This window comes from Scomber scombrus, chromosome 7 (genome assembly GCF_963691925.1).
Source record: "Scomber scombrus chromosome 7, fScoSco1.1, whole genome shotgun sequence".
NCBI classification, from domain to species: domain Eukaryota; kingdom Metazoa; phylum Chordata; class Actinopteri; order Scombriformes; family Scombridae; genus Scomber; species Scomber scombrus.
This window is the reverse complement of record NC_084976.1, coordinates 27,625,095-27,749,491: the sequence shown is the minus strand read 5'-3', so window position 1 is coordinate 27,749,491 and position 124,397 is coordinate 27,625,095. Positions and strand designations below refer to the sequence as shown.

Sequence of the window (124,397 nt, the reverse complement as noted above, 5' to 3'; positions counted from 1 at the left end):
TTCATTGAAAATCTTTAATCAATAGTTGAGCTGTGTAGTTTAGTATGAAGGCTTCATTAATTACTGGAGAGCAATTCCCACTTTCAGCCACTAGGAGGAGCTCTAAGCTTCTGTAAACCAACTCCACCTTGTGTAGCCGTTGAACCTGACACGAGCTACTTCGGCTACTTTGACTCGGTAGTAAGTTAGTCTGCTAGCTAGCTGACTGGAGGGAAAATGACGCAGACGAAGCCAAACAAAAGTCCAGCGTGGAAAAAACTTCCAGAAAGTAAAAGATAATGTTGTCAGGTGTGAAATATGTGTAGCAGAGTTGAGCTATCGTGGTTTCCCATGGACAAAAAGCTGCTGTCTGCTGTGACGGTTACTAAGGGAGACGGACCTGACGCTAATCACCAAGCTAGTACGTCAACGTTTGTTATATTAGCTCTGTGAAAGTGTGACAAAAGTCTCAGAGAGAAAACTAACGTTACGTCTTTCATGGTCAACATGATTGTAAAGGATATGTTCAGCGTTGTTTATGACTGGTGGAAGAAAAAAAAAAACACGCTATTATATTTTTAGGGGTCTGTAAGCTTGTAAGATTTTTTTTTCTTTCTTTTAATTAATGTGTTTCGGTAAAGAAATGAAGGCTGATTATCATTTAAATTAATACAAGTATGCCCAGTTAAAGTTTATTGTTTGTAATGAATATTGAAAGTTAGTATTTGATCTATTTAGCCCCTGTGAATGTTCATTAGTCGTTGGTCATTAGGTTAGTTGTCCATGAAAAAATGGGCTCATGCACATCCCTACTTGAAACATCAGTACACTTCACCATTGTCTAGTTTGGGTTTGCTGCAGTGTTAGGATCCATTTCCTAATTTAATTATGTTATTTTAGCTGTTCAGGAGTCCAGAAGACAACTACGTGTTTTTCATTGTATTCTGTAGGCATGTTTCCTTTGACAATGTTATATTTTTTGCTGTCTGTTTAGTTTTTACCCCAAATATACACTGTTTTTTTTGTCCAATAGGTGTCACTGTTTCCACATTGGTATATTGTTTATCATGGTTTTGAGATTTGCTGTTTAAAAAAAGTTTTTTCCTGTCTATTTTAATAGCTTTTGGTTAGTAAAGTGTAAGAGTGCATCTGTATTTATAAGAATGAGAACGCACAGTGCTGTTTTGCATTGATAAGGGAGCATAGGGGCTATATAAAACTATATGTGTTTGTCATTGTCTCTGCAGGAAAACAGGAAAACATTTCCCAGAGTCATCCTTGTATATGCCGGACTCACACCTGTTACAGGATAATGGTTTTATGCAACAGCCAGACGCCCTTCTGACTGGACTGCACCTACCTGAGGTAAGTCACAATAACACGTTTTCCTGAAATCCATATATCCATATGTTGCAGCTTTATTTGACTGCAAAAGAAATAATATCAAATACGCTTTAACTACAGTAAAACTGTGTAACCATAAGTAGGTTGTTCAAACTTTAAGACAGCTGATTGGGAATGACTTTAAATACTGTTCAGTGTCTTTTAGATTATACACACATTCATAAATTCTTCCTGATGAAATTGATTGACTGATTTCTATAATGAAAGAACGTTGTAGTCAGTGTTATCTGCTGTTAACAGTTAAATTATTTTTTTAAAGACAGAAATATGTAAATGCACACAGAACATAAGTTATACTGTGCGCTTCTTAAAGGCCACTTGTGACTAAACAAAGTAAAACTGCTGATGTGGTCACTGCTCTGAAAATGACGATAATCAACGTAATATTGATATTGTCAGATATTTCACCACAGTATAAACATCACTATTGACATTAAAATTTATTTGAAAGATGCCACTTGGATTATTTTGGCATTTTTTAGGACTAACTAGAGTTCATCTATTTAACTGTGACTTGTCTAGATGAAATTTAACCTTTTTGTTGACCTTAATTTTTTCACACCTACTTTAACTCCAAACTCTTGTGTCTAAGTGATATTTTAGATCTAAACAGAATAACCTCAGTCTTTCCAAAATAGAGGGATAACAGCACAGCACAATCATCAGCACTTAAACTTAAAACCATCCCTATCACTGACTGGCATCATTAACGTACAACAAAAAGAAGTGGACCTAAAACACTGTTCACTTGTTCAGTTCTAAGATCAGATAATGTCCATTCAGCACAACTTGTGTGAGCTTAATCAATAAAATGCTACGGTCCACAGTTTCAAGGGCTTTCTGTACATCCAGCCATACCACATACCTTTAATGTACTTGTTTCCTAATACACTGATAACAATCGCCAGGTATTTACAGTAAATTCTCTCTCTGTAATCATACTTTTGCAATGCGAGGCAGGTAAGTAATCAGGATTTTACGGTAAACTGAGATGAATTCGAATTTAAACACTCAACGCTGTGACCTGTTAATTTGAAATTGCCATCCCAGAGGAAGGTTAACTTGAATGCTGTCTTTAGTCCGTTGAGAAGAAGCTCAAAGGCAGTGTCACTGAATAAGGTAAGTACAGTTATCTCACAGTACAATAATGTATTTGTGTTTCCTAATTACGATTAGCAAGCATGTTTGTGGCAGTGATGTTACCTAGAGGACTGGACCGCATATAGTAAGCTGCTAGCTAAAGGTAATGCCTATCAGATTTAAAGGGAGTTTTAAAAACTGACAATGTTAATAATGTTTATTAAAGCCTGAAACGCAGCAGCCTTAATGTCAGTTAATTTTGGCATGTCGTGATTGTGATTAACGGTACCACAAGACAAGGCAAAAGATAGTTAAAGCTTATGTTAAGATTGTTGTTGACTTTATTTTTGCCAGTTCTTTTCTCTAATTAACAGTCATTTATCAGATCAGTCTTTAATCTGTTAGGTATGTTTTTTTTAAAATCCAGAATGAAATGCATGCAGTTTTTGCAGAGATGTAGTCATTCATTCTTACACCCTTAGTTTCAAGAATTTTTGACCACGCAATTAAGGTGGTGACAGGTCTATAATTCACTAGGTACTGTATACCTAGGTTTCCTTCTTCTGTACTGGAATTATTACCTAATTTAAGCCCCTCTGAAGCGTTAACTGACCTAATAGAAAGATTTATTATATGCATGACTTATTTTGTGGGGTTTAAAAGCATTTTTCTTTAAAACTGCTTCCACCTTAACATGAGAGAACGTAGAAGATTAGATTCCTGCTTTTAAGTAAGAATGTTGAATGTGGCTTTCAACGTATGTCCCTAAGTGCTGAGGGAGTTTATTAACCTGATTCCAACCAAATTAAAATAAGAATTTAAAAATAGTGATAGGCAACTTTTAACTTCATGGCTACACCGTATAGCTCTTTTGAGGGATTCCTCAAAAATCTATTTGCCTAATTTTTCAATATCTTAAACTTTTGAAAACTGATGTTTTAAATTGGAACTAGTTTATCCAGGAACCCAAGACCTGGATAAATTCAACCATAACCATGAAAATGTTTTAGATAACACTAACCTATGCTTTCTCTACTCCAACACAACAACCTCTGTCATGGCTGATTATTTAACTCAACTCCTGCAAGATTTTAGAACAAGACTTCACCTTGAGGGAGGCTTGGTTGGATACACACACACACACACACACACACACACACACACACACACAAAAACGGGATCAAGTGAAAGGTAAGAAGAAATTTGATTTTATTTCCCTACAGTATGTGGTCCTCTCCTTAATGTCAGACACTTACAGTAATGATAACATAGCAAACACACATATACACACACACGTCTTTATATCAAATTCAGTTGATATGATCTTGCATTTTATTAATATTTACAGACTATCCAGTAACCTTATGTGTGGCTTCTCACTGTTTAAACAGATAAAACCTGCTTTTTGCACAACCATCTTTTTCCTATACCACAGTTCACTGATTTCCATCCTTCATTATGGACAGAAATTACACAGCGGCCTTTGGTAGGAGGTTCTGTTATCCAGGATCTGAGGGAAGAACACAATGTTTAGATCAAGGCTGATAGATTTTATGATTCAAACTGTTTAGGAATGTGTCTTTTACTTGTTAGCAGGTTCACTTCCATCGATCCACTTCCATTTCCCATTATTAGCTCTCAGTCCAATCCAGTAGCCATCGTTTCCTGAACTCCCAGAACTCCCAGAACTCATATCATTGATGAATGTCTGAGGACAACAGAAAGACACTTATGATAGATATTTAAACACTGAACTTAAATAAACACACTGTGGCCCACAGACTCAGAAAATAGAGTTTCATTTTGTATACTGTCATAAAATTCACACTTTTTTTATTACCTTTTCATCTTCATTAACTATTACAACCAAATCTGAATTCTTTCCTCTGCAGTCCTCTTGAGCTCTATCCCAGTTTCTCCTACGAGGAGGATCAGGGTCATTGACTTCATAACAGCTGGACAGGTTGTGCTGCCAGTCGATTTGGCAAGGTTCACACTGTCTACCTGATATAAGAGACCAATAAATAAACAACATTACTGCATTGTGACATTTCTATTGGTGATTTTTGGATTTATGAGATCTGAACTTACGTCCGTTTTCTTTTTTTGGGCAGTAGGCATCAATGACCCGCTGGGATAGAGTAACGTCGTTCTCCACATTTCGTATTTGTTCTCTGAAGTTGTCGTTCTGTTTCTCCTGCTCCTGTTTTTGTGTGTTCAGCTGCTGGTTTCGTCTCTCCTGTTGCTCCAATCGTGTCTTCAGCTGTTTAATTTGCTCCATCTGATCTTCGTGTTCTACAGTCAGCTTGGCGTTGTTTGAAGAAATGACAGAGGTATCTACAGTCAAACAGAAAGTGTGTGGGCTGTGAGCAATCTCGTCATTTCATCACAAGTTAACAAGAAAAAAGTTGGATTTGAACTGTCACATGAGTCATTATCAGTCGCCCTTCATTAGTTTCATAGAACAAACCTGTGACAGGAATCACTGCAGCTGAGTATTAATAGAGACAAATACAGTATATTTGCTTACAGATGGCATAAAGTGACTGATTAGATACTCACAGTGGATACGCAGGCCAATGATTACCAACAGTAATACCCAACTCACTGCTACTGGTAGAAAAGGCTGAATAAAGGAGCAACACTTCTTATCTGAGAAAAAAGTACAGATTCAGCAGAATTAGGTCAACAATGTGTTTTAACAGTCAAATGACCTTTAAAAAAAAAAATCCACATTAAGAAAATAAACAAACCCTTGTTTTAGAAATATAGATATAAAGCTTTTAAGCATTCACACTTCCCATAATCATCATTAAAAATGTATTCAACATTTTAATTCTAAAATTTTGTGAGGTAAATTGTAGTAAACATACTTGAAGTGGGTGATATTTTGTTCATGGTCCATACTGCGGCATTGACATAGTCGTGTTCTTTCTCAGGTTGCTCTGAAACAGCACAGACACACAACACTTATCTTTTAACTTTTTTTTTGTTAACGTAACGTTTTAACGTAAGTGTCATTTCAGGAGTGTTACCTGCCAATGTGTTGTCATGTATCAAAAACATTAAAACGAAAAAAAAAAATAGCACAGTTTCACTAAAATATGAGAACCTTATCAAGTTTTGTATCTATTAGAAAGCATCTTACCTCCAGATGAAGAAGCATTTTGATTTTTAGAAGCAGCAGGGAGCATCTCTGTGTTTCTATCAATCCTGAACTAAAGAGACAGCCAGCCTGCAGTCCTATATAAAGACTATAAGTATATATAAAGTACAGAGGAGTGGGCGATTTTTAGTTCTGCTTTAAGTTGTTTACTTGGCGGCTAAAACCTTTCGTGTTAGGAAATATTTTCCTCTGGCGTCTTTGCAACATTCTTTGTAATGCTACTCAGTTCTCTTTTTCTGAAAAGACAGTAACACCTGTTGGGTAACCTGGTCAGCTTTCTCTCACAGCCAGAAGACCTTATAGATGGATAGATGGACCAATCAGTCTCAATTTTAAAAACAAATCTCTTTTTCTCACACAGTCTATATGGTGCCTAACATAGATCTGTGTTTGGAATTTGACAAAACATCAAGACTTACTTATAAGGAATTAATTTGCTCAAATCAAGAATAGTTTGAATGATAGAAGAATCTGTTAGATGAATAATGAATCAGCATTTTTATGTTTCCTAATTACTTAAACTATGTATTAATTTCAGTGCTGCATTTATAAAAGTTACGTTGGTCAACAACATTTTAACTGCAGTGTTAGTGCTGTATAAAAAGATCTGTAAGTCCTTTTGTAGCAGGGTTTTATACTGTGATGTGCAAAAAGCCAATACATTTCCATCACTGTGGGGTACTGGACAGACAGAATTTGCTAAACTTTGAGAATTTTAAATCATTTTCAAATTTCTGCCTTTTTTTAAAAAGTTTGAAATAGTTGGACCCTGTCCTGGGTATCTGATGAGCTGAAGTAAGGAGAGCTCTTGGAGACTGGAGATGTCTTAAGCATAAGTATTTATTTAGACTCAATATTGAAGAGAATTCAGGGTGTAGACACATGGTACAGGTGATCAGTGCAGTAAGAACCCAAAATTTTAGGCCCAGTGAGCTATGTGGCTGAGGACCAACACGCTGTGGTTTTGTTGTGAAATGTGTGCTTATTACCAAATTTTGACCACAGACAGAAAAACAAAAGGGTACATTATGTTCTGCTTTTGCTCTGGAGCTCTGCTCCTTGGTTGAGGAAATAATATTTTATCTGTGTGTGTGCTCAGGAGTGGGCAACTGGTCGTGCTGTTTTGTTGTGAAATGTGTTGTGGTCAACAGCATCCACAGCTAACCATCTTGAGCTGTTATGTAATATTGACCTACCTTAAGGGACTACAGGTAAAAATGAGCTATACATTACATTAAGTCATAATAGTGATTTTGCTTTCTAAAAGTTTGTTGTTGAGGTTTTTTACAGTTGTGATTGACCATCAGTAGAGTTTTGTTGTGAATTTAGTTGCTGATTTGCCATCGTCAGCTGCAGGTTTTCTGTAGTCAGCTTAATGTTGTTTTGAGAAATGATTGATTGATTAATCAAATGTTTTTGACCATCCAAAACATACAGATCTAAAATTGTTAAAATCATTGAGGATTAAATTGCAAACAATTCAAAAGGTTTATTTCCTTTGTGGTCTTCCACATACAGTCTAACAAACAGCATGAAAATAATAACATAGGACAAAAAAAGGTATGCCAACAATTAAATACAGTACATGGCGAGGTAGGGTGGTCTTCATGCTCTAAACTTCCTTCATTATGTAAACTATATGGACAAAAGTATTGGGACACAACTCTTAATCATTGAATTCAGGTGTTTCATTCATACCCATTGCCACAGGTGTATAAAATCAAGCACCTAGCCATGCAGTCGGCATTTACAAAAATGTGTGAAAGAATGGGTTGTTCTGAAGAGCTCAGTGAATTTAAGCGTGGCACTGTCATAGGATGCCACCTTTGCAATGGCACTTTGTGAAATGTTTTCCCTACTAGATATTCCACTGTAAGTGGTATTATTGAAAAGTGGAAGCATTTAGGAACAACATCAACTTAGCTGCAAAGTGGCAAACCATGTAAAGTCATAGAGCAACAAATGCTGAGGCACATAGTGCATAAATGTCGACAACACTCTGTTGACTCAATAACTGCAGAGTTCCAAACTTCCTCTGGCATTAACATCAGCACAAAAAACTGTGTGCCAGTAGCTTCATGGAATGGGTTTCCATAGCTGTGCAGGTGCATGCAAGCCTTACATCATCAAGCACAATGCCAATCGCCAGATCAATCAATCTTTATTTGTATAGCGCCAAATCACAACAAAGTCATCTCAAGGCACTTTAGACACTACACATAGAGCAGGTCTAAACCTCACTCTTCAGGTTTAATTTTAAAGAGACCCAACATGATGGAGCGGTGTAAAGCACGCTGACACTGGAATCTGGAGCAGTGGAAACGTATTATGTGGATTGATTAATCATGCTTCTCTGTCTGGCAGTCTGATGGACCAGTCTAGGTTAGGTGGATGCCAGGAGAATGTTACCTGCCTGATGGCATTGTGACTGCAGTTACCTAGGTCAACAACTTTTTAAACTGCAGAACATAATCATGATAATCCTTTTGTAGTAGGGTTTAATATTGTGATGTGCAAAAAGCCAATGCATTTCCATCACTGTGGGGTACTGGAGAAATAGAATTTGCTAAACTTTTAGAATTTTAGATTATTTTTACATTTTTACCTTGTTTATAAAATTTTAAATAGTTGGACCCTGTTGTGGGAATCTGATGAGCTGAAGTAAGGACAGCTCTTGGAGACTGGACATTCAATTCTGAAGAGACTAAAGGGTGTAATCACATGCTACAGATGATCAGTGCAGTAACACCCCAAAGTTTGAGGATGTCTACAAGAAGGGCAAATATTACCCCATTAAGTCATTTCCACTTCCCCGTAGCCTAAATGGGAAGTTATTGGTCAACCTTATTCTAAACATGCACTCCTCTTACCTAGCTCATACCACTCATCACCCAGAAATACTTAGACTTTGCTTACGACCCTGAGACAACTGCTGGCTGCTTATCTTATTCTCTCTAGTCAGACGCCTTGGTTACAATAGAATCTGTTGATGGGAGTACATTTAGATGCCATTGTCGAGACCACTGATAAAATATGAAGCTACTGTTGACCTAGAGAGACCATAACCCTAACAAGGAAAATTCCTTTACAGGCCCTCCTCTGCTGTGAGACTTTGTAAATACTTGCTCAGTAAGTTTTATTAAATCCTCCAGAATATTGTCTATAAAAGATTGTACCATACCATTTTGTTGAACTAAATTTCACTACATTTGGGAAGTTGACATTCTCTGTAAAAGCCACAACTCTGTGGAAAGCTTTACTTGATGACATGAGGAGCTGCAGTTTCACTCACTCTGGAGCAGTGAAAACGTATTATCTGGAGTGATGAATCACGCTTCTCTATCTGGCAGTCTGATCGACCAGTCTGGGTTAGGTGGATGCCAGGAGCCTGCCTGACTGTATTGTGCCAACTGTAAAGTTTGGTGGAGGGGGGACGATGGTATGGCATGTTTTTCAGGGGTTTGGCTGAGTCTCTTAGTCCCAGTGAAGGCAAGACTTACTGCTTCAGCATACCAAGACATTTTGGACAATTCTATGCTTCCAACTTTTTTGGGGACAGTTTTGGGAGGGCAGAACCCTGACCTCAACTCCATCGAACACCTTTGGAATTAACTAGAATGGAAATGGTGAGCCAGGCCTTCTTGTCCAACATCAGTGCCTGAACTTAGAAATGCTCTCCTGGAGGAATGGGTAAACATTCCCACAGACACACTTCAAAATCTCGAGGAAAAACTTCCCAGAAGAGTGGAAGCTGTTATGTCTGCACAGGGGGACCAACTCCACATTAATGCCTATGGATTTAGAATGCAATGTCATAAAACCCCTGTAGGTGTAAAAAGCTTATGTCTATATAGTGTATGTCAGGTTATAAATAACTGAGAAACCAGCTTTTCAAGACCTCTTTGAATATGTGCGCTGATGTAATGACGTTTAGACTTAAATGAAGGTTGATCTGACTCAACATGTGTAAAGGGATGAAGCTTTAATTTTTTACTAGTTTGTTTTGTGTATTTTGGAGTTTGTTTTTCAAAAGCTGCAATAATCTTTTGTACCAAGAGGTGGCAGCATCATCAAAGTGACCCTGAACCAGAGCTCCTACCCACATATGTAAAATTATTTATCTGTGACTTCTCTACATATAATTTAACCCTTGGGTCTATCTCACTTACTTTCTTGTGTTACCTAAATGATAGAAAGATTTATTATATGACTGACATATGGAGTTACTGTTAAACTTCGGCAGTATACACCTTAACATGAGAGAATGTAAAAGATAGGATTCCTGCTTCAAAGTAAATGTTGAATGTGGCTTTCACTGTATGTCCCTGAGCGCTGAAGGTGCGTTCAAATGTAGAAGCAGGTGTTTAGGATAATGAGCAAAAACATTTCCATATATAAGAAAATCAAATGCATAAAATCACTGCTCTGGTTTAAATCATTTCACCACCAAATACAACATTTGGCCCTATTTTTCACTGTTGGGCCACAACCAGAGCAAGTAACAGACAAACAGTTTGGTAAACTTAAACAGTCAAAAGAAAAAGTTGCAACATAAACAGTTCGGTTTCCAACAAAAACAATAAAATAGTGCAGCAGTATTTCCTTCACAACTTACCCTGAGCAATGCACAATGACACTGTGAGGGGAGGAAGCAGCAATGTGTGTATGTGTGAGAGAGAGAGCAGGATGGATGGGGCGTGGGGGATTACATAAACAGGAAGTACAGAAGAGGTGATGTGCAGATAGATAGTTTTCACAAGAAACATCATTAAAAGCTTATTTAGTTCTTACTTCCTGATGTTGCTGTTGCTCTGGATTGCTACGTCTATCACCATTGCCCTTTTCTGTTGTTTGTTGGCATGATGTCCGGTTGGTTAGCCATCACCAGTTTGTCAGTCTAGATCTTGAAGTCCCACAGGTTGGTCATTCTCAACCACCTTAGGTTGTTTTGTGTGTGTGTGTGTGTGTGTTTTCTGCATTTTAATACACACATCTTCCTATTTAATTCTAAAAATGGATAATAACAGGATTTGTAGTACTTGTTTTGGGACCAAACATGATGAATTATCACATATTCATCATGCGAGGTAATCACTAAAGTGAAGCTCCACACTAACTTTTAAGCAATTTAGTCAATTTTTCATAAATTAACAAGAAAGAAATAATTTGTATTGTTTGTCAATGGTACACTAAGTACTAAGACAGAATGTTTTTTTACAGAAGCTCCATGGGAGAAGAATCATGACAACTGAGACATGCACATGATATAGATATAAATATAGATATGTGTGTATCTTCTACACTGTACCTGCTCATTGTATGTAAGTTTAGAGTCCTGAGATGTCCAGTCTAACACAGAGCTAACACACAGATTAACATACACTCCACACCTGACATGCACTAATCCTCCCACATAATGGAATATTAAATATTATATATTTACTAAAAAATCAGATATTGCTTTTGATTTTTGATTCAACAGAATATTTAAAATAATAAAGCAAATTAAGATGGCATGGAAAAGATGATGGGTCCTTTTAAACTTATATTTTATTGCACAACCTTTAAAGGCAGTCACTGCAAACAAGCGATTTCTGTAGCCCTCTAAAAAAACATCCTCGACTGTGTGGAATTACTCATCCCGTCTTTGTGCTCTTTTCTGTAAATCTGTGTAATGTTATTTGACTTGATGAAAGCTTACTGACGTTTTCAGGGAGATATTTATAAGAAAAAGACAATGAACAACAAGGTGTGGCAGCAAATTTATTCACTGGAGATACAAGACTGAAATATGAATTCACTTCTAGATAAATAGATAATTGTTAACCAGTCATCTGTACATTGAAATATTCTTTTCATTATAATACAATTTTAGAAAACAACTCTGGGAACATTTTGTTGAGAACAAGTAATGCAGCTCCCCATGTTGGCCAATCAGCAGTAATAATTAAACTGTTACATGAAAATAAAACAGGAAACAAAATCTCATCTCTAACAAAGCAGAAGAATAGCTTTTATGTGTTTAGTATTCCCTTTAGCACACGTACACACACACACACACACACACACAGCACATACATGAATAGCTTATTCTGAATAAAAAAATCTTTGTTTGGTATTTACAGCCCAGTTGATATGATCTTACATGTTATTAATCTTTACAGAGTATCCAGTAATCTTCTCATGTGTGGCTTCTCACTGTTTAAACAGGTAAAGCCGCCCTTTTGCAGATCCAACCGTTTTTGTTTCCGCAGCTCACTGATTTCAATCCTTTTTTATGGACAGAAATTGCACAGTAGCTGTTGTTAGCAGGTTGTGTCATCCAGGATCTGAGAGAAGAACATAATGTTTAGATCAAGGCTGATAGATTTTATAATTCAAATTGTTTAGGAATGTGTCTTTTACGTTTCAGCCAGATCACTTCCATTGATCCACTTCCATTTCTCTGCTAAAACTTTCAGTCCAATCCAGTAGCCAGTGAGTCCTGAACTTCCCCAACTGTTACCACTGATGAATGTCTGAGGACAACAGAAAGACACTTATGAGAGATGTTTCAACTTTGAATTTAAATAAACACACTGTGGCCCACAGATAATACATGTCATAAAATCCCCACAGTTTTCTTATTACCTTTTCATCTTCATTAACTATTACAGCCAATTCTGAATTCTTTTCTCTACAGTTCTCTTGAGCTTCCTCCCAGGTTTTCTGATCATCAGTATCGGCGTTAATGACTGCATAACAACTGTACTTGTTGTGCATCCAGCCGTATAGGCAAGGTTTACACTGTCTGTCTGAAATAACAGAGACCAACAAATAAACAATATTATTGCATTGTGACATTATTATTGGTTATTTTTGGCCTTGTGTGATCTTACTTGCATCCTTCATTGGGCAGTAGATGTCCTTTATCTGCTGGGCTACAGTAAAGTTGTCCTTTATGTTTTGTATTTGTTTTGTCAAGTTGTTCTTCTGTGTCTCCAGCTTCTGGTTTTGTGTCTTCAGCTGCTGGTTTTCTGCAGTCAGCTTGGTGTTGTTTCCAGAGATGACAGATGTTACTACAGTGACAGAGAAACAGGTCGATCTTTGAGAGTTTGTTGCAATTTCATTTATGTATAAAAAAAAAACAGTTTGTAAAAATGTTCAACATTATGATAAAAACATTAAAATGTCACGTTCACATTAGGATATGATCAAATTATATGAAGGCTATGATGAAATTAGTAGGTAAAGTAGGTTGCCTATACAAACGTTAAAACTTGTTTTGCATGCTGTAAATATTCCTCCTGTTCGTACCGACATTTAAAATATCTTTTTAACATTTGTGCACATAACTGTAGGATCTCCTCCATTTGAAGCCATTATGAACAGAAGGAATGATTGCACCAAGCCAAAACTGTAACAGTGTACATATAAACATCTGACTATTGTTTAAAAACTGACTTAAAATACATTTCAAGCTGTCCTTTACATAAGAACTAACAATAATAACAAGCTATGGAAAAAGAAAAATATTTAATTTGATCTGATATTCACATAGAGGATACTCACAGTAGATATGAAGGGCCAAGATTACCAACAGTATCACCCAACTCACTGCTACTGGTAGAAAAGACTGAATGAAGGAGCCACACTTCTTATCTAAGAAAACAATAAGGATTGAGCAGAATGATGTCAACACTTTGATTTCAAAATGTGGAACATCCAATGCTTAAAAAAAATGAAATATTGTCAAGTAAAGTATGTTTCTAACATACCTGAGGTGGCTGAAATTTTGTCCACAGTGCACGCAGCTGTATTAATGTAGTCACTTTCTTCTTTCTTATCTGAAACTGTTCAGATCAAACACTGATGTTTAAATTTCTGCCGTAAATTGGCTCTTATTTGCAGAACATCCAATCTTTTGCTGCCAATGTGTTGTCATGTATCAAAAGCATTAAAAAGAATAAAATAACATACTGCTTCACTAAAAGATTAGAACCATCATTAAGTTTTTATGTATTAGAAAGCATCTTACCTCCAGATGAAGAAACATTTGGATGTTTAGAAGCAACAGTGAGCGTCAGTGTGTTTCTGTTCATCCTGAACTAAAGAGACTGACAGCCAGCAGTTCGGTATGAAGACTATAAGAACATATAAGGTGTAGAGAAGTGGAGGTTTTCAGTTCTGCTTTAAGTTGTGACCGTTAATGCTTCTTGAATTTTTCGCACGAAATATTGTTGTTAAATGGTTTAATCAGTGTTTCTGCAGCATATTCTCACACTGCTGCAGTTCTCCTTTCATGACCTGACCTTTCAACCTTTATCATGATCAAATGCATTTCTTCCGACACTGAAGACCCATCTGATAAATCATAAATACACGCATCTTAATTTTTACTTTAATTCAAAACTTGACATATTTTGAAAACATATTTTGTGACTTAATGATAAAAATAAATAATGTCCCATCAGAGAAACTGAGCAGCTTCAATGTATACACACAATTATCACCTATTCATAAGATGTAATGATTAAAGAGTAGCTTCAGACCTGTTTTTTAAGTAATTTAGTCATTATGTCACAAATTAATAAAGGAAAAATTCATTTAGACTGGAAGTTTTCAGTTTGATTTTTACAGAAGACGCCTGGGATAAGAATCATGGCAGCTGAGAAAAACACATGTTAGAGATGCTTACAGATGATCGACAGTTTATACCTGTAATTAGTAAATATAAAAGATTGTGATTAAAACAGCATAGGGGGTGGGGGTGGGGGGTGTATCTTAGAGTGGAAAAATTATTATCATTATAATCATAAAAATTATATGTAATAATGTGCTTTAACACAAACAAATGGGCTGTTTTTAAATAGATTTTGATATTGAAAAACGACCACCACATAAAAACGATACACACTGAGTGTTCAGCAAATGTAAAGGATGGATGAGTGGATAGATTTTTAATTCCAGAATAACTTATGAACAATACATTTATTATCCATCTGTCTACCCATCAATGCTGCTCAGTCTGTCTGAATGCAGATATTTATTTTTACTACGTTTGGTCAAAAAAGAACATTCAACGCAATCGTGTTATTTATCAAATTTTGACTTAATGAGATGAAAAGTTGTGAGTATTAATAGAATATTGTGTTTTATCATGATGAAAGTTGCTGATTAAAGGCAAACAACAATAGCGTGAAAAAATGCCACAGACACACCAATTTAAAACCATTAAAGGAGAAGAACTCAGCATTAGCCACAAACCAAACCAACCTCAAACCAGAATTAAAACCATACATGAAATATTCAATCGTTAAAAATACTTTTCCCACAGAGCCTTTATAAAGGACTGATGGTAAACTTTAACATTTGATGGACAGAAATACACAGAAGCTGACTTTTACTTTTTAAAAATCCAAATGTTTCTCATGTTTTTATGTAGCTGCAGCTGTGGCTCAAGAGGTACAGCGGGTCGACCACTAATCTGAAAATTGGTGGTTTGATTCCCGACTTTTTAAGTCCAGATGTTGAAGTGTCCCATGGGCAAGATACTGAACCCCAAATTGCTCCCGATGGCTGTAACATTAAATCTGTGTAATGTTATCTGACTTAATGAAAGCATTATAAAATTGCACAAGGTGCAACTACAACGTTTTGTCACACTATGTGTATGTTGTAGGTATATGTGTGTGAATGTGTTGTGTGTAGTCAATGTAATGGTGCTATATGCAGCTGCATCAGCACTTGTACCCAAGACACATTTCCTGTCAAGGACAATAAAGTTTATCTTATCTACTGACATTTTCAGGGAGATATTTGTAAGAAAAAGACAATGAACAACAAGGTGTGGCAGCAAATTATTCACTGAAGATACAAGAATGAAATATAAATGTATGTCTATATAGACAGATAATAGTTAACCAGTCATCTGTAAATTTAAATATTATTTTCATTAGATACAATACTTAAGAAAACAACTCTGGGAACATTTTGTTGAGAACAAGTAATGCAGCTCCCCATGTTGGCCAAACAGCAGTAATAATGAAACTTGCATGACAATAAAACAGGAATCAACATCTAATCTCTTACAAAGCAGAAGAACAGACTATAAGGAAATATAATGTATAGAGAAGTGGGGGGTGTTGTTAAGAGCAGCTCTGGAGGAGGAGCAGGAAGAGGAGCTCAGTCAGAGCTGATACTGCACTGAGGTCAGGTGTGAGTCTCTTTCCAGTGACCTGCAGCTGAACCCTGAACTTCACTTACAGTAATTATATGACTGAGTGAATTATGAGTTCCTTTGTTTCTTGTTAATTTAAGATTTCAGTCATTTAATGTCTGAGTATCTATATTGAATTGGTATGATTGCTTGTTTATTGTGGTACTTACCAGTTATCTGACAGCCATATGTATTTTATTTATTGTATAATATTTAATACATAGAGTGACATGATTTCTATTTTCTGTTGAGATAAAGCATTGGTTGTTGTCAGCCACCACATGTCTGTACCATACCTGCCATACTACCTGCAAGAAATAAGTTAAATGAATCAAAATCAGATTGGATTCTCCTGGTGTCTCATTGTGCCTGAACACACACCCTCAGTGTTCATCACAGGTCCTTGAATTCATCATATACCCTTCTCACAGTCCTAAATAACTATAACTATAACTATAAATAAGTATTTTACAGAGGGTTTTAGTTCTGCTTTAAGTTGTGGCGGTTCATGCACATCTGATAAAATTAAAATTGTACCTTTAATACAAACCGTAATCTTAATTTTTCATTAATTCAGAAAATGATCAATAACATGATTTGTGGTGTTTGTTATTTTGTGACCTATACTATTTTATTTATTTACTTATTTATACAAATAAATAATGTGCAGTAAGAGAAACTGAGCATCGATCTTCTATTTCAACACTCCCAGTTATCACATATTCATCAGACATTATGGCTAAACAGTAGAGCCACACTCATTTTTTGAGCAACCAACATAAAGTGTGTTAGTAAGTTTTTGGGCCACCAGGTTCTGCAAGAACAGCTTCAGCTTGTTGTTGATGCCACAGTCTCTGAACTCTACTGGAGGGATGAACGCCATTCTTCCAAAATATATTCCCTCATTTGGTGTTTTGATGACAGCGCTGTCTAACACGTCGCTCTGATAGCTCCTATAGGTGTTCAGTTGTGATGAGATATGGTGACTGTGAAAGTGACATGATATGATTCATAATTTTCATACTCTTCAAACCATTCAGTGAATCCTCCTATCGCATGGATAAAGAAGATAAACAAATATAACATACAACAGGATAAATAAATAACATTGATGCATAGTGATACTATTATTAGTTGTTTTTGGACTGGAGTTTTTACATCTGAACTCGCATTTTCTTTTGGGCAGTAGGCATCAATGCTCTGTTGAGCTAAAATAATGAAGCTGTATCACCATCTTCAGCTGATGGTTGTTGCAAGACTATGTGTTAGTAAAATGTATCTTTTGATGTACAGAAAATAAAAAAGTTTAACGTTAAATCTGTGTAAAGTTATCAGACTTGATGAAAGCAAACTGACATTTTCAGGGGAGATATTTGTAAGAAAAAGACAATGAACAACAAGGTGTGACAGCAAATGTATTCACTGAATATACAAGACAAATATAATTATACTTATAGATGAATAGATAATAGTTAAACAGTAATCTGTACATTGAAATATTCTTTTCATTAGAATACAATACTTAAGAAAACAACTCTGGGAACATTTTGTTGAGAACAAGTAATGCAGCTCCCCATGTTGGCCAATCAGCAGTAATAATTAAACTGTTACATGAAGATAAAACAGGAAACATCATCTCATCTCTAACAAAGCAGAAGAACAGCTTTTATCTGTTTAGTCCCTTTAGCACACGTGTACACACACACACACACACACACACACAAACATACAGCTCATACATGAATAGCTTTTAGAAAAAATCCCACATTCTGAATAAAAAATCTTTATATTGATATTTACAATCCAGTTGATATGATCTTACATGTTATTAATCTTTACAGAGTATCCAGTAACCTTCTCATGTGTGGTCTCTCACTGTTTAAACAGATAAAGCCGCCTTTTTGCAGATCCAACCGTTTTTGTTTCTACATCTCACTGATTTCCATTCTTCGTCATGGACAGAAATTGCACAGCGGTCGTTGTAAGCATGTCCTGTTATCCAGGATCTGAGGGAAGAACATAATGTTTAGATCAAGGCTGATAGATTTTATAATTCAAATTGTTTAGGAATGTGGCTTTTACGTTTCAGCCAGATCACTTCCACCGATCCACTTCCATTTCCTGTCTTCAACTCTCAGTCCAATCCAGTAGCCAGTGAGTCCTGAACTTCCCCAACTGTTATCACTGATGAATGTCTGAGGGCAACAGAAAGACACTTATGAGAGATATTTAAACAATGGACTTAAATAAACACAATGTGGCCCACAGACTTCATACAATTCCCACAGTTTTGTCATTACCTTTTCATCTACATTAACTATTACAGCCAAGTCTGAATTCTTTCCTCTGCAGTATTCTTGAGCTTCCTCCCAGGTTTTCTGTTCATCTTCTTTTTCAGGGTTATTGATTACATAACAGCTGGACTGGTGGTACAGCCAGCCCTGCAGGCAAGGTTTACACTGTCTGTCTGAAATAACAGAAACCAACAAATAAACAACATTACTGCATTGTTATATTATTGTTGGTTATTTTTGGACTTGAGTTATGAGATCTGAACTTACTTTCATCTTTTATTGGGCAGTAGGCATCAATAGTAACGCAGTTCTCTATTTTTTGTATCTGTTCTGTTAAGTTGTTCAGTGTCTTCAGCTCCTGGTTCTCTGCAGTTAGTTTCTTGATCTTCATTTCTGAGACATTATATTCCTTTGTCAGGTTTCCAATGATGTCTGTCTGATTATCTTTGTCTCTCCTCAATCTTTCAATTTCTGAGCTGAGTTCGTTGTTAAGGTCTGTCAGGTTGCGATTGATCTCCAGAAGAGTTGTTTGGTTGTTTTTTAATGAATTCAGAGGCTGTTTCATCATCTTCAGCTGTTCATTTTCTGCAGAGATGACAGATGTAACTACAGCAACAGACAAAGGAAAGGGTCAAGCTTTGAGAAATTTGTTGCAAGGCAATTTTATTTATGTAACACATTTTATACAAAAACAAAATTTAAAAAAATCTTTAACATTATCATAAAAATATCAAAATATCAGGTTCACATTATGATGTGATTTTCAGTTCTGCTTTGAAGCTGTGACAGAATTGTTAAATTCATAGATAATGCTGACTTGTGTTAAATACATGTAAAAAATAAAATAAAAACAATACTCAGGTGTCCCTACAAACATTAAAACTTGTTTTGTGTGCTGTAAATATTCCTCCTGTTCATACTGACCATTAAAAGATCCCCTCTAAACGTGTGTGTGTGTGTGTGTGTGTGTGTGTGTGTGTGTGTGTGTGTGTGTGTGTGTGTGTGTGTGTGTGTGTGTGTGTGTGTGTGTGTGTGTGTGTGAGAGAGAGAGTGAGTGAATGGATGAATAAGAGCTAAATTATTAATGAATAATTAATTTATTTAATTTGTGATTGATTTCCAGTAGAGTTGTGTGGTTTTGTTTTAACTGCTCCAGCTCTCTTACATTATTCTTGTGATAAAACAAAGAAACTGCAAAAGGAAAATTTAATCATTTGCCACTGTTGGAAGCTACTTCTTGTCTGTTTAACTTCAGGTTTTCCAGACTTTTGGAAGTTACAGGCTCCTGTTGTGTTTCTAAAATGTTAAAGCTGCTGACAGACATGCAGCTAGTTGTTTGACATATTGAGCATCATCCCATGTATTTTGATATTAGGACACTTGACTGTAACGTTCGTAGTGTTTCGCAGTATCTCGTCCCATTCTACCTTAACTCAAAATGAAGAGTGATGATATTCTTTATTTTTATTGTTAATAAATCCAACAATGTGTTCGTCCTTATACCATTATTTTCTGACTTCCATTGCCTGTCTGTCCGACTCAAACAAACCCACTGGTTACTAATGACTTCACTCAATTACCATTCAAAGATTTTAAAAAACTAGAGCACATACATTCCTTATTATGTCCAGAAATTAATCTTTGTTTCAGATTTTGAGAAAAATTACAGGCATAAACTTAGATTTGGTCAAACAAACTGCCAATAGATGCTGTGAGTTTCTAACTGTTGCAAACATATGACTATATCAAATAGTGGTTACAGAAGAAAACTGGTGCTTTTTTAATGTCTGTCTCATGTCTATATCTGAGTTCATGTGTGGACTGTCTGTTTTGTATACTTACAATAGACACTGACTATGATGCCCACCAGCAAAATTACACAAAAAATCCCCAAACAACAAGCCATCACCTGATAGTGATGATGTTTGTTGGTGACTTTCTGGTCTGAAAAAAAAACAAGAAATCAAAATCATTTCATTCATATTTAAGATTTACTATATTGCAGCTTACAGCAGAGAGTGATGGGGAAGCTGCAGGAAGGCAACAAAGGTGTGAGGTCAGATTTGTCACAATGGGCCTTTTCTACAGGACCAGAACCTGCAGGTTTATGCACAAACAGCACAGATCGTACAAAGGGAACGAGCACTTGAATTTCGCTGTACTGTCGTGCAATGACAATAAAGGTATTCAATGATGGTTCACCGAGACTACGAAACAGACCTATACAAAATTTTGTGCTGATCCATCAAGTAGATGTTGAGATATTTCACTCACTACGATTCAAGTCATCATTTGCAAGGAACCATGCAGGGTTAGGGTTAGTGATCAAATCATTGCTGCTGACTAACATTACTCAGCTCAATGAACCAAGTGAAGGAAGCTTTTTAATCCCAAATCTATAATTTTTCAGTCTGCTCATCAGTGATGCAGTGCTGAATCATCAAGTCTATTATTAACCTTTATCTTAGTTCGAAAAAACATTTAGGAGGAATCCTCATTTACAATCGTGTCAAGAAACAACAGTGCAAAACAATATTAGTTAGTAAATACATGCAAATAAAACAATGAATGAATACAAGTTAAGAGATAAGATTACAGTGAAGTTAAAACATTTGCAATCAATGTATATAATAATATATATTATATATAATGTATTATTATATATAATATTTCATCAATGCTTAAAATGTCAGCAGGGCTAAATTTGGTAATGACAGAAAGCATGCAAAAAAAGTAAATAATTTCTTGAACTGCATCAATAAAGAATGAATATTATACTTATTTTGCCTCTCTTGACACTACTTGTGGCTACTAATCTGTAATTTTGTGAAACTTCGGAGACTGTGGCAAACAGTGCACCAGATAGAAGTTGGACTGGATTTGACTTGTAGGAGATCTGATATAATATGATATTATACCCCCAGAAATGTTGCTAAATATAATTAGATTGAGCCTTTTGAATAGAATGATGATCTCAGGATCATTACTATACTGCCATCTAGTGGTTTCATATGAGAGGTTCATCCTAAATAAAATCTTATTGGAGGGGAATAGGCCTGCATTGTTCAGCTTTTCATGTGCTCATTATTGTAAAATGATGTTAAAGTAGCAGCAGTACTAAAGGCACTACTACAAATGTTCCCAGTAGCAGTTATATGTAAATGTTGCTTACATTGCTTTTGAACTTACCATCAGCTGCTTGTTCTGCTTTTTTCTGCGGAACCTTCACATCATTATACACAGTTTCTTCCTCCTTTTTAGCTGAAAGTTTGAAGGACATAATGTCATGGTTAAATACTGCGTAGTGTTCATGGTCTTTTAAAGGCCTATTCCATACCTTTTTCTTTGTGATTAATGGAATAACAGCTGTTGACCCTACCACAGCTTCAAAACTGTGCTAAAGATGCTGAAATCAGACTTTCACAGTAAGAAAATACTTTACAAAAAATCTATTTCATTACACATTTTCGTGACTGTTGTAGGCAGCTGTGATCTTGGTGAAATTTCCATACATGTTTAACACATAAAAATGATCAGCTTTGACTAATAATTATCTGATATGTAAAATAATTAAATTACAAATGACTGCCTGTCCCTTATTTTTTTTTAAATCCAGAATCTATGAATATGCAAATATAAGATAAGAGAAACATTCTCGCTGTAGCAGATGAAAACTCACATACATCGTTCTGCACAATAAAGTTCAAACACAAAAGTGAAGCAACGATAAGCAAAACACGTTTTTACGTGTAGGGCATCTTTAAATGAAGACCAACAGTATAAACTGATATGTTGGGATGAAACTAATTAAAACGTTTCTTTTTTTTTGCTAACACCAGTTGAAGAGAAGAACGTGTGTCAATAGACTTCAGTGTATATTTAGGAAATTGTAGCTGTGGATAAGCATGAAATTGAACATTTCCTAATATGTTTCTAATGCAAAGGACAGACACACTCCAAAATGTAGACTACTGTACCTTCATTTAAATTAATCTATTTGTTTTGTAATTGATATTGCACATTAGCAATTGCCAAACAGCAATTCCACATTGTTGTGTTGCTTTTTTACTCTGTACTCAGTCCACATGATAAATGAAGATCAGATTTTTTATTTGTTTTGCGTTCTGGTCGTAAATCAGATTTCACTTACAGGACAACAAAGATTTAACATGTCCTAATTTGAATCTTTTAATCCATAAAGATTCCAACTAACTTTCCTTCCAGTATTAATTTAACAGAATACCCACACTTTAAAATACAGGATCTGATCCATATAATGTAATATTTATTCTAGATTTACTATATTAAACCAAAAGAAAATGGAAGCCTACCTTCACGTTGGGAGTTTGCCTTATTTTTAAAAACAACTGAAGCGTAGTTAATCTCCTCTGCCATCTCTACAGTCTGTCTGTTGAGCTCGGACTAACTTGTAGACAGCCGACTGCCACTGTAATTAAGCCACAGAGCAACCTAAGAGCAGAAGTGTCTGTTTCCTCTGCTGACCTCTCGCAGCATTAAAATTAACAACTTCTGCTTGTGGTTCAGAAAATTATTTTGTGCATAACTGGCCTGGATATGAACCTCAAACCATAAACACTGTGTTCTTGTAATATGCAAGGATAGTCTTCAAATTAAAGAAACAATTACCACCACTTTACTAAGGAAGAGGGTTTAACTTTGGACTTTTAATGTTTACTTATTATGGAAACTCAATTCATGGTGTCCTTACAACAACCAAATAAACTGGTGGTTTTGACAGCTCTGTTCTATGTAATTGGTGTTAAACTGCTGTCAGTAACTTTTCCACTACACAATTCCAGCACGACTCGCCTCGACTCGGCTCGCCTCGCCTCGGTACGGTTCCAGAACAGACCTTTTCCATTACAAAAAAGTACCTACTCAACGTGGGCGGGGTCGTCATAGCACGGCTCCGCGAAACTGCCGTGACTTCGTTTTATACGCGACACAAAACACATAAACAATGGAGGACATTGAGGCAGTAATGAACTTGCTGCTGTATGTGGCTTTTTGTCACACACAAAGCAAGAAAATTGAGCCGTATGGCTGTAACTATGGTTGTAATGCTGCTGCCGGTATTTAAAAATGCCGGGTTTGATTCTTGTGTGGGACGGCTCATGACTCTTCCAGCGACAACTACCAATCAGCGGCCAGCAGTGTGTCGACGTCACATTTTAGTACCGGCTTGGCTCGCTTGGAACCTCACCAGAGCAGGTACTAAAAAAGGACCAGGTACCAGGTACTTTCCCTAGTGGAAACGCAAAAAGAACCGAGGCGAGTCGATGCGAGTCGTGCTGGAACGGTGTAGTGGAAAAGCGCCATTAAACACCCAAACACACAGCCTTTACTCTTACTGTAAGACCGCACCAGTATGAACTCGTTTTGTATGTTTTCCCACTTTGTTCAGCCAAGTTTTATATTCAGTAGATTTGATCTGTAATTTTCATGGTTTGTCATATTGTTGTTTTCTAGGCGATATTTCTCAGTTTCTAAGTTGAGATTTAGTTTAACTTGTCTACTTAAATCTTGAATCAAAATGGAAAAAAACAAAGAGAAATGAACTTTTCTTCCTGGTCAAGAACAGGAGATCTTAGTAAATGATAGCCACCGCCTTATACATTCTACATCCTCCTTTAAAGCAGCCAGACTCATCAGTGATCTTAAAATGTAGGTTTAAGGTATGTTTAATGCTATAAAAGAGGAAGTAAAATTTGTACTGTTTGTCCAAACTTTGGAATCTGCATTGGGTCAAATAGCTTGCATGATGATTGTGAAGATGTGATGAGTTTGAATATTTCATTTTCATTTTGGATAAGATAATTGATGCCTTTATTGTCACTGTACTTAAAATACAATGGAATTGATAGTGCCCATCACAGTGGTGTTTTGACATAATACTACTGCATACATACATACATACATACATACATACATACATACATACATACATACATACATACATTCAGCAACACATAATCAATCACAACCTTTTATAAAACTATACAACAAACAAAAACAAAAACAAAGCAGGTAAAATTAAGACAATGCAGGTTAGTGCTGTAAGAGTCTATATTAGGTATAAAGTGGTTGAATGGTCACAGTGTGTTTATTTAGAGTCTGGATGGATTTGGGAAAGAAACTGTTCAAGAGTCTGTTGGTGCATGTTTTTGTTGACCTGTACTGCCTCCCTGAAAGTAGTGGGGCCCGGGGTGAGAGGAGTCCTTTATAATGGTCTTTTGGAAAACTACTTTTATACTCCCATCATTGAAAGGTGGTGGTCCCACAGTGTTGAACAACTACAGACCCATCTCAAAACTTTGTATTTTAGCTAAGCTTCTTGTGAATGATCAAATGAAAGAGTATTGAAGTTTAAATAACATTTAATCTCATCATCAGTCCGGTTTTAGGAAACAACACAGTACAGTAACCACTTCCTTAAAAGTTTTAGATGATGTTGTGGAGGCTTCAGGTGCCAAGAATTACTGTGCTGCACTTTTCATTGGCTTGTCTGAGGCATTTGACACCACTGACCATGACATCTTATGTTGGATGCTGTCAGACATAGGCCTGTCAGATGAAGCTGTTGGCTGCTTCTCTAAATTACCTCTGTAACTGTAAGCAATGTGTGCAGCTCAGTGGTCTCTCCTCCAGCTTTCTTTACACCACCAAAGGTGTACCACAAGGTTCAGTTATAGGTCCCAGTCTTTTCACCATCTATGTCAATAATCTGTACATCTTTATGCCAATGATACTGTTGTCTATTGTTGTGCAAGCACTTTTGCCCTGGTATTTGAAGGTTTGCAGATTGCATTTGATAGTCACAACTAGGTGACCTCAGAATAATGCTAAATGGTGACAAAACCAAGTCTATGTTGTTTATCTCTCTGTTGGAGCATGCACAAAGCACCCATTTTTTAAATTATTTGTTTAAACTCCCCAGTTTTTACCATGTTGATAATCAGTGCATCAGTCTTTCCACTCAGCATTGTGTCAGTGCTTCACTATCACATTCAAGGTTCAAGAAGTTTATTGTCATGTGCATAGTAAAAACACAGAGGTTCAGACAATGCAATGAAATTATTACTTTACTGCTCATGTTACACACAACCAACACATGACAAAAAGATGCACACAACAATAATATATTAAAGTTTGAAAAAAATAAAATTAAAATAAAATAGAAAGAAAAGTGCCAAAAACCTGAGTTAATTGTAAGGTGACTCTGTGCTTTGTGCAAACAGCATCAGTGTGGATGCTGGAGAGTGGTAGATTCTAGTATTAGTAGTGCTGCACGATATGGACAAATTATCGTATCTCAATATTGAAGTCAAATGTCTCGATAACGGTACGATATGTGATATGACTATGATTTCACACTTGTTTGAAATTTAAAGTGTAGCAACAGTGAAAATTAAGCATTCTTAAACAAAACAGCATAATAATACCACACTCATTTTGCACTCATCGTAAAGTAAGGGATGGCCACTTGAGAAACATTTGGGGGGCATGTACATTTTTAAGTCAAATGCATCATTCTGGTTCACTCGGCACAATTAAGAGGTTATATCTATAAAAATAAATGTCCTTATTGAAACCAAAAAAATCTTTTTCTTGTCTTCCTGATGACTTGGAAGTGGATCAAATTCATAATTGAATTTACACTGAAGCTAAAGCTGCTGCGTGCACGCCAGTGTTTCAGATTCAGAGGTTTGAGGCAGAGCTGCAGGGTTGAGTGGAGGTGTGGGGAAGTGTATTTGTGCTGTTGAGGCTAATAGCCTGTGGATAGAAACTTTTTGAGTTTTGTAGTCCTTGATTTGACACTCCTGTAGCATCTCCCTGATGGCAGGAGTGTAAAGAGACTGTGTTGTTGGTGTGTGTTGTACTTAATGAAATCTATTCCACTTGCATATTGAGAGGATGCTCAGGATGTTTTTTTCTGTTATAAAGTCTCTATACTGTCAGCAGCCTTTCTGTTAGCTAACTGTTAAAGAGCCATAATGTGAGGAGCCCTCATAGTCGAGTAGTTAGTGTGCATGTCTTACAGTAGCCAGGTCTGTGGTTTGAGTCCAGCATTGGGCCTTTGTTAAATGTATTCCTGTTTTCTGTCAGCAATTGTCAACAATCCCCCCGAGGGCCGCCCCTCCCCAATATCAGGATAGGTATTTTTGGTCATATCACGAAGCCCCAGTGCCATGCATCAATTTTAACACCTATAAGGCCATCCTTGTGCTGCTGCTTCTGCCTTTAGTAGCAGCAATGATGCTTCTATTAGAGAGACTTCCATGCTAGAAATGTACATATGATTTATATACTGTATATGGATTTTCAGGCTGTTGGGTGTACCTGAGTTTTTTGTTGTCACATTTCAGTTTTGACTTGACTTGACTTGAATAAGACTTCTTATATTTATGTAAATATTGGCTATGGTGAGAGAAGTTTCACTGGATTAGGAAATTAATCTTCTGCATGTAACCCATCCAAACAAGGCGCAATCGCAAGAACTTGCATCTGATCTTGACTCTGACAACCCAGGGCTCAACACTGCATGACAGGTTACGAGAGAGAGAGAGAGAGAGAGAGAGAGAGAGAGAGAGAGAGAGAGAGAGAGAGATGTTTAAGTGCCAGAGAACACAGCAAAACACCATACACACCCAAAAGCAGTTCAATACAAGAAGTCAAATAAAAGTGCCCTCCTTCTTTTTTTTTTTTTTTTATCTAAAAATGTTTTAAAATATCAACATTCAACATACATGTTAAACATAAATGTCTTCACATTAAAATAAGTTATAAACCAAAATGAATAAATAGTACAGGCCTAGTAGGGTTGGCTATCTCACTGCCTGTATGAGAATAACTAACAGAGGGCAGAGTACACCACTGTGTTGTCATTAACGTCATATCATCAAATACATATTCTCATTTTTTTCCTGCTGAGACAGAAGACTCATCTGATAAAATGAAATATTAACTTTTAATACACACATCTTTGTAACTTATAACTTTATAAATAGAAAGTTTTATTAAATGGTAGAAATGTGTGTTAATCTGATGTGTTTTCAGTGTGCAGAAAAACATGGAAATGTATTTGATTATGATAAAAGTTACTGTCCTTTGATGAAAGGAGAACTGCAATAGTGTGAGAATATGCTGCAGACACACCAGGTTAAAACCATTAAAGAAGATTTCCTGATAAAAGAACTGTTACGACTTCAAAGCAGAACTAAGACCATGAATGAAATAATACATTGGTGAACTTTTACATTTCCCACACAGCCTTCATAAGGACTGGTGGTGAACTTTAAACTTTGATGGACAGAAATACACAGAGGCTGACTGTTTAACTTTTTAAAAATCTAATGTTTTTTTGTAGCTGCAGCTGTGATTGTTATTGGGGCAACTATGGCTCAGGAGGAAGAGCTGATCGTCCACTAATCTGAAGATTGGTGGGTTAGGGTTAGGTTTCCTCCAGTCCAGATGTTGAAGTGTACTTGGGCAAGATACTGAACCCCAAATTGGTCCCAATTGTGTAACATAAATCTGTGTAATGTTATCAGACTTGATGAAAGCTTACTGACATTTTCAGGGAGATATTTGTAAGACAAAGACAATGAACAACAAGGTGTGGCAACAAATTTATTCACTGGAGATAAACGACTGAAATATGAATTCACTTCTAGATTAATAGTTAACCAGTCATCTGTACATTGAAATATTATTTTCATTAGAATACAATACTTAAGAAAACAACTCTGGGAAAATGTTGTTCGAATAGCTTGAAGAAGAAGAAAAAAGCCCAAAATCTGAATAAAAATCTTTGCATTTTTGTATTGTTATTTACAATCCAGTTGATATGATCTTACATGTTATTAATCTTTACAGAGTATCCAGTAGCCTTCTCATGTGTGGCTTCTCACTGTTTAAACAGATAAAGCCACCTTTTTGCAGATCCAACCGTTTTTGTAATCACACCACGCTGATTTCCATCCTTGGTTTTGGACAGAAATTGCACAGTAGCCGTTGTAAGCATGTTCTGTCATCCAGGATCTGAGAGAAGAACATAATGTTTAGATCAAGGCTGATAGATTTTATGATTCAAACTGTTTAGGAATGTGACTTTTACTTTTTAGCCAGAACACTTCCATCGATCCACTTCCATTTCTCTGCTTCAGCTCTCAGTCCAATCCAGTAGCCTCTGTCTCCTGAACTTCCCCAACTGTTATCACTGATGAATTTCTGAGGACAACAGAAAGACACTTATGAGAGATATTTAAACACTGAACTTAAATAAACACACTGTGGCCCACAGACTCTGAAAATAACATTTCATTTCATATAGGACGTCATAAAATTCCCACAGTTTTCTCATTACCTTTTCATCTTCATTAACTATTACAGCCAAGTCTGAATTCCATCTTCTGCAGTCCTCTCGAGCTTCCTCCCAGGTTTTCTGACCAGTATAAGTATCAGGGTTATGGACTGCATAACAGCTGGACTGGTGGTGCAGCCAGCCCTTCAGGCAAAGTTCACGCTGTTTGACTGAAATAACAGAAACCAACAAATAAACAATATTACTGCATTATCATTGGTTATTTTTGGACTTGAAGTATGAGATCTGAACTTACTTCCATCTTTTGTTGTGTTGTAGGCATCAAAGATCTGCTGGACGACAGTGTTCTCTATGTTTTGTATTTGTTCTGTTAATTTGTTCTTCTCTGTCTCCAGCTGCTGGTTCTCTGCAGTTAATTTATTGATCTTCATTTCTGAGTCATTATATTCCTTTGTCAGATTTCCAAAGATGACTGTCTGATTATCGTTGTCTCTTCTCAATCTTTCATTTTCTGATCTGAGTTTGTTAAGGTCCGTCAGGTTGGTTTCCAGTTGTATGTTTTCAGCAGTCAGCTTGTCGTTGTTTTCAGAGATGACAGATGTAACTACAGCGACAGACAGAGGAAAGTGTCGAGCTTTGAGAATTGCAAGGCTATTTTATTTTTGTAACACATTTTATGAAAAAAAAACAAGTAAAAAGAATCTTTAACATTATCATAAAAACATTAAAATAACAGGTTCACATTATATGAAGGCTGTGAGGAAATATAAAAATAGGGTTTTCAGTTCTGCTTTGAAGCTGTGACAGAGTTGTTAAATTAACATAATGCTGAACTGTGTTAAATAAATGTTTTACCTTATCTTGGAAAATTAAAATGCTGCATTCACATAAAAAAAGTGTCTTAAAACAATACTCAGGTGTCTATACAAACATCAAAACTTGCATCTTGCAACTTTTGCATGCTGTAAAAATTCCTCCAGTTCAATCTGACAATTAAAATATCCCCTCTAAACATGTTGTATGCAAAAACCTATATTCCAAACCTCAACTGCTAATATGAGGTTTGTGTGTTTGTGTGTGTGTGTGTGTGTGTGTGTGTGTGTGTGTGTGTGTGTGTGTGTGTGTGTGTGTGTGTGTGTGTTTGTGGAGCTTAAAAGCACTATATTAAATGCAGCCATTTAACATGTTTGCAGATAACTGTAGGATCTCCTCCATTTGAAGGCCGTTATGAACAGAAGGAATGATTGCACCAAGCCAAAACTGTAACAATGTACATATAAACATCTGACTATTGTTTTAAAACTGACTTAAAATACAATTCAAGCTGTCCTTTACATAAGAACTAACAATAATAACAAGCTATGGAAAAAGAAGAACTTTAAAATTTGATCTGATATTCGCATAAAGGATACTCACAGTAGATATGAAGGGCCAAGATTACCAACAGTATCACCCAACTCACTGCTACTGGTAGAAAAGACTGAGTGAAGGAGCCACACTTCTTATCTAAGAAAACAATAAGGATTGAGCAGAATGATGTCAACACTTTGATTTGAAAAATGGGCTTTTTATAGATTATTGATTCATTAGAAAAACTTTCAATTATTTAAAAATGTGAAAAATCCAATGCTTTATAAAAAAGGAAACCTTGTCAACTAAAGTATGTTTCTAACATACCTGAGGTGGCTGACATTGTGTCCACGGTGCACACAGCTGTATTAACGTAGTCACTTTCTTCTTCAAGTTCCTCTGAAAGAGTTCAGATCAAACACTGATGTTTAAATATCTGCAGTAAATTGGCTCTTATTTACAGAATCACATCCAATGCTGCAAATGTGTTGTCATGTATCAAAAGTAGGGGTGTGACGAGATTAAAACATGCCGATATTTCTCTGTAAAGTAAATGTTGTCTCGTGAAGCAATATTAAGGGTGCACACCAAAAAAAAAAGGAAAAAAAGACAATTGGTTTTCTATCGCTCATTTGCACATCATGTCTTCTTTTTCTAATGTCACGTGTGGATGTATTAACCTTGTTGCAGTGGGCGCCCTCGTTCTAGTTGGTGAACTAACAGCTTCTTCCTGCTGATAAGATCTCACAGTCAGCAGTAGGAGATGAGGAAAGGAGCAGCTGTAGGTTGACCTCAGGTCTCTACACTGAGAGCCTGAGGGAGGAGGAGCAGCAGCCTAATGATAAAACCAGTAAAATGAGTCACACTACCAAATTATAACACAATTTATATGTTCTTCTACTTGTGTATGTGTGTGATATAGGATTTATGCAATTTACTTTTATTTCTGTGTATTTTATTAGCAATATGTTATAATTAGTGATAATTTGACTCTTTATCTCATTTATATACTAGGATTGTTTCTATTCTTTATAATTCACTTTTTGGTATTTGTGATTGTATATAATTTAGGTATTTAAGGTTGTAAATTCCATAAATACCAAAATTATCTATCTATCAAATATCTATATATATGGGGAAACCTTTTACAGTGCTGCATACTGCGTATGATAATTCATACTTAGAAAGCAGAACTTAAGTGACTTTCATTACAAAATGATTATTTGAAACATTTTAAAATGCAGCTGCAGTATTTTGCATTTTGTGACTTTCAGATAAAAGAACAGTCATATATTTCCTCATTTAAGTTTTCTTTTTTTAAAAAGTGTTAAAATCGTGTCTCGTCTCGATCTCGTGAGCTGAGTGTATCGTCACACCCCTAATCAAAAGCATTAAAAAGAATAAACTAACATACTGTTTCACTTAAAGATGAGAACTTCATCATGTTTTTATGTATTAGAAAGCATCTTACCTCCAGATGAAGAAAGATTTGGATGTTTAGAAGCAACAGTGAGCGTTTGTGTCTTTCTGTTCGTCCTGAACTAAAGCGACTGACAGCCTGCAGTCCTGTATGAAGACTATAATAACATATAAAGTACAGAGAAGTGGAAGGTTTCAGTTCTGCTTTAAGTTGTGATAGTTGTTAGATTAGCAGCTGACGCTTCTTGAGATCTTATCTGGAAATAACCTAATTGTGTTAATAGTTTTAACGGTGTGTTTGCAACATATTTTCACACCATTTCAGTTTATTGTGCAGTCCTTTTGAGTTTCCTCCCAGCTTCTCTAAACAGGAGGATCAGGGTTATGACTGCATAACAGCTGGACTGTTCGTAGGACTGTGTGATATGACGATATATCGAGGCCGGCTATACGCTAAGGCTAGAGAGGGTTTTTTTTGTTCAAGTAACTTCTGATTGGGTGGGTTGCAGCATACAGCCCGTCTCCACCGTTCCTCCAATATTTCTGTTGGAGCATGCATGAAGCACCCCACTGGTTCATGAGTATAATTGCACAGCAGTAGTCTGTAAACTTGTGTAGTCCATGGAACCGTCCATTTTGAGTGTGTGTGTGCATAGGTGGGGGGATAAATAGGAGTTAAACAATCTGATGGGTAGGGGGAAGAAGCTGTTGCAGAATCTGGGTGTTCTGCTACTAAAGCTTACTGACATTTTCAGGGAGATATTTGTAAGAAAAAGACAATGAACAACAAGGTGTCGCAGCAAATTTATTCACTGGAGATACAAGACTGAGATATGAATTTACTTCTAGATAAACAGATAATAGTTAACCAGTCATCTGTACATTGAAATATTATTTTCATTAGAATACAATACTTAAGAAAAAACAACTCTGGGAACATTTTGTTGAGAACAAGTAATGCAGCTCCCCATGTTGGCCAATCAGCAGTAATAATTAAACTGTTACATGACAATAAAATAGGAAACACAATCTCATCTCTAACAAAGCAGAAGAACAGATTTTATCTGTTTAGTACTCCCTTTAGCGTGGGTTAGGCACACATACACACACACACACACACACACACACACACACACACACACAGCACGAATAGCTTTGAGAAAAAAATCCCATATTCTGAATAAAAAATCATTGCATTGATATTTACAATCCAGTTGATATGATCTTACATGTTATTAATCTTTACAGAGTATCCAGTAACCTTCTCATGTGTGGTTCTCACTGTTTAAACAGATAAAGCCGCCTTTTTGCAGATCCAACCGTTTTTGTCTTGACACCACGCTGACTTCCATCCTTCGTCATGGACAGAAATTGCACAGTAGCCGTTGTAAGCATGTTGTGTCATCCAGGATCTGAGAGAAGAACATAATGTTTAGATCAAGGCTGATAGATTTTATAATACAAATTGTTTAGGAATGTGACTTTTACTTTTTAGCCAGATCACTTCCATTGATCCACTTCCATTTCCCTGCTTCAACTCTCAGTCCAATCCAGTAGCCATTGACTCCTTGAGTTTTCCAACTGTTACCACTGATGAATGTCTGAGGACAACAGAAAGACACTTATCAGAGATATTTAAACACTGAACTTAAATAAACACACTGTGGCCCACAGACTCAGAAAATACAGTTTCATTTCATATAGGCCGTCATAAAATTCCCACAGTTTTCTCATTACCTTTTCATCTTCATTAACTATTACAGCCAAGTCTGAATTCCATCTTCTGCAGTCCACTCGAGCTTGCTCCCAGGTTTTCTGACCAGTATAAGTATCAGGGTTATGGACTGCATAACAACTGGACTGGTGGTACAGCCAGCCCTTCAGGCAAAGTTCACGCTGTTTGACTGAAATAACAGAAACCAACAAATAAACAACATTACTGCATTATCATTGGTTATTTTTGGACTTGAAGTATGAGATCTGAACTTACTTCCATCTTTTGTTGTGTTGTAGGCATCAAAGATCTGCTGGACGACAGTGTTCTCTATGTTTTGTATTTGTTCTGTTAATTTGTTCTTCTCTGTCTCCAGCTGCTGGTTCTCTGCAGTTAATTTATTGATCTTCATTTCTGAGTCATTATATTCCTTTGTCAGGTTTCCAATGTTAACTGTCTGATTATCTTTGTCTCTCCTCAATCTTTCATTTTCTGATCTGAGTTTGTTGTTAAGGTCCGTCAGGTTGGTTTCCAGTTGTATGTTTTCAGCAGTCAGCTTGGCGTTGTTTTCAGAGATGACAGATGTAACTATAGCAACAGACAGAGGAAAGGGTCGATCTTTGAGAATTTGTTGCAAGGCAATTTTATTTATGTAACACATTTTATGAAAAAAAAACAAGTAAAAAGAATCTTTAACATTATCATAAAAACATTATAATAACAGGTTCACATTGGATATGATCACATTATATGAAGGCTGTGAGGAAATATAAAAATAGGGTTCAGTTCTGCTTTGAAGCTGTGACAGAGTTGTTAAATTAACAGATAATGCTGAATTGTATTAAATAAATGTTAAAATCTAAATGTTTTACTTTATCTTAAAAACATTAAAATGACAAAAAGAAAACTGTCTTAAAACAGTACTCAGGTGTCCATACAAACCATAAACTTGTTTTGTGTGCTGTAAATATTCCTCCTGTTCATACTGAGCATTAAAATATCCACTCTAAACAATTAATTTTTATTTATTTTAATTCATTTAATTTGTGATTGATCTCCAGTAGAGTTGTGTGGTTTTCTTTTAACAGCTCCAGATCTCTTACATTATTCTCACGATATTACGAAGAAACTGAAAAAGGAAAATTTGCCTCATAATTGATAGTAATAATGTAAATTTTGATTAGACATTTTGCCACTGTTGGAAGCTACTTTTTGTCTGTTTAAGTTCTTCTGAGAACAATTACAGTCATACACTTTGAGTTGGTTAAATAAACTGCTAATAAATGATCTGAGATTCTGACTGTGGCAAATATGACTGATCATATCATCAAATAGTTGTTACAGAAAAAAAAAACTGGTGCTTTTTTAATTTCTGTCTCGTGTAAGTCTGAGTTCATGTGTGGACTGTCCGTCTGTTTTGTATACTTACAGTTGACACTAACTGCTATGATGCTGAACAGCAAAATGACACAAAGAAACCCCAAACAGCAAGCCATCACCTGATAGAGACGATGTTTGTTGGTGACTTTCTGGTCTGCCAACAATCATGAGAAAACAAACAAGAAAATAAACAAGAAATTAAAATAATTTCATTCATAGTTCAGATTTACTTTATCCCAGTTTACAACAGAGAGTGATGGGGAAGCTGCAGAGAGGCAACAAAGGTGTGAGGTCAGATTTATCACAATGGGTCTTTCTGCAGGTTTTATGCACACACAGTACAGATCGATTGATGATGGTTCACAGAGAATGCAAAGCAGGCCTGTACAAAATGTGATTCATCAAGTGGATGTTGAGATATTTCACTTGATAAGTAAAACAATTACTAAAGGAAACCAACTTCCTTAAGATTCATTATTTGGAGACCATGGATGTCTGTTCAGTCTTTCAAATAATCTGTCTAATAGTTTTAGTGAGATTTTACTAAAAGTCAAAAAACACCAACCTCATAGTGGTGCAACAGGAAAAGTCAGAAGATCAGTTATTTTGCCTCTTTTGACACTTGCAGCTACTAATCTGTAATTTTGTGAAACATCTGAGGCTGTGACAAACAGATCAACAATGATGAAATCATAGATGTTGGACTGGATTTGAATTAAAGGAGATCTGAATATGATATTATCCCCCCAGACATGTTGCTAAATCTCATCAGATTGAGCCTATTAAATAGTATCATGATCTCAGGATCATTACTATACTGCCATCTAGTGGTTTCATATGAGAGGTTTATCCTAACTAAAATCTTGTCGGGGAATAGGCCTGCATTGTTCAGCTTTTCATGTGCTCATTATGTAAAATGTAGACAATTATTACAAATTGAGACTACTGAAGTGGTTTTGGTTACACAAGGTGATTACTGTATGCATTTTAATCTGGCCTCATTTTACATTAAAAACATTTTTATGCACATTTTACTATTTTTAAAAAGTGCTTTCAGGGTTACTAATGTTACTACTGATGTTAAAGTAGTGATAGTAGTTGCAGCAGTACTAAAGGCACTACTAGAAATGTTCCCAGTAGCAGTAATATGTAAATGTTGCTTTTGAACTTACCATCAGCTGCTTGTTCTGCTTTTATCTGCGGCACTTTCACTTCATCGTACAGAATTTCTTCCTCCTTTTGAGCTGAAAGATCGAAGGACATAAAGTCCTGGTTAATTACTGCATAGTGTTCATGGTCTTTTAAAAGCCTATTCCATCCTATGTTTACCTGTTTGTTTATGATTAATATTATTCCAAAATCACATCTTTTTTAATTGCATTACATACATTATTTGTTAGAACCCAAGATGATGAAGTGGATCATATATAAAAGAGGAAACTATCTTTTATGAGAAAATACTTTACAATAATCTACTTCATTACCCATTTTCGTGACTGTTTTATGCAGCTGTTTAACACATAAAAATGATCAGCTTTGACTAATAATTTATCTGATATCTGAAACAATTAAAGTACAAATTACTCTCTCTCCCTCATTTAAAAAAAAATCCAGAATCTATGAATATACAAATTTATAGATGAGAGAAACATTCTCGCTGCAGCAGATGAAAACTCTGCACATACATCGTTCTGCACAGTGAAGCTCAAACATGCAGGTGAAGTTATGATAAAGAAAACACATTTTCTATTGTAGGGGGACTTTAAACCAAAGACCAACAGTTTAAACTGATATGTTGGAATGAGAATAATTAAAAGTTAAAAGTTTTCTGTTTTTCTCAGACACCAGCTGAAGGGAAGAACGTGTGTCAGTAGACATCACAGTGTGTATTTAGAAAACTGTGGCCATGAGTAAGCATGACATTTGACATTTCCTAATATGTTTCTAATGCAAAGGACACACATACTTCAAAATGTAACCTATTGTACCTTCATTAATATGAATCTATTTGTTTTGTAATTGACATTGCACATTAACCTGTAGTCATCCAGGTTTTAAAACAACAATTCCACATTGCTGTGCTGCTTTCTTACTCTGTACTCAGTCCACATGATAAATGAAGAGCTTTTTGTTTTGAGTTCTGATTGAAAATCAGATTTCACTTACAGGACAACAAAGATTTAAACTGTCTTCATTTTAATCTTTTAATCCATAAAGATTCCAACTAACTCTCTTTCCAGTATTATTTTAACAAAATACCCACACTTAAATCAACATTTGAGGAAGAGCCTGTCCATATAATGTAATATTTATTCTTGATTTACTGTATTATACAAAAAGAAAATGGAAGCCTACCTTGATGTCGGGAGTTTGTCTTATTTTTAAATACAACTGAAGCGTAGTTAATCTCCTCAGCCATCTCTACAGTCTGTCTGTTGAACTCGGTCTAACTCGTAGACAGACGACTGACACTGTAATTAAGCCACAGAACAACCTAAGAGCAGAAGTGTCTGTTTCCTTTGCTGACCTCTCCCATCTTTAAAATAAACCACTTCTGCTTTTAGTAGAGGAAATAATTTGCATGCATGACTGGCCTGGATATGAGCCTTAAACCATACACACTGTGTTCTTGTAATATGCAAAGATAATCTTCAAGTTAAAGAAATAATTATAAACACGGCCAAGTTTTATATTCAGTAGATTTGGTCCCTTGTTCAGCTACTTTTGTTTTAGAGATGTAATGGCTTTGGTAGAACTTACAGAGCAAATTCTGACTTTGATATTTTCTTTTTAAATTACTTTTTAACTGTATTTTTTCCCACTTATGCCAATTTATGTCCTGTTTCTGTAATTGTTATGGTTTGACATATTGATGTTCTCTAGGCAATATTTCTAAGTTGAGATTTAGTTTAAGATGTCTACTTGATGAAATGAAAAAAACAAAGAGATATTAACTCCTTCCTGGTCAAGAGCAAGAGTTCTTGGCAAATGAAAGCCACCGTCCTATAAATGTTAAATCCTTTTTTAAAGCAGCCTAACTCATCACAGTGATCTTAAAATATAGTATATATATATACTTCTGATACTTTGAGTTAGGCTGCTTTAAAAGAGGAAGTAACATTTGTAAAACTGTTTTGTCAAAACTTGGTAATCTGCATTGGGTTAAAATAGCTTGCATGGTGAACTGTGAAACTACTTTTGTTCTCCCATCATTGAAAGGTGGTGATGCCGCAGTGTTGAACAACTACAGACCCATCAGGAAACTTTGTATTTTAGCTAAAGTTCTTATGAATGATCAAATCAACAAGTATTTAAGTTTGAATAACATTTTATATCCTGTCCGGTTTTAGGAAGCAACACAGTACAGTAACCACTTCTTTGAAATTTTTAAATGATCATAATCTTCAGATTCCAAGAATTACTGTGCTGCACTTTTCATTGGTTTGTCAGAGGCATTTGACGACATTGACCACGACATCTTATGTTAGAGGTTTCAGACATAGGCCTGTCAGATAAAGCCCATTTATTCTTTCATGCAGTCTTTCATGCCTGAATATATGTTTGTAGTTCCCATATAATTGTGCATTTTACACACATCATCGTAGTTGATGTTGCAAATGTTGCATTTATAATCACTGAAGAAAATTAATAGTGTGTGTAATATTATTATTCCACCCTTATAAAGCACCGATGCGTAATTGGTATAGCTTGCTAAACAAACAAGAACTTTATTTTTCTTTTCAGGAGAATCCCTCAGCGAACCACTAAAGAGAAATACGCACTGGGAATTGTTACCTTGTTCCCTGCATTGAAAGATCCCCTCTCCAGGAAGGGATATCTAAGTCTTATTTTGATTACATACCTAACTTTGAATTGTCAATAAATTCCTCTTTTTTAAATGTTAAATGTATTTATACAGAAACATACTTTTTTTTGGATAACTTTGGCTATGTTGATGTATAAGTCATGAATTTATTTTAGTCTTTAATATACTGTGTACACACGGACTATTCCATTTAAAAATTCAGTTGTGCCAGATTTCAAAAGCATGACCTTAACCCTCCTGTTGTCCTCAGGTCAAGGCAGGACAGGAGGAAGGAAGGAAGGAAGGAAGGAAGGAAGGAAGGGAGGAAGGAGAGAAGGAAGGAAGGGATGAAGGAGAGAAGGAAGGAAGGAAGGAAGGAAGGAAGGAAAGGAGGGAGGAAGGAAGGACGGAAGGAAGGAAGGAAAGAAAGGAAAGGAGTATGGACGAAAAGAGGAAGGAATTAAGGAGAGAAGGCAGGGAGGAAGGAAAGGAGGAAAGAAAGGAGGAAGGACGGTAGGGAAAGAGGAGGGAGGGAGGAAGGAAGTAAGGAAGGATGGAAGGAGGAGGGAGCAAAGAAACAAAGGAAAAATTAAAGAAAGAGGGAGGAAGGAAGGAAGGAAGGAAAGAAGGAACAGTCAAAAGAGACGGGGTCAATTTGACCCGGGAGGACGACAGGAGGGTTAATCTTGGCCAGACATTGTAATGACTGACTGAATCCTGAATGCCACAGGTGCATCAAAATGTGGATAAAAACACAAACGATCTGTAATTGAACAGAACTGAGGCTTCGTGGAAATGGTTTTTTTTTCACTTTTGAAATTATAAAAAGTTTAATTGGTTACATCTGACACAGACAAAGCAAAGTGTAGAGAAAGTTAGAGCGCAAATTTACTAGAACCTCAAGTAGTAGCAATACAATTTTTTGTTTTCAGTTTTGAAATGATATATTTTGGTCTGACCTAGGCATATCTCTATCTCCAAAAAAATAATCAAATAATGCATTCCAACAACACAAACACTCGTATGGACAGGTTATGACTGTCATTCACCATGCTATGAACTACTGGGCAGAGTGATGCAATGCTTCTCAGTATTTACCTCCAAAATGTTCTGTCTTATAATGTCATGTTATTTTTACATAGTATGGTGAATATGCAAGCCATGACGTGTCCATAAGAGTGTTTAGGAATTGTTGGGGTGTTTTTTATACAGTCTGCTTCAACTCTGTGCTACAGTTAGCACTCCATCTCTGCTTTGTAAGTATTGGCAAGCTAATCAAAGGTAATGAACCTACTTGTGTAATTACATCAAGTACAGTAATGGGCAAATTTGCCAAAATGTTGAACTATCACTTTAAGATGCAATCAAACTCTGCACTACTGCTGGTCTTATGCATAAAAAAAATCCTTTTCTAAAACATTTTTGTTTGAATACACAGCATTAGCAGTTTTATTTTTCTCCCTTGTTTTTCTCATATCTTGTTGGTAAAATCCTGTCAAATTTATGGTTTTTGTTTTTCACTAACTCGGTCAGGAACACTTCTATGACAGCCAAAGTGGCACTGGATTTCTGGCATGGCAGCTGAAGACCGTTCAGAGGAACACAAAACTTCCATTCAAGGAAATAAAAATGCAGACTGCAGGGGGTGGTGGACCAGGACAAAAGAGGGAGCTGCCTCAGATTGGTGGTCAGTTGGAGGAGGAGCGTTGTAAAGAGATCATATCCTCTTTTTAGGATTATTTCTCTTCATCACTGACAGAGAAATAATCCTGCAGAAGATGAAGGAGACCTTTGAGTATAGACAGCACCTCATTCGCAATCCTGCTGAGTCAGATAACATACTCTGTGTTACCATGGCTGCTGGACACTAAAGAGCTGGTAAGTATTAGACATTTAAGTGCAACATGTGATTTGAAAAATTTTAATTTAAGAAAACACGTTCTTTTATTTCTCTGCCACTGCAGATAAATCAAGATTTCAGCCTCATTTTTGGACCAGAAACAGCTGACAAACTGCTTGAAAAGTGGCATCCATCCTTTTATAAAAGGAAGGTGATCAAAGAAGCTGAGAGCCTTACAACCACCCCAGTCGTGCAGAGTTTGCTGAGGTCTGCCAGGAATCAGAACAATGATGAAGCCTCTGACTGCCCAGGTAACGCATGGAATTCGAATGCATTGTCATTCACAAACCTATAAACATGTGCTTACTGAGGAGTTTTTGATATCTAAAGTGGTATTGTATGATGTAATTCTCCAAATGAAAGAAACATGATATTCAAATTATACTAGTACACAATTTTTTTTTTTTTCTCTTTCTACAGAGTGGGACAGTGACATGGCATCTCTCTTGTTACTCCTGCATGTCCTGCCACCTCAGCCCTCTAAAAAGAGAAGACAAAAGATCAGTGCAGCTCAGGCCGTGGACCATCTAGTTGTGTTTCACAAGGTAAGTCATGCTTCACATCGTCATGACAAACTGTGGAATTTTTTAAGTAATTTTCTAGGCCTGGAAAAGTAAAATCAAAATTTTGGAAAATTGATAGAATTTTGTTGTCTGTAATATAATTAGCATATCTTACATTAATCATGGACACAAGAGCGCTGTTTCTCCTAAAATCTTCTCCAGGACATCTAAATCTCCTTCAGGAAATCAAAAACTTTCTCCAGGTTATGGATATTGTATTATGGGTGAAAAGTTTTGAAATTTTGTCTGAAATGTGTGGAAACCCTGGTTAGTGCAGATCTGATTGTGATTAGAAGCGTGGAAACATGGCACAGAATAAGACAATACTACAATGCAACCTGACATGTAGTTTCTCCACAGTCATGCCGGAGCCTTGAACAACACTTGGAGTGCCAGGAGGCAACTCGTCAGCCATACCTTCTTGCCGCTGGAACCCGCAAGCAGTCCATCAACACTTACTACGTTGTGATCGACAAGAAGCTCATCCCCTGCCAGGGAACCACGTCATTGACAGCGTTTGATGAACTCTTTAAAGTGCACTTCGTTTTCAGTGTAGATTATGATGATGCTCTCAGCAACATGTACAGTTTTCTCCAGACAACTGTCTACAACATTGATGTTGACACCACTAAAGAGAGTCCAAAGGTGAAGGAGCTTAGAGCCAAGTTTATGAACAGGACTGGCCCCTTTTAGCAAGGTTTGGGCAATCGCCCACCCTTCCCCATTTTTGACTTTTTCGACACTACCGGCCCTGGTCGTTTTTTTCAATTTTTGCCCACTTTGGAAAATCCTTCACAATTTTCACACAATGCCCCAACGACAGGACCGGTAGCGTCGAAAAAGTCAAATATGGGGAAGGGTGGGCGATTGTCCCAAACCTTGCTAAAAGGGGCCAGTGGGGGCGGGCTGAGTGAGAAAGGAACAAAATCAAGCACTGTTGGGACGTTATGTGAAAATTGTGAAGGATTTTCCAAAGTGGGCAAAAATTGAAAAAAACGACAGGGCCGGTAGTGTCGAAAAAGTCAAAAATGGGGAGACATTCTGCATGATGTGTACTTTAGAATTTTCAGTACATTTTGCTGATAATACATTTGAAAAAAGTGACTTCAGTAAGATTTTTTGGTTGTAATGTATTTTTCCCGTCTGGTATTGCTACTTTTACTGAATACAGGATATATGTATGTGACTATGAGGATTATATCTGATATGAGTACTTCTTCTATGACTGGTTATCAAATGTCTGGTGTATACAGATAACAGTAGGAAGACATTAAAAAACACAAACTGAATATTGACATTTATTAGGAAACGGAGCAGATCTTTACATATAGAAACATAATCACAGTAATACTTTGAAAAGCCTACATGCTGCTCATCATTGACAAACTAGCCATTAAATCACCTGAGATCAAGATCATTCTAGTTTTATGGCAGTAAACATTGATACATTCATCAGTAATAAATGCAAAACATTTTTGGGAAGTAGCTCAAGCCATTTACCTGATAAGATACAACATCGCAAATTTAAAATGGCTGATGGTCAAAAACACGATGTACCATGAAAAGCAGAGACAGAATGCTTTTTATTGTGCTTCAAATGTTACCCTGAGCACAAAATCTTACAGGGCCTTCGATTTTCAAGGTATATCTAACCCATCTAACACCCGACAATCAAATCACAATAACACACCACTGAGGGGTTAAACAGGTTTGTTGATATCACAATGTCTGTCGAGGACTTTTGGTTTTCAAATGATACTTTGAAAACATCACTAAGTACAGAAGGATATTGCAAACATTACAATACAACACTGTCATTCAACCTTTATCTGAATAAAGTGGGCGTCAGAATCACTGTGAGCCAATTTGAGTTCAAGTTAGAGGATATACTGGCACTGCAATCATAAGTGGTGAATTCAAAATAAAAATGCAAAGAGTAAACCTAATTAGAGCACTTCAACAATCGTTTCTGTCTTTTTACATCACAAGTGGCGTTTGCTTTAAATACTTGAAAAGCCAGGATATGAAACAAGATCTGAAAGTGAAGTCATCCGTGACACATTCTTTTTGTCATAAGCATTGATAGTCTGAAACACCAAGTTAACGGCCATGTGTTGAGATGAGACAAACCCGGATTATATTATACTACTAGCCCCAATCCCTTTACAATATTCTACTACATCCCCATCTACAACGATTATAGAGGAAAATACAATAATAGTGGAACATTTTCTTCATATCATATCATATATCATGGCATGTTATGTCAAAGAGGAGAAAATATAAAGATCATGATCACACTGGGTGCATGGAAAGTTGACATGTCAAAAAAAAAAGCTTGTAAATCTCACTTTTAACGGTTTCACATCATTTGTAATCATTGCTTTTTTGACCAAATTGGATTTCTTAATGAGTAAAAAAGAGAAACTGTTGTACCAAGACATTCAAAGGCAGACACTAGCAAGCTCATTTTACTTTGGCTCCCTTGTCCTTTACGCTTCACATAATGAGGATGAACATCTCATCCCTACTTTGTTATGAATAAACACTCCTCGACTCCTTCCAATCAATCTGAAGTATTCCCTGAGTTTTCAGATTGGCAATTCCTGAGATGAGCCTAAGAGTGGAGGTTCCCCCCCCCCCCCCCCCTGAAAAAAAGCAGCTGACTGTATGTGGTTTTTGAAAATCTAAAAAAATATATATAAATTATGGAACATATATTCAAAAGAGATTAAACTGAATATAAAAAGAAATTAATGCATCTTACACATGATTAGTGCAGAGTAACATTGCATTGGTTACTCTGCAATAGGTATCACAAAGGGGCCTCTTTTCTGAGAGGCTCATTGTGCACAAAAAAACAAAAGAAAAATCACACAAGGCAATGAAATCAAACTAAATCACAGTTACGTCAGTCCCAACACTATGTACCTGTACAGTGTGTACTGTATAATGTTACTCCTCTGTTGCAATATATTATTGTTACACTGTTTTCATACTACATTGAATTATTGTTAAGGACAAGTTGTTATAACGCACATATGTACAAAGTAATACGAGTACCTGGATGTTAAAAACGTGTTACCCAAATATATTCTCAACTCATATGTAGCTTTGAATGACATCTGGCAGTTTTTTATGATATCTGGCCGAACATACATTGCCGAGAGGCTTCAAAAGGAGCATTATGGAGAAGCTGCAGCGCTCATGGATGAAAATAAATACGTAGTATGATTTTTTTTTTAAACGCTTTAGAATAATTTTACATATATATTAATTGGGTGTAAAAGTCTTGTCAGCATCTCCTGTAAAACGGGAGTAAAATGCTGATTAGCTAGCTAGTTCTATATGCTCCTCAGTGCAGGCTTGGTGTTCCTGAACTATCACCCTACTAAGGGTTATAGGGAGGTAATGTCTTAAATAACTACCTAGAAATGGATCACTCTGGATATAAACAGAAACACCAGCCTTCCAACATCATGTCTGATTCTGCCTCATTTTTTTCAAGTATCAAGAGGAGAGCTAGCTGGACCCCTCAGTAACTCAGTCCAGGTCAAGTATCTTATTAGAAGTGATGATGTACATGCGTTCAGTGTAGTTATCATGTTTGTTGGAATTCTATCAAATCCAAATTGAGGTCATTATGCAGCAGCAGTATTTCACACAGCAGCCAATAACATGAGGATATACTGTAAATGCTTCTGGTTCCCAGAAACATGTACGTTATTGATTCTAAATGACAATCCTGCATTAACACTGTAGTGCAAAAAGGATCTGATTTAATCCCAATTCAAATCTCCAAAACTGTATTCCGAGCAGAAAATATTTGGTTAGGATGACAGTTTTAGTAGCAGACCAAACATGCACCAATGAGGTAGACTGTGCACCTTTAAAACAGCCAACAAAACGCTGGATGAAAAGAATGAAATGATTTTAAGAAAACAACAACAAAGAAACCAACTCTGACCAAAAGCTGGAAAACACTTCTGGTCTGACATTCATTTGGCCCCAGGAAAACTGGACGGTCAATTGCAATATTGGCAGGTGCCAATACATTGCCTAAAGCTATACCCTAAATCCCGTCCCCTGTGTTTTCATGAACCCTCCCATTCCCCATGCGATATGCAAACTAACATTCATTACAAAGGTACCAACTGTCACTGAGGTGTAACAGTCAGGAAGGAGACAAAATGGTAAGGCAGCAAAAGTGTAGGTCTATACTAAACACACTGACTGACTATTGCGCAAAAACAGAAGAGGTATAATGCCTACAGCAGAGGCATAAAATAAAAGAAAACCTATAAGAATTCATCAAGATAATCTGTTATATGGCATTGCTCACTACAATCTCAAACCCCCAAAGAACAGCAATGATTCATACATTTAGAAAGCGTCCTGAGTGCAATAATACAGCAGTATTCCTGAGTGTTACACCAAATGAAAAACAATGACAAAAGAAAATTTCAGCAACATTCTTCATGAGAAATCTTTTTAACCTGAGGTAGTTCCAAAAGCAGCTTCAACAGGTGGAAGGGGATCTGGCATCCCACCTCTCCATCAAAGCAGTTTGATTGGCCTCTGTGCTTCCCCCCGGCTTCAGTGTTGCCCAATTCCTCGTTTAATCAGAGGTTTCGGGAGGTGGTGCCGAGTGGCCGTGCTCCTCCTCTTCCCCTTTCAAGGAGGACGGTTTTCCCTGAGAACCCGGAGAGGACTGTTGTGCTTTGATTGGACAGTTGGCAACCATGTGGTCAATGCTCTGGCAGAAATGGCACTTCTTGGGCTGGGGTGGTAACTTGCATTCTTTGGCGTGGTGGTCCAGGCCTCCGCAATTGTAGCACCTGCCAGAAAAGAGTATGTGTTTAAAGACATATCACAAATATGCTGTGAATAATAAGTTGTGATCTTATTTTTCAATCATAATTCAATTCAAATTCAATGAACTAGTTACAATTTGTTAAAAGCACATTTTCTCCCTCTCTCTCATTGAAACATCCCAAATCTATGAATATTCAAATATGTGTCATTTAAAAAGTTTAATTGAACTAAGAGTCCACTCTGTGCATGTTTACTGGAGGCTTCAAGTGTTTTCATATCACAATTGTATATTGAACCATGGCTTCCAAACTAGCTAAATCATGCATGTATCCACACACTCTAAACTCCGATTTAAGTGCAAAATGTATAAAGGGGGAGGGAGGGTCAGTAATGTAGCAGGGTTGTGTATTTCTTCTTCTTTCTAGTAACATTTTTGGAGGAGCAAGACGGGACCGTATGACCTATTCAGATGTATTGTATGACTTGTTTGCTAAACAGGTCAAGGGGGGATGCACAAAAGTTTTAGCTTTATGATCAGGGTGTTAATTTGTTCTTGAATTCTCATCACATGAACAGAATGAGATGAGTTAAGTTCACAGTTGTTACTGATTGAACCCTAACACATGTTCTCTTTATTTATTGTCTACATCCTAACAAAAAACAGAAGTAACTAATTATGTTTAATATGTGCACGTTTTTCAATGCCGTTGGTATGCACAAAGCTGAAACCTTGGCCTGGTTCCCTCATTCGGTGGCTGTAATAAGCCCTTTTTTTTTTTTAGCAACCACTCTATTTGTGACAATTTAAATAAATATAAAGATTCAGCACCTTTGCCCACCCAAACTACCTTCATACAGTCCCTCAACAGGGTAAAACTTCCCACCTTTCAGCAGATGGATGTGAAAGCTTTCTCTCTACATACATCATTTTGCATATTGAAGCTCAAACATCCAAATGAAATGACAATAAGCAGAGCACACTTTTAAGTGCAAGGGTAATTTAAGTTGCACCCGTTTGCCACTAGATGGCAGTATTTCACCTGGAATGACTTGACTTTACATTTGCTCATAAATCTTGCAAGGGCATTCCAGGTCACACCACACTGCTCTATGGGGAACATAGAAAGTTGAACCACTTCAAAACATGTTTCAACTTTTCTTAGATTGGCAAAAATTCCACTCAAAAGCTATGAGTAAATCTAATTAGCAACATTTTAGGCGAGAAGGAGTGTTTTCAGAATCTAGAACAACAATTTTGTGGCAGGGCTCCCATTTTGGAGTTAGCCTACTATGAGTACAATGCAGCGTCACATCTGAAGGCATCATGAACAGCTTGCCCTATTTATCAGTTTGTCACTGCTGAAAACAGGCTTCCCGTTGTACCCTATTGTATCAAAGTAAGACACCCGTTTCATCAGTTGAACTAGAGAACTGAACACCATGAGGGGTCAGCGCGAGCCATAAGGGTACCATCAGCCCGCTCTGTTTGGACATAATCTATAGAATGGCCACGCGTGCAGGGGCGGTAGACAGATGGGTAGTGAGAGTGGGACGGACCGTTTGTGCCACTGCTGGCCCCCTGCCGCCATTGTAGCAGCAGATGAGGTTTGGACAGGGCGGCTGCCGAGGGGTCAGTATGGCTTTGTAGCAGTGGCCGTTGGGGTGGTGTCAAGGTCTATACCGTCACATCACAGAACTTCCCTACATCAGCATCGATCAGGAGGCAAGTGAGGGAAGGGGAAGTGGTCCTTTGTCTCAAAAAGCTGCAGTAATGACCTCTGAACCCTGACCCGCACCACCTTCCCCTCAGTTCTCTTACCCCCAAACCCATCCCAGCCCCCAGTCCTCTTGCATTTACTCATACACCGTTGCCATGACAACTGTGACCTTTCACCCCCTTGCCTGGGCTCTTGCATCTGTTATCAATTAAATGGACAGGAGCTTTTTCCCCTCTCATATATACACTCACAAAGGTGGTCTATGAAATGTGGAGTGAAAAACAGGGGTTTGCTTTGGTGACTAATCTTGAACTCAGAACTAAAACTGGTCCAAAATACATCTGATGATCAGAAAATAAAACCTTGAAACATCATCCAATGTTGCATATTCAAATACGTTAACCAGGAACGATATCTTATCCATGGATCAGTGTGGTCTAGGGAGAGTTATTGAACCACAGCGGGCCTCCCAGGACTCTTTGAGGCGGTAATGATCTCTGTTCTCACACTGACTACACTCTGGCTCTAATCACAACTGACAATGGGGTGAAGCTGATATACCTCTAACCCCTCACTATACTGATATTCAAAGAATGACTCAATAATCAAGGCCCCCTTAGCATTGTTGCCTTGGCATGAAACCCTGGGATATAGAAATGTAGAAATATTTCAGGAACAAAGATACATTGTTCTTAGGAATAGCAGCATTAAGTTTTTAGCCTTTTGTGACTTTAATTTGCTCTTTTCAAGGATCATGTATATGTTCAGATCAAAGGAAAATACTGTTCAGTTTTTCCTACAGCATCAAAGACATTCTTACGGCTACTTGAATCATAACGAGATGACTAGAGCAGTCATGCATCTGTAAAAGAATTTACATCCTCTATAAGGAAGAAGTCCTGGAATTACCCACATACTGTGAACGTTTCTAGATGAATTGCATTTGAATTTTGATTTGAGTTATTAGTTTGGTTTTGGAGCTTCACATCTCATTGGTAGATGAGGTTTAGAAAGAGAGAGAGTCAGTGGGTGTGAATTCACTAGGGGCAGAAGATTTAAACAGTTATTGATCCAGGTCACACGTCAAGCCTGCTGGTGTGACCCTTGCTAGGGCTATAGGTGGGGGTTGGGGTTGAGAAGAGGAAGGAAAATAGGGAGAAACTAAAAATACTATTGTATGTCAAACTGAAAACAATGACTGTTTGTGGACTGCTGAGCTGTTGAGCTTCCAATGGTACTTAACATAAAAAGGACCTGTAGTCGTTTTTTTAAATCTGAATTCAAGACCTAATCTGAACATTGTAATTAAAGGAGTTCTCTGGTAATGCTAGTGTTGATTAATGGCTGTCATATAACTATCTATGATTATTGGGAGTTCTCCAGCTAGATTTTCTGTAAAATGTCTTCTGATATTGATTCGTTATGCACTCAATGCAGCAAAGAGCGCACATAATGAGGTGTACTACTATGCAGTATCTCATAGAGGCTATGAAATTATACACTATACTCGTTTTTGCGGTTAATGTGAAATTGATATATTTCAGAACACTAATTTTGTTTACTTTTGGAAGGGAGCAAAAATGTAAATGTCTCCCAGTTCGTCCCTGCTTACCGATCTCCTTTCGAACGTCGCTTCTGGACCTTCTTGCCTTTTGGTCTCCGCTCGCTGCCCACACAGTGGATGCCACCTGGTCCTGTAACTCGCTGCGACTCCAGGCCCTTCGATGACTTCTTGAAGGTAAACTCCACCGCTTCACCTTCCTTCAGGCTGCGGAAGCCTTCCATATGCAACTTGCTCTGAAGGGCAGACAGGGAGAGGTATTAATCATCAAAATTATTGCTTTGATGTTTAGGAACTCCCTTTGCTTCAGGATAGCAAGAGTCAAATCACAAAGGGATGAACAAATGTTTTTTTCTTATCACGACATACAGCAGATGCAAATAATTGTGACACATAGTGATACTTTGATTTTCACACCATCAATGACCATATCAACTCCACAGTGAGCCCGTGGAGACTTTGATCCTTGAAAACAACCCCCACCCATTCCTCACTGTGTGATACTATCAGAACCTGATATGACTTATCAGGTATTTTGGTATTAAGGTGATCATGATGTCTCACTTGACAAATAAACCAACATGACAAAGCTCACTGTTCCCACTCAACCCAGTCGTTTAAAGACACTGTTGCTTAACCCTGCTTTGTCTTTTTTGCTGTGTTTGAGTGGTAAACCTGATGAGGATAACCTTCAACCCATCCCCCCTCCGGAGGAACAGCATTCCACACTGCCGCCCCCACCCCCATCCCTCTTCCCACCCACATCACAAAGCTCCACTAACACACTGACCACCATCACTAACCCTAAACTGCAGGATGCAGTGGTTAGTGTAAGGGTTGGGGGTGGGGTGAGAAGGCAGCGTGGCTTCTCTGGGAGGTTGTGGATCAGGGTGACATTCTTTGGATAGTTGTTTGGCAGAAAGACATGTAAGATAAAAGTTGAGGGGAAGCACTGTTAGTCTAAATGACTGACATCTCTGTTTGATACCACTGACTCAATAGGTGACATCTTGTTAGTGAAACCACATCGAGATTTCATTTTGTAGCATTTTTTGACGAAGAGCAGAATCGCAGAGGCTGACTTGCTTAATTAATGAACAATGGGACGACAATAAAATTGGAGGTTTAAATATGTAGAGAATAAACAATAACCTAGCCTCCTACATATCTAAATACTCCTTTAAACTATTTTCACCTGAAATGACCTTTGAGAAGACACCATTCTCTGTACTGGTGTGTTGCCAGAAGCATTTCCGATTCCCAAGAAAAAAAGGAAAAAAAGAGATGAACGAAGGTGTGGCGTAGTGTGGTTTTGAAGATAAAACCGCAGCACCTTTCTAACACAACATGGGAAATGCCTAAAGCCCTTTAAAATTCCCTTGGTGGGATCCTGAGATTACATTGTCAAAACTATCGCAGACTGTTGACAAAGATCAATGATGTATCAAGTTTGTTTTGACAGGCATTTAATCCCATTTTGTTTCTTTAATTTTTGGTTGAATTCACATCCGTCTTTAACAATAATTACAAGGCCGTGTTTTACCGTAACCAAACCCACAAGCAATCAAACTGACAAACGCAGAACACAGGGTTTATTGTGAGTAAAGTCTGAGTGTTAAAATCAAATCCAACATTACAAGACAATCCTTTCAGACCGCCTGTTCCTTAAAATATCTAAATCTCCAACATAGACGATCACAATAGTCAACCCATAATCACGCTTGATTAAAAAAACATTTGAATAAAACAAAAACAAACAACAGCGTCATCTACTCTAATCCCGTGACATTCACTAACAGTTGAGCATCTGCTGCAAAGTCCTACGCAGCGAGGAAACACGATTGGTGAGCCATGACATTTGAGTGGTAACATACATGGATGTATGCTGAGCCCCAATCCCATCAGGCCATTCTGTTCTGGTGACCGTTAACCCACTTCGTCCCCCATGTGTGACCTTCCCCACCCCCATAACGTACCCTCAGCAGCCACATGCCCACATCAGGTTTAACAGAGTTACCCGCAGGCAGGTACGGGATCAGAGTGGGGCCTTTAACTTGAATGACCTGATGCTGAGGCATTATTAGTGGGGTCTACTGTAAACTCGGTCCAGAATGTGTCTGGAAGCCAAGTGAGACAGAGAAAGACATCAGAGCTGTGAGGGACAAAAGCAGGACTGCTGCTGAGAGAGGGGCTCGGTCACGGCCGAGGGGTGCTTCATTCAGATGCAAGGCTCCATTGTCCACCTGCACAAAGGCCAGTGGATCCTGGGAGTTAATTTTCCTTGACACGCGGCCGCTAATTTTAGGGTTGAGGCCTTTTACATTGCCATAACCACCTTACATCCATCATTGACACGTGTGCGTCTACCTTCTTTTTTTTTGTGTGACAGAGGCGCAAGCCAGTCCAATTAATTATTGAGTCCTTTTTTTAGAAAAAACAAAGTGCTCAAATTATGTGGTTGAAGCTTCTTAAATGTGGTCATTTTCTGGTTTCTTTGGTCTTCTGTGGCTGTAAATGGGTTGTCTTTATGTTTTGAGACTGTTGGTTGGGTCAAAACAGCACATTTGAGGTTGCACCTCAGGCTTTGGGAAACAGTGATCAACATTCATCGTCATTTCCTGACTAACTCTAATCCTAACAAATAACTAATTGAGAAAATAATCGCCAGATGAATCTATAATTAAAATAATCGTTAGTTGCAGCCGTAATCTGAAGCAACAATCAACTTGCTTTCAAGATGAAAAGGGGAACCAACTTCTTTTTAATTTATTTTAAAACTCCAACTAGTGGTGTAGCTAACTGTAAATTGTGTTTTGGTTTGCAGTATGAGTAATCAAAACCCAACATCCTGTGCAAACAGTCAAACAATATTTCAGTTACAACTGCTCCACAGAACATTTAAATGTCTCTATATGCATCATCATCATCAAACAGACAGTAGGAAGAGAGCTGCTTGAGTCTGACAACCGTGTGTGCCAACATACAAGCTGAACAGAATTAAAGTACAACATTGTGGATGATATGTCTAAATGCGTGGGTGCATTTGTAACAAAAGAGGGTAAAAGGAATTGTACTTTGGTAGATAAATGTCTCCACAGCTGGGATCTCCTGTCCTTTTTTAAAGGTAGTATAACACACTAGCACACAAACACACAGGGGGGGTTGAGCAGACAGAAAAGAGCCTTTAATCACTTTATGACAGGAACCTTGAGGTGAATGAGCAGCTAGAGGGGACTCCTCTCATTCACATGCTAACCCTTTATCTTATCAGACAGCAATGGAGGCACACACTCACACAAGAACTGGGAGGGAAATGCACCCCCTCCTCCGCATTCCTCCCACGTTAACACTTGTATTTAAAAAAGGTGAATGAAGGTTTTGGTTGAACCTGGCTAGACTACTATGTAGAATGGAAAGAAGAATGGAAAAAGTGACTAATACAAGGGGGAAAAGATGAAATGAATGCAAACTGATTACATTTATTCAACAACTGTGACAATTTTAACAGCCCTCGGAGAAAAATACTTAAGAGTGACACATAAATATATTATCTAAGTTACATCAGTTTGAAATGGAACCAGAAAAAGAGATTAACTAGGAGTATAACTTCCTAAAATGGGTTTGTGTAAAATGCCTATTTTGACGTCATGATTAAGCTGTTAATTTAGATGATCTGTCCATTTCTTCTTGCTCAATCTGTAGTTCCAAAAATCACTCAAAAATCATTTTAACAGCTTCCTTTTAGTTAAGTTAGTTCATCATATTCCAAACGTGACCAAATATCGACTTTTCAAAGGCTTCAGAAGAGGATCAATCACATGCCTTCTCCTTTTTTTTCAGGAGCTGTTTTCATGCAGCTCACATGCCTCTCTCTGATCAACCAATCTTGTGTGCATTTTGCTGCCAACTTGAAAGCTCTTTTAAGCATTAAAAACTACAGTTACTCCTTGATCGCATCATATTAACCCCCTACCACGAGGGAGGCCCTGCAGCTCTCCTCTGCAACACGTGTTCCCCTGAGAGAGAAACACCCACCACAATGCTAAAAAAAAACAAGGATCTATGCAAAGCAATTAAAATACCATGTATATCTTATTTTTCACCAACACGTGACAATGTAATATTAGTTTGATTGCTTGTGATGCACTTGTGTGTTTTTTAATCACTATTGTTGACTCTTTATTTGATGAGTCACTGTTTTTAACAGGCAGACTAGTTTGGAGGGAGAATTAATTAAACTGCATTGGAAACAGGTGGGATGATCTCACTCCTGCTGGTAAGAAATTTCACTTTCATTAGATTTTTGGACCAAATAACTAGATATTGTGTTGTAGTGCAGATGTGCACATGGTTCATCCAAGTTTCTCGGGTTTTTCTGACGCTGATAATAGTTTCAGCCACGGAGTAGATAGTCGTCTTACCTGATGGACAAACACATCAACCGGCTCGTCCAGTGGCACTCCCTCTCGGTTGGTCATGGACAGGAACCCGAAACCCATGCGGACGTTGAACCATTTGCACATGCCGAGCCCGTGAATAGACTGTGAATCCTCCTCGGTGCTCGGTCCTTCATCCTCCTCGGTCTTACACACTCCTGCAATGAAAAGTCCTTGTGATCTTAGTAAAAAAGTTCAAACTCATACTGTGACAAAGGAAAGTAGGTTTTTATTTTTAAAAAGCACACACTATATCACCCTAATAAATGTTTTAAAACCCCGAAAACTTTTCTTTCGCTTTGCTGCATCATTAATCAATACCAATCAATTAATCGAACAACAAGAGGCATTAAAGCAGAGCAGCATCGGACTTTCACTCTCACTGAATTAAGACACGAGTTTATGCAAAATTAAGCGGTGTTGTAGGCTGCATGATGTCAGAATTTCTAAAGAGAGTTTAATGCACTATTAGACACACGGATCGCACATCACATGTGTGAACAATGCCTTAAAATGTTCCACCACAATCAAACAGACAGTTCTTCACAAAACGACTCAATCAACTCGAGAGATTGAGAGAGAGAGAGAGAGAGAGAGAGAGAGAAAAAAGCTAAATAAATATATAAAAATGCAACTTATTTGGTTACTCAACCTGGGAATTCCTGGTTAGAAACGGAGCCCATGTTTTCAGTTCTGCCTTGAGTCAAAATTAGCACCCAAGCTACAGTATCCTTTTTTTAGCCCTCAAACTGGGTAATCCTCACAGATTGCCACTTTCATGCAAAATGCTGTGAAAAGCAGAAGCTGCGCAGCGAGAGGGAAAGCGGGAGAGGGAGGTAAACAAAGGGGGGCTGGCAACCTATTCCCCCTAAACAATGAGGGGTGGGGGGCCAGAATTTGCTGAAGAATACCCCCCTTTAAAATTTTCAAAGACAATGCAAGGAAACCCAACCCCTTCAGAAACCACTTTTATAACCCCCTCCCCTCTAAAAAAAAAAAAGCTCCCAAACTTACCTTCTGCCATGTTTGTGCGCCAGTGGTCACTGATGCTGTCTCTTTCTTTCTGTGGACGTGTTTTCCCCTCTCTCCTGCAGTGGTCAGTTGGTCAATACTAAATGACCATTTCTCATCCAACAAACCCCCCACGCACACTCTCGGTCATGTCCACGTGATTCACAATTATAGTCCCCAAGGATAGATTGTATATTTTGTGATGGAAAGGCCCAAATGTGGCAAGTGACCAATCACTCTTAACAAAATCCCCCTAATATTCTTATATTTCAACCAGGACTGTATATAGTTGGTATTTAAGGTTTTTTTTTTTTTTTTTACCTTTACGACTTTACAGTTACTGTTTTACAATTAATGTGTCCTCCAATGGTGAAGCAGGCTATTATATATGTGTTAATTTAAAAAAAAAAAATGACCAAACTTGTGACTTAAAACTGTGAGTTACAGCCACTCGTAAAATAAACCAGTATTCTATCCCAAAAAAAGATGTTTGACTTTTAAAAACCACAACACAGGTCGAATTAAATATAATTCGGTTTCTGAATTAACCTCTTAAAATATCATATTTTCACCCAGGAATAAAATAAGTAAGAGTTAAATCTTTAAAAACGACCAATTGGACGATATCTAAGGTTAATTTAGGTTAATTTGAAGTGTTTCTATGAGTAAGAAAGTGTACTTAAATGAGACATTAGGAAGTAACATTTACTTTATCGTAGTCCACTGCATCTCATAAATGGTCAGTAATGTGCACATTTATTTCCTTGGTTATAGCTACTGTCCTGACATGCCAAAGAGCGGTTTGTGATCAACATGGGGGGGGGGAGGGTGTCTCTGTGCAGAGGTGAAACAGCTAAACTAAGTCCAACAACGAGGTAAGAGTGTAGAAGAAACGGACTTGAACTAAACAAAAGGATAAAAAAAAAAAGAAAAATCAGTTAAAAAAACAAAACAAAAAAACAGCCAAAGAAAACAAGCCAAGCTGGTCAAAACGGATCAATAGTGATTGATCACATCATGTTAGGATGTTGACTCTTGCCCTTGTGGAATGATGGATGGATGAATCAAAGACAGGGAAAGTGATCTTTTAACTAAGCACTAAAACACAAAACAAAATCCTAAATAACGAAAAAGATTACGTGACTAATCTGTAGCAGTTATTTATTTTCACTATAATCTTATCCATAAGTAACTAAATGACAAGATGTGTGTTTTTTGGTCATAGGTTTAATTCATTCTCTGCACAATAAAACATCTAAAATTAAAAAATATTATCAGATGGGGGTCTGTGGTCTAATTTGTCACAGTTGGAGAACCACTAATGAACTGAAACGATTAATAATAAGTAGTATGAAAACGAGCTACTGTTAAATTTAGTCATCCTAAAATTAAGAAAAATATGTCTGAAAAAATATTCGTTTATATTATTCTATACCAATACATTTCAGCAGGATAAGTTCAATTAATTATTGGATTTTTATATGTATGTGTTTGATAAATTAAGAAACGGGTCATCTTAATGATCGGTCTCCACTTTGTGTTTTTCTTTTTTAAAGTTAAGTTTGATTATTTTTAAGGACAATTATCTGAAATTTGCTTTTAGTTTTTACTAAGTTTTTTTCTTCTGTGAATGAAAGACAGCACAAGTCCCATCTCTGACTATCTGATAGATGCTTCAGAGTTGACTTCATCACAACTACCACAACGACCCCTGGTGGACCCACAAAACACGCGTTTTATAACCTTAATTACATAATTGACGGCATTTTTTTTTTTAAAAAGCAGAAAATGCTCAAGTCCCAAACTATGTGTTGAAATGATACATCGTGGCATTTCACGTTTTAGAAGTTGCTTATAAATAAACTGTAGAAGTATTATACATAAAACAGTAGAGTCGCAGGATTTAATCTGACAACTCTACATCTACAAAATAGAATAAACAAAGGATAATTCAAGTAAGCATTTTTGCCTCTAAGAACCATTCATATCTTGTTTTGAAGCCACAACACACCGGAAAGATTTAATTAATTAATTACGGTGTTTTTCTTTTTTTGTCATTTTTATTTACCATCTAACGTCTGTGCGATCATTCTTTTATTTATTCGTTGATTTATTTTAGAAAATCTGTTTTTGATTCGTGAGATTTGGATATGTCAGATGTCAGCTGGTTTTTTATTGAGCTTTTTTTTGGGAAAGTTTGAGTTAGATGTATTTTTTAAGAGTTAGAGCAGTGATGGCATGGTAAGTCATCAGCATGTATTCCAATGATAATATATGTGCTGGATCAGTACCTACATCCCACAATAAGTCATGTTTCATTTGTTTTTAAATTACCACGATGAACCAAAACCATCAGCTTTAAACTGGTATTTGAAAGATTAAAAAAATAAAAAATAAAGCAGCAACACACATTTTATCTCCTCTAACTCCTTTAATTTGCCCTGTCGCGTGCATAAACTTGGCACAGATTTTCAGAGCACAATCTTGGCAACTTCTTAAAAAAAAAGAAGGTAATGTAGTTTATGTGCTTCTCACTATATCTGACTTTTCTTTCAGCACCTTGGACAGTAATACCCGACAGCCAACCTTACAGTCATGACCGGTGGAAGTTTGATGTCTCTGAAAAAGTTTATTTTAGACCGGATTTTATACAAAGCATCAACTAACTTAAAGCCCAGGCTGCACGAGGCATATCTATCAGTCTCAGATTAAACTGAGTAGGAAAACAATGTAATGAAGAGTCAGCAAGTCACTTCATTTCCAGTGGAGAGGTCAGGACCTCTCAATGCAGGCTCACATTATCTTGGCCGGAAGCCAAGGCGTTTGAATCTCACTGCTGGATTCAAGCCAACCTGCAACAACATAATGTGCAGAGATGCAGAGATGGCTGTGTGTTGCTCTGTCGCCTAGGCTTGGTGACAGAAAACAATAGGACATATGTTTCTCTTTCTGTGAGTCCTGTGAGTTAGTGTCCGATAGCGAACCAAAGCAGTTGGTCCAAAGTCGGAAGTCATCAGGGTTAACTTTATTATGAACGAAAATACTCCTATTAAAATCAGGAAGACAAAGAGAAAATCAGGTTTACAGTTTTTGTCTGGTATATATTATATTGATAATAATAATAATAGTTAGTATCAACCTCTCTGTGCTCTACCCATTAAACAGCACATCAAAACTTCTCAGGTGACATAATTTCCGGCAGTACCTGAAGGCAGCGTGTTGAAGTGGCCTGTGTGTTATATGAGGTGTCCACATGATGTCAGTATAACTTTTAACTCGCAGCACAGGACAAGTCAGACACATACTGGAGACCTAACTTTAAAAACCAAATCATAAACACTGTTATTGTGTCTTGAGCTAAATAGATTAGATTTATAGACTCAACGATCAGGTTAACTTGGTTTTGTTGCTGATTTTGTGATATATTTATAAAAATTTGCAAAAGGCACTGCTGCCACTCACAAACGGGCAACACAGGGATGAGTCCCGCCTCTCTGACATCCAAAACGGACTGTGTAAAGAAGCAAGCAACCCACCCACCCACCAAGGAGACTAGAAAATCCCTCGGACATCACTGTGGAGTGAAGCGTCTTGACGAGAACATCCGGTTTTTACCTCATATCGCAGCTCAGAAGAATGCAAAACATGAGGCTGCTGAAGAAAGTTAAAATTCCCACATCCAGCTGCGCCAGGTAGTCTGCTGCGACTGGGACTGCAATCATGTAGCCACTTTATTGTGATGAATTCAGAAAGATGTGTTATGTGTAGATGCCATGCAGGACAGTTTGGAGAGTAGTTTTTAGACTGAGGTGAACTCTGGGTGCGGAGAAGGCAGAAACAGGACAGATAGAGGTTTATTCGCGCTCTTGGTCTCGCGCTGCCACTCCAGCCAAACATGGCAAGGTTGCGGAGGAAAGCGTGCATAGCTCTGTTTCTCTTTTCGCTGTTCATCTTCGGGACTATGATGGGACTGAGGACACTGAAGCCCAGTGACGGGTTCTCGGATCTGGCCCCAGGCTTGGAGCTACTGCCGATGATAGGGGGGAAGATGGACCGGCGCTCCGTGTCTCGCGACACCACCGTGTCTCCGGGTCAAGCCCAGCCGGCTGGCAGCAACACCAAAGCAGTTTTATCAAACTCCGGTCCTGAGGGGACAATATTTTATGATGTTCATATTTTTTACTACGTGTGGTACGGGAGCCAACATATGGACGGTAAATACATCCACTGGGACCACATCTTGGTTCCACACTGGGACCCTAAAATCGCATCCAGCTACCCGAGAGGGAGACACATGCCGCCTGAAGACATCGGCGCCAGTTTCTACCCAGAACTTAACCCGTACAGCTCGAGGGACCCGGACGTGTTGGAGTCCCACATGGAGCAGATCGGTGCATCTGCGGCAGGTATAGTTTACAAATGTGTTTTTTCTTGGACAGAGACCGACAAAAAGAGCTGAGTTTTGTTTTTATTTCGTGCTCAGCAGCTGCGCAAGAATTTGGCTTTTTATAGCGAAGATAAAAGCTGCCTCCTTTTCGCTTCAGGGGCAGAAAACATTTTCAGCACCACAGATTCAGTGGACAGCTCCTTACACGCTCAGCTGAAAGTCCCCCAAATATGCTGCTGAGCTTTTAATGCTGCAGACACAGTTTCTGACTGAAAACAACAGTTATCAAGAGGGGAAACTTCTTAAATCGACATTATAAGCAGACTTAATTCCTGACAGTTACAACTATAAAAGTGAAATCTTTGAGTCTGGTCCATTTCACGTTGTTTCCAATGTCTTGAATTCATTGTATTGTGCCACATAAATGACACATTTAATTCAGTGCTGTTAGACAAAAACTTAAATAGCTAATTAAGGAAGCTTTTCCATCACCCCTTGCTTGAAATCATAACTAAAATAGGTTAAAAACACAATATGGTCATTATCATGACACAATTTCACTGTAAGTCAATAAATGGTAATATTTTTTGTATGAAAAAGTCATGAGCAACTGTTTTTTATAGACTTTTGAAATCTCCAAGCTAAATGAAATGGTCTCACTTTGGGGCTTGTTTGCAGTTCATTGAATTAAAAAAAAAGAAGTGTGTGATTATGGGATATCTAAAGTTAAGTTGGATGGTGCACTGTAGTTGCAAGACTAAAATGAAAGAGGACATGTAAGGTATTAAATTATCACCCAGCTCTGCCTTCTGAGAACTTTCTGAGGTCAGTTTTTTTGATGTGTCATGAAATATTTACAGCTGTGTTGTTTAGTCTTTTCTAAAACTTGTATAGCTTCCCTAAAAGACAGCAGACGCCTTCCACAGCTTGGTGTCGAGTAACAGCTCTGCGTGTCCAGCCGTCAGCAGCTTACACATGATAGGCCCTGATATTTCTATCCTGCGGCTCAGGAGGATATTGTACACCATCCAGAATGATGACCAGACCGTTCGTCCCTCTGAAACTGCCCCACCTTGACAGATGGATGATGGAGGGGCTGGCTCATGACGCTTAGTTAAAACAATCCATTTAATTAGACACCGCAGCCAGCCAAACTCTAAATAGTTCCACTTGGCCCGGATGACTGATTCCCCCCCACTTCACAGAGGCACGTAAATAAAACAAACAGCGACGGCCATATTCTTAATATAAACACAGGTATAGTTGGGTATTGTAATCTAATCGTCCCCACATCTTCACAGCAAGTGGACATGACTTTAATGAATTAACTCTGAGTGCATATTAGATGTGCCAGATCGTCTCTGGTGCCGGGCATCACCGTGGCTGAAATGAAGCCATTTCTCAGCCAGCATCAGAGCATGAACAAGCATTTATCCCCCTGGAATTTACGAGCTGTCACGCACTCAAGCTGCACAGAGAGATTGCTACTAAAACAAGACATAATAAATAGTCTTAAGATGACAAGTGCATATTCATCAATCAGGTGCAGGATATGCGTGATAGGCAGGGGGAGCGTTTAGATAAAACAACCAACCCTCCTTCATACAGTGTCTACAAGCCACAAACCTTACCAGCATCTGTCTGAACCCTGAAGAATATGCATGGTAATTACCCTAATGGATTACCAGGGTATAAATTTTACAACGTGTTCAATAAAAGTGCAACTGACTGTGTTCGTTCAGCGGTCTCAAATGGGTCTATAAAACTATGTGAAAAACCTCAGTGTAGATTAATGAAAGCAGACGTTTTTCTGCCTCCGTTTCTCCCACAAGGATTGTCAGCATTTCTTACAATCATCATGAAAATCATACATCATTTTAACAATGCACAGGTTGTATGTTTTGGACGTCTCAGCAGATGCTCTCGGAGGTATTAATCAGTATCTTTGGTCGAGGTTGGATCAAAGGCTCATGTGTTCTCGTGTGTCTCCAGGGGTTCTGGTGTTGTCCTGGTATCCTCCTGGCCTGGCTGACGACAACGGGGAACCTGCTGAGGATTTGGTACCAGCTGTACTGGATGCTGCATATAGACACAACCTCAAGGTACAAAGGCATCAGCACTTTTGGACTCTTGTGTGTGCGTGTGTGTGTGTGTGTGTGTGTGTGCGTGTGTGTGTGTGTGTGTGTGTGTGTGTGCGTGTGTGTGTGTGTGAGACTTGAATCAGAAAGGGGGAAAGAGTCCAAAGCTACGAAAGAGAGCAATGAATCAAATCTATTCTGAGACCAGCTCAGTTTTTACATTATAGCAAGTTGTTAGGGGGAAATTAGTGTTTCTCCATGATTGAATCAATTTAAGTTGACAAATATTGATTGAGGAGTTGCTTTTCCACCAATAATGCTGTAAATAGGCTTTTGCTCTGCTACACAAAGCTACAGAAAGGTTATTACTGACTTCCAGCCTGCAGAACTCCTCAAGGTTTAAGAATAAAAGCCTAAATAGATGTTTTGAGGGATATGTATTGTTTTATTTCTGAATGGTTGCCAGATTATAAATGAGGCTGAGATAAATATGATTGTATTTCCATTATCTCCCCACCCATTCATCCCAATAAGAGCACAGTGACACAGAAATGAGAGAAGCATTATTAATGGTTCACAGAGGTAAGCAGAAAGCTTAACGCCACTCAGGTTAGTCATCTCAAACTGGGTGTTAGGCCGTGGTGTTTAACACACAGAAGTGTCAATTTGCTTTTGTTGCAGGAGAGTAAGATTGAGAGCTATTGAAGCTCAGCTTGCTCTGCTGTTCTTCCTATAAAGCTGCCTCTGCTACTCAGGGATTTGACTCTGGAGGTTTGCAGCTGCAGTGACATCTCCGGCATTAGAGTGAAAAAACGGGTCAAAGAGCTTCTGCTGCTGCTGCTGCTGGAATCCGTTAGTTGTTCAGTGGGGACTGAAAGAGCCCGGGAGCACATAAGCATAAGTGGAGAGGTGGTGATGGAGGCAGCAAGACCACATGACCAACTGGCAATTAGGTTGGAAAATGGCATGTTGGAGGAATTAAGTGCTGTCCATGTTGGTCTCACTGCCTCCTGTCACAGTATCGAAGGCCTATTAAAGTTTTACAGGGAGCAGTCGTTTGTAATGTGATACAGCTCATGTCAGACACTCTCCCCGTGCAGGAAAAAAAGGGAGGACAAGAAAGAGATACTGTCTTTGATGACAGAGCAATCAGTTTTCAACTCCACAAAGTTTTTTTTAGACTTCTCTTCTTCTCTTCACTTCTTTTCTCTGAAATAAGTGTGCAAGAGGCATACATCATGTATGGATGTGTTTATGTGCATTTTAAAAGCCACTCAAGGTCCATAGTAATCCTTCATTCTGTATGACTGAATTTGACAAGACGTATAAGAGAGGCAGACTTGTAAGAGTTTTCCTGTGTCAAAGCAGGTTATATTTAATAATGCATCAACAGCATTTGCTCAACATAATACATGCTTAAGTGGAAAAAAAAATCAGCCAGCTGACATGCAAAAGGGGGGCAGGAACCAGATCAATCCTTTGATGCTTAAAAACAGTGTATGCATTACTGTGATGTTTCATTGGGTTATTGTGATATTCACAGGAAATAAAACGGCAAACTGAAGCTGTTGTATTAAGATATTTTTTATGTTTTTGGAGCACTGCTGTCCAAGTTCATGAATTGCTGTCATCTTAGCAGACCATCCAGTTCTCTTAGAGGAAGCAAGCCTGCCTTAAATTTGAGATATGATAAAATTGTGTCAAACTGTGGAAGAAAAACACCTTTCTTCCAGATTAAGCTTTGAAGTTAACATGTTAAAATGTACTTGTATGAGCCTATTGAGGTATGTTTGTGTATTTTAACCATATGATCAGTCAGTCCCCTTACACTATGCTACTCAAGGTGAAACACAAAGCAAATTGAAAGTTTTATCATTGTGACACAATTCATTATCATGCCAGCGTTTGTGAATGCTGATGTGAAGATAAAGAGCATTTATTTTCCAGCAGCCATGTGACACATACTGGCCTCATCCTCCCCGTAAACAGCTTTGACAAGATGGCAGTGGGTCTGTCAGGGCCGCCTGTCAGATTTGATATTGCATTTGTTTCTTCTGCTGTGTGGCTGCGGGCAAAGAAATAATGTATCTCTGTGAGGGCAAGATGAGCACAGTGGGATTAGACATGCAATGCTGGGCTGATGACGTTTTACACATAATGCTGTCAGGAGAAAAGCTAATAGATTGAATTTAATGCCACACTTTGTTGTCATCAGTGAACCATCAAGCGTGACATTTTCGTTAAAAAAAAGTGCGGAGGAAGCGTGTGTGGAAAAACAGATTGTGACATGTTTCCTACAAATCAACTGAACATTTCAGTATCTCAATGAAGGAGCTACTTATCGTTAATGAAAGCACTTAGAGGATCACAATTAAACAGCAGAATAGCTTTAGAGGACAATTATTCTGTGTACAGCTTGTATTTCTAAGCATCCTTTCCAGTTAACTCCTCCTTCTCCCTCTGCACGGAAGGACATTCATCTAATTTCAGCAAAACGCTGACAAGGTAAAGAACTTTTGCTCTCATCATTTGGAAGTCTAATGCAAATTTTCTGAAAGAACAACCTCAAATAATTTCTTTGCTCTTTTCAACTGAAAGGCCGGCTAAAACGAGAGAGGGAAGCCTGAGTGGAGAGGACAGATGGTCCCACAGGAGCAGTGGCAACAGCCAAAAATGTATCAGAGAAAAACAGACATGTCTGCAATCTGCTTTTAGTAGCAACGTGGCTATCAGCTAATCTGAGAAGTGCAGTTTGGAAGTGAAATCATCAGGCCTTTTGAGAGTCTAGTGTATAATTTCAGAGAAACTTTGTTAGGTTATTGTAAAAGATGAGTAAACACGACAGAGATAAGATGAGGAAAGACAAGACCAGACCCCCCTTATGTTCATATTACACTTTACACTGACCTGCAGAGACTCACCACCTGCTCATATGCACTCTGTGTTTCATCCGCTATCTTTGTCCTGTCTTGTTCTGTCCAGTCTCGTCTTCATTTACTGCTTGACAGAGCAATTTAAGACTGTATGTGAGTCTTTGTGGTTTCATGTAGCTCAATGGGGCATGAATATAACATTAACCTTTTCCAAGATTCATGACCGGATGAAGCTATTAGGGGTCCCCTGGGCAAAACTTCGCTGTTGACCTCCACCACCACAAATGAATTTAAGAATATTCACCATCAGATTATGAAAACAAAATAAACCAGAGCTGCAACCAAAGGATTTTTGTTTCATTATTGATTAATTGTAAGAGAGAAGAAATGTTTGTTATAATCCCCAACAGCCAAAGAAAGTTGCTTGTTTTATTCAGCAGTTCAAAAATCATTCAGTTTACTATTATACTGTAAAAATCATCAAATCCTCACATTTAAAAAGCTGTAAACTGAGGAGAAAAAAGGTAAAACCATTTATTATCAAAGTACTTGCAGATTAATTTCCTGTCAGTCGACTAATTGATTAATCAAGTCATTGTTTCACTGCAAATATAGACTTAAAACTAGATGTTGATACCTTAACAAATGACCAAAAACTATGTGACACAGTCGACTTGTGGCCTATGAACTGCAATCTGGGGCCGACAGGGAAGTTGGCCATTTTTTGCTGGTTGGTAATGCAGCCATGCCAAGATGAGGAACATTATACATCTGCATCTGGTGTAGGGAGTTTTAAAGAACAGGCATGAAATAAATGACATATTAGCATAACGGCACAAGTTCGTATTCATAAGAACATTCAGAGGTGAATGAAAATGGGATTTGCCTCTTTTGAGCAGAGTGAACGTTACTAAAAAAGCAAATCCTACCTCCATCTTCCAGGCAATCCCACACCACACAGCTAAAAACACACTGACCCCTCTCTGGGTAACGCTTCAAGAGAAAGCTATGTACCTACTTTTTATTATATAAGTTGAGCCGTATCTTAGCAGCACCCACGCACAGCTCATGCATCGTGCAGTGGAGTTGGAGAACAGATCACAGCAGTGTTGCTGCTCGACCTCAGCTTGAACAGGAACTGAAATAGTCCTCCTGCCCAGGGGAGGGTGGGGGCGTTTTGGTGGGGACAGGGTGGAGGGCACTGGAAGCTGGGTGCAGGAGGGAAGGAGCAGAGGGGAAATGTGCATCATGGGTGCCATGACTCAGTTTGCCTCTGTGAGCAATCTGAACCCTGAGGGGCTATAAAAGTTCTATCCAGTAAGTAGGGCATGTAGCTACATGTACACAGGGGAATATGACACATGGGTGCCCAATGATGGCATCAGCCACACTTTCTTGGTTCCAGATACATTGAGTAGATTGATTTAGTCTTACATGATCCTCTAATATTGTGTGGGTCCACTGGACAGATGGAAACGGGCAGTCTTGGATACAGAAATGTGACTGACTTTGTTGAAATTGATCTAATTGTTTTAAAGGTCTTTGTGTTGGCTCACGTTCCTCCCTGTGTGCTATCTACGTGCCATGGCACTAAATTCGACTCTGCTCAGCATAAATCATGCTGTCAATGTTTATGGGGTATTAAAAATGCGTTGAGACTGTCTCATTTACTTCTATATTACCACAGAGTAATTCAGGGCCAGTGTGTTTCGGGAAATGAGCTGAAGGAGTTTTCTAGTGGCCTCCGCTTTGCTGCAGTGATGAGGAGACTATAACAGCTTTTTATGTCACTGTGGATGATAATTATATGGCTTTACATCCTCAAATACCTCAACATTAAAAAAAAAACCCAATAGGTTCAATATTTGATCTCACTTTGTGGGGATGCTACTTTACTAGAGGTGCAGAGAGTTACAGCTTCATTAACCCCTCCTGGCTATGATTTACTCAGCTGGCCAGGAACTTTTTCTATCCACTGCACCTCTCTTTCTTCAGCTTGATATTTTGCAAGCAAAGTGCATCTGACACTTTCAAAATGTATGGGGGGGTTTTTTTGCGCATAAAAGCACTTACCATCTCCATTAGAGGCACAAGTGATTCCGCTTTTCTTGCCTCCAACTGACAGTTTATCTATACACATCTGCAGATTAAAACAGTTTGCTCAGATATAGCCTATTCCAAACTTCACTTTAATCCATTAGTACACTTACGCTCAATGTCAAAGTGACACTTAGTGCTGCCAACTATCCTGCTTCCACAAAATATTCCAGTGTGAATCATTTTATCTGGAATGCAATTTTCCTATCATAGCAGCACCAACAGAGACACAAAAAAGACTTTCTATAGATAATGGTACATGTTTTTTAATCCTGTGGAGCTTCTTTCAGTATTCTCCTTTTTAGTCACACTAGTAGACTGACTACTCTTGTCAAGACTGAAACATCTGTACATTCATTGTGCCCAGAGGATACATCCTAATGATGTTAGGATGATGATGTTCCCCTTCAGGATGAATGGTCTCACATAGCACTGCATTCACCACCCCAACATTTCAATCTGTACCTTGATTTATGGCTAACTACTTGAAAAAGACATTCCCATCAGCCTCAGCTGTAGGCCTACTTTGTGCCAAGTTAAAAAATGTTGTTGTGTGATAGCTAAACTATGCTATCACGTGATAGCATGGCAGTCTAATTGATGGTGAACATGATGAACATTAAACTGGCTAAACATGTTGACATTAGCATTCAGCTCAAAGTCCTGCTGTGCCTGCGTACAGCACACAGAGCTGCTGGCAGGGCTGTAAAATCTTAGTCTTTTCCAAATATGGGGTTAAATGAAGACTCACACAAGGATAAGAAAGGAATCATCCAGCAAAGACTAAGCTGGCCTTCTGTCAGATTAGCCGATGACGTCTTATATCCATTAAGTTACTGTTGGCCTCCATCATCTTAAAATGCCATTTTCCTTCACATTGTTCCCCTTGGGTGTCCACTGCTGGAGAAGAAAAGTGTTTCGCTTTGAGCATGAATAATTTAAAGCCACTGAATTCTCTGGCCGTGCCTTAAAATATTCAACTTAAGCACTTTTTGTGTATGTGTCACTTGAGGTCCCTTGTTCCACTACTGCTTTTGTTCCACAATTGCAAATAGATGTTTTGAACAGAGCCATTAACTGAGCATTACAAAAAGTCTCCACAGGGGCACCACGAAGGGTGAAAAACAGCTCCTTCGTAGTGTGACAGAATTTGTCATGAAAATAAAACATAGGGGTTGGTACATTTACATCGTGCCCTTAAGTGGCTAAGTGCTGCACTGGTGATATGTGTTTTACTCTTTTATTTGTAGGTTTTTAAGAAAACCTGTAAACAGATATAGTCACCTGTCACATGGTACTAGGGTTGAGAAACCAAACCTGCCATGCTTAAGGGCCTCACAAGGTCAAAATAATGCACGACTAACCTCTTTTGCAGAATTAAAAAAGTTAAAAAGTGTTTTTTGTTGAAGAGGTATTTTGGGTCCAATCAGCTTTAATGACCTTTGACTATAATATGATATGCACCATATTGACCCATTTCTTTCTGGCAACTTATCAAACCTTAATTAGCTGGAAACCAGAAGATCATGTCGCACTTGTCAGCCCTCCATAAGTAGTCTCCCCGAGGAACTGACTGTTGCTTTTAAGTCAATACATGCTCAGGTTCATCTGTAAGTGCTGACTGTGGCATCTTATTTTAATGACAGTAATATGATGAATGGAAACCAACAAGGTCTCTCTCTCTCTCTCTCTCTCTCTCTCTCTCTCTCTCTCTCCCCATGTCTTCCTAGGTTGCTTTTCACATCCAACCATACAGAGGACGGAGTGACCAGAGTGTGCACGACAACATCAAGTATATAATTGACAGGTATGCACTGTGACTGCACATGTCCATCATCACATGTCAATTTAAATAGAAAAAGCATTAAGACTTCATGCATAGTTTAAGAACAGTTGTTACGAAACTAAAATACCTTTAGAAAGCATATCTGATTATATAAGACCAGTTTCATGATTTATAAATGAAGTCTCTGAAGCCAAAGCTACTTTCTAATCTTTAGTATTGGGGTTGCTCTTAAAAATAAAAGGAGCACCTGTCAAACTGCTGTAAAGTATTCAATTTCCAATAAGGCTACTTCTAATGATTATTTTCTTGATTAATCTATTATTACTCATTTGTCCATATCAATATCAGAAAATACTGAAAAATGCCTTTTATAATTTCCCAGAGTCAAATGCTATGTCTTAAAATGTCTTATTTTGTCTGACCAATGGTAAAAAACCCAAAGATATTCAATTTACTGTCATGTGTGACAAATAAAAGCATTTTATATAACAGAAATATCAGTGATTTTATAAAAAACTTGCTGAGTACAAATAAACCAGTTCCAGGCAGATTGCAATGATACTCAATAGTCACATTAATGCTCCTTTTGAACTTTGGACCCCCATTGTATTTTAGCACCAGACTCAGGAGAAAGTTTACATTTTTAGATCCACTACTTTGCCTTAAAAAAAATGATCAGTTTCCTGTGTGCTCCTGTAAGAAACATTAATTTACTGTGTTATCATTTGACTGTGTTTTTGTCTTTTAAAAAGGTACGGTGACCATGGAGCCTTCTACAAGTTCACCACCAGCACAGGGAAGAGTCTTCCTCTATTTTACATCTACGACTCCTACCTAACCCCTCCAGAGTCCTGGTCTGAATTTCTGTCTACCACTGGCTCCCACAGTGTGCGCGGCTCAGACTATGACTCCATCTTCATCGCCCTGATTGTGGAGGAGCGCCACAAGCATGACATCCTCGCAGGTGGCTTTGATGGCATGTACACTTATTTTGCATCCAACGGCTTCTCGTTTGGCTCCTCTCACCAGAACTGGAAGGCCATCAAGGCCTTCTGTGACGGCAACAATCTCATCTTCATCCCCAGTGTGGGACCCGGCTACATCGACACCAGCATCCGGCCGTGGAACAACCACAACACCCGCAACCGGGTCAATGGCCGTTACTATGAGACGGCCCTGCAGGCGGCGATGAACGCGCGGCCGGAGATTGTCACCATAACGTCGTTTAACGAATGGCATGAGGGGACGCAGATAGAGAGGGCGGTGCCTAAAAAAACTGTCACCCGTGTGTACTTGGACTATCAGCCACATGGACCTGATCACTACCTGGAGCTGACCCGGCACTGGGCGGAGCAGTTCAACAAAGAGAAGGAGCAATGGCTCATATGAGACTTTAAACAGCTCTGGTGGATATGTGTGTGTGTGTCTGTGTGTACACATGAAAGACAAAGAACAAAAGAGACGAGGAGTGAATGTAGAGATTGATCCGTATAGATGTGAGAGCAAAAGAAGACGTATTGACTTGATGTGTCAGTTTCTGCTAGTGTGTGTATTTGTGCACACCCTCTGAGCTGTAAGGACACAAAGATGATGTGTTTGTCCTGCTTCAGGTGAAAGCAGCATTCAGTTGTTAAGCTGCAATCATAGCCCAGACTTCTACAATGATCTGTAGGCCTGTTTCTGCTCCTTGCTCAGCCAGTGAAACTTAATGGACAATTAGCTCAAACACTCCCACCATCTGAGAAACTACTGCCTGATGTTTCCATAAATACTATGTGTCATCAACTCAATGGTCTCATTTCCCTTTTCTGCAGTTAAATAATGGGATGGATTGCTGTGGTTTGGTTTTCCATCTACAACAGGCTCTCGAAGAGAATGAGGCACTAATGTTGATTAAAGTTCAGAGGGCTCGATTAAATGATGGAAAGGTGTTTAAAAACTGTAGGTGGAGGTTAAACAAGCAAGTGAAGAGGTTTTGTTGCTGCTGGCATGCAAAAAAAAAAAATCCCATATCATCAAGATGATTAAAGGAATAGTTCAGCATTTTGTGAAATACTTAAGTTTCTTGCCAATAGATGGATAAATGGATCCATACCACGATCATGTTGGTCTATTAAATATGATGCCAGCAGTTGGTTAGCTTAGTTTAATATAAAGAACAGAAAGGCTCGGTCTAATGACACAGAATATATCCTCTAGTTCCCAAAATGTTAAACTATTTGTTCAAGAGTTTCATCTCAAATACAAAATATTTCAAGTGGATTTAATGTCATTTGATAGACCGCCACAGAGAACATCCTCTTGCAGAAATCAGAGGAATTAGCTGGTAAGTATTTATATGCTTATAGCATGCAGGATAGCACTGCTCCACTCACATAATTACCATCTTTCACTGATGTAAAAACAACCAGATTAGACGTTAAGTGTTTTTAAGGAAATGGTTAGCATTTGTTTTGGATTTGTGAATAAAAATGTACCACTGACAGAACACTGCTCTACAGATTTGTGTGTACTTAATTTAATTAAATCTGTTAAAGTAAAAGCTACTTTAAGGAAGGATCAAAGTATGTTTCCTGGTGTGCATTTGTTTGATTTCCATGTGAAAGGCACTTCTTAATCTTATTCTGACTCTTGATTTCACACTCCATTAAGAATCAATGATAAGTGAAATCCAGACACTTGGGGGGGAAGAAAAACCCATCTCAAATTGTTTCTGCATGAAGAACTTTTGAGGCTTTAATTTGGCTGCGCACAGGATGTACAGTCTTTTAATTTAAGTTGACATTATGAGAAAAAACAAAATGCTCCAGTATTTAACATGCAAGTGGGCAGATGACATTTATTCAGTACATCTACTTGGCCCACTGTGCAAACCAACAAAACTGAAGTATCAAAGTATTTCTCAACTTGTAAATGTTTAAGCTACAATGCTAAACAATAACATGAATTACATGTAGCTGATGTCCAACTAAAGTATAAGCCGCATGCTGTGTGACTAATAGACTAATTAGATAAATAAAGGGGATTCATCATTTTTCATTAAAAGTTATTTTCCAATCCCATAAAAATGTGCAGGTATAGTTACAGTAATGCAATTCATAAAACTATTGGTTATGAAGATTAAACTACATATTCACTTCTGTTGGACATCATGACCGTTATAGAAATGAGTTCAAATGAAAAAGTCAAACCATTGAATTCCCAGTTAAGCCACATTGGTATGACAACGAAGAAAAGTATGTAGTTTTATTTTTATGCGAAAAGAAAAATAAAAACCTGCTGACCTTGTTCCATGTTACAGAATAAAAATAAGATGTGGCCTCGTAAGAAATCCCACAAAAAACCCATGATAACAATTACAGTAAGGCAGAAAATATCCGGGAAAAAAAATAAATAAAAAGGGTTCAAGACCTCACCGCAGCCATGAGCGGTAAGAGTCAAGTCATTCCTGAGTTCAAGATAAAACCATCTTGACTATTCAGCATTTCATGGAAAACAATTTTTTCCACTGGAAAAGGAGGAGCCCCGGGTCAAAGCTGGTTGTGCGTCTCAGCGTGTTACGGAGTGTGGCAAGTTCGAAGGTCATTCTTTCCCCGAGTCCTCTGACAGTCCATATTTGTGTTGCAGCACATCAACCGTAGACGAAAGGGCACTGAAAAACAGAATGTTTCATTCTTATTTCTCCTCTAATGTACAGTTAGTAATGAGTTATCTTCAGACCAAACAAGGGGGGGGTTGGGAGGGGAGGGATGTGAAGCTGAGAGTCAGAAAGTACAAATACAAAAGCAGTAAACCTTCACCATATGGTATTATTTAATCACTGTTGGCACCCAATCATGACAGACTCACACTCAAGTACTATTGGCGCTTTTCCACTACACAGTTCCAGCACGACTCGCCTCGCCTCGCCTCGGTTCTTTTTGCGTTTCCACTAGGGAAAGTACCTGGTACCTGATACTTTTTTAGTACCTGCTCTGGTGAGGTTCCAAGCGAGCCAAGCCGATACTAAAATGTGACGTCGAAGAGTCATGAGCCGTCCCACACAAGAATCAAACCCGGCATTTTTAAATACCGGCAGCAGCGTTACAACCATAGTTACAGCCATACGGCTCAATTTTCTTGCTTTGTGTGAGACAAAAAGCCACAAACAGCAGCAAGTACACCACTACCTCAATTTCCTCCATTGTTTATGTGTTTTGTGTCGCGTATAAAACGAAGTCACGGCAGTTTCACGGAGCCGTGCTATGACGACCCCGCCCACGTTGAGTAGGTACTTTTTTGTGATGGAAAAGGTCTGTCCTGGAACCGTACCGAGGCGAGTCGAGTCGAGTCGTACGGTGGAACGGTGTAGTGGAAAAGCGCCATATGTGTAGTCATTTTTTGTGGTTTTGTGGGTAGGATACCTACATTTTATTCACTGGTTTCATATTCATAATCACAGAGGGGCAAGTTATTTAGTCTCTAAAATGTCAGAAAATAATGAAATATATTGATCAGTGTTTATAATAAATAAAGAAAAAGTATTCACATTTAAGAAGCACAGGATACAAAAATGTTAGCATGTTCTTTTCTTAGAAATGACTCAAAACAATTAATTGATGATCAAAATAGTTGTATCATCTTCTTTTACTAATTGATTAATTGACAAACTATTGAAGCTCTAATGCTCTTCCTCCAGTAGAAAGTGCAGCAGTAAACCAACAACACTTGCAGGTTCTTGATGTAGGCAGATCATTTTAAGACATTAACCTGTACGGGATATAAACAGTGTAGCAGCTAAAAATATATAAATAAAAAACAGCTGACTGCATATTAGATCATCGTTCTGTTCTGTGCTCAAACTAACTTCTCCTATGCTAAAGTTTGAGAGCTCATATAAACACTTTTGTGGCCATTATTAGTTTGATTTAATTTAAATCAAAACATAAAGTAAATGTAAAGGTCTTCCAGTAAGAAACTTACCAGCCAGGTCTGATGATGCGATATTTGCCATGTACTGATAGGTCGACCACTGTTGACCCGAGGCGGCTCTGGTCTCCTATAGGTCCGCCATCCACTACCACTGATACTTTGGGCCAAAGCTCTTGAAACTCCTTCAGAGGAAAAACACAGCAGCGTTACCACCAGGTACAAATTTATTATAAAAATATTGAAAAGGAGAAAAATATTCCCCTACTTCCAAAATCTCTCAGCATGTCCTATATTATTTCCTTCTTGCGCGTGCACACTTACATTTACAGCCACAGTGCTGCCGTGCGAGCTGATGTTGGCGCTGGTAAGTGCAAGAGGTTCCCCGCACATCTGGCAGAGACGCCTCATGAAGGCATGATCTGGGATACGGACGCCTACAAGCTGAGGGGCACAAAGCCATGTAAACAACAGATGTTCAATGTTCATTTATGACTCATTAACAAAAAAAACAACAACAACAAAAAAAAAACATATCTTATTATGCTCAGTGAGTCTTCAGTGGACAAGTCTGCAGCTTATTGATTGGTGTGTAATTTTAGTAGAGTGGACTTACTGAAGTAAAGGGGTTGAAATCTGTGTTCAGTACTTCAGACCTTTCAAACACCAGAGTGACGGGACCAGGCAGCAGGTCACACAGCAGCTCCGTCTTCACCATCACCTTACAATACCTGCACATGGAAAACAAAAACAAGTTGAGCTGTGTTTTTGATGCAACCACCATCCGTCAGTCTGCAGTTACTCCTCTTTTTAAGTCAGTAATTTATCATAATTTCCACAAATCCTGCAACAACTCAGAGATTTCAAACATGGCTGCAGAAACATACAGAGTAAAATATACATAAAGACATGGAGTTATTTAGCAAATTAATGATCACTGAGGCATTTCTATGACATCAGGTGCAGGTTTAACCCAGTGAATGTCACTCAAAAAGTGTAAAAATGTCTTATTGCTGGGGATGAAACGATCTCTTATGTGTGACTCCTCCAGGGTATGACTGTTCACATCAGTGCAATACAGAAAGTTCAGAAAGAAACTAAAACACTTATTTCAAAAAAGGACCGACTCCAAAACATATTTACCACTGATAGTTTAAATTATAAAACAATCAGCATTCAAAATGTGGCTCCAGTAGATAAAAGGGCCCATCATGTTCAAAGCACGGCTGCTTACTTCGACACTGTTGAAGTGATCAATGGTGGAATATTCCTCTTAACTTAATATCAAAGGTTATCCCCCAATTCTGGTGGCAAAAACACAAAGACACTTACTTATAGATATCCTGAATTTCTCCCACACAGATGGCCAGCGGTTTATGCCCATTTCGTCCTTTGATGTTGTACGTCTTTCTGATGGCGTCAGAGTTCTGGGCCAGACATGCCAGACCGTAGATGGTGTCCGTGGGCACGGCGACAACATGGCCCTCCTTCAGAGCCTTCACGGTGCAACTCAGGATTTCAGCAGCATCTGCAGTTCCAAAACAGGGATGTTCCAAGGGGGATTTATCCACAGAAGCACATGATACCTAAATACTGAGGGTAAAAACATGTGTGTGCTATTTTGTTATGTTGTACAGCTGAGTCGTGAATTGTGGATAGATGTTTGGGGTATTGAAAGGCTGCATAGATAAACCAGCAGAGGTGGAAAGTAACAAGATGATGTGTGTATTTACAAGGCCTGAGTTGTCCAATTTAAACACAGCTACTGAGTTGCATTATGGGAAGTGTAGGATCCAATGTCTTTGGAGATTGACCCATACGAGACTAAAGGTCTGAACATCTTTATTCTTGTGATACCAGACAGTCTGCGATCTCGCCTATTGAAGTCTGGGGATTTCTAAGTGAACCATAGTTGATAGAACAGTGATGAGAATGGCCACTAACAAACCTACGTTCCTTACAGTTTGTCAAGGACACACCTTACCGAAAATGATGCTCTCCCTGCCATTGTCACTGCCTCAATATGAAGGGCCACCCTAAAGACTTTGGATTGGTTCTGCATGCGATGCAGGTTTTTTTTTTTTTCTTTAAACCACCCAGTTTTAACGATGAACCTGAGAGATTATCCTCAGACTCTATGAGCATAGCAAAGCACCACAAATACATCAAAACTATACTATCATTATTGGTACTTCATTGTTCTGCTTTTTACTCAAATATATTTAATAACTGCGGGTAGTTAAATAGTTACTTTGCAGACTGAGGTTTTAGTGCAAAATGTAACTAGATTACAAAGAGAATGAACTGACTTGATTGATTTTAGGCTGCCAACTCACATCTGGCCAGATGAAAACTAGCCTTTGGGCAGATTCTGGCATATTTACAGAAATGCGTATTTATAAGCGCTGTCCCTGAAAAATAAACTAAAATGATGCTTACATATTAATATATCAATGATGTGCACTCTGCAGGGCAGTGGTTCTCAAATTGGGGTCTGGCGACCCCTGGGGGTCCTTGAGGGTGATCCATGGGGTCGCCAACAAAAAGCGAAATGATTTATTTTCACAATAATGGATAATATAATAATAATAATAATAATAATAATAATAATAATAATAAGATGGAGGACGCTCAGTTTAGGGGTCATTGATGAGAAAAAGTTTGAGAGCCACTGTTTATAGTTTATCTCTTGTCTTCATTTGCAGACTCAAAATATTTCTTCCCATTTGAACCCATCAAACCACCTAATGTCACAGCCCAAAAAGTCTCAAGTAGTAACATCATCATGACCTCATTTCCATCCTCTTTGGTTAAACAGCTGCCTGAATGTGAAGTACATTAACTTGACTGTCCAAAATCCTTTGACTATTATTATGTAAATACTGCATTTATATGGATTTCATCTTTGAAATGTGAAATGTATTTCAGTTTGCAATCAATGAGACAAGAAACTAAAAATATGTAACGATTACTTAAAGAACACAGCTGAAAACACCACAATGCTACACAAATATTTCTGCAGTTTGAGACAGAAGTAGGCTGATGCTGCAGCTTAAAGCCCATCTGACATCAAACTATATCAAAGTTACAATATCCTGTATCCTATCATACTGATGAGCCTTTCTAATCACACTCAAATTTATTCAGAAAAACGTGTTAAGTCTGCTTCATGTTGTCAATTTTAAGACTACGTGATTTGTACTGTTCATTATCATCTCTGAACTTGAGAGGCTTTAATTTAAGAAACACACCTGTAAAGCGACATGTGGACAAAGTCATGGCTGACGTAACACACCGCAATGTTTACGTTACGTTACCGAGTCTGTCCTGAGCAGCTTCAGTAATCACATATTTTCAAAGCTCACAATGAATGAAAGGAAAGAGGGGTGTTGTTGTGTGGTGACTGGCAGCTGACCTGTGTGGTCTTCTTCGCTCAGAGACGGTCCATTTGAGGCCGACAGCACCAAACGCAGCACTTTGGTTTTGAGCTCTTTACACATTTCTGCTCCGTGTCGACGAGCCGCGGCTGAACTGTGAGCTCCTCTGGACTTTAGTAACTCAACAGCAAGGCTACACACGGCCTTCATACGACAGTGTCACTAAAAACTGCGGATTTGGCGTCTCTCAGTCAATGCAGCATGTTGTAGCCGGATGGAAATAACAGAATACTTCCGGGTTACGCCCCCAAACAATGACGCTGACGTCTTAAAGGGCCAGCAGCACGTTTGTTTTCTTGGATCTATGTAGAGATGTACTGTTTGTTTTTGGACTGTTCAGCTGTTCAAATACTTTAATTAAAATATATACACACACACTATTTGTATCAATTTGTTTAAATTTCGTAATAAAATAACCACTATTTCAGATTGTCAAAAATGAAATGCTCTAGCCTACCTTCTAACAAAAGACTTTTGATAAATTTGAACTGTATATCATTATCTTAACTGTTTAACTTTGTGTTATATTCTAATTTAGCTGTTGTTTTTCTCTGTTTCTTTTTTACCCATTAACCTTATAATATAAGGTCATTTCTTTTGTTTGTTAATATTACTATAGTTGTGCAATAATAATAATAATAGTAATTATTAATCCTCCTCAAAGGCTAATAGTATCTGGAAAAGCATCTTCTGACATTTCTTCAAACTATCCAACACATGTGGATTCACTAACACAAATGCTCAGTTATTGAACGTTACCTGCCTTCCCTCTTAATCACCTGCTCATTAGCAAAATCTGAATCACCTGTTTGCACCTGATTAAAAACACAAAGGCACATAACTAACATGCAGAGTTTACAAGACAAGCATATCTGTGATCATGGCCTCGGACACAGGTAACAAAACTTGTGCATATTTTCTGCTTAACTACATTTTCAGTATTTCTTATGGCCCCTATGCGTTACAGATTGCCCAACAGAAGCAGTGGTCCAGCAAAAAGAAGAGGGTATTCCTCCAGTCAAACAGGTCAGACACTATCTGCAGACTACACTGCTGATGTCTCTCTGCTCACACTATCCTGGTGACCAACATGCTCTGTCCTCCGCAGCTCCTCGAGGAGGTTGATGGCAGACTGGTGACCCTGTCTGAGAAGATAACCATGTGTGACAGGGTCCTGGAGGACTTGACGGATCTGGGTAATCTTGTGGTGAGCTGCTGTTCACCCTCCTTAGACATGTGATTTGCTACAGATTGTGAAAATCCAACTTGGCTGTTTTTGTCCCACAGAGGAAATCTTTCCAGGATGTGTCCTTACCACAGCAGAAGTGACCAGAAGTGGAACAGACATATTTTCATTTTAAATGTTAAATAAATGTAAGATTCACTCCTTTTTTTCCCTCCTTTCTGTAAAAATACTAAATTGAGCAGAAGAAACATTTTCAGTGACAAGGATAAGGTTTTATTAGTATTATATTGCTCTCATTTCAGAAAGTTATTTATCATATTACTTTATATGAAACAAGCATAAGCAAACATTTTCACATTATACATTCTTTTAAAAAATACAAATCCTTAATTCCTTGCTCTTTGGGTGTCAAGACATCCCTTTGGAAGCATATAGTTTCCGTTTTTCTTTAAATATTGTCCATTTGGAAAAAAGTTGGAGATGGCAGAAATTCTGGATCTCAATTTCCAAAAACCACTCAACCTACTCATTTCATTCAAACGATCTGCTTCCAAACAAATGTCACCATCGTTGATTTGCTGACGCTACCGGTTCTGGTAAAACTTCAGGAAAAACAAACCAGGAACAAAAGTCAAAAAAAAAATTTCTCCGCTTACTGATTACAACAAATATCAGCAGCTGTTAAGTTTTGACTTTCATTGGTGAAGATGAGCCAACAAATTATCCACATGTCAAATATGAATGTAAAAGGCTGAGATGATTACATATATGTAGCAAAGCCCAAATGAAACATTTTACTAATAAAGTGTAAAAACAAATGAAAAGCTGCGTACGTTTGACCAAAAATAATTCTTAAAACAGAATCATTAACAAAATACTCCTTCAAAACAAAATCCAGTTGGTTTTAAACCAGTTACCTCATAGGCAAAAACAGCATGTAAAAGGAAATCTGTGGTGCAACATTCATGGGGAAAGGTACTTGAACACATAACAGCCCGCTTTAACACCACTCCAAATGTAAAATGTTGAATATCATGGAGAATGCTTAATGTTGATGCATTGGAAAGGCAACGTTTGCCACTGGAGTTCTGCATATAAGGTTGTAGCAGAATATCATGTCACAGAGGGAGGAGTAAATCTTTTAATTCTGGAGTCCGTATGTATACTCGTGAATGCCACACTTAAAAATTGCATAGTTGTGTTCACTGACAGTATGCATGTACGAAGATGTATGTTAATGTTGTATGAGCGTGACTCCTGGCAGTAATTCCACCTAGTACCTCAACAGGGAAATGAGTAAATTACTACAAATTAACATTTTTGCTATTCAATAGAGCAAATTTCAGATCTGGAGACACTCCCGATATCTGACTCTGCATATCTGGAATGGTTTTGAGCACAAAATGTGTGACTGGAGCCTTTCACAACATATAATATAACTGTCCATATGGCACCTGTGAATTAAGGGGGGAGGGAAAAGCTCCACTTTAGCAAATTATGGCAAAAGAAAAACAACAGAAGTTACAATTGACATGCATGTTGGTTTGGTTTGATCCTACACACTAGAACTATTATGTAAAATCACATCACCTGCATCAGTTGTGTAGCTGATTATATTTTTCTAGCAGTGGTGCATATCCATTAACAACTTTCCAAATCCTACAGCTGCAAAACAAAACACATCTAGGAAAAATAATATTGTGTCAATGCTTTTGCCTCAATGTGATCTGCTGCTGGAAGTGATTGCCTGAGACTCAATGAAGATGAGTGTGTGGGCATGTCAACGGCACGTCTGAAGGAGAGACTGTCAAGGCAAGGAGGCTCATAAAACAGGTATGTCGTAAGGCCAAGTAGCTCTACACTCTAGTATACAGGGCTAATGCCATCGCGCTATTGTCATTGCATTGTGTCCCATGTGAAACAATACTGTTAAATTATACTCTGAGCAGGAGGCTATGTGTTACATATATTTTGTTATTACGGGGACTGTACAGAAGCCCAGCTGCTTGTAGAACTATTCAACTAAAACATGGCAAAAACTCAAAACTCTCCTGCATAAATGTGACTGCAGGAAGAAATGCAAGGGGATAGGTGCATTCACTCCAAACTCAGCAAGTTAGTAATTCAATAGTCTATACAAAAATACAAATTCTAGAATAATCTACAAGTTTCTCAAAGATGTTTACACTAAAATGTACTCTATTTACACTGTCGCCAGGACACCATCTTTTAAATGCTACTTTACAGCAGTTGTATACAAAAAAAGTCTGTAGTGGTGCTGCACCTCAGCTAACAAGCTGTCAAATATTACTCACTTTACAAGTTAGTGTGCAATAAATTGGGAAGAGTGCAGCAAAACGTAGGGCTACTGCAAGTGTGGGGCATCTGGCAAGGAAACGCATGTCTGAGTAACAAATTAAGGGAACCAGGACCAGTTATGACTTGATGCATCCCTGAGAGGGTCACAACCCTATAAAACATGGGATGTTGACAGTAGTTCCTTACTGTTTCATTGTGGACAATTTTTGCAAACAAGCAGATCCTAGAGGATAATTTGCTAAACTGTGCAGTCTTCTATAGGTGCCTCTTTTCTCAAACTTGAGCAAAACCCACTACGTTCTTAAAAAAGGGAACGCAATTCAGTAACATAAAAACAGCTCAACTAAAAATAAAAAATGATTGGAATAAATTAATAAAAGACTTTTCTTTTACCGCTATCTTGAAGATAATAGCATTACCAGTATAATGAAAGGATCAAGCATTTAAATAAATTAACATGTACAATTTTAAATTAGCTTTAAGTTATAGGCAAGTTATTTGATGATATCGACTTAATTTCACAGGCAGATCTGATCACTTTCTTTTCTCAATTAGTAAATAACTGTCAAAAAGAAGCAGAAAATAATCATCACATCACATTTTCTCGACTAAACTACTCTTCCTAGAAAAAAAAACAAAATATTGAGGAAATCAATTCATATTATTTGACAGCCATATGAGGGTCTGGGTGTGCGACCCCTTTCAAATTTCTGCTGGGAGCTATACTTTAAAGCTATAGCAAATTCCTCTCATATACAGTGCATTCTGGTCAGTTGCATACCAGCTTTAAGCATTTGTTAGGACCTGTAGTACAGTACAAAGATATACAGACACACTTTGTTTTCCTGCTCAGGTGTGTGACCTTCAAGCCAGGAAAATTAACCTTTTTTAAGTTTTCAGTGCTTGGACAACACTCACTTGTTTCATTCGATCAATTCAGACTGGATATTATGGGTTCTTATATACAGTTTGATTATGTTTTAAGAAAGGTTCCACTGCCTTTTCCCTGCGTTAATTAGCATTAACCTCGCTAAACCTCAATCAGCAAACTAATCCTGACTCTAAAAACTTTAACTACTGCAAAGAGACTCTACAGCAATAGTATTCATAGTTTGTATATATAGGTTGCACAATGCCATACAGAACAGAATGCACTGCAGGTACGGGGGGTTCGATGCACGCACTATATAGGGAAAAAGAAGAGGCGTCACTGTGGAGAATGACTCGAGATGTGGGTGGAATCGATGCCGGTGGATGAGTGGGTGCAACAGACTGACAGTGTGCCAGACTGGCAGCTCTTCTAAGGGTTGCCATCAGTGGCCATGTTGAAGTCATCAGCAACAAGCAGCAGAGCCTCGATGTTGGCAGCTGTCTCAGGGCTCTGCAGGGAGAGAAAGTCCGAGACGTCCATATTGGCTAACCCGTCAGACGAGGGGGGATTGGTGGCAGTGCTGCTCACTATCGTGGAGAAAGTCTGAACTGAGGAGGAGGAGGAGGAGGAGGAAGAAGATGGAGCGGCCTCCTGCCTCACTTCACCCACCTTGGAGGAAGACTCGGGGAGACAGCCAGAGGGTGATGAGGGATTGTGTGGCGGCTCTGGGGGCTGCGGCCTCTGGGGGGGAGGGGGGACCTCTGAAGGTTGCTGTTGTAATGAGGCTGAAACGATGGAGGAGGCACTCTTTGAACTCTTGTCTTTAGCAGAGTCCCTGCAGGCACACTGGCACTGGCAGGATTCCTCCTGTTTGATGATGATGACTGGCAGGCTGAGGCCGATCTGTTGGACCGAGTTGCCTGAAAACAGAATATAATCAAGTTTTCAAATTCACTGAAAAAAACCCTAAAACAGACACACCTGGTGGCCTAAGGTGACAGTCATGCTGTGCAGCAATTGATGAGTTTAGGCTGGTCACCTCTATGTCATTTTGATGTCAGCCCAACAATACTTCTCACAACAGTTCTCTATAGCTCCTGAATGTTTTGAAAGTTACTGCTTGTACGTCATTAATTGTCAATTCATTATTAAACAATATAATGTGATGCAGTTTAAAAAGCTACAGCAGTATTCATATAATGAAAACATGGCTTTTTAATAAGACAAATATGTGATTTTATTACATCCTTTTGGCCTATGTCTACAATATGATAATAATTCAATAAAGATGAACTTACCAGCGTTTCCTCCCACTGGTATGGCTGTGGTGAAGAAAACCTTTTCCACTTTTGGAGCCCCTTGATGTTGCTGTGAAAAAACATAGAACATCATGAATCGAGCAAGATAAAATCATGTGGTTGGCGTATGTGTGTTGTACTAAAAGTAATATACTAATATACTAAAAGACATTCCTTTGCTACACTTGCTGCAAAATAAAAAAGTTGTCTTGCATGAATAGTTAGTAGCAAGCTGTTATTGGCTAATCCTCTGATATAAACAAACTTATAAAGAGGTGACCAAAATAATGAAATCCCTAGTTTCATGTATGTAGGCATGCATTAAATCTCTTAAAATCAAGACTAGTACACTATCAGTACAGGGCATCAGGCTCCAGATAATTAAGCTGTGGGACCACTACTCACTGCTTGCTCTGGATTTTGCTGGCTGTTAGCAGCGCTGCTGAGGATCCACTGTAGGTTCTGGTCAGACATGACCAGGCTGGGCTGCAGCAGGTTCTGGGTTGGTGCTATAGTAATGGTGGCAGGGGCGGGAGCCAGACCAGGGCCAGAATTGGGAACAGGGTTGTTGGCCAAAGGCACAGATTGAGCTACAGCTGCCAGAGCTTCTGTTGTGGTGGCTGCAACAACAGACACAGCAGGAGTGCCTGGCGCTGCGGTGGTCAGTGCTGGAGCCACTGGAGGAGTATCGGAGATAGGTGGTGGGAGAGGATTGCTCTGAGTGGCATTATCCGGCTGCAAGAATGATGCGGATGGCAGTGCCACATAGTGCTGGGTGTTGGCATGGTTTGGCGCTTGGACAGAAGCCTGGGCAGGCACATCGGATATCTGCTGGGGCCCTGCTAGTTGCATGAAAGGGGGATGCTGTGTGGAGGTGACCGTAACAGTGACAGAGGCAGATGTGGAGGCGTGAGAGGAAGAGCTCTGACTGAGCTGGGAAGGAGCCTCCATGACTGAAGTTGTGTGGGAACAGCAAGATGAGGAGGTAGGAGTGAGAGAGAAAGAGATAAGAGACGAGGCATCAGTCATTCCTGGCTGGGTAGGGGTCTCTAGGCCGAAGGCTTCAGCAAGGCTCTCTGAAGAGGGAAATAAAACTCTATTATAAATATGAATAAAATATAATTTAAGATTGCAGATTCTGAAACACACTTACCGTGGGGATGGGCTTCATCTTGGCTGACACTATTTTCTGGACTCTGGAACATGAGCTCAAATATTTTCACAGGGGTCACATTGTTGAGGTCCAAATTCTGCGCCTGGAATAAGTTTAAAATGAACACAAAATTTAGGGATACAATAAGTGACATCAACACACTTTTGTCTGGCTAAAAATTGTTAATACAGTGGAGCTTTAAGTATCAAAATATTTGCCTGTTAGCTGACGTCTTTACTGACTATCTTGTTCTAGTCAACTCCTGTTTAACAAATAAGAAGCAAAGGCCGGACTTACATTATGGATGTTCTCGCGTAGATCTGAGTCTGTAGAGATGAGGCTTAAGTCACTGAGGCACAGCGAGTGATTTGCATCCTGTAATTAAGAGATGAATATGACTTAATTAAACTTGCCACTGCTATGGGATCAGGTGATGAGTCATGTAAAGAAGTCAGATAAGCCAAAATGGAAAATAATGCAACACGTACCGTAAATGCGACAATGCAGGTTTTACTTAAAAGAGCAGTTGACTTCAAAGAGTAAACTGGCAGATAATTACATAGTTTTCATATAAGTTAGGACTGTCCCTCAGAATAAGACATGCAAAACATTTATTTTGTTTTGACACTTTGATCCAAATCCACTTCTTTTAAATAAATACATTTAGCAAATGTTCCCATCATGGAGGTGTGCAGCTCTTTTTTTGGGCTAACATGCTCTCTAGAAAGCCTCTCATCTAGTATTAATCAGGCGGGGAGTTTTGCTACTGCATTCATTCTCATTTTTGGTGTCAAAAGGACTTCCGTCTCTATACAAGTCAATGGAGAATTCACCAACTTCTCACTTGATTTATAACCTCAGTAAACGTTTTCAAAATGTGTTTACAGTTTCAATCGCTAGTTTAAAGCCTTCTTCAATGCAGTATGATGTTCATTTGTGACATTTTGGCCTCACTGATTTTATATTTGACGATAAAGCAGGGTATGCATTAGGGCGTGGCTACGTCGTGATTGACAAGTCGATTGGTTCACAGGTTCAGGAGGGCGCCTCATGCCATCCTGATGCCCATATAAGTAGAATCCGTGGTTTTTATTTTTACCAGCATGCACCGGAAATTTTCAAGATGGCACTGCCCAGATCCGAAACTATTGGCTTCCGAGCAGCAGTCCACAAACCAATGGGTGACGTCACAGATGTTACGTCCATTATATATACAGTCTATGGTATTAAATTAATTATTAATACTTCTAGTGGCTACTGTGTGCCATGACACACGGATGAGATGTGAAAATGTGTCACCAACACTGGTCATGTGGCCACTAAACAAAGTGAACTGAAAGTGAAAGTGTAAAATAATTCCAGTAAACAAAGTGAGGACTGTGGTATCATGTTACTCCCAAGCTATGAACAGGGAACATGACCACTTTACCAACAATGTGCGTACAACACTCGGACAAATTGCTGAATTGGGACTCACTTCAGAGAGTGGGTGGGTTAGGGTGACGCTGAAGGGCTGTCCTTTGTCGTGGCCCCGAATGTGACTCTTCAGACTGTACTGGCTGCTAAAGGTCTTCTCACAGCCATCACTGGGACAGTTGAATGGCTTCTCCCCTACAATACAATTAGAAACAGAGAGGGAAGTATACAGAAACAGGAGAAAGGTAAGAGCTAATCTTGTTAGGGAGAAAAAAAGACACCCAAGACAAGAATTTCTGTGTTATTTAAACCTTTGAGGAAACAAACAAAGCAACAGTATTGCTGACATGAATAAAGTGAGTTCATGTTCTTACTCATTAAAACACCAATATTGCTCTTGTACATAATGTTACTATTATTTTTTATTTCCAATTGTTTTTATTGCTTGTGTACTTATTTATTATTTATTGTACTTTATTCTTTTTTATTGATGCTCTTCTATTTCATCATGGCACAATTAAAATTACAATTTAAAGTGGACCGTGCATTTTATTTGATTGATTTACAGCGTGCACACACTTGAAACAGAAACAATCAGCTTAACCACAGAATATTAAATTTCACTTTTGTTTTCATCTAACAGGAGCTTCTACTGAATATAATTTATTTTAAAAAAAAGCTCCTTTCTCCTCCACTGCCACAGGAATAAGTTGTAGAGATTGATGTCTCTGTCTGATGCTTAACTACATTCTTCAAGTATACAATAAAGGAGAATCGTCCAATTTAAAAAAGCCCATTAAAGAACCACATATTAAAAACCACATGAAAAGGAGTGAGTAGCGTGCTATCTGGTCAGCAGCCGTAGCTCCGTCGAGACAATCTCTCTTTTCTGAATGAAGCACTCAAGTTGCCCTTGAGCAAAGATTTCTGGCTCCAGCTGTCCGACTGGAAACTTCCAATTAGTGAAGTTATTTGTCCAATCAATGAGTGCACATGAACAGAGCGTCCTGTTAGATTTTCAATTACAGCTGTTCTAACTACATTTATGCACAGACTTTTTGAAAGGAAGACACAGTGAATACAAACCACGTAGAAATATTTTTGGCTGGAGGAAAAAAATCTATTTGTTCGGGTCATTCAAATTAACTCGGCATGTGTGGGAGGCACCGGTTATCAATGCAATCAGTGTAAAGATGCAAATCAGGCCTACGTACAGCCTCGATAAATCAAGGTCAAAGAACAGAAATGAAAACTATGTACCTGTATGTGTCCGTACATGGGTTTTCAGGTGATGACTCGCAGCAAAAGCTTTGCCGCAGCCATCGTGGTCACACCTTGAGGCAAAAGACAGAAAAATCATGTCAGATATGAATTTCTAGGAGCAGAAAGACACTGATGCATTTTCAAGACAATAAAGCAATTATTCTGTGGGAAGAGTGAGCACCTTTGACTCATCATATACAAAAAATTATTGGTTTGATCACTTTAGTCCAAAATTGTAGATGTAAGATCACTGCTTTTGCCTTGTAACTGCATGTCTTGTTGAATGCGTGTGTTGTTATCACTAGGAGGCTCATTACTCTTCCTTTGCTTTGGTTTATATCCAAATAAGGTAGAAGCTCCATGTCTTGGGTGTAGGGATCATAATAAGGTGTCAAGAAATAATTTATGACTTGGGGATGCATGGCCAGTTTACGATGTGTATATGCACATATATATTCTCTTGGTCATTCTCCATTGGGTAGAATGATATAGGCTGATATGTTTGACCAATCACAGATGATTTCCAAACTATAATAGTTTAGGCAAGAAAAAAGAAAATTCCTAACTTGTATAATCCTCCAGTATTTGAGTAGACTGGCAAACTTTAGAACTGTCTTCAATAGATGCCTGTAAGTATCAACTAGTATCATTGTTACTTCATTTTCTACCTTGAGTGGATTAAGCCTGGTTTGATAATGAACACTCACCGGAATGGCTTCTCCCCGGTATGTGTGCGAATGTGCTTCCTCAGGTCGCTGAGAGTGGTAAAGTACTTTGTGCATCCCTCCGATTCACAGTTGAACGTCTTGCCTGTGTGAAGTCTCTGGTGTGCTTTTAGTCTGCGGAGTCAGTCAAGTGTGTTTCATTAAACCACAACAGGAAAGAGACAAACTAAGCAAACATTTGTCTGGTGGCTGGTGCTAATTTTGAGCCCTGAACTGGACTGATACAGTCAATCTGAAGTGGTATAGTTGTTATTTTTTTTGCATGCGTAACTGTAGTATATTTTAACAGCTCCCAGAGAGCCAGCAGAGCGGTTTCATGGTTATTTGTCACAGCTGACACACTTTATCAAAAGCATCCATTGTGTCACTTCTTGCATTCTCTGAAAACTCGGGAAATATAAAACTGTACAAATACACATTTTTTCTGCAGTTTTGATCTCAGACAGCAGATTTATGGGCTACAAGGAAAATACTCGGAAATACTAACTGCAGTCAGAGAAACATTTATACCCAACACAAAGTACACCTCTATAAAAAGCAAAATGTTGTGTTTTAATTCTACTTAAACACTTAATTTGTGGCTGTTCTCTTTATTGTATTGGATCAAAGTCAGTTGGGCCACTTGCTCTGGCTGGACCTGCCAAATAACTGACGTTTTATAATGACTATCTAATCTTGTTTACTCAACCGTTTCTAGTCTCAAGTGACCACACTTCCCAATCTCAAGGACGACAAACTGGACACCGCTAAATAAACAGAACCTACATTGATGATAAATGACCTGAACTTGCGTTATAGGGCCCACAGCTTTGGACCAACAGCACAATGAGGAGAAATTAAGCACAAATACAACAAAACTGAGTTCATGCCCACCTGTACAGGGTGTTAAAGGCCTTCTCACAGCCTTGCACGTCACACTCAAACGGCTTCTCCTTGGTGTGTACACGGACGTGGATCTTGAGGCTGTAAGAGGTGAGGAAGGCCTTTCCGCAGCCCTGCTGATTACACACAAATGTATATTCACCCCGGTGGGTCTTCTGGTGTGTTCGCAGGTTTCCCGCCGTGCTGTAAGTCCTTGTGCAGCCTTCGAACATGCACTGGTAGCGCTTCACCTGATAGAGGAACATTAAGAAGAAGAGGGGAGAGAAAAGGGGGTAAAAAGTGAGTGTCTGGAAGCTGGCAGATTGGATTCATCTGTAGTGAAAAAAAAATCATCCTGAGGCTACGGAAAAGATAAAATCACCTCGTGTTACGATCAATTAATCAAAGTCTTTACTGACTATTTAAAAAACGAGGGAGGGAATAATTTGATTTAACTCAGCTCAGCAAAAACCAGTGCTGCCATATAATGTAGTGACTTAGAAAGTGTGACCTTTCAGAGGGGGACTTGAACTCAATGACTCAGCCACCCATCAGCACATGAAACGGGTGAGCACAAAGGACAACGAGGATGACTAATGCAATACATCCCATCCTATTCCGTTTCACAGCAGCGATCTCCATTGCAGACTGGCAGCCTCCTGCTCTCTTCTCACACAAAAGCCGCAGGGCGATGTGAATAAAAGCAGTCCTTTCTCTTTTTAGAAAAATGCTCTCCATCTTGTCTTTGAACACAAAGCCAAGATGAAGAAGCTTGTGGTAGACCCCTCGACATGAGAATCTCCTCCGTCAGCTTACATTATTCCTTTAAGTTACAGCCCATGTCCTCTTAGAGATCTAGTAAGTACTAATTTCCCATCATGACATTCCCATAAACGTAACTATTAATATAAAGAAGTGCATGTTTAACCCTCTCTTTGCGTACTCCAGCTTCCTCCCACAAACCAAAAACATGCAGGTTCAGCTAATTGGTGACTCTTAATTGGCTGTAGGTGGGAATGTGAGTGTGAATGGTTGGCTGTCTGTATACTATATGTGATTGACTGGTGACCTGTCCAGGGTGACCTGTCTGCCTCTCACCCAATGTCAGCTGAGTTTGGCTCCAGCACCCCCACGACCCTCTGGAGGATAAGAGGTAAAGAAAATGAATAAATTAATGTTTAATCCTGACCAATTAGGTGCAGTAGTGACAGAATGTTCTTTTGTAATTATCATTTTACAAAAAGTAATAAACTAACCTCGAATTTTCCAAGACTTTTGAGGTCAGAAAAAAATCAGTTTTGAGAATTTCGGCCAATATGGCAGCACAATTTGCATAAAAGTAAGACATCTAAAATAACAGTTTAATAAAGAGTAAAATAACCCGATTTTTAAAAAATTGAAGTTTTCCTCGGGTCAATTTTGACCTGGGAGGACAAAGAGCGTTGACTCAAAAATGAGGTATAATTTAATTTAAATGAGGCATATTGACTATAATTTCCATTATAATTGGTAATAAGTTGGAACGAAGTTGGCTAAAAAGGTCTAACACAGAATTGGGTGTTAATTTATTCCTTATGCTTTATGCTTTATAAACAGTCAAACCAGGAGGACAAAAGTTGCATTGTCGACGGATAGGAAGACAACACAAGAGTCAATTAAAAATTGCTGAAAGTTAATGGTAAAAAAAACCTAAGTTTCAACATGATGTTAACACTTCATTGGGAAAACAACTGATGTGTCAGTAAAAATCCTCAAAACGTTTCTCCATGCTTCAATTTAGAACAGATGCTCCCGACACGCTCTCATAACATTTTCAATTACACCGTGAAAATGACAGCTGATATAAAGCTGATTACATTTCCTTTCACTCTAGCTGGCAAACACTAATTTGAGTGATGGGTAGTCTAAAGCCATTCCTTTTGATTATAAGCGTGTGGGTGAGCTCATTTGTTAAGCAAACATCCATGCATCCGACCCTACCCCCCACTCACCCCCCCACCCCGCATGGGAAGCCTGCTAAAGCTTGTAGCTCAGTGCTTTATTCATCTCCCACACCCGCATGACTCTTCCTCGCCATCAGTTCAATCATTGTGAGAGGGCATTGTATGCTTCGGTCTCCCACACGCATAGTGGAAAAAGACTGCTGCGTTACAAAATAAATATTTATGCAAGAGTATTTACAGCAAGTTCGCGATGCTGCTTGTCTGTGATTTTTCCTGACACTTGTTGAACGGGAGGAATTTTCTGTCTTGATCACAGGAAATATCCTCTCTTGGTTGTTATCTCTTATTCACACGCTTTTCAAATGCAGGGTTGCTCATTTTTTTTTCTATCTGAGTTTATCTGCCTGTTTTGGATGTGCACAACCTCACTGCATTCCTATTCACTGCCACAATCTACTCAACATGCTGTGATTTCATTTAAAGGTTCCATTAAAAAGCTGAAAATGTGTCAAAAATACTATTTAGATTTTCCACAACGTTTCCCATTTTCTAATGTGTGAACTTCTGTAGTGATGTAAGTGAGCGGTTTAGTTTATTGTCCTCTTGGAAATTCATTCTGTGCCTTTACTCCCGCCCTCGGGTTAAAAATTAATTCTCACTAAGAAGCGGATGTTATACATCACCAACAATTGACTGGCCCTTTCCTTGTGACTCATAACCCACTGAAACAGTGTTGTGAAATGTTGTTGCAGTCTTTTTGAACATTTTAACTATTTTGTCCAGTTTGTTATTACTTACAGACAAGAAAAAAGTACCAGGTATTAAAAGATGGAACCCACTACGAATTCATAATAAAGGAAATCCAGTATGTCTCTTTTACTGTCCAGTATGTATTTATCCAAAACTAAAACAAACTTCTTCATTTTTACATATTTCTTGTTTTTCCTGTTTGTGTCTGTTGTGTCCACAATTTTAAAAAAAGGAGTAAAGTTTAAAGTAAAATTTTAGCCTGGGAAAATAGTCAAATATAGGAGGAAGTTCTGAGTGGTGTAAGAGGTGTGTGGGCCTGAGCTCAATTCGACTGCAGTAACTTTGTCCAGCGACTAATTCCACTGAATGGTACAGCTCAACTCAACGCTACTCTGCTTTCTTTTTGGTTTCCCAATCGGTAAAAGTTGTGGATAGTACCTGCCTGGTACTTTTTTAGTATCACCCCAGTCGAGTTTTTTTTTAAATGAGGCAGGAAAACAACAACAAAGCATAACTTTACTTTATCAAATGAGGAGAAAGGTCCCCCTTATCTTAAATTGATGCTACAGTACTGCCTTGTATTATGAATGAAGCGGTACATAGGTTAAAGCAGCTGTGCTGGGTGTGTTTGACCAATCAACTAAGATCATCCCTGCAAAGCCCGCCCCCCTTGAGGAGGTAATATCTGCAGTAGAAAATGAAATCCAGAAAAGTAAAGCGAGTGGAGTCAAGCTGAGCTGAGTCAGTGCCATGTAGTGAAAACACAGCTTTAAGAACCTTTTGAGGGACTCTTGTTTCTCTACTTGCGTTTCCACCAAAGGGACGAGGATGGAGAGAACAAATCCCGTTAGAATAAGAGAAATAAAATATTATTTTCTGATTGTTTCACAGCAGTTAAGTTCTTAATCACAAATAATTTGCCATCAAACACTCAACAGATGATTTACTGTGGAGACAGACGCTTTGTTTAATTTTCCTCCTCTGCATTTCTGCTTTTCGTTCACTCATTACATCCAACTACAAAGAACAGCTCGACAAATAGGTGCTGTTTTTTCCTCGTGTGTGTAAGCTGTGTTTCAAGCACGGCAGTATTTTTGTAATTCCTCCTTGGTCTACATTTGCACCTTTTTCTACCTGGTTCCTCAGATATGGTGGAAACATAAACAGGAGGGGACAACAGAGACTTAAAGTTCCAAGTTTAGTTTCTGAGATTATTTCCTCTGGGTCCAAAGTACTTGTAACTTTTGGTCAAAACGGGGCTCTTGTAAAGCACTGAGTGAAAAAATTGTAAAAGCACGTTGACATAAGCACCAGACATGAGCTGAACTATTTGCAGTTAGGTGATAACTTCACAGCAAATAGTTCAGCTCCCGGCGAAATGACTAGAGCCAAGCAGGAAGGACAGCATGTCTCCAAAGACCTTCCAGCATGTAAACATAACTGCAGTCATATTACACTTGTTAAAACAGTTTGAGAGCTGTACATATGGAAGATAATTGTGTTGCTGATGTGCTGTTGATGAGCAATTAGCCGGGATGACAAAGACAAACAAAATCAATTACTTCCATAACAGTAGTTATCCACATTCTACTGAAATGATGCCCATCTGCAGTAACTGGTATGTGTAATGATTTTTAACATATTATGTTCAACTGGGTAAAATCACAAAGCCGAGATGCAAAAGAGAACTGAAATCTCTGTGGACCTGGTATTCGTGCAGAATGTTTGAAAGAAAGATGGCACTGGTATCCAACAAATACATTTCATCAGTATGTAGCTGCTGTGTATCCTTTACGTTTGGAGGAGATGCTTTTATTTAGGCTTACCTCTCTCTGCCTGGTCTCTGGACACTCAGAGTGCAGGGTGAGGGTGGCACCCTCAATGTTGCGTGGCATTGGGGTAGAGCCTGGATTAATTGTGAACTGGATCTGGTCTGGAGAAATCGTGTGGTGCACATAACCCTGTGACATGCCATCAGGGTCGGCCATAAAGGTCAGAGAGCCCTCCTCTTCGTCTCCATCTCCTTCCCCTTCAGTAAGGAAGGTAACTCCATCTTCGTCCCCTCCGCAGTGACCCTCCTCCTCGCCCTCCTCATCCAACCGAATGGGGTCCCGCTCAATGAGCACTGTGGTGCGGTCATACACCCGACCAGAAGACGATGAAGGCTCATTGATCAGGTGATCGTCTTTGTCAAAGTGGATCTTGTCTTCTTCTTCCTCATCGTCCCGCCCCAGGGGATCCACCTCTACCTCAAAGTACATGGACGCCTCCGTACGAGGGCCATTCTCGCTCATGGTCCCTGGTGCCTCTCCTTCCTTCACAAGGAGGACTGCACACTCACACTGTTAACAGTACAACCTGAAAAATAAGAAGCGCATTCCTCTTACATAGTGCAAAGTACTGGATGGCAGTCTTCCCAAGTTCAGTATTTACCAATGTATTATCAAGAGTTAGCTGGTCCTGAGATCTGATAAACAAAATACTGGTGTAGTTCTAATATTTCTTGTGAGGATACATACAATAAAAAGCAATGATGAGTATAATAGTTATGTCCTGTAATGAAATGCATCAAAATGAGTAGAATAAGCAGCACAGAAACAAAGGATATCTCAAAAATCAATCACAGACATGACTGTTGATTGCGCAATGGATTTCATGTTGCCAACAGTGAAACATGCTTTATTTGAAGAAACCAATGCTTATCTTTATTTACTGTACAAGCTTTTCCACAAGATTAAAAACATAAGACTGCTACTCCACCAAATTCTCAGTTTTCATAAGAATGAAAAGCTTTAATGTTGCTACAATTACACTGAGTGAATGACATCTAGACATAACCTCACATGACATGGACAATGAGTGAGTGAGTGAGTGAGTTATTTGCCCTCAAGACAAAACAAAGCCATATTGCCTAGTTAAAAGCGAGCACAGCATGGAGGGTAAGAGACATTTAATGTTTCTAGAAAGTACCATTGTCATCTTACAGGCCTGTTCTGACAGACATCAAAGTACTCACGACTGGCTACGTCTAAAAAAAAGAGGCTCTTATTTAATACTAAATGGAATAGTTTACTTTTAAAGCAAACAATAAGGCTTATATATTAGCACCAGAAAGACTAAATAGCTCTGCTTTGAGGGGGAAATGATGTCTGATTTCAATGACATAAGTCACGAGACAGCTGAGGCTAAACTCAATCAACACACATATATATAATGATTTCCAACCAACAACATAAAACAATATATATCAAGCTTTCTGACGCATTATGAGTGACACATGAAAGATGTCACATTCACACGATAGCGTCAGTTAACTTTTTATTTTTTTTGGGGGGGGGATACTCGACACGGCTGGTTAGCTAGCGTTTACAAACACAGGGTGGCCTGGCACACACGCTGGGATTGACTCCCCCATCACACTGACAATGCAGTGACACTACACGTATATCATGAGACTGTTATAGCTGGCTCTGTAGATAAAATCACTGCCATGTTATCTCAAAGAGGTAACGTAAAGCGTCAAAGCGACACTAGCTTCAAAGATATGTCGCTAGCTAGCTGCTACAAACACACACATATAAAGCGGTGATGAATGCTTTAAAAAAAATAAAAAATACATCACTATTCCCATTTGTTAACAGCTGTGTGGATTGGCTGTGAATTCAACATCGCAGTAACCCTTTTGTCTTTATAGCTAGGTGGCTACAGCTAGGTGAATTACCACTTATTTCTCAGCACACACATATATAGCATAGTTTAGCTCCTAGCTTAGCTCGGGGTTGCTAGCTGGTAACGCAGCCAGTTAACTGTCGACAGCTGACATTACACATCTTCAGTGCAAGAACGACAACAAGTTTCATTTAACCTGGTGATGAACTGGCATGCTAACTCTAAAGTGAATAAACTAAAAGCAGATGACATTAAAATATATTTACCTGTGTAAAAATGTTTAGTCCTATCTCTCTCTGAAGCACTTTCTTCCTATCCCCTCCCTGGTACGCCATACGTCACAACTCTCACTAATGAATTCTGGGAAATGAAGTATAATAACTAACCCTTAATTTAATGATAACAATAATTCCCCCCCCCCCCTAAATATATATATTTCCTTTTAAAATCTTGGCTGTTAAAGCAGCAAATGTGATTCAACACAATGATATAGGGAAGATTATCTTCCACACATGTGATTATGACTGATAAGATTTGATTTAAAAATCACCAGAGACACAGCTTGTTTCCCAACAGTTTATATGTATAAAAGTAATATGATGCTGAGATCAGAAACAATAAAGTACAAATTATTTCTTAAATAAAATATACATACATTAAAAATTGTTAGGTCTCTATAGACACTGAATGATGCACAATAAACTCTGTGACTTGACATATCATTAACATTAACATGAAACAAACCATCACTTATAATAATTATACTATATATCTATACAAAGAGCATTCTATGAATATAAGAAATCATTAACAATTTATTTCAAATACTGGACTATACAGTTTTTAGTGTTCAGCTTCAGCACAAAGGACAAGGGGGGGGGCAGGGGGACAAGTCCTCCATCTAGGAGGAGCCTTGGGCCAGGAAGTGCTGAAAGAACTCCTGTGTCTTCCTCTTTTCTGCAAGGTCCTGCTTCTTAGGTGACCTCAGGAGCAAGGAGGCAAAAATGGTGTCTATGAAGAAAGAAAATAGATTATTCCTACTACACAGTACCAAAAAACCCACCCTTTTTTGGCCCACATGTTATTATACTCTAATTAGTAGAGTTTCATTTTTTGCATGTTTTAAGGAATATGAGCAGAAGCAGAAATAGCAGAAATAACGTGAGCAAACATTCATAAATAGAACAGAGAAATAACCTGCCCTTTCTTTCATTTTCACCTCAGATTGCTTTATTTGCAAGTTTCTCTTCACTTACTCAAAATACTGACATAAGCATAATGCAGCAGCTAATAATGACATTCACAAATGAAAGAGACTTTAACAGCAACCAGCTTTCTTTTCTTACCCAAGATGTTCATATCTAATCGATTGCTTGCAGAATTCTTCAACAGCTCACGAAGAAAGGCAGCTAAATAGTTGAACACATTTTGATGGCACTGAGGTAGCATGGAAATAACCTTAAAAAAACAAACAAAAAACATTACATCAGATTCACTTTTATGATTTAAAACATTTTGAAATAAATTAATGCTGTTATTTCATTTACTGCATGCTGCCTGTTTTACCTTCTCACACTGACTGGTGCTGGAGCAGCATTCGAGGCACTGCTGGTAAAAGGAGAAGGGGACCACAGGTTCTGGGAGGGCGTCTAGGAAGAGAAGCAAGGCCTCGGCCACTGAGTGGTTACTGCCCGCTACAGTTCAAGATACAGTCAAGGACAATTCTTGACCACGCTTTGCATATTTTGAAATGTAGCAGCTGTTACATAACAATTAAACATGTTATGTAGCAGTATTCATTCAAAGTTAAACATCCACTTTATTTGGACAGAAATACAGGACAGTCTATATTTAGGTAGTGCATCTTCTGTTGCATCGCCTTTGAAATCCAACACACTGGATGAAATGAAAGTTAGCTATGACGGAAAAGTACTGACTTTCAATTTCAGTTTGAGGGTGTTTAGACAGCAGTTGTATCCCCGTCATATTTCACAGTTCATAAATTGAGATGATTAAATATAAAAAAGATTTGCTGTTTATGCAAATTGAATTCAAAACCCTAAAAAAATTGATTCTTGCACCATAGAAAATGTGTCACAGTTCAAATACTTTCACTTTACAATATGAGAGTTTTTAAAATGCTCATTGAACACAATTTTACACAAAAGCTTAAACTGGAATAGTTGTGAAGGATACGTAGAGAATCTGGCATGCCTGTATCAAGGCAATCCCTTATTTCTGAAAATTCACTGCGCAGCCCAGGTTGCTGAAATATGTCTTCCTGCAAACAGAGGAGAATGGCACTGAGGACAATTCACTGGGGCTGGAAAATGCATTTGAAGCATTTATGAAGTTGCAATGGACTCCATTAAAACCAAAAGCAAAACGCTGTGTTTATAAAGATTAAATCCCTTCCCCAAATCACAGCAGAGGCTCTGCTATTCTATCTGGCTGACATGCACAGCTATGAAGTTAATCCAGTGTTTTTGCAGCCTCAAGAAATTAAACATTTAAAGTTTTTTATTTGGTTGCTCGATTGCTGTGTGGTACAGTAACTTAACAGGTTAAGTGTTTTTTTTAATGTAGCATCAAAACAGAAGCTTAAACATAATATTTCCTGACCTGTTTGATTGCATTGCGAAACAAGTGATCCACCATCATCCACAGTTCTTTAGGAATGTCTAAAGGCTTGTCAGTGATTGCTGCATTCTCGTTTCCAGACATCTGTTGTTAACAAACAAGGCAAAAAATAAGCAGTTTAATAAAATTGGACTCAAATGTGTTTCACTGACCATATGCAATGTTATTAAAATATCATCTTGAGACAAAACCTGACTGGAGAAGAGGTACTTTAAGCACACTTGCCAGATCACTGAGGGTCTTTTGGGGCATGTCCTGGATGGGTTCCCTCAGCTGACACAGTGAATGGATGGATGTGCCGTAGCAGCTGGGCAGGTAGTTTCCTGTCACAGAGATGAAGTAATCCTTGCCACGCTCTAGGTGGAGCACCAGGATGTCTTCAATCTGCTGTTGGCCAGAGTTAAGTTCAGGCGCTGTTGAGCGGTTCACAAAAACCTCAAGCTCAATGTCCACAGAAGCACCTAGATGTTGAAGAAAATTGGACACATAAAGTAAGAGAAGGTGACAAAACTGTCCCACTCAGGAAATGATGCCTCCTGCCCAAATGAGTGCTATAACTGTGCTGAGGTCACTCAAAAGCAGTCACGGAGGTAGTCTGTGATCATTACAACTTAAAAAATATCCATACTCCTATCATATTTCTTTTTCCTGAGTCTTGAGATCACTCCATTATTTGCCTCACTACCTTTAAACATAATGATTTGCTCCCTCACTGCCAAAATAACTGTCAAAATCAAGTGTATGTGTCTAAGCTATTCAACCTCATAGCTCACAATTACTTAACAATTTGTAAGACCTAAAGGCAGAACATTGATGCTTTATCAAAATTAAGTCAGTTACTGTATGTGCTATTCACCCTGAGCGATGAAGCCTTTGGGCGGGTTGGCTGTGAGCCATGGTTTGCAGTACGTGGACTCATTTGGCTTCTGGATGAACTCAAACTGACATGGGACCTGCCCATCATTGAAGAGGCTCAACGTCTCTGCGTGGTGCTGCATGAACTTCACGTCCTTAAAGTGGAACTGCAAAAAAAAGGATTCATAAGATCAATACAAAGCTTCATTAGCGGAGAGTTTATAAAAAATACAATGAGAAGGCATATCAGAAAGCTTTTAAAGCTCCCATTACACTATATTAGGGCTGAAAGTAATAGGAAACGTTACCTCTCGCTTCATCAAGGTTACAGATGGAATACACTCATTCTCCATTTTGTCTATATTTCGAACAATCTCTTCAAAAGTCTTCTTATAGGCCTCACTATTTACTCTCTTAATCTGTAGGAAAAGAAATAATGCAGCATTTAAGTGTGTTAATATCTTATTGCAGGATTTTTTGGAACTATGTATGAATTTCACTTTCAAAAAAGGAAGACTACTGCATCTTTTTTCCAGACAAAAAAGAAACTCATTTTGAAATTCAAGATGAAAACATTTAAAAGAAGACCGAATTATTTACCCCAATGGTGAGCAGGGAACTGACTGGTTTGTGGTCACTGGTTTTCAGGTCCATGTGACTCTGGTATTGCTGTTGCTTGATGTTCTTCCCTCTCCATAGGATGCGGTCACACCAGGCAGGAACACGACATTTTTCACTGAATGCAGAAGAAATAACAAATGACATAACAAAGATAATTATGCAAAAATACATCAGTGTATGTGTATTTTATAAGTTTATAACGGCATACTGTTTTCTTTCATCAGGAGGTGAGAACAGAAAATACCACATAACACTGCCTTGCACTTTATAGCCACATTAATTCAGTAGCATGTCTGAATCGATGACATTCATTTAGAGCACGGAAACTGGATTCAAAAGCTACAAGGTTGTTTCAGTTTTCTGATTCAAATACCTCTGGTGGAATGCAAGTATCCTTTACACATTTACCAGGTAAAACTTGTAAGGCAAACTTTTTTAAACAGCAGCATAGTCTGATTAATGGCTGATGACGTCCACTTTGCATTACATTACAGTATCAGTTTTCCTCCTTGAACCAGATATGTCTTGTGCTTAAATAAAACTGTTCTCCGAGTATCTTTTTAAATTTACATTTATATTATAAATCCATTTTAATTTTGTTATCCTGTCTTCCATGCTTTATTTCTGTAATTTGTCTTTATTGTTCTATTCTGTATCTGTTGCATGTCTGTACATCGTGAGAGAGAGATCGCACCTCTGAAACTGCTCTTACTGAAGTTTCTTCCATTTTTTCTTTTCTTTGTTAATTTTTATGGTGTTTTTCCTTTATTCAAATCAAGGGTTTATGGAGAGAGGATGTCATATTGCCATATAGATTTTAAAGTCCCCTGAGGTAAATTTGTGATTTGTGGCATTGGGCTATTCAAATAAAATTGACTTCTTGAAAAGTGGTTCCATTAATCATCAAACAGTAGAATAAATAAAATGAGGTGTCTTTACACTTTCACATTTCTCTGATGAAGCATCAAGCAGTTGGATTGTTTTGTGTTTTTTTGCAAAATATGATGACAACAAGTTTCTCTGCTGGTGTACAAGGCTGAAAAGTTCTGCAATGTGTAGCTAGAACTGGAGTATTTTACATATCTTTCTAAAATTATTCTCACTTTAACGATGAACATGAGTGCATTGTTGAAAAATGACAAAAAGATGTTTGACTTTTAGCTCAGTGCAGACAAGACTTCATTTGAGATTACCTTGTATCCCACTGGTCAGAGCCGGTGTCATATTTGTAGGTGGGCTGGAAATCAATCTCTCCTTCCACAAAGCCGACAAACACTGCCTCCTCATCGATCTGCCTCTTGAGCTGAGGACCATATGCAGCTCTTAAAGGAAAATTCCGGTTTATTTGAACCTGAGGTATTTCCCCACAAACGTGGCAGTTGTGACTCTATTTGTCCAGCTAACTTTCTCTTGCAGCTCCATTACAGAGTTTCCGGAGATTCAGAGGAAATAGGCCCCATGTATAATGACGGTTAATTAGGGCAACCTCTGCCAGCCTGTTAACTGCTAAAGAGTTACAAATAAACATGAATCACATCAAAAGTTTGTTTGTGAGTCTGAACAAATGTAAACACAGGAACTAGCAGCTTGTATCAGTTCTTTATCCGAATCTCGGGAATCGCAATAATGAAGAAGCAGAGAAAAAAGTTAGAAGGAATAACAGAGTCACCACTGCCACGTTTATGGGAAATACATCAGGTTCAAATAAACCGTTTTTTCCCCTTTAAGTCTCACCACTCATGAACAGTAATAAGATATTTGAAAAGCATAAAGACGAGGACATAATTGAGATTACCTGATCATAAGTGTGCAGCTTTTCAAATTCCTTCTTGCTGATTAGGTCCTTCACATTGTCAACGTCAAGGTCACTGATCCTGTAGTTGAGGTCCCCAATCCATAAAACCACACTGGTGAAGGAGGTGGAGGAAATAATATGGATCAGATGACATCACAGCTTGATAACGGATGAGACTATATAAAATACTCATTCTAAACACAGGACTTGAAGAAATCAAAAAAATCAGAAATCTTTAAATCCACCCATTCTACAATTTATTAAATGGTTTCATACTCGTGCTTCATGATAGTGAGTGGCGGCTGGGTGGGGTCAAGCTGGCGAAACTGGAGACGGCTGCAAATGTCTTTATAGTCTTGATTACGTCTCTCATATTCTTCAATGTGGGCAGCCAAGTGAGAGTTGACCACGCAGACATCAGAATTGTGGAAGCGAAAACGGATGGCCACAGCGCCTTTGTTGCCCTGCGAATTGATTGAGTGATTAACAGAAAAAGAGAGCGAGAGAGGGAGAGAGAGAGGGGGGGCGGGGCAAATATCATGGAGTTATACATGCTCTTTTACTTGACACTAATCCAATGTTATGCAAACTCTTTTTCAGCTGGGTCCTTGTGCAGGACATAAACTAGTGTCTCATTAAAGCAGTAAAGGATGGAGCAAAGGCTCTCAATCATCACCAGCCAGCCATCTGCTCTGCACTGCAGGCACTGCTAAGCAAGCACAAGTGCATACAAGACAAGAATAACCTATAATGCAACACAACATGAAGAATTAAGTTTGAGCTGCTGGTCTTAATGCATCATGGGAGAATGAGCATTAAAAAGAATCGGTTCAGAGGGGGAACTAGACCAGGCTTGGAAGCACAACACTGGTTCAGCTTGTTTACACATTTTCAATTTATTTCATTGATTCTGTTTCATTCATTTATGGGTGGCGGTCCATCATGCGTGAATTGCATCACAGCAAAACCCTTGAGCATATTTCCTTGTTTATGGTTATTGGCCTGCAACTGTTTCGTTAGTTTAAATGCAGGCGGGGAGTTCCGGTCCTCTGATATGATGCCAACGCGCAAGTAACTTAAAATTGCATTCTATCAAAAGGCCACCAGGAGGCGACTGTTTTGGTGTCAAAAGGACTTCCGTCTCTATACAAGTCAATGGAGAATTCACTTCACTTCTCACTTGATTTCTAACCTCAGTAAACGTTTTCAAAATGTGTTTATGGTCTCAATCGCTAGTTTAAAGCCTTCTTCAATGCAGTTTGATGTTCATTTGTGAAATTTTGGCCTCCCTGATTTTATATTTGACGATAAAGCAGGGTATGCATTAGGGCGTGGCTAAGTCGTGATTGACAGGTTGATTGGTTCACAGGTTCAGGAGGGCGCTTCTTGCCCCTCCTGATGCCCATATAAGTAGAATCCGTGTTTTTTTTTTACCCGGCATGCACCGGAAATTTTCAAGATGGCGCTGCCCAGATCCGAAACTATTCGCTTCCGAGCAGCAGTCCACAAACCAATGGGTGACGTCACGGATGTTACGTCCATTTTATATACAGTCTATGTTTAAATGGCACTGACATTGAACACAGGAGCCAGATTGTTTTTTGTTATGTTTGAAGCTACCATTGATACTAACTCAACATTTTCCGTTTGTTTCCTCATGATAAATGTGTTTTAATATGATGACAACAATGCAAGTGATGTTGACTAAGTTAATAAAACTCCATAAAGTCAATCTAAAAATCAATTAAGACATTTTTGGCACTTGATGCCTAAAAGTCGGTTTGAAATATTGTTCAAAAATGTATGACAAAGCAAGACAAATGTGAGGGAATAGCAAAACAAAGAGGATTGATGTTATTTATCAAACGGGAATTGTGTAGCTGCTTGGTTTTTGTTTGTGAGGATGATGATAAAGATGAGTGAAACCCTTTCCCTTATATTCCTGTGCTACTACAGCCTGCCTGAAGCATGAGCTCTGATCCCAGCTGTTCTCAGCAGCTTGCGCCTTCCTTGTAACACGCTCTTTACACATTATCAGTAAACCTGCATGAGGACCTGTGCACGAAAGAGCGAGACCCTTTAGAATCAGTGCTCACCATCCTTCCCATGATGCCAGTTCCCACGGTTTCAATCTCCACGTCAGAGATGAACTCTGCATGCTCCTTTTTCACATAGAAGAGCAGCATGATGCCCACCAGACGCACCAACTTCACCTGTAGCAAGAGAAGAGCAGATTTACAAACATGAGTTCATAGAGTAAAAGAGAAAGAAGCACACCAACCCACAGAGTAACATGAAAAGTGCTATTTGCTTAACACCTTCATTGAAGTGTGGTCCCAGTGGTGTGAGGTTGTAGACACATGATACTGGCTCCAGTGCTTATAATGCAGCATTTTAACAGTTTTAGACTGCAACTACTATAAATTAAAATATCTAAAGTTGAAGAAACTAAGTGTCATTGTCCTGTGTTTTATTCACAAGGACGAATGGATGCAGAAAACCACAGCAGTTGTCCATGAAAGGAAGTAATACAGCTTCTTAAGTCAACCTCCCTGTCAACCTCACATGAAACATTTTAGACATTTAAGTAAAAAAAACTAATTTTTCAGCCTGTGAAGCAACACAGTGTCAACTACAGAGCAGCCAACTGTGCTTTTAGTCTGAGAACTGACAGAGGATGAAGAAATGACGTGTCATTGTACTGGCGGTGTGACATACAGACATCTTGTAAGCCCCAAGATAACAAGAAGAAAAACAGCACATCCAGGAAAAGAAGAAGTACGTAAGCTAGAGTCAGCACTCTGAGAAAGGGGAAGTAGATGAAAGCGAATACGAAGAAGACCAAAAAGAGAGAGACCAAAAAGTAACTTAAAATGTAAGGCCTGACTAAGCCCATCAAACTATCAGACTTACATAACTATTGTTTGCAATATACTGCATAATTTATGGCTGGATGAAATTACTACGGCCACAAATAGGAACTGCATAAGGATTTTGACACTTTGCTGTACACAGAAAGTTTCAAACTTAATTAAAGTAGCATGAAAATATAATTAAAAAAACAAGTCCTTAGCAGACAATATATTATATTGGCCAATAACATTCTCAGGGCCAGAAAAACAAGATTAAAGCAAAGAACAAAAGAAAAGAAAAAAAGACTCCCTTACTAAAGCGTACTTGGCATCTGGATGCAAGGCCTCCGACACAGCCTTTGTCCACTCCAGCTCCTTGGGGGTGTCATTGAAGAAGAAAGCCTCTTTGCTGAGGTCAAGCTCCTGGAAACTATTAGGAAGGACAAAAAGAAATCACTTCAGAGTCTGACTCCCGTTGACTCGGAGCTTTACTCTCAACTTTCAAGGCTTTCTAAAAACTTTTCCTCTCCAAAACACCAAAGTCGTAAACTGAAACGTAGGCTGGATTTGTGGACACGTATTGCTGAAAGCTGTGTGTGGGCATGCTCTCCTACTTCAAACTGAATCAATGGCCGCTTACATCTGTCAGAGGTTTGAGGAGTAATATGTCTGTCTGTGTAATGGGATTAAAGCTGTTTTGCAGCAGGGTTGACGTTACTTACCCCACGCAGTACATGTCAGGGGGGTTCAGGGTGCAGCTCAACCAAGGACAGAGGCTTTCCTTCGGTGTCTGTCCGTTCACATTGTAGGTGCCAAGGAAAAACCTGAGACAGAGGAGGGAGAGATGAGGAGTGGGCACAAAGGAGAGGAATACAGATTCACAGAGTGTTTGAACAAGTGGCATCTACTATGAGTTGTTCCTGCTTATGGTGAATGATTTCCACTTCATATCACAGGGAGATTAAAACTGCTTAATGGTGACCACAATCTGTATTAATCTGATGCTTTGTTTTACTGCAGCACTCCTTTAGTCTAAAACTTTAATTTATGTCGGTTTACACAGTTACAACTACAGTAGGAGCTGCCTGCTAAACAGTGACACTGAGCAGCTCCGGTGGAACTTGAGCACCTCAGTTAGAGCGCCAAGCATTAACATCCCCGCTGAGATCTACTCTGCCGATTGAGATTTAAAACTCAGCTCGTTTATCTGACCTTCAAGCATCTGCTGCACAGGAGCAGCAGAGATATCTTCATTTTCTGCTGACTGCCATCATGCTGAACACTTTCTGACCTAATGGCACTAGCCTCAGCTAACCGGAAAAATGCTGAAGCCATCTTTATACATAAATCTTGTGCTGCTGCTTTTCCAAACTTTTTGCCTGATCTGCAAATCAACATGGATATTCAGTACATTTTCAGGATGTACCGTAAAATGAGATGAGAGCAGGCTACGCTCTGTTTAATCTATAAAATGTCAGAAGATGGTGAAAAATGACAATCGCTGTTTTTTCCGAAAGCCCAAGACAACATTCTCAAATGTCTTCTTTTACCCCAACCAACAGTACACAACTCAGCGATATTCAGTTTACTATAATAGAAAACTAAAAAAAGCCAGAAAATATTGATATGGAATTAAAGAACTTGGATGTTTTTTTTCTTAAAGAATGACGCCAAACAATTAATGTCAGAGTACCATTTAATTATCTAGTGTTTCTGACAAGGGTAACGACATGTAAACCCATCTGCATACTGTATACTGCATAGTGAAAATACTGTTGCATTTGAACACAAAGCATGAATAAAATCATTCTGCCATTTTAACTTTGTTTAAACTCTAAAATCCAGTGACTTTGACAGAAACCAGTGCAGGCCTGTGTTTCATTATGATGCATTAGCTATCTTGAGAATGTTTCAGGTCTGAAACAAACTGAAACCAATGGGTCCTCTCTTTGTATCCCGACACAAGGGCAGAAAAAAAAATCTCAAAAACCGTTGAGCCAAAACTAGGTAAACACACCGGAGAGGCTGCTAGTCCACATGAATAACACATATACACACGCTTACATCTACAGACGATTTTGAGACCTCAATTAACCTTAGAGAAGCCTGGTGTGTGGGAGACAATCAAAGCCCCCCCATGAAACAACATGCAAATTTCACACAGACAATATGGAAATTAGACCCAACACAGGTCTTTCTAGGTCGGAGGAAAGAGTGCCATCCACTGATCCAACATGCTGCCAATGCTATAGGGCTTCACTGTATTAATTTAGTTCTTTTTTTGCATGCTTTTATACATAACCCTGAATATTTTCGTTTTCATGTCTTTATGTGTAAAATGTCCTGATGTAATTCTGTATGACGACTTTGGTTCAGTCTTGAAGGATCTAAAATGTGAAATCACTGTTCAGTGACTATGTAACATCTGCACTTTATATGTTGTAATATTTTTTTGCTGCTTTGTCTCTATGCTGTTTTTTAATCTTGTCATTTATATTATGACATGTTGCTGCCTCCTTGGCCCAGTCTCCCTTGTGAAAGGATTCTCAATCTCAATGGGCTAAAACCTGGTTAAATAAAATTAACAAATATGTCACAACTTCTGCTTCATTTAAAAACACCCATTATATTTATATTTCTTTTCATTCTTTGCTAGATTTTTCTATGAGTGTAAACATTAGGGCACAGGTCCACCAGCAGGAGGCAATGTGGTTGATAACTGAAACATGACACTGAATTCTTACTTTCCAAATCTGATCCTCCTTAATAAATGTCTGCGCCGCTACAGAATGATCAATTTTCTACAGCAAATAATAAATGAGATGAAGCGCTATAAGCAGCGATACAATATGTGAACAATCTAGGTTGGTGCATTTCTAGACAGTGGTGCTTAATTTAGCAAAGCGCTAAGCACACAGAAATACAAAACCCACAGATGTTGACTCATTCTTTTTACATAACACTTCTCGGATCCAAGCTGTGCTCACAGCTACACACTGAGGGCTCACACTGTTCCTGCCCAAAACTGTCCATCCAAAGTTTTAGAGACTATTTTATATTTATAACTGGTCAGCAGAGTTCAGCTCAACACAAATGTATAGTGTACAATATTTTGACATGTCGCAGACTTTGAAGCTTAAGAATATCAATTCTGGATATAGAAAAAGGGTGTTATATATACACACTATTCTTGTAATGTCTCCTTGATTGTGTAATGTGTTTTCCTGGTTCTAAATGCTACATTACACTAAAGCAATAAAGCTGTCTTGTCTTGTCTGTTCTGCCTGAGCAAAATTACGAGGGACAGATTAATCATCCTTCTGTAGATTAACCAGCGTATGAAGCCCCACCCAAAGTATCAACACATTATTGATACTACTGATATTAAAAATATATGAAATGTTATATTTGATAGGACCAAGTTGATAGTGTTGCGATGTGTCATTATACCACAATCACAACTGTACGCATGAAAATGTATCAAACATATGATCAAAAACACACCCAACAAACAGTAAAGAGCTACATACCTGAAGTGCTCTCTGTAGGTGTAAAGGTCTTCATTCTTCAGCAGCTCACACCTGATAAGGTTGTCTCGTAGGCCGAACTGAGGCATGGCCAATATCTGAGCTTTGTTAGACGGGGTGTGGCTGGAGGAACGCACCAGGTCATCCCGGTCCTCACGGCTGGAGATGCCCTGACTGCACACCAGAGGAGGAAAAATAACAGTTAGGTGTCGGGGGTGAGTGGAGACAGACCAAGATAGAAACGGGATCATTTTTGACATGCTGGTGAGATTTCAGAGGGGCAGAGAGTGTCATAAAGAGTGTGTTTGTGTAGATTCTCCTACTCCAGTGCTTATGTACAGTTGCTTTGATCTTTGACTTAAATGCCCTTTCAAGCTTTTCCTCTCCTAGAAGCTAGAAATAAAATGATGGCATGAGAGACACATTACACTCCGCTCCAGTGTAACAGCACTTAATGTACAGTGGATCACTGCAGCGACAACAGGAACCCCGGTTATGCAGACGAGCTCTATTTCCATGTCGTCATTAAGGAATGAAGCTGAGAGGAGAGGAGGGAATATAATATGGCGGGACCATGTATTCTTCCAGGAATATGCTGCAACTAAACTCCATCTTACAGTAGGCAGCAGTGGTCTGCAGGTTAAACAACACATTTGCATTTCAGAACAACTTTAAAACACCCATCACCAAGCTGCTGCCATGCACATACACAGTATCTGCTGCAACTGTGGAGTAGTATACACATAAACTGATGAGTACACACTAAACTTAAGATATCATCAAATCTATTCACTTTTAATTCAATTATTTTTTTGAAAGATTTCTGATAAAGTAAGCATGGTCCACTTTGTGAAACATCAACGTAGAGTGAACATTTTAGTACAATGTCATCATATTAAATGGTCACATTAAGGTTTTGGCTAGTGATTTTCTATATTTTTCTTATTGTCAACAAATCTCATGTGCAGAGCCTACTTACAAGTTATGTGTGTGTATCCAAACCCTGATATATCTTACTCCTCTCCTCCGTCCTATTTACTGTAATGGATGTGCTGTTTACTTGAAGTCTCTTGCTGTGCGTCTCCCTTTAGCACTCAGATGTCTCAGGAAGTAAAAAATCCATAGAGATTTGATAACAGCGCTATTTGTTTGAAATGCATGAGTCAACAATTATCACTGGTGTTTGTAACTGCACATTGTTTATTTTAAGCTTTACTCTTCAAAATAGCTACTTCTATACTTTATACTAATTATACTATATGTGGCTTGGCAGCGTCCCCAATTCGATTCCAGCAAGGGACCTTTATTGCAAGTCATTCCCCTCTCTTGCTCCTTGTTTCCTGTTGGCCTCTATGTCATGTACTATCAATCTAAAGGCAAAAACAAATCCCCAAAATAAATCTTTAAAAAAAAAAAAAAAAAAAAGAATTAACAATATCTCCATGGAGGTTTTGACCACTATTAAATGCTATGGTGTAATGTTTTTTGGCTGGATCAGCCACAAATCAGCCCCTATGACCACAGTTGTCCGTGAGTAAGCGAGTGACTGAGATGTTGTTGTTGTGAGATGATGAAGTGGAGGAAAGCAGCGCGACACAGAGCACCTGTGCTTCCTGCTGTGAGCTCTGACACGCTCAGCTCCACAGTAAAATGCAGTGAAATCGACTAAACACTGTTAAACAGACACATACCAGCATCTCTGCTGTCTTCTCATCTACTGTCCAGTGTAATCGACTCTTCAGCTGACAGCAGCCATCAGGAGGGATGCTCCGTGGTGCATTTGGATTTTTATAACTGAACTAATACCAGCACACAAGCTTTATATTTCACATCACAAATGATTAAAACACAAGTCTCGCAGAGTCATCAGTTTAGTGTGGAGTGGCTACAACTTGATTTGACTGTAACTGTGGTAACTGGGCGGAGATAAGCCTCCCAAAATTTGCACCCAAATTGCTGTGAAAACTTTCATTTACAATTTCTACCCCACCCTCCGTCATCGACTGAGAAAGATGGAAAAAAAACCAAACCAAACAAATCATAGAGACATGAGGGAGAGCGCAGAGTTAAAGCACCCAGATAACAACGACTCTGACCAAACACTAAATACACGGTGAATCACTCTGCCAAAATACTCAGAACAGACTGAAAAACAAAATACATCCGCGGAGTGAAACAGAAGAAAGAATTAATAGACAGGCAACTGGAATAGTTGTAATTAAAATAAGTTCTCTTTCAAATCAAACTACATTCATAACCTTTTTTTTTTTTTTGACTAAAACGTTGCTTAATCATGTCATGTGAAATGCTGCTTCAGTGAACATTACCAGCAATATTATTGGGAACAATACAGAAAATTACAGATGAACATTTAATATCTAGAAATTCACATAATAGCGACTACCACTGACTATCCCTAGAACTAATAGGCCACAGTTTCACATAGTGACGATACACGGTCCAGCCATATACTGTGGTTTATCCTTGTCTTCTTATGAATGTGTGCACGTTCAGTTTGGTCTACACACGTGCAGGTGACACACTACCGCCAATGATTTCACACTATTCCACTGATTTCCAAGTGGCAGTAACACGCTGAAAAATGCAGCAAAGCTCGAACAAAACCTAGAAAGAAAAAGACTTCTAGCAAATGAAAGTGGATGTAAAAAAAAAAAAAAAGGTTTAAGAAATTTAAAAAAAAGAACTTTGCAAATGTTTAACGAGGATGGAAATGCATTCAACATGTTTATTACCCCTCAACGATGCAAACGACACATTGTGGTGAGTAACACAGGATGTACACAGAATTTTTGTTTATTCTTTTTACTAGTATGTAAAAACACACTCATAGCTGTGAATTTATAAAAAAAAGCTTTACCTTTCTGTAAAGGAAGATGCTCTGGATGTCTGTTTGCCACTGTTGTCACCTTTCTCCCCGTCTAAAGATCCCTTTTTGTCCAATGGTTTCTCTGTTTGGAAAAAGCAGGAGAAAAGGAGAGGGATTAAAAGAGGGTTTATTTATTTATAATGATTAAAAACAGATATAAAGATAAACTGAGGCAATGCATCACAGCTGCACATGATAATCATCAGAACTGCCAGAATCTAGAAGCTTTTATCAAAAATGAATAATATCCTGTTTACAGATTGTTTCATACAGCATGTGTCACTGTGCCCCGCAGGCTGCTGGGAGAACTTTCCGTCTATATTATCTTAATTTGCTCATTTTAATAAAACAGAACCCATCCCTGAGCAAACCCATACATCAAACCTCAAGTAATTAATATGGAGAATAAATTGAAGCAAATTATGGTTAGGAATAAAAACAAACTCAGCTCAGTGACACGCAAGTCAATCCCAAAAGTGCCACGTCAGTGCTCAGACGTTTGGGTTCAAAACCACTGAGACTGTCTTTTGCACTTGGTTACAGTCACTGCATCCTAAGTAGCTTCATTTAATGGCTGAGTGTGAAGTATGAGACAGCATGGCCCCTGTCTCCTGCAGCTTGGCAGAGATCACAGCTGGCTCTGCTGAAAAGGAAAAGCCAGGTTCTTTGTGCAGGAAACTGAACTCTACAAATTTAGGCAGACTATGAGAAGAGCGCACCTGACCAGACCAAAGACATTATTTAGTTACTCAGTGGATGAAATTTATTCTACAAGACAACTTTTGCATTAACATGACCACTGCTTGGCAAACGGGAGGCAAATATCTCTCTTAAAATGGGATTACAATCAGTGATGCACTGACATGGATATCAACAGTTCTTCTACTAATATCATGTAATAATAAAAAAAAAACAGGTCACAGAGCATAGAGGTAATAAACTTATGAAGCTAAAAGTAGGATTAAAAAAACAATGCAAACTAAAGCCAATAAGTGAACTGCCTTTTTTGTCCAAAGCAGCACTAAAACTTAACATATAAATGACAAAAAATGCACTTCTTCTTTTATCAAGTAAATATTACCACAGTTGGTGGAGATAACTTCTGCTGCTGCGTCTTCATTTCACGGAAACATTCTCATCACTACATTTTTACTAAGAAGATAGGAAGCGGTGACCCGTGTATCACTATCCTCATATCCATTAAGAAAAAAGGTCAACATGACACAAATGCTTACAGCGCTTCTTTCGTTCTGAACATTTTGTATAAAGAACGAAACTTAAATGAAAAGAGAGGTTAGACGAGGCAGAGTCGCCGTAAAAGAACCATTTTAAAATTCTCAGAAGTACCAATGACATTTGAATTCAAACCCTGCAACTGTGTTGTTTGTGTGAACAGGAAAAGGAAAAGAAGACGACACTTATGTTTGACTGAGAAAACTGTCAGCAAACTGTGAAATGCTTTTTAAAATGTGTGTTAAGGACCGGTATCGTCTGAAGTGAACCCACATGAAATTCAAACTCATTCCTCTGTTTATATAGGGATACGGATCAAACATGTTAACTACACTGTATCAGGGAAAAGGTTTGTTTTAAAGACTAATGTACAGAAGAGTACAAGCTTTGAGCTGTCAATATAAGATCAATGTGAAAAGGGTTTCTAAAAAAATCCTTGGGGCTTGATTAATATGCACATATATATATACAATCTCATATCACCATGCACCAGCTGTCATTTAACAACTTCTCTTCACATGCTGTTGAACAGTCTTATCACTATATTTAGGCTCTTTGCTGTGAAATGCAGCAGTTTGCTTTTTGCATTGCATCTTTCACCTTAAAGCTGCCTACTTAACTTTACTATTTTTTTTAACATATCAAACAAGTGAACCACACCTATTTATTACTGCAGATATGCATTTTGCATGTGGCACACGTATCAGGCACTAACCCCCCTCCTCTGTGTTATTATATGACATATTTTACATTCCTGCACATGCTTTAGTATTCTCAGCCAACTTTAATGAGCTTAACTAAAGTTTTAACCACCGAGGAGACAGTTGCATGAGGTCTGACCAAATGCAATGTCACAGGCATCAAATGCTTCACTATCTGTGGTAGATCATAAGTCAGCATAAATGTCAAGCTGTTTTATCAAGCCTCAGACTCTTCCCTATTAATACAACGAAAGTCGTTCATAGGTGTTTAACAACAACAGCGCAAAGTTCAACATTACACAATTTCCCTGCATGATCTCCTGAACTATATTGGAGCTAATAAACTGCAGAGGAACACACTTTTTTTTTTTTTTTGTGATTTTAGCCAGCACAGTTGTAGATATACAGTATGAAACAAAAAACAAACAAGCCAAGAAAACAGTTCCTCTTTCCTTATTACAACAATTGGCAAACATACTGACAATAAATCACATACAGGTTGTTTCTCACGTCATCAAGAGACAGTGAAACACCTTTACTGGGAGAGAGAGAGTGAGAGGATAAAGTTTACAAGCCAACTGATTCAAAGCTAACAGGCTAAATTAGCAAGTCAAAAAAAATGAAAGCTAAGTAAGTAAGTAAGACAAAAACGGGGGTCTCAGTGAATGACAAAATCATGAGCAACTAAAACACGTTATTGGTGACACCAAACACAACAACAGGTGTCATTTTTCTGTCACACATCGACCACTAATATCATAGTAATTTAGCGAAGAGCAGCGTTAGCATTAACTGCTGTACTATATCAAAAAATGAACCTAAATTAACACTTACAAGAGCTTGATATTATGGCAGCAGCTGACAAATCTAGTACTGTAAAACTGCGAATATTTAAGGTATATATATATTATCATTTCCGCTTGACAGACACTGGCCTCTCAGCTAAACTGGCTAAAGTTAGCTTCCTTGAAAGAGATAACAAATAGTAGCCACTACGCGCTAGCATTAGCTCGAGAGCTAATCAGTGTAGACTGGCTACCACTGAGTGATGCTACCACATCCACCGCTTTAAAAACAACATGTGAAGGAATATTTTTTTTGTCATACCAGAGTCTCTCATCACTCCAGACATCTCTCTGCACCGCTCCCAAGCATTATGTGCAGAGGAGCAATGTCCAGTGTGCTTCAGAGTCAGACCTGCCCATGCTAACGATAATGAAGGAGGAGTTTCCCTTTCCCCTGCTGCAGACAACAGGAGGCTTACACTATAACAGCAATCTACTGTGCAGAAGATGCAACCGGAAAATGCAATGTATTGCATGATGATGATGGCGTAAAAAAACGATTTCAGGATTTTTGGAGTCTGTCTTAAAACACCTTAAAATGTGCTTTTTAATGTAAATGATGCAGGGGCCAAAATCCACAGAGTGTCAATGCAGTCATTTTGTGCATATCAAAGTTTAAACCTAAATTTAACTTTTTTTAGCATTATGTTCCCTCTTTGAGTTTCCTCAGACAGTGTTCCCTGTTGAACTGCATTGGAAAAGGGGGGATTTGGCACTAAAAATACTGTAATGTTAAAATATATCTACTTTATTTTACTGATTTGGATGACTGAGGCCTCATATTACCTTCAGGTAAAAACTTTTAAATACATTTTTGCACAGAAGGAGGCGTGTGGATTTTGGCCCCCATCATTTAGACTACATTATAAACACATTATGCAGGGATCTTCTAATGGCAAGTATGAACAGGAGAAATGATTATGGCAAGAAAAACCTATTTCAATGTTCATTTGGGTTCCTGACTATGTTTAAAGAAAAACTGTGAACCCATATTTTAAGCTCAAAGAGTTTAAGATGACACCTCTTTTGTTTATATAACTCTGGCATTTAAAAATATGGTCACTAATAAAGACTGTGTGCTTTGTGAGTACACAGTTTTTGTTTGTTTTGTTTTACATGAATAAACCTACTTTCTGTATTATAATATATGATTTGTATATGACGTGCCTGTCATAACATGTCATAACATGTCATTAAAAACATCTTATCTAGCATGCAAAACATAATGTTGTATGAAATCTGCATGAATGCATCATAATAATTATGTAAGAGAAATTACACAAACTTGTATCATTCTAATAAACCATAAAATATGGATTCATGTTGCAGATTTTATAAAGTGTGGTAGTATACTCCCTATATTGTTTTATTCATATTAATAGTAGGTACTTTTAAAGCGTGGTTTGGTTTGGTTCTATACTCAGTTATATATTTCTTCTTTCATCTTTTAACTCCATATAAGGTTTGTCAGCCAAATGTTGATAAAGGTAATCATGCTGTTGTTGTTTTAGCAAAACCACTTCATATCAGATCAGCTGAGTCTGTGCCACATTTAGACGTATGTACATAGGCTTTCTTTTAATTTCTGGCATTTAAGATAAACCTTCTTACTCAAATGGCTTCATGTTTTGCTCAATTTGTTTTGTTTCAGTTCTCTAAATGTTTTTCCATTCCCTGAAATGATTGTAGTGTTTCATACTATTGTATTTCATGTGCACCTGTGAATCACCTTTTAACAAATGATACTAAAGAAAAAAAGTCGACTGGCTTTTCGACATGTCACAGCAAGAAAACAACTGGGTATTATTAATTACCTTTAATAAAGGCGGCTCTATTACCCAGCTGTTGTGCATGCTGGCTGGTTGCTACAGCTGACTGGGAAGCTTAAATGGAACGTCGCCATAAATAACGTTACTAGTAATTACCCCTTTGTGTTGTCTGGTATGACACATGAAAGTATCTGTCATTAAAAAAGGAGGCCCGTTGTGTGACTGGTGTCCTTCCATACATGGTCCTCTCTTTGAGTTACGAGCAAATTCAGTGCATCTCGTGTGCAGGTTGGACCGATTGTATTCAAAGGAAGTGGAAATTGCAAAACGACCCAGTTTTATGATGAAACCCTTTGATGTAGATCTGTATCTATGTTAGGTTTACTCTGGCGAAAAAAAGAGCAAACACAAAACAGATAAAAGATAAAACTTGCCACCTCACCCACTGAGCGAGAGCTATCCTTTACTGGACTCAAATAGATGTTTGCTGTGAATGTCAACAAATTGAAATAGGACGACAAACCTGTTTTCCGGTGCTGGTTGATTTTAGTGAGCGTTGTGCCGAGGGGTGCAGCAAGGGCCTGTTTGGCGACTCCCTGGCCTCTGGTGGCTTTGCGGTACTTGCTGATCCACTCAAATGTGGGTACCTGTGAGGGAGACTTGCAAACATCTGAAGAACAGCACACAGAGGAGAAAGCCAGAGAATTAGAATAATTTAGGATGATTGCGAAATGACATGACAGTGAAGCCAGAACAAAGCAAGAGTCTGATCTGACATTTGCATTTTCTGCTTATTTGTTTTCAGGAATAAGTGAATAAATGTTATAAAGAAAAATGCTTACTTATCAGCCCCACCAGTGTTTAAGAAATAGAAGAACTTTAATTTAAAAAGCATTTTAGCTAACAGCTTTCTATTTCTTGTTCTTGCATATGGGTCTTATACACCACCTCCACACTTTAACAGCAAATACAGGTAAAAGTTACAGGTACCGCAGTGCATTAAGGAATCTCCCTTTCATCATGCTTACCTTTACCATTTTTCACATTCTTCCTTTTAACAACAGGTGACGGGTTATTAACACTTTCCATCACTGGTATCCCTCACAGGATTAACAGACTTTGTGGCTCATTTTAGAATACCACAAAAAAAAAGGGTAATACAAAAAAAACACATCAGTCTTCATTCATTCTCACGTGGGGTTTCCAATGTGTAAAATAGTGAGCCAGTGACGAGAGTGACACATTGACCGCCTGTCAACCTTTCAGTAGCTCACTCCATTCAGATGAACAGGATGCGGCGCGAAAAACAAAGTTCAGGAGTATTGAAGTAAGTATCCAAGATGAAGTAACATATCCTTTTTAAATTGTTTTCATCTTGTCCCCTGTGCGAAAGTGTGTTGCGAAAGATACAAATTACACAGAATTCACCTTCCAAACTCCACCCCCTTCTTTCTACATCTGTCTGTGTCACTTTCTTTTCGTGTCAGTTGTGTGTGTCACGCACGCCCCAATAGCTGATGAATGAAGTGACAACACCAGTTTGTATTTTAAATTCAATGTAACTTACGTATGTGTGTATTTATTCCTTTAAAAAAACATATAGTTGTCCAATGAACTAATGCCAAATTTAAAGAATATATATATTTTATGGTCTGACACATAATTTCACCTCAAGGCAATTGAAGCGTTGACTGGCTGAGCAGGTTTCCTCCACATAGATAGTTAAATCAGATAATGTGTGCTTTCTCACAACACATAACAGAAGGGGCCTGCCACCATGATATGATCTACAAAACCTCAAAATAATCAGTTTGCTGCAGAGGTGTGTCAGTGTTTGTGCTGTTTAAACAGTTTGACACTTAACAAGATGTTGAATGCAAAGGCTTTTCATTGCTCATGTCATGTCAGTGCATGGTGACTCATTCATTTTCAAGATTTCTTATTTTTCTCAAAATGTTCACAAACTCTCTTGGAGTTTTAAAAGGCTATGAGGACCCTGAGTAGAAGACATTTTAAAAAGTGAATAAAATGGCTTGGCGAGGCAGAGCAGTTTGTCCACTAATCAGAAGATCAGCAGTTCAATCCCTAGCTCCTCCAGTCTACATACTGAAAAGTCCTTGGGCAAGATATTGGATGTCAAATATCTCCCAAAGGCTGTGACATCACTGTGTGAGTGTGTGTGTTATGATTAGCACTCCTACTGATGAGCAGGTTGGCACCTTACATGGCAGCCTCTGCCATCAGTGTATGAATGTGTGAACATGCATGTGTGTAAAGCACTTTGAATGATCAGATGACTACAACAGTGCAATATAAATGAAGCCCATTTACCATTTAATACTGGATGTCATGATCATATATGAATCTGAGGCCTTACTTACCACTCCAGGCCCTGTTGACCTCACTGAGGAAGAGCCGCGAGTGTGAACCAAAAGGAAGTCTGAGCTCTAACCCCTCTTCCTGGTAGCTTATTCGCACTTTGGTATCAGCCCCTAGAAAAACACAGAGTAAACAGACACCATTGTGTTCATCAGTTTCATGCAGTGGATCAGTTGTGTGGCATATCATGATTAATTTGTGATCTACATAAAAAGAAACTCACCCACAACCGCAAGTTCCTCTGGTGAGGAAACTGTAAAAAGTGCAGCATGAGAAATGTGTTAGAGCACTTCAGAGTTAATTATCATGTCAACAGAAACAATAGTTATCTTGAGGAGTCTTTTGTTTCTGTTCATCTATTTGAGATAGAGTAAAATATATGAAAGCTGCTCACCCTCCACAACAGTAAAGTCAAGGGAGATGGGTATGATGTCCTCCAGTGTCACATCATCAGCAGTAATGGCCATCCTTCGATGGGTATAAATAAAGATTCTACAAAATAATACAAGACTAACATTATAATGATATGGTTTAAATAAATAAACATAAATGGACAAAATGTAGCCCTGCAGTAAATACTACCTTTGCAAGGTTTAAATATAATTTTGGTTACTGTGTTGCGTCACTACTTGGCGTAACTTTGCAAATTTCAGAGTTGCGCAACTACTTGATGTAACTCTGTGGTCATTTTCTTGGACAGTTTGCAATGTTGCCCTGGATTGCATCATGTAAGGCTTATCATGTTCTTACAAAAGTAGTATTGTTGGCCTATAAATAAAAAGGTATATTATACAATTACACACAACCATGTTATCAGTTCAAAACTCACGCATGTTCTTTTGCAGACTCCACCAATCCTAGCAGTCTGCTTTCTGCAACATCATCAAAGAAGACGTTACATTGGACAGCATGTTTGCAGTTTAGTTAAGGAAATACTGGAAATATACTGGAAGACCTTTAACCTTTCTCTCATTACAACCACTTGTTTATTTAGCTGAAACAGGAACAATTTACATGCATGTTATTGCAATCTATATTAAGTGGTGGATAGCAACTAAGTACATTTACTCAAGTACTGTAGCTAAGTATAGTCTTGCAGAGTATTTCCCTTATGCTACTTTATACCTATACTTGTTTGTTTGTTTTTTCCTCTACTGCATTTATCTGACAGCTGCAGTTACCAGTCAGGCTACAAATTAATATCTAATATCCATCTCAATGCAACATTAAAATTATCCTTACATATTAAGGCATCAGTAATTTTTTCACGGACCCCCATCTGATAAGATTATTGCTGTTTTATTAAGCAAACTGTATGAAACCCCTGACCAAAATAGACATACATGCTGTCATTTTATTACTTACGGATGGAAATTATAGTGAAAATAAATGATTCCCCTTTTTGCTTGTGATCCCCTGGAACCCCTTTAAAGACTCCTGGTCGTCCCTGGACCCCAATTTGAGATTCGAGAGCCACTAATACAACAACATTTACATGTAACAATGACAGGTGTAATTCTGCTGTAAACGTACTTTTGATACTTTTAGAATATTTTCCTAACAATATATTTCCTGACTTATATTGACTTAAGTAACTAAATACACGACCCTTACTTGTAACAGAGTATTTTAACATTATGGGTCAACTTGACTTAACCCTATAATGCCTGAACCATCAAATAATTGCCATAAAATTAAAATTATTTGAAACTAGAGTTGATTGGACCTTCTGACAAGTAATTAAAAAAGAGTAATTAAATAACACTTTGCATCTATGAGTTTTGTTTTGTATCATATTTGATACACTGACAATTTTTTATTTTATTTTTCATAGCATGATTTTTTTTAAACACATGAAAACATATTGAATACAACTTTTTTAAGGTCCTGCATAAAGCTCATAACACCTTATAAACTTTTTTATGCATGATAATAATATATAATGCATGAAATGAAAATTGACAGATTTACAGATAAATGACTTCTATACCTGCTGTATCTAATTTGATACTCACATTTTCAACAGGAATTTACCATAAAATAAGCTACAAAATATTTAGTAATTCAACATTGCATTGGTTTATCTTTGTACTACATGTATCTGATTGTATATACATCAGGTTATATCAATATGATACACTTGGCGATGCAGGGTTAAGGAGGGCCTGGTTTTTTTTTTTTTTTTTTTACTCCACTGCTGACGAAACAAAGTTGCCATCTTGTGGATGGAAGTTGTAACTACAACAAAAAAAAGTCACACCCGACTACGTGTGCTGTGAATGCATTGCCTGGATTAAAGGTTGTTCTTTCTGTCTACTCTCAGTGACATATAAAGCATGGTACAAGTTAACACAGGCCTCACTATGGGTCTCTCCTTCAGCTGAGTCATGTTAGTTGAAGTTAGTTTAAATCAGGCACTCCTTAATTTGAAGTAGTGTACAAATAATCCATAAATAAGCGTTTAAAGTCCGTAAAAAGGATACTATTAGGCAGTTTTCTTCCCTTTCCAGAGACTCCTGAATAGCGACGGACTGATCCATGATGAAGTCAACTTGGATGACAACTCCCACGCTGCTTTCCCACACAAAAATACCGCGAGTCGTCTCGAGCTGTGAAGTTATTTCTCTCTGATGTGAAAGGCGCGAGCGCAGCAGCAGCAGGACGAGAGACAACACAGAGGCGCAGCGTAATCCGACATTATTTCTTTTTCTCGATCCAGATGTTTTTCTCCTTCCTCAGCTGCTGGTCCGAGGCTGACTGCCACGCACCGATCCGAGGTCCCCTCTGCGTTGCACCCACATGACGTCACATCTGGGCTGTCAAATCAGTTTGGTTCGGATTAGGCCTCGAGCGACAGATCCAAAGAGGATTATGTCCTACAATTAGACCCATATCCCTACTTCTACAAAGTTATATCAGAGCTTTCAAGAGTGGGGCTGCTTTTTTTTTTTTCAATTTGTATTTTATTATTATTATTCTTATTATTGTGAGAAGAAAACCCACCCATAATTATTTGTATTGTGCATGTTGGGCTCATTTTGTTGTCCAGTGGTGACCAGTTGTAATTGCAACACACCACAAATGGAGGAACTGACATCATATTGAGATATTTTAGGCTAAACCTAACATATTCTTCCCCGTTAATGAACAGTAACATCAGTCTGAAGCACAAGGACCTCCACTCAGAATAATCAGAGACATTTAACAGCCTATGATTATTATGTGTGTTATAAAATGAATAAAACACCAACTTTTCAGCAGCCACAGTGTCTTCAACAGGACTTATAAATACACCATATAATTTTGTTTTTGTGGGCTCTTAGTAGCTTTTCAGAACTAGAAACATTGGATTGCTTTCACTTTTCTCTGGTACATTCTGTGGCAAATGTATAACTAAGAGTGGAAGATAAATTATAGGTGCAAGGCTATTAAAAAGTAGTATTAATGACAAAAGGTAAGGCCTGCACACTTATTCCAAACCACAAAATTGAATCTGGACAATGTTTTGATCCAGGTTATCATTTCGTGGCTTGCAGTAAGTGTGCAGGTGTTTTCATTCAAACTTGAAATTAAACCCTTATTTATTCAAACCCGTACAACTGTACAATCTGGCAATAAAAGGACCCCCACAGCCACAGCCTGGACTAAATTCACCAAATTCACTTTAAATTATTTATTGCACTATATTTTTATTTTTATTTTTATTTTTTATTGCACTATATTTTTAATTTTAATTTTAATTTTAATTTTAATTTTTTTATTTTTGTATTTTTAAATTTTTAAATTTTTAAATTTTTAAATTTTTAAATTTTTAAATTTTTAAATTTTTAAATTTTTAAATTTTTAAATTTTTAAATTTTTAAATTTTTAAATTTTTAAATTTTTTAAATTTTTTTATTTTTGCACTTTATCACACAGCCTCAGCCTCAGACCTTGCTGTTTTTCTTATTTATTATTTAGTATATTGTATTTTGTATTTAATTTTTTAGTATATTGTTCTTTGATGTCTTGTGTATTAAGCTGCTGGACCCTAAATTTCCCCAAGGGGATCAATAAAGTTTCTATCTATCTATCTATCTATCTATCTATCTATCTATCTATCTATCTATCTATCTATCTATCTATCTATCTATCTATCTATCTATCTATCTATCTATCTATCTATCTATCTATCTATCTATCTATCTATCTATCAATCTATCAGTAGCAGTATGTGAGGGTTAATCAAATTAAAATTCATTAGGCATACATTTAGATAGATTTATTTAATATTTTATGATCATTATATTTTGTACAATACACAAAACTAGAATAAATTGATTACAGTAAACATTTACAGTGCATGACCCCATTATACCATAAAATATACTTTATAAACCACAGCACTGACATTTAACATCACGATTCACAAACATATTAGACAAAAAGTAGCCAAAAGTACTGAATTGCACATTTCATTATGATCACATCTACAGAAATGCCTCAGCAAAACCTTCACAACACCCTGTAACAGCTCAAACATTAGTGTTTTTTTAAAGTGCGTATAGTCATAGCTGCGTTATTCTCATAATGGCTTGAAGGGATGAAAATCTAGAAAAAGGCTTTGGCGATAAAACATTTACAACCATGTTAGTAAGTAGCTGTTTTGAGTTTAGGTTCACTCACCCATCACTCATAAAAGTAATCTACAGTCAGTTTGAATTTGGGAAATCACAAACAAAAACTGTTTGCGGCTAATTGGTGCAGATTTGACCACTTTCTCTAAGAAGCTCATTTGAGTCACTGTTATGGGCATGGTCATGACTAAAACCAATCACAAGACATCAAGTCATTCAAAATTATTTCTGAAAATTTAACAGGGAAGAGAATACCACAAACACTGTTTGCTTTTATGTATCATTTTGTTAATTAATATGGTGATTTGCAACCTTAATGTGAAGTGATGTGAGGACTGCATTGCTTCTGGCATGTTTGTCTTGACTCCTGATTTTTTTTTTCTTTTAGAAATACTTTTCAAGGCTATTTTGCATTGGTCCTGAACCACAAATAAAATTGGGAAGTTTTAATAAAAGAAGAAACAATGTCAACATTGTAAACAGGGCTTAATTCCATACATATATACAATTATATATGAATATCAGCACAATAAATGATTGTAAATTAAGTAACGTTAACCTCTTATTGCTAAGCTCTTTCCCCCTTTTTTTCTGGAAGGACTGGCAATTACTCAAAGTTCAGATGTCCTAATGACCCACATAGAGGCTAGTAGCCCCTCCTCAGTCTCTCAGCAGGAAACTGATGGCAAACAGGCAAAGTAAGAAATAAATCAATTCTGTGTGAAGATGAGGACCTCTTGTGGCAAAGGAGGGCACGTTCAGTGTGCCATTCAGCCATAGGCAGGAAGCCATTGTGGCGTTGCAGCATTCTAAGTGACATGGAGGTTGTGTTGAGGATTTGCATGGTTTATGGTCAGAGCAGTTGGTGCAACCTGCTGTCCACTTCATATCAGAATTGACGGTCTCCTTTTTTAGCTGCAAAAGATATAATGGGTAAGAGACGACAGTGCAGGTCCTACAAGTGGTTAAAAGTCTGAATATGAGATATTTAAATGTCCTTCAAACATTTGAATTAATCTTATATTCAGGAATATATTTTTATAATACATCAACATTATGTAGATGCTGTTGACATTTGTGTTAAGTTGTTTAACTTGGAGCATTTTATCGTTACTCAGTTATCGTGACAGTTCTCACCTGGCAGTGTGGTTGTGAGGCGGAGCACGCTGCTGCTGTTTTAAAACTTGTGTAGCAATTTGTGCCAGTACATGTACCACTATGGCATTTGTTTCTCTGAGAAAAACAACAATGAAGAAAATATTACACTAATCTCACACCAGGCCTTGCTCACAACATTTGGCAAACACTTTTATAGCTCTACACACCAACACCAACTTTAATATTACAGGGAAGTGATTACAAGACATCACTGTATACAAGTATAAACAAATATATATTTTGAGTAGATATATTGACAGCTGTCAGCAGTTAGTCAAAAATAAAATGTGCAGAATGAACTTAATTTATAGATACACACAAACCTCTAGCCTTCTACCCCCTCATATATAAACTCAAACACACACAGACCCTCCTGTTCTTACCTTGTCTTCTGTTGTTTGTGGGTTGGTTGTTCTGCCAACCGGTGGGGTTGTTGGTGTTCTGGTTGTCATTTTGTTTGTTGTAGTTACTAGCATATAAAAAGAAAAAACAGTAGAACATTAATAAAATGTTAAATTATTTGCAAGACCAATTTCGGGTAATAAACTAATATTATAAATGAATATATTGACTAAATGAATGCATCAATGAGAAAATGTGTTGTTTTTTGTATAGTCATGAAATGGAAATGTTAAAGGTGTGAAGGATGGGTCTGTTTACCTGTCGTTGTCATCATCATCATGGATGCAAAACTACCGTTTAGGCAGTCGGTAGAATTGCAGCAGTTCACAGAGCAGTTGGTCTGAGAGGTGTTGAAGCAGCTTTCAGCACATGAGGCGCTGCAGCTAACAGTGTAGCACATGTCCATCTGTCTAATCAGCTGATACATCGCAGAATGACACATTACAAGACATTTGTTTAATTGCCTATGCTTTTCATTATTTTAGTCATTGACTATTACAATTGAAGGAAACATTATACCAGGCACTTGTAGTTACTCACAGATACCACTGCATCAAATGCTCAGTTGCTTCAATGGATTACTAATGTACTACTCCTTATATTTTGCTGTATGTTCATATGACTAAATACATAGGTTATAATGCGTATTAGGTCAATGCATTATGTCGCCTCACCTGACAATAGGAATCAGCAGCACATGCGGTGGTATTCTGACTGGTATACATTGTGTAGCAGTCTGAGTAGTTACAGGTGAATGAGGGGCAGTATATCTGCGTTTGAGACAAATGAGAGATTCACGATAAAGACATGAGGATGAAAAGCATGACGAGGCGGGAGTGACAACGAATATAACAAACTCTCAAGTAAAGAAGACTTGCCATGGTCATTGAGGTAGAATTCCACATGGCTGAGGCAAAAAGAGGGATGTGACCATGAAGGATAGATTAAGACAAAGAAATAGCATTAGCTTTTTAAAACATATATATATATACATGGGAAAACAAAGCCTGAACACTGATGGATTTGGTTCTAAGAAAACATACCAGTGGAGTTTCCTGAATATGATGAATTACTGGTGGACGTCAGTGGGGGTAAGGAACTAGAACCTGAAGTCTTGGAGGATGATGAAGTGGTCCAACCTGAGGCCATCGTGGTGGTGCTGGACTTCGTCACCATTGCTGAACCAGCTGTGGGGGAGGCAGAGGTGATTCCTGTATTAGTAGTACTGATTGAACTAGAGTAGATGATAGAAGCTGAAGGTGCAGAATTGGCAGTGGTTGTTGTGCTGGTGCCAGACTGTGTGGTGGATGCTATGCCTCCGGAGGTTGACGTGGTTGTGGGGGACTGCATGCTGGTGATTGATACTGGGCCTCCGGAGGTGGTGGGGGTCATGGTTGCTATGCCTGCAGAGGTAAAAGTGGTTGTGGAGGACTGGGTGGTAGTGGTGGCTGCTGAGCCTCTGGAGGTGGTTGTGGTTGTGGAGGACTGGGCAGTGGTTGTTGCTAATCCTCCAAGGGTAGTGGTGGATGCTGAGCCTCCGGAGGTGGTAGTAATTGTGGGGGACTGGGTGGTGGTGGATACTATGCCTGCAGAGGTGGTAGTGGTTGTGGGGGACTGGGTGGTACTGGATACCATGCCTGCAGAGGTGGTAGTGGTTGAGGGGGACTGGGTTGTGGTGGATACCATGCCTGCAGAGGTAGTAGTGGTTGTGGGGGACTGGGTGGTAGTGGATACCATGCCTGCAGAGGTGGTAGTGGTTGTGGGGGACTGGGTGGTGGTGGATACCATGCCTGCAGAGGTGGTAGTGGTTGTGGGGGACTGGGTGGTGGTGGATACCATGCCTGCAGAGGTGGGAGTGATTGTAGGGGACTGGGTGATGGTGGTGGTTGCTATGCCTCCAGAGGGGATAGCGGTGGTGGCTGTGATTGTGGGAGACTGGGTGGTGGTGGTCGCTGTGCCTCCAGAGGTGCTAGTGGTTGTAGGGGACTGGGTAGTAGTGGTGGATACTGAGCTCCCGTAAATAGTGGTGGTTGTGGGGGATTGGGTGGTAGTGGATACCATGCCTGCAGAGGTGGTAGTGGTTGTGGGGGACTGGGTGATGGTGGTGGTTGTGGGGGATTGGGTGGTAGTGGTGGATGCTATGCCTCCAGAGGTGGGAGTGATTGTAGGGGACTGGGTGATGGTGGTGGTTGCTATGCCTCCAGAGGTGGGAATGATTGTAGGGGACTGGGTGATGGTGGTGGTTGCTATGCCTCCAGAGGTGGGAGTGATTGTAGGGGACTGGGTAGTGGTGGATACTGAGCCCCCCGAGGTAGTGGTGATTTGGGGGGACTGGGTAGTAGTGATAGATCCCATGCCTCCGGAGGTGGTAGTGGTTGTAGGGGACTGGGTGGTGGAGGTGGCTGCTGTGCCTCTGAAGATGGTGGAGGATATTTGGATAGTAGTGGATGCTACGCCTCCAGAGGTAGTAGTGGTGGTGAATGCTGTGGGGGACTGGGTGGTAGTGGCTGTGGGGGACTGGGTGGTAGCTGAGCCTCCGGAGGTGGTTGTGGGGGTCTGGGTGGCGGTTACTGTGCCTCCAGAAGTGGTGGAGGATGATTGACTGATAGTGGATGCTATTCCCCCGGAGGTGGTAGTGGCTGTGGGGGACTGGGTGGTAGCTGAGCCTCCGGAGGTGGTTGTGAGGGTCTGGGTGTTGGTTACTGTACCTCCAGAGATGGCAGTGGACTGGGACTGCATGGTGGGGGCCACTGCTGTACCTCCAATGGTGGTGGTGGGGGGCTGGGTTTGGGCTGAAGTTGTTGTGGCTTGTGGGATGGTAGAAATGGAGGGCTGGGTGGTGCTGCTGGTTGCTGTGCCTCCAGAGGTCATGATCATGGAGGGCCGGGTGGTGCTGCTGGTTGCTGTGCCTCCAGAGGTCATGGTCATGGAGGGCTGGGTGGTGCTGCTGGTTGCTGTG

At 38.5% G+C, this 124,397-nt stretch overlaps 7 protein-coding genes and 1 long non-coding RNA gene across 10 annotated transcripts; 2 read left to right on the top strand and 6 right to left on the bottom strand.

Annotated features, from left to right (window-relative positions):
* Positions 1–3,798: 3,798 nt before the first annotated feature.
* Positions 3,799–31,311, bottom strand: LOC133983959 (secretory phospholipase A2 receptor-like). The gene is made up of 18 exons (XM_062423175.1): positions 31,288–31,311; positions 30,144–30,215; positions 29,883–29,972; positions 28,762–29,070; positions 28,509–28,675; positions 28,260–28,372; positions 17,757–17,833; positions 12,508–12,687; positions 12,260–12,423; positions 12,035–12,147; positions 11,838–11,958; positions 5,612–5,681; positions 5,337–5,408; positions 5,026–5,115; positions 4,555–4,800; positions 4,304–4,467; positions 4,050–4,171; positions 3,799–3,973 (listed from the first exon to the last, which is right to left on the bottom strand). Exons 2-18 carry the CDS (start codon positions 30,157–30,159, stop codon positions 3,847–3,849), a joined length of 2,241 nt encoding a protein of 746 aa, XP_062279159.1. The 5' UTR covers positions 30,160–30,215; positions 31,288–31,311; the 3' UTR covers positions 3,799–3,846.
* Positions 4,759–5,662, bottom strand: LOC133983672 (uncharacterized). The gene is made up of 4 exons (XR_009925381.1): positions 5,612–5,662; positions 5,337–5,408; positions 5,026–5,115; positions 4,759–4,800 (listed from the first exon to the last, which is right to left on the bottom strand). It is a non-coding gene; the product is annotated as an uncharacterized LOC133983672 (long non-coding RNA).
* A 6,708-nt stretch (positions 31,312–38,019) lies between the features above and the next one.
* LOC133983958 (uncharacterized) lies at positions 38,020–41,290 on the top strand. The gene is made up of 5 exons (XM_062423173.1): positions 38,020–38,030; positions 38,074–38,167; positions 40,099–40,290; positions 40,523–40,579; positions 40,958–41,290. The coding sequence occupies exons 1-5, from the start codon at positions 38,020–38,022 to the stop codon at positions 41,288–41,290; spliced, it is 687 nt and encodes a 228-aa protein (XP_062279157.1).
* Positions 41,291–45,215: 3,925 nt separating this feature from the next.
* Positions 45,216–54,151, bottom strand: lin28aa (lin-28 homolog Aa). Its single transcript, XM_062422938.1, has 4 exons — positions 54,142–54,151; positions 53,113–53,285; positions 48,743–48,927; positions 45,216–45,435 (listed from the first exon to the last, which is right to left on the bottom strand). Exons 1-4 carry the CDS (start codon positions 54,149–54,151, stop codon positions 45,216–45,218), a joined length of 588 nt encoding a protein of 195 aa, XP_062278922.1.
* Positions 54,152–58,033: 3,882 nt separating this feature from the next.
* On the top strand, positions 58,034–78,002 carry LOC133983288 (glycoprotein endo-alpha-1,2-mannosidase-like protein). Its single transcript, XM_062422323.1, has 5 exons — positions 58,034–58,544; positions 60,518–60,627; positions 67,304–67,380; positions 68,112–68,737; positions 77,945–78,002. The coding sequence occupies exons 1-5, from the start codon at positions 58,034–58,036 to the stop codon at positions 77,986–77,988; spliced, it is 1,368 nt and encodes a 455-aa protein (XP_062278307.1). The 3' UTR covers positions 77,989–78,002.
* On the bottom strand, positions 70,167–75,884 carry yrdc (yrdC N(6)-threonylcarbamoyltransferase domain containing). The gene is made up of 6 exons (XM_062422324.1): positions 75,683–75,884; positions 73,600–73,795; positions 72,884–72,998; positions 72,592–72,711; positions 72,322–72,452; positions 70,167–71,011 (listed from the first exon to the last, which is right to left on the bottom strand). Exons 1-6 carry the CDS (start codon positions 75,852–75,854, stop codon positions 70,942–70,944), a joined length of 804 nt encoding a protein of 267 aa, XP_062278308.1. The 5' UTR covers positions 75,855–75,884; the 3' UTR covers positions 70,167–70,941.
* Positions 78,003–80,473: 2,471 nt separating the features above from the next.
* Positions 80,474–93,540, bottom strand: mtf1 (metal-regulatory transcription factor 1). The gene is made up of 11 exons (XM_062422322.1): positions 93,425–93,540; positions 91,316–91,847; positions 86,809–87,047; positions 85,918–86,049; positions 85,208–85,281; positions 84,009–84,142; positions 82,829–82,906; positions 82,532–82,634; positions 81,784–82,454; positions 81,379–81,448; positions 80,474–81,000 (listed from the first exon to the last, which is right to left on the bottom strand). Exons 2-11 carry the CDS (start codon positions 91,781–91,783, stop codon positions 80,510–80,512), a joined length of 2,460 nt encoding a protein of 819 aa, XP_062278306.1. The 5' UTR covers positions 91,784–91,847; positions 93,425–93,540; the 3' UTR covers positions 80,474–80,509.
* A 186-nt stretch (positions 93,541–93,726) lies between these two features.
* On the bottom strand, positions 93,727–118,029 carry inpp5b (inositol polyphosphate-5-phosphatase B). 3 transcript variants are annotated; one of them, XM_062422260.1, is made up of 23 exons: positions 117,747–118,029; positions 116,092–116,172; positions 115,657–115,754; positions 115,486–115,515; positions 115,265–115,375; positions 113,407–113,553; positions 108,327–108,417; positions 105,452–105,622; positions 102,644–102,745; positions 102,237–102,351; positions 101,166–101,282; positions 99,346–99,533; positions 99,070–99,181; positions 98,468–98,577; positions 97,254–97,389; positions 96,962–97,072; positions 96,655–96,820; positions 96,024–96,259; positions 95,781–95,882; positions 95,355–95,439; positions 94,725–94,852; positions 94,505–94,616; positions 93,727–94,169 (listed from the first exon to the last, which is right to left on the bottom strand). In XM_062422260.1, the coding sequence occupies exons 1-23, from the start codon at positions 117,800–117,802 to the stop codon at positions 94,060–94,062; spliced, it is 2,715 nt and encodes a 904-aa protein (XP_062278244.1). In that variant the 5' UTR covers positions 117,803–118,029; the 3' UTR covers positions 93,727–94,059. The 3 variants fall into 3 exon arrangements, with proteins under 3 accessions (XP_062278244.1, XP_062278241.1, XP_062278243.1); XM_062422257.1 differs by lacking the exon at positions 117,747–118,029 and having other exon boundaries at positions 116,092–116,408; XM_062422259.1 differs by lacking the exons at positions 113,407–113,553; positions 115,265–115,375; positions 115,486–115,515; ... (1 more) ...; positions 116,092–116,172; positions 117,747–118,029 and adding an exon at positions 111,377–111,477.
* Between the last annotated feature and the right edge of the window lie 6,368 nt (positions 118,030–124,397).

Excerpts from the sequence above, each read along its gene's own strand:
- LOC133983288 (XM_062422323.1), top strand. The coding sequence starts at position 58,034 with ATGGCAAGGTTGCGGAGGAAAGCGTGCATAGCTCTGTTTCTCTTTTCG. Across the intron at positions 67,381-68,111 it reads ATCAAGTATATAATTGACAG|GTACGGTGACCATGGAGCCT; the intron begins GTATGCACTGTG and ends TCTTTTAAAAAG. Across the intron at positions 68,738-77,944 it reads CAACAAAGAGAAGGAGCAAT|ATGCATTGGAAAGGCAACGT; the intron begins GGCTCATATGAG and ends TGCTTAATGTTG.
- mtf1 (XM_062422322.1), bottom strand. The coding sequence starts at position 91,783 with ATGAGCGAGAATGGCCCTCGTACGGAGGCGTCCATGTACTTTGAGGTA. Across the intron at positions 84,143-85,207 it reads CCATGTACGGACACATACAG|GGGAGAAGCCATTCAACTGT; the intron begins GTACATAGTTTT and ends ATTGTATTGTAG. Across the intron at positions 81,001-81,378 it reads ACCAGTGGGAGGAAACGCTG|GCAACTCGGTCCAACAGATC; the intron begins GTAAGTTCATCT and ends TTCTGTTTTCAG.
- LOC133983958 (XM_062423173.1), top strand. Across the intron at positions 38,168-40,098 it reads CCCTCTCCAGGAAGGGATAT|ATAAATCAAGATTTCAGCCT; the intron begins CTAAGTCTTATT and ends CTGCCACTGCAG. Across the intron at positions 40,580-40,957 it reads ATCTAGTTGTGTTTCACAAG|TCATGCCGGAGCCTTGAACA; the intron begins GTAAGTCATGCT and ends GTTTCTCCACAG.
- yrdc (XM_062422324.1), bottom strand. The coding sequence starts at position 75,854 with ATGAAGGCCGTGTGTAGCCTTGCTGTTGAGTTACTAAAGTCCAGAGGA. Across the intron at positions 73,796-75,682 it reads GAGCGAAGAAGACCACACAG|ATGCTGCTGAAATCCTGAGT; the intron begins GTCAGCTGCCAG and ends TTGGAACTGCAG. Across the intron at positions 71,012-72,321 it reads CGCATCATCAGACCTGGCTG|TGCCCTTTCGTCTACGGTTG; the intron begins GTAAGTTTCTTA and ends TCTGTTTTTCAG.
- LOC133983959 (XM_062423175.1), bottom strand. Across the intron at positions 28,676-28,761 it reads CAACACAACAAAAGATGGAA|TCAAACAGCGTGAACTTTGC; the intron begins GTAAGTTCAGAT and ends CTGTTATTTCAG. Across the intron at positions 28,373-28,508 it reads TAGTTAATGAAGATGAAAAG|AAATTCATCAGTGATAACAG; the intron begins GTAATGAGAAAA and ends TGTTGTCCTCAG.
- lin28aa (XM_062422938.1), bottom strand. Across the intron at positions 48,928-53,112 it reads TTGATGTGTTTGTCCATCAG|AGCAAGTTGCATATGGAAGG; the intron begins GTAAGACGACTA and ends TCTGCCCTTCAG. Across the intron at positions 45,436-48,742 it reads CGACGTTCGAAAGGAGATCG|GTGCTACAATTGCGGAGGCC; the intron begins GTAAGCAGGGAC and ends CTTTTCTGGCAG.
- inpp5b (XM_062422260.1), bottom strand. The coding sequence starts at position 117,802 with ATGGATCAGTCCGTCGCTATTCAGGAGTCTCTGGAAAGGGAAGAAAAC. Across the intron at positions 102,746-105,451 it reads ACCTACAGAGAGCACTTCAG|GTTTTTCCTTGGCACCTACA; the intron begins GTATGTAGCTCT and ends CCTCTGTCTCAG. Across the intron at positions 97,390-98,467 it reads TCTGACCAGTGGGATACAAG|TGAAAAATGTCGTGTTCCTG; the intron begins GTAATCTCAAAT and ends TTCTGCATTCAG.